Source organism: Neomonachus schauinslandi, chromosome 7, assembly GCF_002201575.2.
Source record: "Neomonachus schauinslandi chromosome 7, ASM220157v2, whole genome shotgun sequence".
Classification (NCBI taxonomy): domain Eukaryota; kingdom Metazoa; phylum Chordata; class Mammalia; order Carnivora; family Phocidae; genus Neomonachus; species Neomonachus schauinslandi.
This window is the reverse complement of record NC_058409.1, coordinates 11,723,146-11,867,324: the sequence shown is the minus strand read 5'-3', so window position 1 is coordinate 11,867,324 and position 144,179 is coordinate 11,723,146.

Sequence of the window (144,179 nt, the reverse complement as noted above, 5' to 3'; positions counted from 1 at the left end):
TCAGTTTAATAATGGCTTTCTTTACTTTATCTTCTTCTTATATCACTATTTCTCTTATATCAACATTTCTCCTTCTACTGGCATCGCCTGATGGAGCAGATATCTGATGGGTCCTTGTGTGTTTCTGCAGAGGTGTCTTAATTGTGGAGTATGGGGTCTTCCAGCTATGAATAGTTAGACATGAGTACAAGTACAGCATTTCATTCAGCATTTTAAAATTGTTCCCATATGATGTCAGTAGACCTTTGGCCGGGGTACCTAGAATGGTCTTCCTGTGCTTGGTAGCAGGAATTTTCTAGATGAGATTACGTTCTCTGAGCCCAGAGAGAGTCCAGTGACACCATCAGACATTTCAGTCTCATGAACAGTGCCATTTTGTGCTTTGAAAAGCAAGGATGAGTTGCAAGTCTTCTATCTCTGCTAGAAGTGAATGTGTGGTGGATAAAGCATAATCAGTGAAAGCCAGTGTAGCTGTACTCTTGTTATCCAGGCATATTCATGTGTTTTTAGGAAACGAATAGCTCCAGTGACGTGCTTGCTTTATCCAAAACCTATAGACAGGGGCGCCTGGGTGGCTCAGTCGTTAAGCGTCTGCCTTCGGCTCAGGTCATGATCCCAGGGTCCTGGGATCGAGCCCCGCATCGGGCTCCCTGCTCTACGGGAAGCCTGCTTCTCCCTCTCCCACTCCCCCTGCTTGTGTTCTCTCTCTCGCTGTGTCTCTCTCTGTCAAATAAATAAATAAAATCTTAAAAAAAAAAAAACAAAACCTATAGACACTTCTAAGCACCTCAGAAACAGATGGGTAAAGCCTGCCATCAATACAAAGCAGTATATTTGGGTATTTTTAGGAAGAAAGAGGAGGTTCAGAATTCTATTAGAGCCGCTTCATTCTCCTCTTAACCAAGAAAGGACTACTTTCTCCTTTCTATGGGCGGTCGCTCAAAATAAGATGTTGCATTATGCAACTGTGCAGTGCCAACATGGAAGGTCTTGAGGCACTCCCCACTTATCCTGGCATGGATGCCTTTGAGGGGCGCTGGACTGTAGCTCTTAGCTCTGCAGCCCTCCCTTGCTAGGGGGCGCTGATTACTTTTTTCTATCTCATTTCAATTCTATGTCACCAGTTGTATGCGTTAGGAGGGAGGAGGTTATGCCACGGTAATAAAACCCCGACATCTCAGAGGCTTATTGTTTTTTTTTTTCCTCCCATAAAATCCTCTGCTGGTCAAGGCATCTCTCTGGGGCAGCTATCCTCCGTGTGTTGGTGGAGATAGGTTCAGAGTTATTTCTTTGAATACTGCTAAAACTCTATGTTCACTGTTTTTTGTGAGGACGACCCCTCCCACCCCCAAAAAAGGCAGCATGTCTCCTTTTCTGTTTCTGTCTCTTTTTCTTTCTTTTCTTTTAGAGCATCTCCACATCCCCACGTGCTTCCCTAAACTTTGGCAGTGGAAGGGAAAGCTTGGGGAATGGTGTACCAGTTTCTAAATGCTTCCCACATGGAAGTGGCCCAAGTCCTTTCCCACTCATGCTGCATCGGCCAAAGCAAGTCACCCAGCCATGCCCACGTTTAGTAAGTACAAGGAAACGCAGCCCTGCCATTTTCTTAGAATGGGAGGAGTTTGGAAGACCTGATGAGCCTCACTGATGGATATCCTACCAGTTGCATTCTGACTGATTTCTTTTAATATTGCTAGAACTCTACACTTTACGTTCATATTTTGGTGAGGACACAAAACAAGCCACCATTTCTTTCTTTTTTTGTTTTTCTTTTCCTTCTTCCTAAACATTGTATACTACTGCAGATATTTGGGTGGTGGTAGATCCATGTGTCTCAAGCTTTAAGGTACATACAAATCACCCAGATTCTGGCTCATCTAGCCTGCGGCGCCCACTTGGAAGAACAAGCCTTTGGTCCATCACTCTGTTGAGACAGGGACAAGCATCATGATTTTCATTGGATTCAAACAGAAATTTAGGCCATTAGTTTTTTTTTTTTCTTTCCCCTACAGCTGAATGAAGGGCTGTGTCCCATGGTGATAGTTGTCAACCACGTACAAAGCTTGTCAATGCAACTCAAATGCATGCTTCTAAAAGATAATTGGCTTTGTGTTCATTCATATTGAAACAGGACTGCTAGGAAGAAAGGAGACCTAATTGAACACTCAAGACATCCCCCTAAAAGCCAGAGTCTAATTCTGGTGGGGCCCACACAGCAGGGACACTGAAGGGAAGAGGATAGACTAAAAACATCTTTATACACTTTTGCTCTGAAGAGCCCTTCCCGAGATCAAATGCAATTTGTGCTAAGGAGGCAGTAACTGACAAGTTTTACCCCCAGCAAGCTTCTCAGAGACGGGCAGTCAGAGCGTTTGTCATCATGCTTCAATTTTGCCTAATTATTAATAGAACACTATTTATTTATTTATTTATTTTTTGTCCTGATCCTTGACTAATTAGGATTCTTGCCTGTTTTAAGCATTTCACTTAGCGCTCAGGATTCCAGATGAGTTGCCATTCCGCTCCAAGATACAGACCGGCTGCAGAGGGCTGTATTAGAATTGTGTTTAGATGTGCGCTGGGGTAGAAATTAGGCTGGGCTGGGTAAGAGCACTCATAGGCCCTTCTCATTTTATCCACAGCCTGTTTTTGACTTTGCTCATTTGTAATGCCAACCCAGGAGGGCGAATGGGTATATTGCTATAAATTAACAGCCGTGTTTCATAGTTCTCATTCTGGAGGTGTAATTCAAAGAACTGTCACAAGGAATAGCAAAGCTATATATTCTTCTTTCCAGCAACCATCATAAAAAAAAAAAAAATTCCCAATTACTTTAAATTACCACGAAATGACTTTAGAATCAACCCCCAGACCTGCTGCCCTTGATTTTCTTGTAATTAGTTCAAAGGACAGGAGACAGAGCAGTAAGTTTTGGGATATATTATATAGCAGTTACATTTTTCATGATCAAGGAACTTTTAGTTTACAGCTTCTTTCCTTTGAACTAATTCATTGAAGGAGATAATAATTCTAGATCCATTTCCTCATTCTGCTGACACTCAATTTCTGGGACTTGGACATATTTCACTTCCTTTTTATCATTAAAATATTTAAAACTCTAATTTAAAATCTTAGCAAACGCTTGGTTTTTATGCGATCAACGGAAACTCATTGGTATTAGCCCAAGGGATCCAGAAATGCCCAAATTCTGTCCTGGCAAAGCCACTCTCTTTAAGAGGCTCTGAAGAAGATGGACACATGATGGACAATTACAAAGGCAAATACTTCTTGGGCCCACATGTCTAATCTGCCACTGCAGGATTCTTTGTTAAACCTGGCTATAACAGAAGGCTTCCTCTGGACATTTGAGAACTTTCCTCCTATCCCTAAAATTAAACCCAAATTTTGCCATCAACAAATTAACATAAGAGGAGAAACCAAAGAAATCAGAGTGTTTACCCCTGTGTAAGTAGAACACGTTAGTGCTACATCATGGACCGATCCAATGGGAAAGGCTCTAGCACATTTACTTGCTATACAGAGTGGAGTGGTGTCTCCCATGGATTTAGGCAGCTTGGAAGGTTGAATTACTTTTTGTACAATGTTCCTTACCATTTGCTAATTGCAAAAAAAGACATCGAGTTCTTGTACAAATGCAGAAACTCTTATCTCTGGATCCATCTCTTTGTACACCCATCCATGCATCCATCCATGGATCTGAACTATCAAGAGAAAAATGGCGGGAAATAATGGTGTCCTCTTCTGACCAGAATATCTGTTCCAGTGTCTTCTCCTGTTCCCACTAAGAGCAGTCATATGTACAGCAATTGCTTTAGCAATTACATTTTAAAAATATGTATTTTAATGGGACTCAGGATGGATGGTCTGGTACAAAGGGCACTAGATCAAATAAATTTATCCAAAGGCACTGTATCCCCCAGCTCCCAATTACTTGATTTCCCCCTATATTTGGAGTGTTGGACTTATTATCCATGGGTGCGATTTTTAATAGCTATTCTTATTACCCTTTCTTCATCTCCACCCATATAAAAAGCATATGGAAATGGTCTATAAGTTTAAGGTATTTTTTCCACCTTAGTAGAACAATTTTAGGGAACTTCAAAGGATGTTTTTCTCCTGAGATGTCAGGAAATGTATAATCTGATGCAAGCGTTTCTCAGGATAGGTTGCTTTTGGCAGTTTTCTAGGTAGGTGCTTTTTGGTCATTCTGTCCGCTTCTAAAATTTTGATAAATCTGCTAAAATCCTCTGCTGAGGACATTACTAACACTGTCATTATGCAGAGTTGACTTTTCTCAGGAAACTTTCACATTTCGTTATCTCTCTACTCTATAGCCAAACTTCTTGTCAGCTGACTGCTTTTTGTTGTTCTATATCCTGGCCATCTGAATGCTCCCTCATTCCTGTCCAGCCACCATACTATTTTTCTCTCCCATTAGCTCTATACAATGCTTCCATTTCCTCACTTAACACTCACCCAATTACGCAATTTAATGTGGCTCCTGGTCCATCACTCTGCTGAGCCAGCTCTTTCTAAACTTGCTAAGGAGTGGTCTGTTGCTAAACCCAAAGAATGTGTTCTGGTTTTAAGATGTATGATTTTTGAATTGCATTCAATGACGTTGGTCACTGCTTTCCTCTTGAAACAGTCTCTTAGTCTGCCTTCCATCATATTCTTTTCACCTGCTCTGCAGGCTTCTCCATGATGTTCTTCTGTGGTCACTCTCTAGTCTCTCCCAGGGTGGAAGCATTTATACTTAAGGCTTCAGTCACTTCCTATAAATAAGTGACTTAGAAAGCTATATCTGTAGGTAAGACCTCTCCTCCTGGCTCCAGGTTATCCACTCTCTCTGCTTTCTTGACCTCTCTCTTGCATGAGTTACAGACATGTCAAAATCAGTGTGATTAACACTAAACCCATGAACTCTTCCCTGAGCCTAGCCTTCTCAGGTGTTCTGTCTCTGCACGGCATCGCCATTCATCTAAGATATGCCACCTAGAATCTTGGGAATCATCCTTGACACCTCATTTCCCTTATCCTTGTATATGCTCCTTCAACATTTATTCCACAAATATTAAGTGTTCTTATGTCCCAGGCACTGTTTTTTAGCACGAGAGACACATCATCAAATAGATCTACATGCAGTCCCAGTGCTGTCAATTTTACCTCTCATGTGTAACCTACTCTCTCGATTTCATCCATTCTGTCCCGAGTTCTCATCATCTCTCACTTATGCTACTGCAATAACCTGTTCAGTGTGTCTACACCAAAACAAACTTTCCAAAAGCTTAGTGTTACCCTAGCCAATCCCTACCTCCTGCTCTTGATTAAAACCCCCCAGTGCTCTTGGAGAAAAAAAAAATGCATTATTTTGACTTGCTGGGCCATGACTGCTCTAATCCCTGCTATCTGCCCAGCCTCATCTATCCTTAGCTTTCCCCTTGGTCTTTCCTCTCCATCTACTTTCCATCCCTTTTACTGCGAGTTCTTTGAATATTGGTCCTTCCAGCTTTTGCAAAATCTCATTTCACAGCTCAGCACAGTCCTCCCTTGTACAGACACTCTCCTTGCCTCTCCAGACTAGATCTAACGCCATTATTACACACTTGAGTGGAATACGCTCAGGTCTCTGCTTTCTCCCCACAGTCTGCAGTGCTTTGTACAGCAACTGGCACATATTAGGGATTCATTGATACTTACAAATAAAGAATAGTTCCTTACCTCATTTTTATGAAAATGAGTTGCCCAGGCCTTTTGCACATTTGCTCATCATAATGGAATTCTTTGGATTACCTGGGCCTTTGCTGACACTTTTCTTAGGCTCTACCTAGATTTCTGTCTCTGTCCTGAAGTGACCTTTTAATGAGTTCTATGTGGACACTGTCATCTCTGATTATTTAAGATGCAGCAGAGAACCTCAGACCATTTACATCAGAGATAATTGCTGGGGAATATGTAAATTAACATCAATTACTTGCATTTATCAAAATTTTCATTTAAACTCATAGTTGAGCTGTACACAGTTGCATAAATTATTTTAAAAACTGATATCCTTAGGAGAACACCTTGTAATTACGCTGGAGTGGAAAGATGACTGACAGAGAAGAAGATGGAACTATTTATGTTGCTTAAAGTAATTTAGAAAAGTGCCCAAACAGTTTGGTTATGGTCTTGTGACTCTGCCAAAGTCAGATGCTAAAACTTGGCACGTTCAAATTTATATTTTATCTTTTTTCCCCTCATCCTGCCTGGTTCCTACAGTGCCTTTGAGAAGTAAAGAGGAGAAAAAGTGGGTAATTTGGATAAGACACCAAATTAAAAGTAAACTCAAAGACAAAGAAAAGATTTATTTATTTATTTAAAATTTTTATTATTATTATTTAATTTTTTAGAAAAACACCCACCCAGCTGCTATTATTTACAGGTGGCATCCATTAGCCACATGATCTTGGGAAGAGCCCTTTACTTCCTAATAAAATAGGACCAATAATATATGTATTATATATGTGTGATATATGTACACATATGTAATGTATGGTAATGCTCTGTGGCGTGCCATGCGACGTGGTTAGCTCATATGATGAGTGTTTCTCTTTATTGTGAATAACCAGGCTTCCTGGGATTCCTAATGTCCAAGACCTTTGGGAATGGCAAACACTTTTTAGTGTGCTCTATGTGCCGGATACTAAATACCTTACAAATATTTATTCATTTGATCCTTATGACAACCTGATTATGAAGTAAGTATTATTATTGTCCTCATTTATAGAGTAAGCAACTGAAGTGAAGGGAAGTTAAATAGTTTGCCATGGGTGAGGATCACATGACTAGGAAGCAGTGTTTTCATTTTGGAAAATAATGACTGTATTCTAGAAAATTCCAGGTCTTGGCTAAAACTCTTCCCCTCTAACTTACCTTTCACCCGCAGGGTGTGGACACCATGTTTCAGTTGTAGCCGCTCTGTGGAAAAATTCTTTTCTCCGTTTTCTGTTTGAATGTCCCACTGGCTTCACTTTGTATGTTGGGTTGGTGTCGTGAGACAGGCTCTTGCTTCAAGATAGGATTTACTGTTTCACTTTATTTTTCTTTCAGGATACCATGCCAGAATGCTTTTGAAATTTTGTTACTCTCTGCATCAATGATTTGTCATTTGAAATAGAGAAATAACACCTGTCATTCTGACATTTGGAGATCTAGACTGTGCCATTTGTCCCTTCTTAGCCTTGTTATAGGTAGTAAATCAGGCAAGGTGTAGGGGTTCTTGGCTTGGAGATTAGATATTATGTGTAATAAGAGTCTCTTGGTATTGGCATGTTTTGGATATAAAATGGAGGATTTTTGTTTTCATAACATTTTTACCTCATCAGAAATGTTTTTCTTTTCTTAGGGTGTTAGCTCTTCTGACATAATATCAAGAGTATCTATATTTGTTATTCTCTATCACACCCCCAAGGTGACTGGGGGTACAAGTCTTAGAACTAATGATTTGATTTGACTTCAAGGATAATGAAATTAAATATCTCTTGATTCATCTTTGTTGCATAGACCATAGGATTACTTGTTTCGTATATGTGTGTGTGTGTTTTCAAATTTATTAAACAGTGTTAAGAATCTCTCACCTTAAATTTGAGCAGATTTTGAATCTCAGAGCAAAATCTTACAGGTATTTTTAAGAGAATGGTAAGCTATTTTTTTCCCAATGCTGATTTTGAACTGTGGTAAGAATCCTATTTTTAGTTACATAGGAAAAAATGTTTAGGAATGGAAAATGTTTAATTTTGTCTAATTTTCTACTTCTGTTTAGCACTTTGAATATTCTTGAATTATGCTGTGTTTGACATAATTAGGTTGGTGAATATAGTAGAAGGCAGTTCTTTTATGCTTTATGTATAAAAACACTGGGAAACAGTGAGAGGGAGATAATGTGTTGTTTTAGACTTTCTGAAGCCCTGATCTAGGGTTGCCAAATAAATACAGGACACCTACTTATATTTGAATTTAAGATAAACAGTGATTTTTTTTCTAATGCAAATATGTATCAAATATTGCATGAGAACATATTTATACCTCCCCACCCCCAAATTCATTGTTCATTGTGTAACAGAGCATCCTGTATTTTTATTTGCCAAATTTGGCCACTCTCTCTTAGTTCTGGTTAGTCCTATCATTGTCCCTATTAGACAGCGATTTTCCTCTCAGGACCTCTAATTTTATCATTTCTAAAAGTCACATCAGTCCCAAAGTGGGATTTAAAGCCATTATGGAAATAAGCAGATAAATAAACACATGAAAGAGAGCCATGTAAGGATTGTGGTTAATCCATTTTCATCTACCTAAGGCACATAAGGAAGGACAGTCAAATCCCCACTCCCCCCATTCCAAGTCTTTCATGGAGACAGGTGGCTGGCCTGACCAGAGGGGTGCCCATGAAGCCTTCTCTGGGCAGCATGGCTGCCCCACCCAGTCCATTCTGAAGCTCTCAGACTGGGACAGCAACGCCACATGGGATATGATAGCTACTCAAACCCTATGTTGCTACTAGCAAATTGGGCATTCAGTGCATTTCTTTCCTCTTGTTGCCCTGCTTCTTTCTCTTGCCTTGTGTCTGTTCTTGGCCATACCAGTGGATTCTGCCACAGCCATCAAATAGTACTGAAGGACGACCGTGGCTTACTTATAATCCACTCCCAAACTCCCAATACTTAGCACAGTGTTTTGGACATTGTAGATATCAAAATGTTGTTACACAGATCAAAATGCTATAATCCTATCATGGCAAAGGCTAAAAGAAAGTATCCAGATTCTATTTAGGGTGTTAGACTAAAAAAAAATTATTTGAGAAAATCCTATTTGAAAAATGTTGACTGGACTTATCATGGTATTTGCTGTGATAGCATTGACTGCTTTTATGGGAATGGGTCTTTCTATGAACCCTAAATTACAAAGCAACCTCATACTAACTTATGTCAACAGTAACATTATTAAATGCATGATAAATACACACTTCCTTTCTTAAACACAAATTAATAAAAGCGAAAGTGCCTTCATCATGGGTAAGAAATATGGTGGTCTGTTTTTTTATCAAAGTGTACTTGATGTACAATATTATATTAATTTCAGGTGTACAACATAGTGCATCAGCATTTAGATACATTAGGAAGTGATTACTGCAATAAATCTAGCCACCATCTGTCACCACACAATGTTGTTACTTATTCTTAACTGTACTCTCTGTGCTGTACGATGTATTCCTCTTTCTTATTAATTTTATAAGGAAGTATTATACCCTTTAATCTTCTCACCCTATTTCATCCATCGCCCCCACCCCACCTCCTCTCTGGCATCCACCAGATTATTCTCTGTCTCTATGAGTCTGTTTCTGTTGTATTTTGTGTATCCATTTGTTTTGTTTTTTAGATTCTACATATCATGAAATCATACAGTATTTGTCTTTCTCTGTCTGCCTTACTTCACTTCACATATTAACCTCTAGGTTGCATCCATGATGTTGCAAATGGCAAGATGGCATTACTTTTCCTGGCTGAGTAATATTTCATCTTATGTGTATTTATTCCACATTTTCTTTATCCATTCATCTGTGATGGATATTTAGGTGGCTTCCATATCTTGGCTATTATAATGCTGCAGTGAACATAAGAGTGCATATATTGTTTTGAATTAGTGTTGTCATTTTTGGGGGATAAATACCCAGAAGTAGAATTGCTTGATTACATGCTAATTCTATTTGTAATTTTTAAAAAAGATTTTATTTATTTATTTGTCAGAGAGAGAGAGAGAGCACAAGCAGGGGGAGCAGCAGGGGGAGAGGGAAAAGCAGACTCCCTGCTGAGCAGGAGCCCGATGTGGGACTCGATCCCAGGACCCTGGGATCATGACCTGAGCCGAAGGCAGATGCTTAACCAACTGAGCCACCCACATGTCCCTATTTGTAATTTTTTTTTTTTTAAAGATTTTATTTATATATTTGACAGAGAGAGAGATAGCCAGAGAGGGAACACAAGCAGGGGGAGTGGGAGAGGGAGAAGCAGGCTTCCCGCCGAGCAGGGAGCCCGATGCGGGGCTCGATCCCAGGACCCCGGGATCATGACCTGAGCCGAAGGCAGACGCTTAATGACTGAGCCACCCAGGCGCCCCCCTATTTGTAATTTTTTGAGGAACCTCCTTCTTACTGGTTCCCATAGTGACTGTACCATTTTGCATTCACCAACAATGCATGAGAGTTCCCTTTTCTCCACATCCTTGCCAACACTTACATCTTGTCTTTTTGATACTAGCCATTCTGCCAGATGTGAGGTGATATCTCATTATGGTTTTAATTTGCATTTCTGTGATAATTAGTGATGTTGAGCAGCTTTTCATGGACTGTGGCCCATTTGTATGTCTTTTGAGAAATGTCTGTTCAGGTTCTCTGCCCATTTTTTAATTTATTTTTATTTAATTTTTTAAAAGATTTTATTTATTTATTTTAGAGGGGGGGGGGCATGTGCAGGGGGAGGGGCAGAGGGAGAAGCAGACTCCCCGCTGAGCAGGGAGCCCGATGTGGGACTTGATCCCAGGACCCTGGGATCATGACTTGAACCAAAGGCAGACGCTTTGGTTGGTTAACTGAGCCACCCAGGCGTTCCTCTGCTCATTTTTAAATTGAGCTGCTTGTTTTTTTGATATTGAGTTGTGGGAGTTCTTTATATATTTTGAATATTAACCCCTTATCAGCTATACCATTTGCAAGGTGAATTCTATTTAATTTGATTTACTTTCTCTATTCCTTTTTTGGTTTACGTCAGACACCTTTCTTACAAGTTTTCCAATTTCTCTAGTTTTGACCTCATCTGTTGGGGGGGAAAAAGAACAAAAACCCTAAAACTGTCTTGATAGAAAAAAGGTGTAATTTCATCTGATGGATCTCATTTCACTTACGTGTTTTTGTGACTCATCCTGTGTTCATCCTTCTGTGGCTATAACAAAGTGGTGTTTGTTGGAGCTTTGATCTAGACACGGACCTTCAAACCTCAGCATTCTCAATTAAATCCGGAGATAACAGTTACCAGTCGGGTTTTTTCCTCCTGTCTTATATCCTTATTATCAAGAATATTGTTGATCCAGATATCTGAGTTACCTGTAACTCTTTGCTGGAAAAGAAAAGGTTGTTGATGGAAAGAAGAAACTTCTTAGAAAACTGGGTCTCTTTTTTAGCTCCAGAAGTGACTGACCACTTACTGAAGAAACTTGAACTAAGGACAATAGATTCAGAACGCTGACAGTTCATTCAGGACTTTATGCTAACAGAAAAATATTTGAACTCTAGGCAAGAGCTCTGACCCCGTGCTCTTCCCCCCCACGAGGGCTGTCTTGCTGTCAGATACTCAGATAACTTTTCCCTCCTATGACAGCTTTCGCAGTGGATGTGACAGTCTGTCTACAGCGGGACAGCGTGGGGCCGCTTGATGTAGTGTAGCCGAGGGGGACGTCACTGTTCTTCTAAGATTCTCATATGTGACTGCTTAAGTTAATAAGGGAGTAAGGTAAAATCCAGTCATTACCCTGAGACCAGATGGTTTCAGACAACACACCTTTGTTCAAATCAGCTGAGGTCATGACAAGCAGAATACCTTTTGATTTTCATTATTCTCAAATGCCTTCTGTTCATGGTGTTACCCTGTGCTGGACACCTGGTAGAGTAGTGTCCCCATATCATTTCCTCACATGTGAAGTTCTGGGAGGTCTCAAGTGTGAGGCAGGTAAGTTTGACTCGCTGAGAGAAAAAACCCTTCGCGTGGTCAATGTTCTATCAGTTTCGTTTTTGGTTAGAAATGTACCACAAATGGAACTAGAGGTTGTTATGCTAAGTGAAATAAGTCAATCAGAGAAAGACAGTTAGCAGATGATCTCGCCGAGATGTGGAATTTAAGAAACAAAAATAGGATCATAGGGGAAGAGAGGAAAAAATAAAACAAGCCAAAGCCAGAGAGGGAGACAAATCATAAGAGACTCTTAAGCATAGGAAACAAACTTAGGGTTGCTGGAGGGGAGGGGGGTGGGGGGATGAAGTAACTGGGTGATGGACATTAAGGAGGGCAATTGATATAATGAGCACTGGGTGTTATATAAGACTGATGAATCACTGAACTCTACCTCTGAAACCAGTAATACATTATATCTTAATTGAAATTAAATAAAGATAAATAGAAAAATAAAATGATAACACCCCCCCCCCCAAAAAATGTACCACGATTCAAATGGTTTTGAATCTTTCCTTCTTTAAGACACCATATTTTTTGCCTGGAATCAACATCCTTACCATATTTACTTGAGTGATTTTTTGTGCAAAACACAATGATAGTTCCATAGTGAATTTTCCAATTTTTAGTGATAACATCCTTAGGAAGCCCTGAGTAAAGCTAACCAGCTGAGTTCTCTGTGCTTCTGAATTTGAGCACCATGAAAGATGGAACATTCACACCTGGATCCTGGCTTCACAACTGGAGACTAGGCTTCTTCTTGTGGTTTTGCCATCCTTTCATAATTAATCTTGGAGAAACTTGACTCTGACCCTGAATTTCTTCATCGTTCACAAACAGGAGGGGTCAAATTGAATGCTCCTTGGAGGGTCTTCCAAGTCTGCAATTTAGTGATGACCTGTTAGTCAAAGGGCTTCTCCTGGTCATCATGAGAGGTAATGACCTTCACTTCAGGCCCTTGTGGTATTACTTGTATATGATTTTTGTTGTTGTTGTTGTTTTTCTTCTTTCTGTGAGGACTGTGCTGGACCTGCACACCATTCCCTTTCCATAGATGTACTCATAAATGCCATTTTTCATTTTGAGTTTAGAGACACTGTCTTCCAACCATGATATTTGTGGCTCTCTCTCAAGCTCCAAGTTAATATTACTCAGAATGATCTACTCATAAATAGGCAGGGTTCAAAACACATATAATATTTTTTATAGACTATGCCTCTTTGTGGTTGCAGGCTACTCCCAAGTGTTTGTACATTGACTCTAATTTTTCCCCAGAAAATGGCCTTTTTCTTCTTTGAATAAGAAGAAAAACAACCAATTGATTAGACTGTTCCATTTGTGGAGGAAAGGAGGGGTAAGGATGTGTGCGGGTGTGTTTGTGTGTGTGTGTGTGTGTGTGTGTGTGTGTGTGAGCGCGCGCGCGGTGTGCTCCGGGAGGTTCGGGGAGGAATATCATTTGCACAATGTTTTCCCGGAGGAGCAGTTTAGAGTTTGTTTTGGTGTAAACTGAGCCGAAGTTTGAAAATAAGAAAAGACTTCCTAAACGCTTGCTCTCTGTATAACTACCTTGTTAAATAAATGCAGCGTTTGGACCAATTCTGTTTTCCTAATTCCATTGTACACTTGGGAAAGCAGAAGGCGTTTTGCATTATGCAGAATCTGGTGCTTGGTTATTTGGAAAGCCTGCTTTACTCACCAGGTCACAGTAAATGACTACAGATGCTGAGAATATGTTGACAGTGCCAGCAGTGAAATCTTTGCCACACAAATTGTGAAAAATTACAGGAGGGCAGGACATTATTTATTTTGCTAACGATCTATTTCCCATCTGCAATTTGTACCTGTTGAAGCTGAAAGTGCTCTCCTTATTTTGATCCAATTCTTGCTTCCCTCTTCTTTCTCCTTCCTCTGACAGGCATGCAACACTTGAAGCCTTAAGTTCAGATGAGCATTATTAACAGCAACCTTTATAGTCTACCGGGGATTAATTTAATTTTTTTTGGTGTGTGTTTTTACAATAGTTTCAAGATGCTGGAATGTAGATATAGTTCTTGTAAAAGAAAGAAAAAGTTTAGACAGTTTGATTCATTTAGCTACCCAGCAGGATCTGATTGCTTTTGCTAAAATTAAATTCCAAAGAAGAAAATGTAACATATAATCCCATCCACATCCACAAACACGTAGCACATACCACACAAATACACACATACACACAGTGTGGTAGTGATGTCCAGGCCAGGCAAGACATGCTTTCTTACATGGAAACAGATTAGGTTTTAATTAATTTTTAAAAGTGTTTTTACTCTGGTCCGTTTTCCCCTTGGATGAACCATGACATATTAAGTAGATATTTACATGATTTTGTTCTTACTGAATCCTTACTTTTTCAGTAATCAAAATCACCAAATTCCAGTGCAAATTAAGAGGTTGTTTTCTTTATACATTGGGAGTGGGAGGGTGTGTGTTTTATCTTGCTTGTTTGGTTGTAGCTGACACAGTTAGAAAAATCTTTTGTCCTGTTTTTTCAAGCTGTATGCGAGCTCCATTTCAATGCCGAATAGGTAGGTAGGGCTGTAAATTATACGTGTTGTGGATGTGCTAATAATAAGTTATTCTTATGGCCTTTCCAAGAAATCATTCTGGAGGAAAGGCAGTGGGAGGTATGTCTTGCTGTTTTTGGAGCACACAGAGAGTGAATTATACTCAGACAAAAATGAAAATGTTTAATTTTTATACTTTCACCTCAGTTTGAAATGCAGATGAAAGTTGCATTTTTATTTATGGCTTGAAGGATAGCAGGGCCTGATAACAAATCATAAAGAAAGATGGAAGCCCCAACAGCAAATTCCGTGTGGAAAATTTCATCATTTGTCACATATCACTTGTTAAAAAAAAGAAAAAAGGGAGTGGGGAAAAGAGCCTTGAATTTGTGTGATCCTCCAAGCTCCAAACGTAGCTGAAATCATGGTGTGCACTAGACCATTTGGAGAGCATATGCAAAGCTCTGGGCTCTTCTTTTTCTTTAAAGCACAGGGTAGAAACATGGAGTGTCTTGAACACTTTCTTTTATCAAAGATACATTGACCTCTCACAGAGATTTTCCCTAGTACCCAGGGCCTCTGGCCATGCAAGGACCCATGCTTTGCACAGAAAGACGGGGTCAAAAAGAGAGCTAGGGTTATTGAATTAGTGCGTTTGGTGGTGTGGAGGTTAGAGGGCAAGCTGCCTCAAGTTTTCTCACGGTCACCTAATAGCGTTAATGCTCTGTAAAATTAACTCAATTTAGAGGAGCCGACCTCCAGGCTAGTCATGAAGTAGGGGCCTTTGTACTGAGTACTCCATTTTAATTCTTCAAGGCGATCTTATTCTCCTTCCTCCAGCCTCCAGATCATACTCTGTGCCCCTGCCTGCCATCCATGAACGCACGAAACCAAAATAAGACAGACCCCAACCTCTGTTTCTGTTTGGGTTTGGAGATCTCACAGGGTTTGCCAGCTGATGTCTCTTGCCTTCCTTCTGTAAAATTACCTGATGATAGATAGATGACCCCTTTCTTAGGTCAGCTGCATAACACAAGATTCTATATGTCACGTAAAGATATAACTGACAGTGGAGAAGATATTCTGGCCTGGAGGGGTCTTAGCAAATACTCTTTATCTATTTGAAAGAATGACCACAGCTAGTCAATCAGAGATTGTTGGAGATAAAGACATGATAGATAAAATAGAGCTTCTTCTAAAATAGAGGATTAGATTTCTTCAAGTCCTTTTTGGGGTTGTATTTCTTTTAGAACTTTTTAAAGCCTTTGGGCTACATAGGGAGACCTGAATGGTTAGAATCAAATAAAAACATTTTAAATGTTAATTTTTATGGCTATGATGTCATAAATTGAAAGACGGTGTCTAGATACAGACTTTGGAATTGGATGACCTAGGCTTTGTTGTCCAGTCTGTCTGAACGTGACCTTCTTTGATTATAATAGCGGGAATGGTTGTCAAAGGGCCCTAATGGGGATGGTGTGCATGCAAGTCCCCATGAACACAGAAGGTGTGTGAACATGTTAGTTATCATTAGTAATAAATAGTTGCCAACCCTTTCTAGAAGCACTGTCTGCTGGCGAGTTAATTAAAAACCTATTAACTGTGATATATGTAGTGGAAAGAAGAGCAAGAAGGGAGTGGCAAAGCAGATTTCTAAAAGAGTGGGACAATTATGTAAATAGCTTGAATTTATTGATTTAATGCTAATTATTTTTAGCTTGAGTGAGTTTGTCAGACATAGAATGTTACATTAATATATCTTAGCTAGTTGGATTGGTTTAATTTTCCATGTAATTTTCAAGGCTGTATTGAACAGCCAATCGCTATCATGTGGGATATTAGAGAACATTGCAGTTACTTGACGCTAAAGAGTCCTCATTTTGGGCAATGGTTTTAGAGACGAGTATAACAATAAATGCACTCTGAGATTACATTTATCCATTCCACTGGAAGAAGTTCAAAAGAAAAGGAAATGTATATCCATAACCCTTATGAAGTAAGTTTTATTTCAATGATTTACATATATGTTATTCTTAATACTATATGAAGAACTCCCTCAGTTGGAAACAGAAGAGCCACTCATCATTTATATGAAATGGTGCCCTAGAATATCTTTGACCAATATGCACAGAAACTAGTGACCAAAATCTGTTGACAGAGTATGTGAATTATTAATAAAATTTCTGGAAACTCCTGGATTTCAGGGAGGCATTAGGTAGCCTCAGAGAAATAAGAGGAAATAAAAGTAAACTATTTCTGTGACTGAAAGAGGAATTTTTAGAGAAACCCATGAAGATCTGTAATTCATCACCATACACCAAGTTGGGATGCCCAGGAAATTGCTCCAGTGACCTCCAAGGTGATGCTGTGTTTACTTTTCTGTAGTTCCCAAATATGTACACTGCCATGAGGCTGGATTCCTGTAGAAGGAGGTGAAAGGAACATTCATTCCTTAAGCTCACACACAACACACTGTGCTAACAGTTCAAGGGTCTTGAGTACCATCTGGTTTGACCTCTCTTGGATGAGGTAAATGAGTTTGAGTACATGAGTAGTTTGTCTGAGTTATTGCACAAATACTTATTGCCCGAAGGAAAAGTGTGAGGATAATTTTTTTTTTAAAGATTTTATTTATTTATTCATGAGAGACAGAGAGAGAGACAGAGGCAGAGGGAGAAGCAGGCTCCCCGCGGAGCAGGGAGCCCGATGCGGGACTCGATCCCAGGACCCTGGGATCATGACCTGAGCCGAAGGCAGACGCTTAACTGACTGAGCCACCCAGGCATCCCAAGTGTGAGGATAATTAAGAATTATTACATACTTGTTGTTTATTTTCCAGTATATTCTATATCACAAAGCTAAATTGGGCATTATCACATCTATTTCACAGGTGAGAAAATTGAAGTTCATTAAGGATAAGAAACTTGAGTAAAATGTACTTGCTGGTAATAGTTAGGATTTGAACCCAGAAGGATCTCACCTTTCCTCTAAGTCACATTATCTCCCAGGAACCATCATAAATGATAACAACAACAACAAAAAAATCCATCTTGGTTTTAAAGCAATGACTTCTTTTTTTTTTTTTTTTATTAAGATTTGCTCCTTAAGTGGTGAACAGGCTCAGGCAAAGTGGAAGAAATTATTCAAGAAGGGAGGCAGGAAGAAAAAAACTTCCATGAAGATGGAGGAATCTCAGTACCAGGATGAAAAAAAATCAGTAAGTGGACAAATGTGACAAAACAGAAAAAGGGAAGGAAAGCAAATCCCCTACTGTGGGAGCTCTGTAAGGGTCTGAGAGGGCACAAAATGAAGCTGAACCTTTACTGGAAGATACAGACTGCTAGGCTGCATGAAGTCCTAAGAATGCACGAAACACATGTGCATCAGTAAGTAGGATACATACAGTTGTAACTCTTCAAAAGTAACAATGGTTAATATCTTTCAAGTGAGGACTGCCGAAAAAAGTAAACTGACATGCCTATCCAAGAACTGAGCTGCTTTCTGGGGGCATAAATCTAAGCCATAAATGAGACCCCCTTAGACTCATTAAACCAGTTAACTCCAGCTGGGATTGAAGGAACAAACAAGAAATTTGTTCCCAAACCATGTTCCAAAGGAAACGTCCATAAGTAGGGGAAAAAAAGGCTCTGTGCTGAATTAAGCTCAGGCAATATCACATGCTACATCTTTGCTCTTGGAGAGTCCCAGGAAAGAAACCTGGTAGACTTTGTTTAGCCTAGAATTTTCCAAAAGATTTTGGCCATAGGCCACTTTTTCAGTAACACGTATATTAATGTGCAGAACAAACTTTTTGAACATATGGTTCTCGAATACCTGCTAATACTGGTTGGCCTGTCAAATGATTTGATATTTACAGAGAAAAAAGGGAAAGAAATACTTTATTTTCAATATATTTTACAGCTTTGAAATAGAAGATTAAATCTTAGATCTTCAGAATTTCTGGTATTTTCTTACAGTCTTGTATGTTGTTACACGTACCATGTCAGTAGTTTATCTTGGCTTGAATTCAGTTATCAGGGAATAGATTGTTTTGGCTAAAGTCTTTGCTCACCACTTCCTTACTGAATAAGCTAAGTTCATGTTTTCTTTTTTAGAGTTGCTTTGCCTTTTAGCTTCAATTGATGAAAATGCTGTATAACAACATAAATGCCGTGGTAAAAATTGTAAAGTAAATGTATCCTCTCAAAATAATTGCATGGATATAGAACATAAATCTGTGTATGCTCAGAAAAATAATTAATCAGCTGCAACAAGTTCACAGAAGCAGCCAAAAAAAAAAAAAAATAGAAAGCTACAGGTAAAAAATAAAATGAATATTCAGATGGATGTGTGAAAATGTAATTTTATAGGATCTGCAATCTATTTCTAGAATTATGTCAAATACAAAAAACCCTGTTTACTATGCTTGTTTCAAAGTACTGGTAAATCAATCAATCAAATCAATCTAGATTCTTCTAAAATAGGAATTGGAATAAAATTATGTTTATTCAGAGAACTGCTGGGATCTACAAGTTGTCAGAGCACAGCAACCACAAACTTTGGGGACAAGAGAGGGAAGAAAGAGGTAATTGGTGAAATCGAGGAGCTGGAGAAACTTCAAAATCTTTGGGAGCTAGAAAAAATTGACATTGCATTGGAAATTCTTGAATTTTGTTATTAAGTCAAGAAGACACAAAATATACTGTGGGATTTTTTTTTTTTTAAAATAACATTCTCAAAAAAAAAAAAAAAGCATGTTGTACTTTTGCCAAAAGGAGGATAAACTGATATAATTATCTTGAGAAAGAAAAGAAAATTTGCAGGTTACAATTTTTGAATCAAATAATATTGTTGGGTGTTGCCTAATATCAAGGATATGTTATTTAAAAAGGCAGTTATCAGTATGTGCTTATTAAACACTTAGCAGTTTTGTTTGGACAAAACCACTGATGGGCTCCACATGAACACGTTCTTGGCAACTATGCAGTCGGTTTACAAGAGACAAGTGCTCAATGGGTCTCTGTTTTGGTTATCACTAAATATATTGCTGCAGAAATAAAAAAAAAATTGTTAATGATTATATTTGAACTGTGCTGCAGAATAGAAAAGGTGGGTCCTGCGAGTGGCCTGGGAGAGCAGGAGTCACTCAGACAGGAAGAAATAGCGTTAGTAACATAATAAGAAAGAAAGAAAAAAAGAAAGAAATAGTGTTAGTGGGTGCATTGCCTTGAGCACCGGGAACGGACAGCTTTATTCATAGTAAATGATTGGAAACATTTTTTTTCCTCTTCGCCATGAAATGAAATACTTAGAATTATGAATACAGCCACATTATTGTGAGTGTTCATACTTCTTTTCAGTATGTTTGAGAAGAAAGAATAGAAGATTGCATAAGACTGATTTTTTTTTGTTAGAATATCCTAGGTGTCAGTGAAAAACAGGTACTCTCACCAGTTTTTGAAATAAAGATGATATAAAATATTTTTCTTGAAACTTTTTATGCTGATAATTTCAAGGTTTAGTCAAATGATGAATCCCATTGATATGTTGAATCTTGAAAAGGCTAAATTTCCTGCTTAACAGCAGATGTATCATGACTGTACTCTGTTTAAGCGTTCCAAGATTTAAAACAATACTAAATTATGGAGCCAATGGCTCATACCATGAGTTTGATTCTTACCCAGGGCTTGATGGTTTTCTTCTCTCATCAAAGAAAAACATTGATAATATGTCATGGTTATATTTTACATCGATATCTAGATGCTGCCACAAAATTACTTTCCAGGGCAAAATACAATGTAGGAAATGAAAATCTATATGCGACAGTATTGCAAATTAAAACATTTTAATGTGGTGTGTTTGCCAATTTATATTCTGAAGGCCCGTTGGAAATAGTGTTTGATGTGAAATTTCTTCATAATTTTTGGGTCACTGTTTAACTTTTTAGCCAGAATTATACACATGTACTGCCATTATGGTTGACTTACAAGACTTATAAATCAAGCCAACCTCTACCTATTACCTAATCTATAGCTGATCTTATTTATTGCTGGCATTATGTTGAGATCTTGGTATAAGGTGAGAGACAATATTTTCCCTACCCCTGATAGGAAATTAATAAAAATACCAATTTCAACATATACTTTATTTTTATAAATGAAAATCATAACACTTAAAGTTTACTTAAAATTAGTGATTAGGGATTTTTGTTAAATAACTAATACATGTTTTGTAGATAAAATGTTATAGAGACATTGATGTAGGAGAATATTTTGGAAAATGCTAGATGAGGAACTCAAGTATCGGAGGCATTCAACACAAAGACCATGAAAAGGAAATGCATGGTTTCTAAAGCCAAACTTGAAATAAGAGAAAGAGGAATCTGATGCTCAAGTAATTCTATAAAGCACAGTTTTGTTCACAAGGACAGGTGTGATTGAGAAAAAAGTATCCTGGACGAATACCAGTGACAATTAGAAAAGGAGAAAGAATGAAGGGAAAAATGCACTTGGGGGCTGATTCTTTATTCATTTGTCCAATTAATAATATAATAATATTTTCTGAAGCTAAGTAGCTAATTGACACCAGAACTGAGTTAGGTGTCTGAGGTAAATCTAGAGCCCATGACTGTTGGACTGGTAACCAGTGCTCTGGACCCTTGGTGACCGCCATTGATAGAATAATACACCTAGAACAAGGACTAATTTCTGAAGAAATATCATGAGTTCAGTTTTACTTGAGTAAAATCAAGGACCTGTGAAATATCTGCCTGGGATATCAATTTTGCAGTTTGATGTAAGGTCTGACATTCAAAGTAGCCGTCTGAGCTAGAGATATCAAATTAGGTGTCATTGTGTTACATACAAAACCTGGAGTCAATAGGAATTTACCTCAGACATTTGATCTGCAAAGCATGTACTTGTTATTTAACAAGTGGAGGATTTAAAGAGACGGGAGTCTAGAAACACTCGATATTTAAAAGATGTAATGCCAGTATTGACCAGTTACATAGAGGAGGAGAAGCAGTTAGAGAACACCAACAGGGAACAATTAATAAGAGGAGAGGAAAACCAATGGAGTTGATGTCACAGAATTCAAAGGAAGAGAATGTATGTGTAGAGAAGGACTACCATGTGCAAGTCTGCTAAAAGTCAAGAAAAAGAAGGGAGGAAAGTTCCACAGAGGCTTTAATGCAGAGGTATGGTTGAGGTTCCCAAGTCAGTGGAGTGTTGATAACAGAGCACGGAGCATGAGTCCTAAGCAGGAAATATGAGTAATAAAGGCAGATTTAGACACCGGATTCTAGCAGAAGTCCATGGCATCTAGATGTAAAGTTAGGTTTAAATGAATTTGGGTCGGGCATTGGTGTGGCTCAGAGGGTTAAGCGTCTGCCTCTGCTCAGGTCATGATCCCAGGGTCCTGGTATGGAGTCCCAGTGTCGGGTTCCCTGCTCAGCGGGGAGTCTGTTTCTCCCTCTCTTTCTGATCCTCCTTCCCACTCATGCTCTCTCTCTCTCAAATAAATAAAAATCTTAGAAAAAATAAATGAATTTGGGTCATCAGCTGGAAACTTTGGAGTTCTCCAATTGAGAGTGATTGGGAGAGTAAGGACAAGCATGGTCTTTAACACTGGAGGATACCCAGTGTTTATATTCTGGACCCACAAATACAAAGTTCAAACAAGGTTGATTGGATCTTTGTTCCTCTTCCTTTTGGTTTCCTTTCACGCATAAATCTCCTCTTGAATGTCCCTTTTCTCTTAGAGAGGGGTGTACGTGTGTGTGGCGTTTGAGAGGGCACAGTTCAGGGGAACATGGGATCATCTTAATGTTGGAATATGGAATTAAGAAAAGAGATGCATCCAAGCTATTCTGTGGGACAAGGTAATGACATAACTGAATTCAAAAGCAAATCTTGAAAGTCCTTGTCATAGATGAATTATACGCTTTATAATTTGATGAGGAAAGTGTTTAATTTTATTGTAAAATTAAAAACAACCCTACCACATTCTGATTTCATAAAGATGTTTAATTTTAGAAAAACACCTGCTAAAGTGTTATGTCTGCAAAAATATTGTGTGGAAAATAGCAGTAAAAAAAAAAAACCTCTCCTTTTGACCATTTTACTATAGTACGTGAATAAGGATTTATTTAATGTTGTATTATATTTTATAAAATGAAATTAATATCACAAAAGAAAGAAATGGTGAGGAACAGGACCATTGTACTTCTTTGGAAAGTTTTTCTCTCTTTGTAAAAAAATCTTTGCTTCCTCATCCATTCTTTTTGGAATACAGAACTTATACCACAGAAGGAGTAGCATCTGTGGGCTACAAACTGGCAGATCACTTATTTTGTCTGATTTCTTAATTACTGAGCCTGCTGTATATGGTACCAAAATTTATAGACTTTGCCAGAGTCATTTTGTCATTTCACCCAAGATTTGTATAATTTATTTTCGATGTGGTGGACATGATCCTGCATTAAATTATCTGTGCATCTATTTCCTAAAATAACTGAATGTAATAAATAAGTGTTTTGGTTTCAAAATGGAAATCAATTCTGGTTAAATTTAATGGGAAAAGTTAGCTGTTTGAAAGAATTCATGCATTCCTTTCCTTTATTTGACAAACCTACTCTGAGCACCTATCATGAGCTAAGCCCCATCCCGGGGTTAGGGGTAAATCAGGAAACAAAGCAAAGGCCTGGAAGCATATATTTCAGGAAGCTTATATTACTATTAGGAAAGACAGACACCAAATAAAACAAACATGTAATATGTTGAATGGTAAAAAATAATATCAAGAAAAATAAAACAGTCATTGGAAATTAGAATTGATGAGGACTATATGAGTTAGGCTTAGAGAAATGGTCATCATTGGAGGCTTAGCAGTTATGGTGATAGCCAAAATAGTCTGGGAGGGATGCTGCTAACTCTTCCTTGGAAATCGTTAGCACAAGGACAGGATATTGGCTTCATCCATTGGATACTTCACTCCAGAGTCAGAGACTGGACAGGGAATGGCTGAGTGCAGGTCTTGCCCCCATACTTGAGCTTTGCAGAGAGATTGTCTGCTCCTCTGTGACATTTCTAATGGAAACATGACTCTGTCACCCACCACTCTTGTTTTTTTTTTTTCCAATTTGGGGACGTGAGATAAAATACAAGATAAATGAAGTTGAATTTTAGATAAATACTAGTTAATGTTTTAGTATAAGCACGTTCAAATTTAAGTGAGTGTCCTGTATTTGTTTTTGCTAATTCTGACAACTCTACCTCAAATAGTAAAGATGTTGTTTGCTGAGAGCCCCCAAATGACAAATGCCTACTCCAATCAGTTAAATGCAAAGATTTGAGAAAGACCGTACGTAAAATCAGAATCATAATACAGTGTACTCTGTGCTATAATAAGAGTGTATATAAAAATCTGTGGGAGAATATCTGAGAGAGGAAATTTTTTTTTTCTGCCTAGAAATTGGATGGAGAGTTTGGCCAAGCTGCAAATTGGGGGTGAATTTTGAGATGGGTCTCAAAATAGTAGGAATCTGCCAAGTAAGAAAAAAGAGAGGGAAACCCTCCACCAGCAGAGAGCGCAAACAACATGGACCAAGGAGTTATAAAGTGAGTGTGATGAATTTGGTGTGGTTTGCATGGAGGGGTTTGTGTGTAAGAAGTGATTGGGGCCAAGAGTGTAGAAGGGCTTTGAGTAAGACTGAGAAGAGTTTGATATAGTAGAAAAGATAGGGATTAGAGCTGAGCTTGGAAACCTTGGGGTAGCTGCTCTATATGACTTGATTTGGGTTTTATAGGTTTGGCTTTGTATACTTATAACTTGAGTCCCTAAGATAAAACAACTTACCTTAAGTCACTCAGTAATTATTACAAGTGTGTTTGTTGGCTGGGGACAGACTGAATGTCTGGTTTGTGGAGCTCTGGAAGGGAGGAATGAAGCCAGTGCAGATGATAAATCATGGAGTGAATGACAGTGTTGGGTGTCCCCACATGGTGAACACTGGTGAGGCCACAACAGTGCTCTTGGTGTGGTGCACTAGGTGGCTGGTAAGCTGGGTGCCAATAAGCAGAAAACAGGAAAGGAATCTCTGAGGTGACAAGTGAGTAAAGGGACATTCGATGTGTGGCAAGCTAATGAGGTCACAAGTGCCTAAATGTAAACACTTCCCCGGACTTTTCCCTCAGCAGGGCACTTACTTACTTTCCTTAGGCAACTCAAAGTTTAAGGAAGTTGAAGCCTTGAAATTAAATCACACATTTTATTCATAGAGAAATTTTGCTGTAGCAGAATTCATACCAACTCTTTTAAGACTATGAGAATTTTGAGTTCAGAGAACAGACTCCTATGAACGTTGGTAAATACTTGTCTGTAGTTTCTCAGGGGAAATTGTAAGAGATTTTTGAATAGTTACGCATGCCAAGACAAATTCACTTGTCACCCAATTGGCTTGTAGTCTGAAGACTTGAATCAAACAGAAGTGTAATCTCAAAAATTTTTTTCTCATGGTTTAAGATAACTTTCACCACATCAGTTTTTGCTTCATTCAGCTGTTCATTTCATTGTTTTTTTAGGCATATCACAGGCACTTGGGGTTACATCAAGCTGGAAGGCTTTTTGATATATCAAATTAAGGACTTCCCTAACTCCACTTAAAATTTTCTTTTTGCATGTCCTACATCTTTGGTGTATATATATGTATTTTACATTTTACCTTTATAAATATATATGTTGTTAGAGAAAGAGAAGTCAGAGACAAAACAGTTACTAGCATCGTGGTTTTTAAAAAGTTGAGAAACTGTACTGACTGCTTGTAAATTTTATTATTTTAAAATCTACCTCTGACTCCCACATTAGTGTGAATAATGGGGAATTGGTATACTAAGATTTTGCATAGGCCCTCTAGTTATACATGTAATACATTAATATCACTATGTTGTAGGGGTTACATAAATGCATATATGCAAATGTGTATTTTTGGAATTCATTTTTTTGTAAAGAGCCAATAATTACTGTTGCGCAGGAATATTGGAAGGATATACAAACTAGACCAACTTTGCTCTACTTGTAGGACGTGTGCATTGGGATAAGGGAGGATTAAAATGAAGGTAGAAAACAAAAACAAAAAACTCAAAACCTGAACATAGTGAGAGGACATTTTGAGAGAAGGATTTGGTCTAATACGGCTTAGCTGGGTTTCTGAAAACATAGATTTCTTCCAAAGAAGTAACCTGAGAAACCAGTGGATACCTAGTGGGAGGAGAGAACCATTTTGAGGAGGCCAGGGGGATGCCAGGAAGGCAGTTGGGCCGGTTGCAAAAGATTGTAGCTATTAAAAGACCAGAAAGGACTCCGTTTTCTCTGAAAATCTGATTTCTAGAACCTCACTGACCCTGGAGCAGTGTTCTGGAGATTGGAAAAGAATTAGCTTATGTTAGATAAAACATTTTTCATCTTTGTAATGTGCTACAGTTTCATTGTGGAGATCCTGCATACCTTTTGGTAGACTTATTCTTTGGTATCTGGCTTTGTATTCTTTGATGCTATTGCAAAATGATGTCTTGCTCTTTTAATCAAATTGTCTAGTTGTTTGCTGCTCTTGTCTAGACATGCATCTGTGTATCCAGCCACATTGCCAATAAATCAATAATTTTGAGTCTTCAAATGCAATTAATGATACTATTTGCAATTATAACAGATTTGTCTCCTCAGTTCTAATCTTTGTTTCTGATCTGTTGTGCTAGTTAGGGCCTCTAACCCAATATTAAATAGAAATCATCATCATCATCATCATCTTGTACCATTCCTGACTTCATTATTATTTTTAAAATTCTATTTTTTTGTGGTAAGAACACTTAACAAGAGATCCATCCTCTTAAATTTGTAAGTGTATAATACAGTATCTTCAACTACAGGTGTAATGTTGTATAACGTCTTTACAACTGATTCATGTTGCATAACGGAAACTTTTGCCCATTGATTAACAATTCCTGTTTAGCTATCCCTCCAGTCCTGAGTAACCATCATACTATTCTCTGATTCTGTGAGTTTGACTACTTTAGATTCCTTGTATAAATGGAATCATGCAGTATTTGTCCTTCTGTGATGGGCTTATTTCTCTTACAGTGATGCCCCTTGAAGTTCATCTGTGTTGTTGCATATTGCATAACTTATTTTTTTCTGCAGGCCAAATAATACTCCATTTTGTCTATATATACATTTTCATTATCCATTTATCCATCCAAGGACGTCTAGTTGTTCATCATCTTGGCTATTATGAATAGTACTGCAATGAACATAAGAGTGCTATCTATCTCTTCAAGATCCTTACTTCAATAATTTTGGATAAATCCTCAGAAGTGGCATTGCTGAATCATATGATGTTCCATTTTTATTTTTTTAAGGAACCACCATACTGTTTTCCATAGCAGCTGCACAATTTTGCATTCCCACCAACAGTGTACAAGATTCCAATTTCCCCACATCATTCTCAACATTTGTCTTTTGTTGTTTTGATAATAGTCACTGTGATAGGTATGAGGGGAAATCTCATTGTAGCTTTCATTTGCTTTTCCCTGATGGTTATTGACATTGAGCATTGTTACATATACCTGTCGGTCATTTGAATGTCTTTGCAGAGATGTCTATTTAAAATCTTTAGCCCATTCTCCAGTCATTTATTAGTTTATATCTCAGAGTCTCTTACATGTTTTGGAAATTTACCCCTTATCATATAAATGGCTTGAAAACATTTTCTTCCATTCTGTAGGTTGATTTTGTTGATTGTTTCCTTTGCTTTGCAGAAGTATTCTAGTTTGATACACTCTTTTCTGTTTCTGATTTTTCAGATGTGTTTTTTTTTTTATAATTTTTTTTTTTTAAGATTTTATTTATTTACTTATTTGAGAGAGAGAGCGAGAAACAGCATGAGAGGGGATAGGGTCAAAGGGAGAAGCAGGCTCCCCGCTGAGCCGGGAGCCCGATGCGGGACTCGATCCCAGGACTCTGGGATCATGACCTGAGCCGAAGGCAGTCGCTTAACCAACTGAGCCACCCAGGCGCCCCAGATATGTTTTTAGTGTCCTATCCATGAAATCATTACCAGGATTAATATCCTGAAGCTTTCCCCTATGTTTCCTTCTCTGTGTTTTATAGTTGCAAGTCTTAAGTTTTAGTCTTTAATCCATTTTGAGTTGATTTTTTGGTATTGTGTGAGATAAGAGTCCATTTTAATTCTTTGACATCTGGCTATCTTGTTTTCCCAACACCATTCATTGGAGAGACTTTCCTTTTCCCATTGTATATTCTTGGCTGCTTTGTTGAGAATGAATCGCCCCTATAGACATAGATTTATTTCTGGGCTCTCTATTCTGTTCTATTGATCACATGTCTGGTTTTATACCAGTACCGTACTGTTTTGATTACTATAGCTTTGTAATAGAGTTTGAAATCAGGAAGTGTGATGCCTTCAGCTTTGGTCTTCTTGTTCAAGATTGAATGGGTTATTCAGAATCCTTTGTGGTTCCATATAAGCTTCAGAATTGGTTTTCTATTTATGTAAAATGTGCTATTGGGGTTTTGATAGAGATTGCACTGAATCTGTAGATCACTTTGGGTAGTATGGACTTTTTTTTTTTAAACATATTTGAAAATTTATTTGAGATTTAGATGTGAAAAATACATTATGGCATTCAGTGTGATTCATCAGAAAGAAGGTAGTCTGTACTTTTCAGGACATTTCAGTTTTTTTTTTTAATTATTATTATGTTATGTTAATCACTGTACTTAATCATCATTAGTTTTTGATGTAGTGTTCCATGATTCATTGTTTGCATATAACACGCAGTGCTCCATGGACTTTTTAACAATAGTATGTCTGACAATTCATGAACACAAGATGTTTTTCTATTTGTCTTTAATTTCTTTTGTCATTGCTTTGTGGTTTTCAATGTATTAGTCTTTCACCTCCTTAGTAAAGTTTATTCTTTTTGGTGCTATTGTAAATGGGATTGTTTCCCTAATTGCCTTTAAGGTAGTTCATTATTAGTGTATAGAAATGCAACTGATTGTGTATATTGATTTTATATCCTTAAAGTTTACTAAATTTATTTCTTACTTATAACAGTTTTTTATGGCATCTTTTTGGTGTTCTGTATATAAGATCATGTCATCTGCAAACAGGGACAGTATTACTTTTCCTTTCTCATTTGGATGCCTTTTTTTTTTTCTCTTTTCTTTTCTTTTCTTTTCTTTTCTCTTTTCTTTATTTTCTTCATTTTTTTGCCTAGTTGTTTTGGCTAAGACCTCCAATACTATATTGACTAGAAGTGGTGAGACTGAGTATCCTTGCTTTGTGCTGATCTTACAGGAAAAGCTTTCAGGTTTTTACTGTTGGGTACGAAATTTGCTGTGGACTTTGCATATATGGTCTTTATTATGCTGTGATAATTTCCTTCTGTTCCTAGTTTGTTGAAAGCTTTTATCATGAAAGGGTCTTGAATTTGCCAAATGCTTTTTCTGCCTTGATTGAGGTGATCATGTGATTTTTATCCTTTATTATGTGTGGTAAATCATATTAACTGATTTTCATATACTGAACCATCATTACATCTCAGGGATAATCCACTTGGTCATGGTGTAAGATCTCTTCAATGTGCTGTTGGATTCAGTTTCCTACTATTATGTTGAGAATGTATGCATCTATGTTTATCATGGATATTGGCCTATAGTTGTCTTTTTTTGTAGTGTCTTTGCTGGGTTTTGGTATTATGGTAGTTTTATTCTCAAAAAAAGTGAATTTGGAAGCATTTTCTCCTTTTTATTTTGTTGGAGGAGTTTAAGGATTGGCATTAATTTTTCTTTAAATGTTTGGAAGAATTCACTGCTTAGGCCATCTGGTCCTGGACTTTTGTTTTGGGAGGTTTTTAATTATTGATTCAATCTCTTTACTAGTAATTTGTTCAGATTTCCTTCTTCTAAATGATTCAGTTTTGGTGGGTTATATGTTTCTAGGAATTTATTCATTTCCTCTAGGTTGTCCAATGTGTTGGCATAGACTTATTCATAGTAGTCTTTTGTGATCCTTTGTATTTCTGTGGTATCAGTTGAATGTCTCCTTTTTCATTTATAGTTTTATTTGAGTCCTCTTTTTTTTTTCCTTCGTAAGTATAGCTAAAGGTTGGTCTACTTTCATTATCTTTTCAGAAAACCAGCTCTTATTTTCATTAATCTTTTCTATTTTTTTTTTTTTTTTTTTTGGTCTCCATTTCATTTATTTGTACTTTGATCTTTCTTATTTCTTTCCTTTGACTAATTTTGGGTTTCATTTGTTCTTTTTCTAATTCCTTGAGGTGTACTGTTAGGTTGTTTATTTGAGCTTTGTCTTTTTCTTAATGTAAATATTTATTGCTATGAACTTGACTTATAGTACTGCTTTTGCTATGTCCCATAAATTTCAGTATGTTGTGTTTGCATTTTAATGTGTCTGAAAATATTTTTGATTTCTCTTTTGATTTATTCTTTTACCCATTGGTTGTTCAGTAGCATGTTATTTAGTCCCCACATGTTTGTGACTTTCCTAGTTTTCTTCTTATATTTGATTTCATACCATTATTGTAATACTAGGAGATGGGCATTTTCCCCTCTGTCCTCTGAGCTAAGCCCTGAGTGGATAGCCATGGTGAGTGTTTGCACACCTATGAAAAACTGCTAATTTTTTCTAGTCTTGGGGTTTCATGAACACAAGCCTAATTGGCTTTCAGAGCCAGGTGTTTTAGATGCCTTTGCCTTGAAAGGGAGTCTTAGAAGTTGAGGTCAAGTCCTTTTCTTTTTCAGGATTAAGCTGGGAGTTGAGAGTTACCTCCTGATTGTGCAGTATTGTGCCAGGAATTAGGTTTACGGTGAGACTGTGTCTCAGCCTTTCTAACCTGTTTCCTGTGGTTATTTTCTCATTTGCCTTATGTATAGGAACCTTTTGGCTATTCTGGATTTCTTTCAGAAATTTCTTGCTTGGGGCGCCTGGGTGGCTCAGTCGTTAAGCATCTGCCTTCAGCTCAGGTCATGATCCCAGGGTTCTGGGATCGAGCCCCGCATCGGGCTCCCTGCTCTGCGGGAAGCCTGCTTCTCCCTCTCCCACTCCCCCTGCTTGTGTTCCTTCTCTTGCTGTGTCTCTCTCTGTCAAATAAATAAATAAAATCTTTAAAAAAAAAAAAAATATTAAAAAAAAAAAAAAAAGAAATTTCTTGCTTGATGTGTCTATGGGAGGAGAGGAGTTCAGGAGCCTTCTGTGGCACCATCTTGGTTGACCTATACATATATATTTTAAATTGTTACTTTTTTTTTTGGTAAATTGAGACCTTTATCATTATGCAGTGATCCTCTCCATTCTTAATAGTGTTGTTTCTTTTAAAGTGTACTCTATCTGATATTAATAGTGCTATTCCAGTTTTATTTTGGTTAGTATTTCTGAGATAGGTCATGCTGTACTGTTTTCTCCCAATATTCACATGTCCTTATGTTTTTGGTGAATTACAAGCAGCATATACCTATTGGTCCTTAACAGTCCTTTTAGTTTTCCAATTTAGTATATTTATATTTATTGTAATTATTGATATACTTGGACCTATTTCTATTAACTTTACCAATTTATTATTTGTTTTTTTCTTCTGTTTCTTTTTAGTTCTTTCTTATTTTAATGGTTTGAGTTGATACTTATACTCTCTCCCAATAAGGCAGGAACTTAGCACTTTGTCTACCAAAGAATTTTCCCCCCTTAAACCCAGATTAGTGTCACTCCCCACCCCCAAGCCTTCTACATACTCATATGTAAATACTAGTTCAAAATAGCTCCTCATTATTTTGGAGATTTCACAGTTTTCTGCATTTTCATACTTCAGTTCTCTCAGGGTTGATTTTGGCCGACAGGTCCAAACTAGTTTTACTAGATTTATATCTTCTCAGAACCAGGGCCCATTAGAGTTGCTATTTATTCTATAGCTATTTTCTACTAATCTGCATACTTTTGTATAGCTGGTTCCTTGAGACTACTTGTGCCACAGTTATGGAGATTTAGATTTATTACCAGTATGTTTTGTGTTTTGTTTTACATGAAGTACTTTGGATGAAGGGTACAAGTGCTCTAATTGTTTTCTTTTTTTGGTGGGTGGGGTTGTATGTTAAAGTTTAATGTAAACTTTTTTAAAGTTAAAAATTTATTTTCTCATACTTTTTAAAAATAACTGATGTTTATTTTAAACATTGGAGAGATAGGCCAATTTGGAGAGGGTAATTTCTCTCCACTTGCACCCCATTTTGGAGAAATATTCATGGCCACTCAAACATTGGTGTAGTTGAGACACACAACCCTTCTTAGGTTAGTGTTGTCCACAAGTTCTGCAACACATTTCATAAATACTGACATGGACTTTTCAACGTAATGACAGTATTTATTTGTTGTCATCCATTACCTTGTTGAATTTTCCATTTTTCTTTATCTGGTACTCGACCTTATGGATTCTGAAATATCGTCTGTCCTCTAAGAGACTTTTCTCAGAAGTGAACACATTTTGACACCTTATCTCACAGCTGGTATTTCAAACCAGATTTTCTATTATGTCTATTTGTTAAGCAAATATTACTGCCATAGAGACTAGGTTACCCTAAAAGTGTTTGGATTACACATTCTTAAAAATTCTTATCAAGCCTGTGATATGTGTCAGACTTTGCCCTGGTAATAGAAGATTTAATGATAAATAAGTCCAACTCTTCCTGCTTTTTAAAATGACATTAACTTAGGGAATAGAGTTAATACCATACAAGATTCAGACAATTTATTAGTTTTTTTGAAAATTTACTACTCAGGAATAGGAATTTTGAGGTCTGTAAAATCCTCATATTCTCCCTCCTACTGGCCTCGTCAGCATAATCAACAGGTAACTTCTGTGCATGGATTCACAAAAAGGATGTTTCCTATATATTAAGTCTAAGCCAATGGATATGGATTATAGTCAGCATTGTCCTATAATTTGCTTTCTTTTCCTTTTTTTTTTTTTTAAACATGGATGTGAGAATGAGTATGGTCACCATATACCTCTCTGAATCTTCTCAAATCTAGAAGCTCTTTTCTTTAGATAACAGATGAGGTGATAACCCAGTTTTACTGGCTTTGGGACCATCCCGTTTCATTAGATAAATTTGTGTCTCATTTTGTTTTGATCTTTTTGTTAAGAGTTGGTCTTAAACAGTAGTAGTAATTTTCAAGAAGCCATTCTCATTTGTGTTTTCCAGGGTTTTTTTTTTTTAAGGGAGGGTTCACCTTACTATAGATCACAAGAACAGATGATAAATTTTAGCATTTTCTATATTATTTCAGAAGTGCCAATAGTGTTACACTTAATTCATAATCGATCTCTTTCAACTAGAATTGTAATTTGAATTATTTTGATTTGCTTTGGTATTTATAATTTACTTTTGACTTTGAATTTTAGATAAGCTAATGGAATGCTCTCTGTCATGAGTTCTGGGTGTGCCAGTCTCCTGACACGGTATTTGCAAATGCTATGTTTTTATATATGGATTATAATTTACAGTTTATTCCATTCCACACATTAATTCCAGAAACTAAGTATGTAGGGTATCTGGTATTGCCAGGCTCTTGTTTGTAGGCAAATGTAGTCTAATTTGCTATATGCATATTCTGGCTAGTATTAAAAATATGGAAATATTAGAATATGGCCATAACATGATATTTCTGTCATATTGAGGGTTTTTTTGTGTGTGTGCATTTGTTTTAATTGGAGTATATTTGACATACAATGCTACATTAGTTTCAGATGCACAACATAGTGATTGGACAAGTCTATACATTATGCTATGTTTTTAGTTAGATTAAGAATATATCTGACACCTTTGGTTTAGCGCAAAAGGTGTTTTGTTTAATTCTGCTGAAATTAAAGGCTGAACTGTTAAGGAAGACCCTTTGACAGAGCATCACATTTGGTGGTAGGGTCAGAGGCTGTCTTATGACTGGGTGAATAACCTTATTTATTACCTGAAATGAAATCCTAAAGAACACATGAAAACAGATATAGTGGAACCACAGAGTGTCAAGATTTGATGGCTAAGCTCATGAGGTTCCAAAGTAACCTGTGTATAAAAATTTCATTTTTTTTCTTCAAAAAATGGACTTACTGTGTGCATCTAACTTCAAGAGTGGCTCAAAAGGAAAATTGGTTTTACTCTGCTTGAGTGAAATGGGAAAAAGCAAGTTATGGAATTTCATATAATGGAAAATTTTATGAGAGGAATGAAATTGAGATTGGTGGCCCTCATTTGCACAGCTTCCAGAGAATTTATAGCAAAGAGAAACAAAGTAGAACAAAAGAGAGCAGTTGAGGTCCACTCAAACAGGTCAGAATGAGGAAGAAGCAAAATAATCTGGATCCTGCTAGGAAGGTGGGTGGAGTGAATGTGTCATCTTCAGCAGAGTGCTAACACAACCTTGATTTTCAGAGCCTGTGTCCTCAGCCACCGTCTCTGCTGATGCTTGATGGGTGCACCATGTTGTTTAAATTCAGGTTAAATGTAATCTCTTGGTGAAAATCTGCAACTAGAACAGAGATTGATGCCTTGAAATGCAGAGATGGGCGGGGAGAAAACCTCTCCCAAATTCCAGAGCTGTTTTTCAATCCCTAGTCTGAGGGTAGAGTCCATTCTGAAGTTACTGCTTGGAAGATGAAGAGAAATGGGACTTGAAGTAGTGAACATCTTCCCTATTTGCCTTCATCTGCTTTATGTGGAAATATCCATATTGACGCTGAAAGGATTATCTGGGGAATCGTGTGTGTGTGTGTGTGTGTGTGTGTATGTGTATTAGTGAAAATAAAATTGAGAAATAGAAAAGGCGCTTAAATGTTTATCTTTCAAGAAATACCTGCCTGTTTTCAGGAAGGATGTAACGTATACCCTGTTAAAATGCTGGAAGTTGCGTGATTTGGGTTTACAAAAAAGATTTGTATGTGAAAGCCTTGCATTGTGAAAAGAAGCTAAGATCCTTAGATCAAAAAGCCCCTTCATCACTTTGAACATCAGTTTTCTTGCCTCAGCCAACTGTTTTCCTAGATTAAGTCTCCTGCAAGAGCTGACATGTCCTCAGTGAAGTGCATGGCTTGCATTCAAATATGTCTTCTGTCAACCTGAGAAGAAGCCCCTCCCCTCCCCTTGCACATACACAGTTCTCTCCACGTCTTGCAGTTCAGAGACTTCAAGCTCAAGCGTCAGATGGGAAACTAGCCAAACCCTCCAAACCCCATTTACTGTGGGAAATTGGAGGACACAGCACCCATGAGAAACATCTGATCTTGAAGATGACCACCCCCTGTTTTAGATGTTTCCAGTTTCAGAAAGTGCTGAGATTGGAAGAGGATGAAGAGAACCATAGAGCAAAGCCTCATAAATTGGTAAAGGTACTGGGAAAAGGTAGAGGCATCCAATCATATGTTGATTCTGGAGATGGAGTTACTTCTGTGATGAGTAATGCAGGAGGCAGGGGCTGTGAGGTGACTGACTCGATGCACGTGAAAATGTATCACACTGGAAATGTGGAAGAGACGTGGCTTAGCCAGAGGACATGGTGGGCTTGAGATTGTGGAGGACATGGACAAACTGAGAACAAGGCCAGTTCCTCCTCGCATCAGAAAACTCCCAACACTCCCTCCTGATGAAAACAGTCTTTGTGATTACTTTAGGATGTGGCTGCCAAGTCTCACATGTTTCCCTGTGAGGATGCAAATATCATAGGCTGGCAGGTACCGTGGGACAGGGATTAGGGAGATGCTGCAAGGGATATAGAGGGATATAATTCTAGGACATGGAATGGATGTGAAACTCTCCAGTTGCTTGGTTCTCTTACTCATATGTATGATAGGCCTTTTGGACCTACTGTGAAATCTAATGAGCTTCTTTCAGATACAACATTTTAATTTCAATCATAAGGCATTTCCATTTATTTTTCAAAGGTTTTATAGTAGTACATTTTTAATAGTGAATGTAAGGTGTATTCTACGAAAGCTGGGTGACATGTTTGTTGAATCTATTTTTTTTTTTTGCATTCATTTGAATCCTCAATGAATGTTCTATAACCAGATAGAATACCAATTTTCTGTCTAATTTTTATCTCTCTCCCATTATAGAAAGTGAACCAAGGTGATGTGATCAATTATTTTTTTTCTATAAATAATCATTTGGAGCTCCTTATATGAAACAAACTAACTTTCTAAAAACAGTCTCTTTGAGGAAAGGGCAGCATATGCTGAGGGGTGACAGGAAGGGATTTTTCATCTCCTGGCCAAGGAGTTTCCTATGCTGGTAGATCATTACATCAGCATCCTGGGATTCTGCTCAGCTTTTCAAATGCAAGTCCTCCATTCACCCTTCTAGTCTAGTGTATTGAGGGTAGAGTGGATAAGTGGAGCACCTTATGCATCTAACTGATCAGCCTGGTGGGTGCACAGATTCCACTGCAAGCATTTGTGACCCCTCCTTAAAGACATTCCCAAATGTTTTGGTACAAGGACTTGCAAGCCCTTTGAATTGTGGTTTCTTATTTCATATGTTATCTGTCTTCCAGTTTTCAGAGATTCTTTGGTATTTCTTAGTCCTTTTGACACTTCTTGATTTGGGGGGGCTGTTAAGGATTTCATTTATCTATAATTTAATGTCATTTCTAGAGAATTTGATGAGAGAGAGAAAGGTGGGTGTGCTTAGGTCATTACTTGACTCCTGTCTTGCAGATAAGATGGATTGGTGCAGAATATATATAGTCAATTTTTTCCCTAGCAAGGAATAAAAAGTCCTTTTCTTTAAAAATAGTAATTTCCTCACTAGGAAAAAAAAAAGATGGATTGTGTTTCTCTAGATTTAAATTGTTTTTTGTTGAAATTGGTTTTTATTTCCAATAATGTCCAAGTGCTCTCATATTTACATTTGCTATTGTTGTTTTATTTTATTTGGTGTATCTTTGACTTCTTTTCTGCAATCTGATTGGGAGGAGAATGATCCACATTATTTTCACTTGTCTAAGCAAGAGTAAGTCCAGTAAAGAAAGAAAACTGAAGCCAAACTGTGGAAAGAGCCAAGATGCCCTTCAACAGATAAATGGATAAAGAAGATGTGGTCCATATATACAATGGAATATTACTCAGCCATCAGAAAGGATGAATACCCAACTTTTGCATCAACATGGATGGAACTGGAGGAGATTATGCTAAGTGAAATAAGCCAAGTAGACAAAGTTAGTTATCATATGGTTTCACTTATTGTGGAACATAAGGAATAGCATGGAGGACATTAGGAGAAGGAAGGGAAAAATGAAGGGGGGGAAATCGGAGGGGGAGATGAACCTTGGGAGACTGTGGACTCTAGGAAACTAATTGAGGGTTTTAGAGGGGAGGGGATGGGGGGATGGATGAGCCCGGTGATGGGTATTAGGGAGGGCATGTTCTGCATGGAGCACTGGGTGTTATGCACAAACAATGAATCATGGAACACTACATCAAAAACTAATGATGTACTGTATGGTGACTAACATAACATTAAAAAAAAAGAATTGAAGGAGAGACCATATGGTCATTTGTCTTCTGAGTCACTTGAATTCTGTTCATTTCTCCATTTGCTGAATTTCTTTGCGTACACATGAGGATGAACTGGCATGTCATCAGGTAAGCAGCCACAGAAAAGTAGATGCCATTTACATTTTGGGTCAGCAGAAATACACATTCTAGATCAGTCAGCCATCAACCTAGAGTCAAATAGTGTGGTGTTTCATTAGGATCGATATAGGAGTGTTCAAATCAAAAGAATCTTTTGCATTTTAAAACTAGATTATTGCATAGTTCATTTTATTTAATAATCTAATTAGGCCCTATTCTTCTTTTTTACCTTCTTACCAACTGACCCTGTTTGTCCAGGACTTAAAGTTCTGTGTCCTGGTAAGCCCCTCAGTGTATCTAGTGGTAACTGCCACTTTTAATTTACCTGAGACTTAGCTACTTTGCTTTTAGTCTTGGATGAGTTCTATGAAAATATGTGTTTTCTGTAATCCATTTTCTTAATATATATCAGATAGTAATAGAGGAATAGGGTGATAGAAGCACAAGGCTGAATTACCCATTGGTTTGGAAATTCAAATTCTCTCTTTTTTTGTTTTATATCAGACTACAGGATGTGAAATAGATGAACAATAAAATGTTTATTTCTGTATTCTGAAAAAACAATGTTGACAGATTGTAAGATAGTAAAATTGCTGCAAACTATCACTTTAGAATTTATCTTTTTTTCTTAAAATTTGAAAGCTTTTTATTTTATTTTCTTTGTTTTTCAGTTAGAAAATATTGCACCAGGCTGTGTGAATACTTTTCAAATATGTGCTTTTCTATATGATCATCTTTTCATTGCTTTATTATCTTTTAATTGTGTGTTAAAACTTACAGAGAAATTCTGCTAAAGAATTAATATATGAAATGAGTTCATACTTAATGACTTTTATAGAAAAAAATGAATCCAGCCATGTTGGAATTGGAAAAGAATAGTGGTAATATTCTCATATTAAGAAATACTTGAAAAAAAAAAAAGAAATACTTGTTGGGTGTGTCCTTGGGCAAGGGTCTGTTGTAGGAGTTAAAAACAAAAGCATAAGAAAATGTACCTGTGGATTAATGGGTTGACTTTCTACACAAAAGAGGTGAAACATAAACATATAAGAAATAAGATAAAGTAATGAAGTTGCTAATAACATAAAATAGAAATAAATGTACTGTAAAGTAAGTAAAATGTATTGAAATATTTTGAAAACTCTAGCTTGACTAAGTTGAGGACAGTTTTTACTTTATTTCAATTTCTAGGAAACCTATATCAGAGTTTTCTAGCTGTCTAGAAGGGTTTGCATACTACTGACATCTTTATTTGAGGTGGGGGAGTGGGAGGGAAACATGTTTCCTGAGTAGGCAAATCAAGAAAAGGTTTGTAGTGCCCAGCTAGTTGGTAGAGGATAAGAAAAGCTTTATAAATTTTTCAACTACCTTGAAAGGGTGTTATACTTTTTGACTTGTCAGTCACCAAATATTTTTGATCTTGACGTCTCACTTTTTAACCCTCTTCGAACCATCCAGCCTTTCAAAAATTTCTCTCCCATCCCTGTATAATAATTACTGTTTGTCTAATGCTTACTGGAAGCCACATGGTGTGTTACTAGCTTTATGTACTTAATCTCCCTTAATCCTTGTGCATGATCACCCAAAAAGAATGGGTGGAGTTGAGAATTTAGCCACTGAAATTTGCTCTACTGTTGACTCAGCGGTATCATGGGTCATCCTCACAATGAATCCAATCACAGTTTAATTGAGTATATTGCTGATGATCAACACACACTTGGTGATTGACAAACTGATGACTGCTGTTGACAGAGAAAGTCCAATGCATCTTTCACATCATCTCTGTTCCATATTAAATACTTCATCTGTGTCCATTTTAACACAAGAAAGCTAATAAATCTTGGGGCGCCTGGGTGGCTCAGTCAGTTAAGCATCTGCCTTCAGCTCAGGTCATGGTCCCAACGTCCTGGGATCGAGACCCACCTGGGGCTCCCTGCTCAGTGGAGAGCCTGCTTCTCCCTCTCCCTCTGCTTGCTGCTCTGCCTACTTGTGCTCTCTATCTCTCCAGTCAAGTAAATAAATAAAATCTTAAAAAAAAAAAAAGAAAGCTAATAAATCTTGCTGACTAGCCTTGGCAGGCCCTGAAAATCAAATTGGAGAGTAGGCCTGGGAGATAGGTAGTTTCAGGGTTTGGGGCTATGTGAAAATGATCCCAAGTGATGCCTATCCCCATTTCTAGGAACCTCATTCCCTTTTGAAATTTCTCTAATGCTCATTTCAAGATATGTAACCTCTTAACTTGGAATCTATTGGTTCTTCCCTATTAACCATTCTGTTGTGACTATTCAGTTCATAGTTCTAACAATCAGCTAGTCACAGCTTCTTGATTGAGAATCTGTGGGTTCAGTCAAAAGAGTAAAACTGGCCGTACAATTGACTTAGTAAATACTAGTTTTGAGTATACATACATGTGATTATTCGTGCACATCATGGGCTTTTCATTAATCTCTAACTCTGATTGGAGCATACATCTTTCATTGTCTACTTAAAAGTGAGAAATCATTAGATTCTTGAAGTGGATTGGATTCACCATGTACATTGTTTTTTTTTCCTCAGATATACAGAAACACAGCAGGAGAGATGGCACGTTTATAGTATCAAGTGAGTGCAGATCCTGGCTAAATATTATCAATGTAGAGTATTTCTTACTGAGCATACAAGATGGCATGTGAAGTGTATTTATGTCATGGTGATGATTATTATTTTTTTCTGAATCCTACTGGGCAACCAATTTTTTCTAGAATAAATAAAATCATCCTCCCCCTCTTTTTTTTTTTTGATCAGCATATTGTATAATGTGATTTCAAGTTAACAAAGAAAATATACTGACTCAGTTTAATCACATGGGAATATGGTCTTCTGGAGTTACGGAAGATGCTTTCAGAAGTTAAAAATAATCTGAAAATAAAGATGGGAGTCATGATATATTTTAGAGCTAAGGAGATCTCTTCATGAAGACTGGTCAGTTCAATTTCTGTCAAGTCTAACCACATGTTATCATGATATTAAATCAAGAACAATAAGCACAGTTCAGTGACACAGATAATGGAGAGAAAATGACAGGGTTCAGATGCACTTTTGCTTGTGTGTTATCTGTATAATTTCTAAATTTTTCTAGACGTCATGATAGTGAAAGAGTCTGTGGCTTTGGTTTTAACTATCCTTTTGAGTCTATCTAAGGCTGTTTGAAGACAAATGGAATCTTAGCATTCCTGGTGGGTATTTTGCAGCACAGCCTTCACATTTCAGTACTTCACATTTCAGTACAGATTGAAAGATGTGAATAAGTACTAGCTCAACAAGCTGCAGAAATAAAATCTTGAACACATGCCACAGACCTCCACAAAGTCCTCCCTCTCCTCCTTGTCCTTAGAAATAGTTGTTTGAATTGAAATGATGTTTGTTTTTTTTTTTTAACATCTTAAGGTGTTGAAGAGTTTCATGGAAACTGAGGATAGCTGTTTCTTTCAATTTTAGTAAAATTAATTTTATAAGGCTCTGGAGTTTGACAAATTTGAGGCTTACTTAGAAGCAAGTAACCCATTATACTTGAACTACTATCATATAGCTGTGTATACAGTAGTCAGACTGTTTTAAGATAGCTACTACCCGGAAGAGAACATTCATTTGATCTACATTTCTGTTTCCTTATCTGGAAAACAGGGATAATAATATCACATAGTTTACAGGGTTATCGAGAGGATTTAAAAAGCTAAATTTGATTAAGTGCTCAGCAGAATGTAGTTGGGTTGGTCTCATTTCTTTGGTCTCCACTGTCTATTTAGTAAAGCTCTTTCTATCACTTTCAGGCACTTAGGTGGCTATTTTATTGAACTCCTACTGAAGAGTGCATTAAAAGAGATCTCAGAGCAGTTTAGATACATTATCTTATTTAGTCCCAGATTCTGTTACTGAGATCACAGGCAATATATACATTCTGGGTCATGAATTTATTTGGTTGGGGTAAAGTATCAAAGAAAACAAGGTTAAAAGTTTAATTTTTCTTGGGACTCATCACCCAGGAGGGCACAATTAAAACTTGCCAATCAATCATCTGTGAGGTGCCAGTGATTTTATTTTTGTATATTATCTCAGGTGAGACTCGTCATTTTTTTTGCAAGCTCAAAAGGTGAAGAAACCTCTATTAGGTCAAACAGATAATAAGCAGTGAAGCCTGAATTCAAACCTGGATCTGACTCATTTTCGAAGCCGGCATTCTGGGTGGTATCCTCCCCAGAGTAAACTATGATGGACAGAAATTAAGACTCTGGTACGTTGTCTTACAAATGCAAGTTATTTAGCACAAAGGCAACTATGTGGAAGAATCTGGCTGCATGTCTAGATATTTGAATCTAAAATAGAGCCTATTACAAATCCTAGACAAAAAAGTCTTTTTTAAAAATAACTGGTCTGTGCTTTTATTTATTTATTTATTTATTTATTTATTTATTCATTTATTTAGAGAGCACGAGCAGGGGAAGGGGCAGAGGCAAAGGGAGAGAGAGAGAACCTCAGGCTGACTATTCGGAGTGCAGGGCTTGATCCCAGGACCCTGAGATCATGACCTGAGCTGAAATTAAGTCAGACACCCAACTGACTGAGCCACACAGGTGCCCTCTGGACAAGAGAGTTCTATCAGTTCGCTGTCCGATTCTCTTCCCTTCCCTGTCAGAGAAGAATCCTTTGTTGTGTTTGCTGGTATTAGCCTGTATTACAAGTCTCAGAAGAAATCTGAAATAACTCTAAATTGAATCGTTTAAACAATCCATTGACATTTTGAAATTATTAGTTCAGTTTTGAAATAGATTTCATTCAAAGTAGGGGCAGTTCTTCCTATATTACAAATGTTCTCAATTCTTTAGTGAAATGGTATTCCTTTAAATTAGATCCAAAAGAAGAATGACCTTTATTGCAAACGATTAAAAAAATCTAAAGAACTATATATATATGATATAAATTTAATTTTTTTCCCTTTTGTTTCTCATTTGCAAGTTAAAGGTCACGTGTACTATTTAATGAGCTCCCAAATTTTATAGATTGAATTGCCCTCTGTCTTTAAAGTCTGTCTCTCTCAGGGGTCACAAACCATAAGCAAGGGTTTCCACCCATCCTCATGCAGTTTAAAGAGGATTTGGCCCAAATTCAGAGCTTTGTTTCAGGAGTGGGCACCCAGCCTTTTCCTTCACTGCAGTTTTATTTTGAAATGCTTTCTAATTGCATCTGACAAATACATACAACCTCTCTTAGCTTAGTGGATTCCAAGTGAAGTCTGTGAAATACTTGGAGTTGATACTGCTCTTTTTTTTTTCATGGGGTCTACCATCTGACTTTCTTATTCTGCCTTATTTCTTATGTAAAAATCTCTCTAAATTTTATGAGAGCCCTGCATCGGTGATGGGATATGTAGTGGGGGGGGTAGTATGTGAGCAACTGCTCAAAAGCCAAGTGATACAGCAGGAGGGTGCCTGTTACAAGGCTAAGTTCAAAATCTTGAAAGAAATAAAAGATGAAAATTATATTCAAATGAAGTTTCCCAGTTTTGTCTTTGATATTAAACTGATCAGGTAAATTGCTTTCAGAAGTTAAAATAGAGATCTAAAGGTTATAATAATATCAATGCAAAAATAGCCCAGAGAAAGGAAGAGATGGAGAGTTCATTTAAATATGTGAATGATTTGTGGAGGTGTAATGGCCCTATTAATATTAATTATGCCATTATCATTCACTGCTCTCCAAATGGAAAATTGCCAGTCTCGATTTCACTGGCAGAGATACTGAAATGTAAATACAAGTTGACAACCTTGCTTCTGTGCATATGGGTCACCCATGACTCCTAATTTAAAACACTGTAACCAATCTAATGTTGAAATAGTCAAAGTTTGGCAGAAAAACTCAGGAAGTGAAGAACTTGTTACTTCCAAGTGTTGCTTGTCATGGTACCTTGAACTTGGTCTTCTACTAGTTATTGAAGTACTGATGCTACCTGGTCCCAGGTTCTGGTTTATCTCTTCCAGGGTCTGCATAACCCCCTGTGAAGGTGTCTGGTCAGAAAGAGAGTTCTGTCAAACCTGGTGGAGGGGTTCTTGAAGGCAAGGAGATAGCCAAAGGGACAGTCTGTTTCTGACCACCTGGGATGGAGGGGATATTTGTTTCAAAACCCATTACTTAAACCAAAATTTTGTCTTTATTTGGGGATGGGTTAGGGTGAAGATAAATAATTTTATGCCTGAAAAACCATCTCATCAGAGAGAGGATAGTCTTTTAACTCTGCACACTGGTGCTTTTGTCTTGAAGCAATTGACATCTAATGAGGAAGAAAACAACATTTTGAAGGTTGTATTTATTTTTTTAACGCTGTGACTGTCCTCGTGTTTGGAAGATAATGTTTTTATGTGTGGTTTAAAATGTTTGATACCAAGTTGAGTTCTGAGCAGATACATTTCATTAAATTCCCAAGACTTTGGTTTTCACCCCATTAAGTTCCATTATCAAAATTACCAGGCGATCTCTTAAAGGCTTAAAAGTTACATGTCTAATACTTGCACAGGTCTCTTCCTTCTTGTTCAGTGTAAAATGCTATTTTAAATGAATCAGAGTGTGTGTGTGTGTAGCTGCCAATTTGAATCCCCACATCTGGGAATCGTCCCAAGATCACACGCTTCCTGTCTGGAGGAGGGATCATTCTTGGTATGAGCATCAGCAGCAGTGATTTGATGCAGTAATAAAAAGAGACATCCCTAGTGAGTCCATGTGATTAAATATGGAAAAGGGGGCTCTGGATGTCTTGGGTCCTCGACACGTGAAGGTAATTAAACCTCCGAATTCAAAAGTCTCCTCTTCTCTTTATAACTATGTTGGTCCTAAAGAAAAAAAAAAAAAGATTTGAAATATGGGCAGAGGGGTGTGGTGCCATATGGCAGAACAAACAAAATTACCCAAACACTTCAAAAACAAGCAGGGTGCACTTCTCCCTCTGTTCAGTAACCATATGTTAGCTCAACACGCGAGAAGCTCCCTTCAAGTTGATGCAAACAGACTCTTTGTCTTTTGGCCTCCAGTGTGCTTCCTTAAAACAAAAACCAGGGGACCTTGGAGAGACGTTACGGTGAGGTCCCTGCTGGGTCTGAATCCAAGATGGCAAAGCTTGTAGAACTGTTTTTGAAGTCAGAGAACTTCAGGAAGCAGGAAGAAGATGTAGTTGATAAAAGGATCCTTGCCATCAAGAGCAAGACTCTTCTGGGAGTTGTTTATAGAAGATGGGAGGGATATACTCCTGCCCTGATGGGATGGATCGTCAGCGAAGGACAGTTTGGTCATTACAAACAATGGGCACAGAGACATCTTTACAAAATCATGAGAGTAAATTGGTTGAATGAAGAAGCAATGCACTGTATGGGAAATATCAGTAAAGTGTGGTTATAGGTTATGGGTGAATCCTCTTGCCTCCAAACTTTCCTTTTCTTGTATGGCTGCAAACTGTGCATGTTTTCTTGCTGACTACTGGCACAACCCCTCCTTTCATCTTTTCCTTTGAAGTTCCCACTTGGCTTATTTCAAACCTGCATATTGCTTTGGGACTAGGAAACCTTGTGCCGTGGGTGGCATTGATGATATTGCACAATATATAAACGAAATACGTAAAATTTAATTGAGAATATAATGTAAACCGTAGGAAAGAAAAATCCCCAGCAGAATGGACCAGAAGAAATCAGAATCAGAAAAATCCAGAGGTCTAGAAATGGCTCTGACCAATCTGGGCCGGGGGAGACAGCATGTAGACATATCAGAGGACCTCATGTTAGTTCCAGATTCCAATTCAAGTACTTGGTACAAGATCACTGATACTCAGTTCAAGTAGCTGTGTTAAATCGAGTAGTTGGTGAAAGCTTTAAAAGACCAAATTAGTGAATGACTTGGTAATTCAGTAGACATTTTTGAATACCTAATACACATTAGCAAACCAGTCTGGTAAACATTTTTAGTGGCCTAGCTACAGGGCAATTTGAACACAAAGTATTAGTTATTTTTGTTGTCTGCACAGCTAGCCAGGTATTTAATCCTTTTTTGGAATTTTCATTATACACATTTTAACGTTCAGAAGTCCTTTGTTTAGTGTATGGTATTACGCTAGTTATCAAAATAATAATGAGGTTGCTGTAACACATTGTTACGGAAAGGTCAGACGCTTGGCAATCTTAACTCTGTTTAGGTTAATAATAGTTTGGATTTTAAAATACATCCACACACTTACACAATGTAACACATGCCCACTCACATGTTCAAATACTGTTTTATTAACTGCTTCCAGAGGACTTGATTTAAGAATCAAGAGCGAAAGGAGCTTTGAAAGATCTGCGGGTCTGTAATATGAATCGCTAACTGCCCGTTTCCGTTTCCACATTTCTCTGGTCATCCCCGAAACGCTTGTGAACCTTCTGGCGTCTGCAACATAACCTAACCGTCAACTTGGCGGGAACACGCTTGTTAAGTCACTGTGACGTCAGGGAGGCGCGTGTGACTCTTGCACATGGCAGGGCGGCTGGAGCCCAGAAGCAGGCCTTCCGTCTCTCACCTGTTTGTTTTTAAAGTCCTTTGTGGGAGTCAAAAGTTGCAACTGCCAAAGCAGCTAAGGAGCTAACTAATCCATAGTTGATTTCAATTGATCTTAAAGTGCACGAAACACACTTTTCTCAGCGGCTGGCCCCCATTTATATGTCAACGCAGATCAGTGTTGAGCACACAAGTGACCCAGAGCACTGAAGGAAGAGTTGTGTTGGTCGGCTCAAAAGTTATTGGAACAGATTTGCCCTTTGGTAGAAATGCGCTGGAACGGAATAATGTCTCTTTTGCTGGAAGACAAGCACTCAAGTGATGTCAGCCGTGCTTGAAAAGGGCATTAAAGCGTCTTCTATTTAAACAAATGGGGTAACAGATTCTAATAGCAAAGCAAACTTACTTTCGAGGACTCCAGGATGCTTTATTGGTGGATGTTCTGTAGTTCACTTAAGATTATTTTCTAATAGGACTTTCAGTAAGACTTGAAAATGTTCCATACTTACTGATTTTTTTTCCTTTGTATTTATGTAATTTTATTTTTAAAAAGATTTTATTTTTAAAAAATTTTATTTTTAAGGAATCTCTACACCCAGTGTGGGGCTCAAACTCACAACCCGAGATCAAGAGTTGCATGATCTACTGACAGAGCCATCCAGGTACCTCTAGTTAATTTTTTAAATTATGCATTTTTCATATTAATTTTGTTTTGGAAAAAGCAATATAAAACATTACTACTCATTATATTGTCCAGCTATGAAAGGTCTGTAGCAATGAAGTAATATGCCAAATACTATTTCTAAGTCAGACACTTAAGGGACAACACGTTGGGGAATAATGATGAGTTCTAGATGGTAAGGTACAGGGATTGCCTAAACTCAGAAAGTAGTACTGTCCAGGTGACCTGCAGTTTAACTACAACTTTAGTGCATGACAACTTCATCTATGTCACTTGATCTTAAAGTTGCTTATTTGAAAATAAATTGTATTACTAAGGTAGTCAAAAGAAGTATCTGCATTTCTTGGGCAGTAGCCTCGTGTTGATGGTAGACCACAAATGAAATATTGGAGGCCTCTCCTTTCTCAGGTTAGGCTTAATTTTGCTAACCTTAGTGTAGGCTATTAGCATCTTGGTTAGAATGTAAGGAAAATATATTTTACTGTGTTTTAGTTACTCGACGAATGCATAAAAGTTAAAAATATTAGTAAAAAACAGGATAAAAAGACAGGTGTTAGAAATAAAAGAGGACTTAAAACATCATTGAGGCCCTTTTATTTATTATCTGCTGTGTTCCTTTGTGACTTATTGCTGTAATGCTGGGTTTTAAACCTACGGTCTTTGGAACTGCTTCCTTGAAAGCAGTTTATTATGTACTTAATTGGCCTCAGCCTCAGAGTTGTACCTGTGTATTTATATAGGTGGTGGACCACAAACCAGGAGTCGTCACACCTCAAGAAGCTAAGAATCTTGGACTTACTGGGAATTTACTTTGAATTCTTAAAATAAATGAGTTTCTTTCTCCCCACCCACCCACCCCTAAATAGTCTATCTTTCTCCATGGAGGAGGAAAGAAAGCATTACAGGGCAAGGACGCTAGTTTTCCCTGTGAACATAGTTACAACATGTGGGCTAGTGACCTCTCTACAAGGATTGCTGAGTGAGGAATTTGAATGGGACAACAGATGATGCTGGGTTTTTTTTTTTTTTTAAGATTTTATTTATTTATTTATTAGAGAGAGAGGGAGTAAGAGAGAGGTAGAGGGAGAAGGAGAAGCAGACTCCCCGCCGAGCAGGGGCTCAATCCCAGGACCCTGGGATCATGAGCTGAGCCAAAGGCTTAACTGATTGAGCTGCCCAGGCTCCCCAGATGATGCTGTTTAATAAGTAGTTAATGGGGCGCCTGGGTGGCTCAGTTGGTTAGCGACTGCCTTCGGCTCAGGTCATGATCCTGGAGTCCCTGGATCGAGTCCCGCATCAGGCTCCCTGCTCGGCAGGGAGTCTGCTTCTCCCTCTGACCCTCCCCCCTCTCATGTGCTCTCTCATTCTCTCTCAAATAAATAAATAAAATCTTTAAAAAAAAAGTAGTTAATGAAGCAGTGATTATCTTGGATGGAAACATGGAGTGATCCTGGGCACCCCCCACCCCCATTCCTGCAGGCTCCCAAATCCATTTGGGATCCGGCTCCCTCTCTTCATCCTTGCTGTACCCTTTGTCTAAGCCATAGTCCCAGGACTAATTCAGTTGCCTTATAACCAGTCTCTCCATTTTGCTCTTAATTCTTTCCAATTCATTTGCTATGAAGCAGCCAAGACAGTTTTGTGGGTTTTTTTCTTAAAATAAAATAAAATAAAATAAACCTTAAAATGCTCCCAATGATTTCCTGTTGTATTTGAGATAAACATAAAGTAGAATATCCTTCATATAGCTTTTTAGGTTCTGTGCAGTCTGGTCCCTATCTACTTTTTTGTCTTTATCTTGAGCTATTCTCCCCTTTGATTAATGGCCTTCTTTCAAATGCACTATTCTTAATTTAGTTCCCCCAAAGGGACAAGGCCCGTTTCCATGGAAGAACCTTTACAGTTGCTGCCCCCTCTGGTAGAAACACCCTTTCCCTGGCATGCCTGGGTGGCTCAGTCGTTAAGCGTCTGCCTTCAGCTCAGGTCATGATCCCGGGGTCCTGGGATCGAGCCCCGCATCGGGCTCCCTGCTCTGAGGGAAGCCTGCTTCTCCCTCTCCCACTCCCCCTGCTTGTGTTCCCTCTCTCGCTGTGTCTCTCTGCCAAATAAATAAAATCTTTAAAAAAAAAAAAAAAAAAGAAACACCCTTTCCCCTACTTTTTTCCTACTTACCCTTCACTCTCAGACTAAGTGCTACTTCCCCATTAAGGGGATCTTGGAAGGACCAATTTAAACTAGATATACCCTGTTGGTCTTGTTTGTAGTGTTCTGTAAAAGGTTAATTCCGAGGGCTAAAACCTTACACATTTCAAAGAAAGACCCATCTTTAGGACTACTCCTAGAAGATAGATACTGAGCCTTTTAGAATTATAGATTTTTGTACCCCTGAGGCCTTAGGCTTACCCAGTGCCATTCTGATTAAGTCTTAGCCTAACAATATGATTTATGGTGAAGATGCTTTTGCTCTGGGGGTGGGGGGGGCCTAGAATCTGAGTAGTTGAGGTTAGTTATGCAGGAGCTACATACCTAGTGACTAGCACCCAGTTCAAACCCTGGGCATCAGTGCTCAGGTGAGGTTCCCTGGTTGGTGACACTTTAAATGTGTTGTCCCACATCACTGATGGGAGAATTGAGTGCATCCCATATAACTCCACTGGGAGGGGACTCCAGGAAGCTTGTACCTGGTGTCTCCTAGATTTTGCCCCTTCTGCCTTTTCCCTTTGCTGATTTAATCTCTGTTCTTTCTTGTAATACACTATCACTGTGAGTATAACCACTTTTCTGAGTCCTGTGAGTCCTAGTGAATTGGCAGGACCGAGAATGATAGTAGGGACCCATAATATCTTGTTTGTTTCCTTTGAAACAATTATTTCCATTTGTCATTCTATAGATTTATTTTATTTACTTTTTTTTAAAGTACTACATTCTAGTGTAGAAATTAGGCAGTGCATAATTATCTTTCTCTCCTTATACCTAGTCCCTGGCATAGCACCATAGTCACTCAATCAAAATTTGGGGGGTGGTGGTTGAAAATAAAATATATAGTGTTTGGTGAAAATAAAATTTTAAATGACTCCAAAGAAATTTATTTTTTTATTTTTAGAGATTTTATTTTTAAGTAATCTCTATACCCACCGTGGGGCTCGGACTCACAACGCTGAGATCAAGAGTTGCACACTCTGCTGACTGAACCGTCCAGGCGATGCAAGAACGTTAAATAAGATTCAGTAACCTTGTCTTCTTATTTGATTTCACCTTAAAATATTATGATTTAGTTTTAATACCTGAATAATTAGTGTATAATTGGAAATAGAAAGTCACCAAGATTTCAATTGGCTTTCTAGATTTGTGGAAATTCTCCTAGCCATTTTTCACTCAGTTCTCTGAGTTTACATTTTTTGTCATATTTATATAGGATCCCTACGATAATCTGTAAATTTGAAACAGAGGATTTTGGTATGACTAATGGGAAGTAAGGGAGAGACAAAACAATGCACACAGAATTATTTGGGTTGACTTAAGAAAACAAAGTAACAGTGTTGTATATTAGATATCCAGAATTATTCGCCTTGCATAACTGAAATTTATATCTTTTGAGCAGTATCTCATTATGTCATTCTCCCCCCCACACCCCCTGCAACCCCTGGAAACCACTATTGTGCTTTCTGTTTCTATGAGTTTGACTATTTTAGATTCCATATATAAGTGAGATCGTGCAGTATTTATCTTCCGGTGTCGGGCTTATTTCACTCAGCGTAATGTCCTCCTGGTTCATCCGTGCTGTTGCGTGAGTAGGGTTTCATCTTTAAGGCTGAACATTTCATTATGTATCTCTATTCCTATCTATCTATCTATACATCTCTCATCTTTCTTTCTATCCCATGTTTTCGTGTCCATTTAGCCCTCCATGAAATTTCATTATTTCCTTATCTAGGCGAGTGTGAATAGTGCTGCAGTGAACATGGGGGCGTTAACTATCTCTTTGAAACCCCTATTTCAGTACTTTTAGATAAATACCCAGAAGTGGGATTGCTGGCTGATATGGTAGTTCATTTCTAAGTTTGGGGGGACCTTCGTACTGTTTTCCATCACGCTTTGCCAGTTAAATCCCCACCAGGGCTCACTTTGCTCCACATCCTTGCCCACACCTGTAGCTTTTGTCCTTTTGATAAAAGCCGTTCTAACAAATATGAGGTGATACCTTGTTGTGGCTTTGCTTTGAATTTCCCTGATGATTAGTCTTGGTAAACATCTTTTCATAAACTTGTTGGACATTTGCGTGTCTTCTTTGAGCTATGTCTATTTAGGTCCCTGGCTTATTTTTTTAAAAAAGTACTTTTATCTTGTTTTTGCTATCAAGTTGTAGGAGTTCCCTATGTATTTTGGAAGTTCATCCCTTATCAGATACATGGTTTGCAAATGTTTTGTCCCTTTCTTTAGACTGCCTTTTCACTGTGATCACTGTTTCCTTTGCTGCGCAGAGGCTTTTTAGTCTGACGAAATCCTAGTTTCCTATTTTTGCTTTTGTGGCCTGTGCTTTTGGTGTCTTATGAAAAAAATCATTGCCTAGACCAACTTCAGGAAGCTTTTCCCCTGTGTTTTCTACTTGTAGTCATATAGCTTCAGCTGTTAGGTTTAAGTGTTTTATCCATTTGAATTGTTTTCTTTTTTTGTATATAAGTGTTCAGTTTCATTCTTCTGGATGTGGATATTCAGTTTTCCCAGCACTATTAACTGAAGAGACTATGCTTTTTCCATTGTGTTTTATTGGCACATTTGTCAAAGATCAGTTGAGTGTAGATATGTGGGTTATTTATGGGTTATGTATTCTGTTCCATCGGTCTATTTTTATGCCCTCGCCATACTCTTTTGATTACTATAGCTTTATAATATATTTTGAAATCAGGTATTATAATGCTTCCAGCTTTGTTCTTGTTGCTGAAGATTTCTTTGGCTATTTGGGGTCTTTTGTGGTTGCATGTGATTTTAGAATTTTTCCTATTTTTCTAAAAAACACCATTGGGATTTTGATAGAGATTACATCAAAGATGATCACATTCTGGGGATCTACTTACTATACAACACTGTGACTATAGTTAATATTATATACTTGAACTTTGCTAAGACAGTAGATATCAAGTGTTCTCACCTTAACAACAAACAAAGAAGATGGCAACTATGTGAGGTGATGTTAATTAGCTTGATTGTGGTGATTATTTTGCAATGTACAGGTATGTTAAATCATTGAGTTGTACACCTTCCATAAATACAGTTGTCAATTATATCTCAGTAAAGCTAGGGAAAAAACACAATGTGGCACTAAGTGATGAGCTGTCCCCGGAAGGAGAATTTTAACGCTGTGAAGAGCATAATTAATTAAAGGACTTTGTAACTTGCTCTTGACCCACATTTTAAGCTGCAGAGAGTTGTAAACCAGGACTAGAAATCTCTAAGGAATCAAGAGGAAGAGACAAAAGCTTGTCTTATAAATAGAACAGGGGTAATGAAAAATTAATTTAGGAGTTTAAAAGGCATCTGTTGTAGTGACTGATCAGAAGTCGTCCACTATTTCCTTCATGTCCTTGCATTTATCTCTGTGTTCTGAGCAAGAATGAAGCTGTTCTTCCCTCATCCTGCATCACACCCATCATGGATGGAAACTGATGTGGAAGGAAGTAGAGGATGGGAATTAGGGGCCCATCAGAAACCAGTCATGATATGAGTCTGGTACCCGACAGTGTGTACTCATTTGCAAAGATTCTATACAGGATAGGATACGTCCTATAACATTAATATTATTATCATTTTCCTAAACCAAGGCACACTTTGTTGTGTGAGTTTCAATGTTCATTCTCTGTCTGTAAGTACACGGTATTGAAGTGGTCCTGTTTGTTTTTCGTCTGCCTGGTGTACGTTCCTCTTCTCATAAAGCCACCCTAGTGTCCCACTGAGTATCTGTCCTTCCCTGGACACGGCCTGTGTGTGTGACATTTGCTGGTCCAATTTCATACACACACGGAAATTTAAATCTGCAATAGAAATTACAGCCAGGAATGGGATTTCCCAGTTGCTAAGTCCTATCTGTATTCTCAGAATACCCTAATTCTTCATCTTTTCTGAGGCAAAATAATTTATTTGAATCAATGAGATACCAAGTACGGACAGAGCTGGAGCCTCAAGGTTGTGGTATTAATCTCTCACTGCTAGGAAGAGCCACCTAATGAAATGAGGCATGGCTTGGAAAGGTTTGGGGGCTGATGCAGATGTGTTCACGCAGATTTATTTTAGTGGCCTTGTAATGTCCCTTATGGCAATAGTGCTCTTACCCCAATTAATACATGATCTATCATGGAAGCAAATGCTTCTTAGTATAGTTTTCACTACAAGATTGGATCCGGTTACTGTTGCTCCACAGTAGAGTGAATTCAGTGAAATAAACTGGGTTTTGGCTGCTAAACTACTCTTCTCTTCTCTTCATTCATTGCCATTCAATAAACATTTTCAGAGTTTATACTATACAGAACACACTGTGCTGTGGGCTAATAGGGCTTCTTTCTAGGACATTTTTATGTGACTGAAGTGATCAGTTTTGCTAGAGAAAAATTTAAGAGACTTTGGGAATAAATGTCATTTCAGAGAGGTGGAGATCCATGAAGTTTTTACAGACTTTTAAGAAATTGTGGGCCTACAAAATAATTATCTTTGTCAACAGCTCCTACATAGAGTCTAGGGGCGCCTGGGGGGCTCAGTTGGTTAAGCGTGGGCCTCTTGGTTTTGGCTCTGGTCATCATTTCAGGGTTGTGAGATGGAGTCCCCCCCATGGGGCTCCGCACTCAGCGGCGAGTCTGCTTGTCCCCCTCCTTCTCCCTCTGCTCCTTCCCCTGGTTGCCTGCAGGCGTGCACTCTCTCAAATAAACGAGTAAAACCTTAAAAACCCATGTATATAAAATCTAGTATTTCACCTCAGAAGATAACTGACCTGAATTCCTCTAAAATCCATTTATGCCTTTTCCCCCATCTTTGCACCCATGGAATAGCCCATTCCTATGATAATCCTTCTTGTAGTTAATAGAGTTCATGAAAAATCCTTTCTGTAGTTAAGGAAGCTATGAAGTCACTTCAGCCTTTTTCTTCTTCTTCAGGGGAAGTAATCCAATTATGCCAACCTTTTTACCATAATTAAATGAAAGGGTGCTGCAGAAGACTTTAAATCACACCCCTGAATATCCCCGATCCAACCAGGTGCCCAGCAAGGAGAACTGTGGTTAGTGGCCCAGAAAAGCTAAAGAGGTTTCATGTTCTGTGCTGTAAGCCTCCGTCTGGCACAGACTTGGAGGAAACAAACAAAAACCCCATTCCAGCCATTGCCTTTCAGTGGGGCTTCACCCGTGAGAGAATGACCTGAAACAGGTATGATTCATGCCCCATTGATGAAAAAAATCCTGAACACAGGCTACTCAGTGTGTTTGCAACAATGTCCTAGAGAATCAGCTTCTGGATCTAGCACGTTTGAATCTGAGGCCCGCCTTGTGTGTGGGTAGAACAACCTTAGAATTAGCAGGTTAAGAGATCTCATCTGTGCCTTGCTATCCTGTATCTTCTGTCTTCTGCCGGGGTTAGGAGAGGGGGTGGTGGCCCCATGGCTGTATGACCTTACACCTTGCCATGAGTCAAGGTATGTGCCTGCCATTGGTATCTCTTTAGCTATAACTGGTCTACAATTTTTTTAACAGACTCAGATATTACCTTTAAAACAGCTGATAGGTTTTAACATATTCTTTACATATTTTAGATAAAATACACGTTCCAAATAACTTCATGTTCGTATGCTCTCTTTCACCCCCTCCCCCCCTTTTTTTTACTTCTGACTGCTATCTAAACCTTAAAATAAGGAAGAAGGAAATTACTCTGGTGGTCCCACACTCCGCCCCCCTCCTAAACTGAACAGGGAGCTGACCGGAAATTTGAATCTGGAGCTATGTGACTTCTCAGTTTCAGTTCCTTCTGGTGCTACTATCTTAATACTGGGGTGTCCTGAGGGCCAAGACTGGAATGAAGCAAGAGAGATGCCCAGGGTGCATGCAACATTTAAGGAGGCACCAACTTACAGAGTTTACTGGCCTCCTAGCCGGGCCCTCCTGACTTTTTCCTGGTGAGGTATGAAGTAGGCGTACAGATGTACTAGAATGTGGTTGGAGGGGGGCATCACATGTTAGCTGTAGTCCTGGAGCAGTCTGACTCACATACCCATGGAATAAGAATTCTGTGGGTCCAGGAGAGGGACCCTGGGAATCAGCTGTCTGTGGGTAAATCAAGATCTCTATTCTGGTCCCTCAGATTTTTTTTCTCCTCTTTTGACTTGTGCTGATGTTATGGACTGAATTGTATTCCCTTAAAATTGATATCTTGAAGTACTCATCCCCAGTACATTGGAATGTGACTTGTGTCTGGATGTAGGGACTTTGAAGAGTTAATTAAGATTAAAGGAGGCTGTATGGTGGTGCCCTTATTCACAGAGGTAGAGACCCCAGGGATGTGTGTGCACAAAGTTAAAGGCCATGGGCAAGCCAAGGAGAGAGGCCTCAGGAGACACCAAACCTGTCAACACTTTGATCTCCGACTTTTGGTTTCCAGAACTGTGACAAAATAAATTTCTGTTGTGTAAGCCACGCAGTCTGTGGTATTTTGTTGTGGTAGCCCTAGCAGGCGAATACAGCTGATCATATGGCCAATGCGATGCAGAAAAGTCCTAGTACATGAAAAATTTCCCCTCTTAGCCCTGAATATGACCTTCTCGGGCACTCCTATGGACTCTTAGTTTTTACCATTTTATTCTCTACTCTTAAACTTCAAAGAAGCTGTTCTTGGATTAAGAAATCCCTTTATGAGTTATAATTAGAATTTGAGGCCCAGCCAAGAAAGACCTCTAGAGGCTTCTCTTTGCTCTAGGAATAGGATTGTAAATTTTAATGGATCGTCTCAATGTTCTCTAAGTTTGAGGCCATGCCCAGTCCCTGCTGTTATTACCTTCAGTAGAAAAAAAAATTGACTAGATGTCATTCTTGAGTGATGGACCATGTCTTTCTTCCAAACAAAAAGCTGGCTAATTTCCATAATGTCCATTTCATGTTCGGGATCATTCGTCTTCCCAGTTCTTTTCACTTAATTTAAGGTTAAATCACATCTATTCTCTTTGCTCTTAAACATACACCAGTGTGTAGAAACTCCAAAAATACATAACCAAAAGGACTAAAAGAACATTCCCCCTGCCACCCCCAGGGGATAAGTATCTGTCATGAGTTTGGTGGTGTCAAGAACCAGGATTGATTCCACTGTTGATCAGCTCAAGTATCCATATCTACAAAGGGAAGGTATTGTGCTAGGTCAGTCATCTCTAATTCTGTTATGTGAAGATTCTGTAACAAGAGATAAAAAAAAATAATTGGAAAAACTAGGTTACTTGTTCAAATACTAGCAGGTTGGACCACATTTCCTGAAGCTCCACTCTTTCCTAACCAAGTCAAGAAATTCAAAGTGAACCTCTCTCTGATCTAGCAACTATATCTCAGCCAATGCTCTAGGCAAGCTATATTCATTCAGCATTTGAAATTTACACCTTAAGCCAAGATTTTCCAACCCAATGCCTATTGATCAGGACGGGGGCAAAATGGCAGCATTGGTGAGCTGAAGAACAGTGCACATCAACTGTCTAAAGGGCTCACCCAGGATTCTGCCCTATATGATATTACTGACCTGCAAGATGAGGGGATCCATGGTTGCTAGATCTTCAGATTTTCTGAGAGAAGCCAGACATCCAAATTTCAATATCACATTTCATAACCCTAAAGTGTTAGCAACCATAATTTTTTTTGAAACTCTGTAAGATAAATAAACATGTCTGCCATCATTTTTTAAAAATAACCCTATAGTTTTCAATGGTGGAGCTATGCAGACATTCCCTGACACTGGGTTCATGTTGTCCACCTTTGTGGGAAATCCGTGTTCCCCCAGAGTGTAGTAGATTCTCAGGACTTCTTATGTATTTGTTTTATTATTTTTGACTTGGCCTAAAATTTAATTTGAGCAAAGGGTTGTTTCCATAAATAGATGTGAAGTGTTTAAAAGTCCTGGGCACATCACAAGCACTATTGAAGTGTTAGCTACTGTTGTTAGTAAAGAGTTGGTAAGACATATTCTGTAGGAATCATGAGTTAATGTCCTAATTTTTCTACCATGTTGTTCTGGAGAAAGACCACCCTTCAATTTCATGAAATTCAAAAGCATTTTAAAACATCTTTAAAGTTTTCATGATATTCAGAAATAGCTATACTTTATGTAAAGCTTTAATGTGCAAAAATCCAAAGAGAGTCTTAGCTAGTTTGCAACCTCGCTTTTGCTATTTTTTCTTTTAGATTAAAAAAAAAGTGTGCAGTTTCATTTTTTATCTAGGTTACTCACAGCTGGGCTGACTTGGGGGATTTTACCTTTGGATCTGAGAGTACAAATACTTCCATCAATATTCTATTTCCCAAAGGTATGCTAATTCTCATGAATAATCACAATGATCATGGCAAATTTTTAGAGATTATAACTGAATCATTCCTCTGCAATTGCTGTAAAGAAAGTCTGTAGTAGAAGCTACTTAACTTGAAGATTCTCTCACATTCTATCCAGCCTCTGACCTATCTTTCTGGGACTGCATACTGGCAGTGAGGAGTGTTATACTTTCTTCCTTTGCTCGCATCATAACCTGTGCCCAGAATGCCTCTCATTTCCCTCTCATTGTAAAAATCATTCCCATCTTTAAAACATGGTTTCAAATTCTGCCTCCTCCAGCTAACATTTCTTCAATATTATAAGCACCCTGTGCCAGCCATGACATTTTCTTCCTTTGAGACCTCATAACTGCTTATTTTATCTTTGAAGGTACTCACCAAGTTCTTATTGTGCATGTCCACATACCTTTTATAGCTCCCTACTAGATTTTCTGCTTTGTGGGGGTATAAAGATTATTGACATTTTACGAGGCATTATTGCACATCTAATTAAATCTATTAGAGGTATTGATTCTTGGTTCCTTTCTTCCTCCTACATGTTAAGCTCTTCTATGGCCAGTGGTTCTGACAGCACCTCCTAAATTTTCCTTCAGTCAGTTTGAGCTGAACACTCAAGTGGTATTGGCGTGAGGCATTTTCTCTGAACTTGTCCTTATAGATACTACCATGTGTTGCCTCTATAACATTCTATTCTCTCATTGATATATCGAGTTATTGGTTATCTTAGAATGTTTTATTGGTTCCCTTGGGGATGGGGGTAAATTTAGAATATGAAACCTGTCATTATTTAACCTTGTCATAGTTTCCCACAGAAATCTGTGTAAACCTTGATACTCACTTTGCTTAGTCTTTTGGATGAAACTTTATAGAGTAATGTGGTCACAAAGTGCCTTTCAAATGCTCTCCCTGTTGTCTGCTAAGGGCTCACGGTTGACGCTGGAGGACAAGCATCTCCAAAGCCAGCTCAAATGTCAAGGGAGCTGGTCTTCTCTTTCCTATAGCTAAGGTGCTCAGACATTTCTCTTTGTCTGGAATAGAACTCAGTTATGCCTCTCATCCTTCTGTAACTATTAATAGGGACCCCTTGCACCCTCAAAAGTGTGTCAGTTTAGATAATAAATTATATAGTCTCTCTACTCATAATAGCCTTCTCTTTATTATGAAATGCCAGTTAGTACAGTATTGAAGACTTGTGAATTGAGGGGCAATCAGGAATTAAGTTGGAATAAAGAAGGATTTGCTCCTTAGAGCTGGGACCTCTTTCTTCCTGAGTTCAGTACATTCGATAAGATCCTGTAGGCAGAATGAGTTCTTATCTCTATAAGGTTGACCTGATGTCTCCACAGGGCTATGGCAATGTGTGTGTGTGTGTGTGTGTGTGTGTGTGTGTGTGTGTGTGTGTGAGATGGATATGGATGTAGAGGTGGGTGCTATTACTGGTAATAAAAATGCTCTTCCATAATGGTGTTGGCACAGTTAATGAGTGTGGTAGCCAAGGAACCCAAAAGCTTTGGTAGCCAACCTTGGTGGCAGTGAGAAATGCCTAACACTGATCATTGTGGCAGAAGAGGCACCTTCAGAAAGTTTTTGCCTCCTGGCAGATCCCTGAATTTACTTAGGGGACCTGGGTATTTCCTTTTAGGTAAATCTTCTGTTTGGCTTTGTGCAGATTACCTTATAAACATCAGGATTCACGTGCCCATTTTTTTTTTTCTGAGCTCTATATCATAATATTTTAAACTTACTTGTCCTTCCAATGCCCTTGTGAGCTAGAACCTCATGTTTGAAATTTGGAGATTATGCTCCTTTTCCTGGACATCCAGTCACAGTGCTCTGCAGCTGGAGTTAGAGACAACATTCAGGATATGTCTGAAAAGAGACAGAGAATTTACAATAAAAGGAAAACTAGATGTCAGAAGTCTCACTTTGGGGTTTGACTATAAAAGCTCCTAAGTCAAGAGACTTGTCTCATATTTCTTAGTCCCTTATTCTTAATTCCCAACTCTTCCTCCATCTACCTGGCAGATTCTAAACTATGTTACCTGAACACAAACTGATCTAATTGATCAGCTTAGGAATGTGATAACCTGGATGTGATCTGGGGGCTAATGGAAAACATTATGGAAAAATTAAAGTCATCATTGATATTTCCTGAATTCTCTGAATAGATTCTGCAATGTCATGGTTAAAAGCATGAGCCCTGTAGCTCGGCTGCAGGTGGGGGGTGGAGGGTTGGGGGTGAAATTCCCATCTCCCCACTTATTAGCTGTGTGATCCATACCAAGTTCCTTTGGTCTCCAAATCTCAGGTCCCCATCTATAAAATAGGCATTTCAAGATCTGCCAAATGACATCATGGAAATTGTATGTAAGATAAGGTATTTCAAGATCTTAGCATTGTGTGTGGACATATGAATGACCAGGTATTTTTATTAATCCTATGTTTCTGATGCTTTGACTTCTGGGGTGTATGGATCCTGGAGAGACTGCTCGTCCCAGGGCTAGCCAGTTCCTAAAGATAATACGTGACCCACCTGCGAGGTGAGTGACTCACCTTTTATACAAAGCAGCTAACTAATTCAGATCCAAGCCCTCACCTCTCCTCTGTCAGGTTCTTATACTCAGAGCCACTATTCCTCTGTCTTCATCATCCCAGGGTCAGGTATCTGACAATTAGGGACAACCCCTATACCCCAGAGCCCACTGAAATGACTCAAACCAGCCTAATCCTAAACCCGATTTCCATGTCTCATCCATTTCTTCCTATGGAACACAATAAAACTCTTGCTCCCAGTTTCCCCTTATTCCCTCTGCCTCCTGACTGCCCCTGGTGCTTCCCTGTGTGGCACTTATGGGACTGGTGTGACTCTCCTCTGGGGAACCACGGGCAACAAACCATCTTTTCAAGAGAAATCATCTCCTTATCTGTTGGCTGTCCCATACCTGAAAAATAATAAAATAGACATTTTAAGACAGTATTTTAAAATTATTATTGTTATATGCTAATAGGGAGGACCTCACATCAATTCATTATCCTATAGCTAAATGCCTATCCACTAAGGTCTTCATGTAGATAAGTTCTCAAGGCAGAAAAAACCACCAAATTTTGGATTTTTGCTTAGAAGTTGGAGGACTTAGAAACTGGGAGATTGAAATTCTAGATTTAAATCTGTCACTAAATTTTACTGAGGAAGTATCACAAATCCCTTCCTTTTAAAATAAATAAAATAATACAATTAGATTGATAAAAGCATCATTTATATAAAAGGATAAAATGCGAGTGGCTCGGGAAGAGTTTTGAAAACACAAGATGGGAAATAGTATGTCACATAGTGAAATCAGTGACCCGATTTGACAAAGAATAAAGAGCCATCCCATTTCCATTGATAAAGAAATGTTAGATATCATCTCAGTCATTTTAGGCAAGAAAAATAATGAGGCAAAGCTGTTATGGAGAATACATCTAGGGAAAAACATGCTAAACTATAAATGAACAATGCCTGTGATGAATTATGCATGATTTTAAATTAGTTAATGAAATAGATTCATATTAAATGATAATGAAGGATTTCTGGTTCTGGTTTTGAATTCCGTACTGAAGTAAATCACTGTGCTAGAATTCCTACTGATAGCCATGGCAGGGCAAATCTCACCATGTGGCCCATTCAGTGTATCCACCCTAATGAGGAAGGAAGATGTTGGAAGTATTGACATCCTGGATTACAGGAGTGAGGTTATGGGTGGGTAAGGGACTGAAATATGGAGAAAGAGCATAGCATGTAGGTCCTTGCTGAGGGTGACATTGTCAGCAAAGTCATTTACAGCTCAGTCTCCACATGGCCTTCGAGTGGGGCTCTGTTTTCTCCTTGATGGATATGACCTCTTCTAGCCAATTACCCATTTGGTCCATCTTTTTTGATGTTTCTTTAGCATCTAGCATTTTGTTTTGGAGGTTTCCTCTTTTCCTTGCTTGGTGGCCAGTTAGCTCAGCTGATGATAATGAGGCTATCGGTCAGTCCTGAAGGCAGCAGGGAGGGTCATTGGTCATTTGGCAGTGTGTTCTCCATGGCTGGAGCCAGCTTCCAAGCTTATTTGCAAGAATAGTGGGCTTTTTTTTTTTTTTTTAATACCTTCTAAATATCAGGAGCTTCCCATGCATTCTTTGATTGAATCCCTATATTTTCCCTTTGAGCTGAGTGTTTTCTATCACATTTTTCTAGTCTGGGCTCAGAGATCTGGACTCATGGAGGACAAGTGGTTTGGCCAAGTCTCATACCTAGTAAATGACCAAGCTAGAAAATGATGTCAAAGCGATCTCATTCCAAACCCTGCACTCCTACCCAGTGATTACTTCTCAGATGTTCACCTGGTCATGGGGGAGGGTGGGCAGCAATAGAACTATATGCGTTAGAAACATTGAGCACCACTGGAAAAACTCCCAAATATCTTGTCTACTCACTGCTTCATCTTTACGTGTGGAGCATGACACCTTTGCATTTGGCTCCATGTATTCATGCCTGAATCTCCTTCCTGACATTTCTAGAGGTTAGAAACAACCAAATGACCCATCCAACAACTGCTCATCCTAGTAAATTAAAAGCAACCTTTGAGGGGTGTCTGGGTGGCTCAGTCAGTTAAGCTCTTGCCTTCAGCTCAGGTCATGATCCCAGGGTCCTGGGATCAAGTCCTGCATTGGGCTCCCTGCTCAGTGGGGAGTCTGCTTCTCCCTCTCCCTCTGCCCCTCCTCTCTGCTCCTGTTCTCTCTCTCTCTCAAATGAATAAAATCTTTAAAAAAAAGGAAATAACAGAAAACAGTATGCATTGTTAAAAAAAAAAGAAAGAAAGAAAGAAAGAAAGAAACCCCTGTGAGGGGAGTGAATACCTCAGACACACCAGACATTTTCTGGCTACTGTTGAAATATCACTTGCCTCTTCAAGGATGTGTACTTTTCTCATGCCCAGATTTGGATGCAGCTCATAGACAGGGAAGCTCTGGTCGTCTCTTTGGATCCTCTGGTCCCACTTCAAGACTCAGTTAAATTTCTCTCTCTAATCTTCTGACTGACACGGTAGCCCACAACCAGGAATTCCTCTGTGCTGATGTTCACTTGTTTGGTACTTAATGTTAAAGGCAAGGTATTTCTGGCTCATTATTTCTGTTGGTACACCATGTCCTATGAACCTTTGAAGGTTGTGTTCCTTTTTGGTTTCTCCAGCACATTCTATAATGCTTGGTCCATTGGAGATGCTCAGGAAATACAGTTACTGTACTCCTATCCAGTGGGGGAGATCTGAGGACTTTTGCAAGTTCATCCACTGAAGTGTGTCTGAGCACTATAACAAATTTTAGGTTATGATAGATCTAAAACTATTCCATAGCAACATTGCATGAATAACTCAAGCTGCAGAAGCTGTCTATATTTATAGTTCCAGGGACTACAAAACACCTTCTTCTAGTCAGGGAAGATGATCTCAATTAAATGGAAGCATAAAGAAGAATCCTGGCTTTGGTGATCACGGGATCTCAGACTGCTTAGCTCCTTCTTTGCCCTACTGTGCGTCCCCACATGTATCCCACATGTTAAGCTTCTTAGGGATTAAGCTCAGTGCATTCGTTTGCATGTACTTGGCTGTATGAGTGTGTCAAAATCCATGTTAAATGTGTATCTAATCCCCACAGTTCTTTTTTGTTTATATACATACAGGCAGAAGTAAAAGTATGGCTTATCTGAGTTGTAAATGATTTGGTTTTTCCACTTTCCCCCTTTTAATATGAAGAAATGAAGCAAAGGCTTTTTAAGATTATCCTGGAGGCCAAATCAAAGTCAAGTGGCTCTCATTAACAATTATAATAATCCAAATTATAATAATCAAGTAATTTTCCATTAGGTCCGTGAATTCGGGAAAGGGTCTCTCTTTAATTGGTACCGCGTGGTTGTTAAATTTCCCCTTGAACTGAGCATATAGAAGTAGATTACTTTTTGCAGATTTTCTGAATGTGACTGGCTGGGATAGAAGCTAGCTTTTTCTCTCTGGTTTTATTATTTATGTCTTCTGTGTGCATTTTCCCTCTTAATCTTTCATAAACACCTATAATTTGATTCCCCATGTACCCTGGTGAAAGTATATGACTAATGCAATTTTAAAATAATTAATAGAACAGAAACACTGATGATACCTCAGTTTGTTGTTACCTTTTCCTACCCGTCAGTTATAAATCTCCTCCTCATGCTCTGTGACTAGAATCATACATTATGAAACTTTATGACCTCATTCTCAGATGATTTCTTTAAGGTGTTCTATTTGAAACTCCTAAAAACATGCCTCTGAACATAATGTTTTCACACAGCATGTGTATTATTAATTTTTGAAAATGCGACCTCCAAAACCTATTACATTTTGTCACACTGTGATGGAAACATTTACTCCTGGAAATGGTGTTGGGGCCATAAAGGCAAGTGTCCTCCAAAGCTGTGCCGTTATCGTATCTTACCCACTTGGACATCTTCTTCCTGCCAGCCACCGCTTTCATCATGTCAGCAAGTGCATGACAAGGCAATGACCACATTAAGTTTTGCAGAGGTTCATTTTGGGAGTTGGCATTTTGTCTGAGCCCTTCCTGACTGTATGCGTCACCCCAGGCTGCCGTAACAAAATACTACAGACTGGGTGGTTGGAACAACAGGAATTTACTCTTCATAGTTCTGGGGGATGGGAAGTCCAAGATCACAGTGCCGGGTGATTTGGGTCTGCCGTGAGGGCTCTCTTCCTGGCTTGCTGATGGCCGCCTTCTCACGGTGTCCTTGCCTGAGGTGGGGAGAGCCTGAGAGAGAGCGAGCGCGCTAGCAAGTTCTTTGGTGTCTTTTCTTATTGGGGCATTAAATCCTATCACGAGGCCCTCATCTAAATCTAATTTTCTCCCAGAGTCGCGTCTCCAAATGCCATCCCCGTAGGGGTTAGTGCGTCAACATAGGGATTTTGAGGGAATACAGTTCAGGGCATAGCACCTACATCACAAAGGGACAAAATTTCAACATGAATGTGAACTCAGCTCTGACCTTCCCCAGAGCCTGGCCTCCTCTGGTCTTTTCAGGTAAGCAGGCTTTCATCCTGCTCCCATTGTCAGCTCTCCCAGTGCTCAGGCTGCGCCCCCTGCTGGACATCTCCCCGGGCCCCATCGTGCAGCGTACGCCCACATTTTACCTGCCATCTGAGATACATCTCAAATGCCACCCCTTCTGTGAAGCATTTTCTGCTTCTCATAACCAGAAATCACTTATTCCCACTTTGGTGCCCCCCAGGACTTTAACGTGCACTCTGAAGGCGTCTGCAGTCCTGCCTGCATCAGCAAGGCCCTGAGGTCAGAGCAACAAAAATACAGAAAATCAGAAAATGTAGTTAATACACCTTCCTTTGCTGGAAATCCGTCTTAGATGATCCCCTTGGCAAGGATGCCCATTGGGGAGATCAGGAATGAGCATATGAAACTGTGAGACAAATTGGGATGACCTTTGCAAGAGGAAGGTGGAGAGGCAGAGATTGGAAGGTCCTTGAGAGACATTCTCTGGTCCTTGGGATTGCTCTCTTCTCTCTCTGCCCCTTCTCTCCCCACCTCTCATGGACTGCTTTGCTTCCACTCTTGATTTTCTCTTCCTTGAAGCTATTCCCTACTTGTGTGTCCTCTGCTCATGATTTCCATACAAATGCCCCCTCTGATCCTTTGTGACCCGTTCCAGCTGTGTCCTTTCCTGATACAACTCTCAGCTGCTGCTGCCCCCTGATTCTCTCCTTATCCCACAGTTTGCATTCCTAGGAAAGGACTGTGTTTGGCTTCACGCAAACCTGGTAGAGCAAAGACCGTGGTACCTAGGTATACCAGCAGTTTCCCCCAGAAGAGGTGGTGGGTATGGCACAGCCCAGGATTAATGAGTGTGGTCAATATCGAGCTTAAGAAGGGGAAAGACATGCACCTTTACCCTCAAGGAGCCTCCCACCCAGAAGAGGGTAAATTGTCCATGTGAATAATATAATTCTTGTTAAAAACTCTGTCCAAAACAGCAAAGTGATATATAGATAACATTCCTTTATTACGATAATAATAATAATGGTAATAATAACATCTTTTGTGAACATGTTACTTATTAAATGCCAGAAATAATTCAAGGTGTTTTATGTATATATTCTATTGATTCCTCAAAACAACCCTTTCAGGAAGGTTTTATTAATATAATTACTTTACAGATGATAAAACTAAGGTACAGAGAAGTTAAGTAACTTGTCCAAGGACATGAAGAAAATGGCAGAACTAAGATTCAAACCTAAGAATTCTGACATGATGGTCCATGCTGTTAACCACTCTGCTGTACTTCTACTGTAAGTGGACAATATGTTCCATATTCTTCCAGAATTTAAGAATAGCTAAAGGGGCGGAGCAAGATGGCAGAGGAGTAGGAGACCTGGATTTCGTCTCCTCTCAGGAATTCAGCTGGATAGGGATCAAACCATTCTGAACACCTACAAACTCAACAGGAGATCGAAGAAAAGAAGAGCAACAACTCTCTCATCAGAAAAGCGACCACTTTCTGGAAGGTTTTTTCTGATTTGTTTAGAGTATATTTTCTGGGGACGTTGTTACTCTGCTAGCATTTTGTTCTCTCATTAATCTATTCTCCTCTGCACAAAATGACAAGACGGAAAAAATCACCTCAACAAAAAGAACAAGAGGTAGTACCGACTGCCAGGGACCTACTCAATACGGACATTAGTACTATGTCAGATCTAGAGTTCAGAATCATCACTTTAAAGATACTAGCTGGGCTTGAAAAAAATATGGAAGTTATTAGAGAAACCCTTTCTGGAGAAGTAAAAGAACTAAAATCCAACCAAGTAGAAATCAAAAAGGCTATTAATGAGGTGCAATCAAAAATGGGGGCGCTAACTGCTAGAATAAATGAGGCAGAAGAGAGAATCAGTAATATAGAAGATGAAATGATGGAAAATAAAGAAGCTGAGAAAAAGAGAGATAAACAACTACTGGATCACGAGGGCAGAATTCGAGAGATAAGCGATACCATAAGATGAAACGACATTAGAATAATTGGGATCCCAGAAGAAGAAGAAAGAGAGAGAGGGGCAGAAGGTATAATGGAGCAAATTATAGCAGAGAACTTCCCTAATTTGGGGAAGGAAACAGGCATGAAAATCCAGGAAGCACAGAGAACCCCTCTCAAAATCAATAAAAATAGGTCAACACCCCGACATCTAATAGTAAAACTTACGAGTCTCATAGACAAAGAGAAAATCCTGAAAGCAGCTCGGGAGAAGAGATATGTAACCTACAAGGGTAGAAACATTAGATTGGCAACAGACCTATCCACAGAGACCTGGCAGGCCAGAAAGGACTGGCAGGATATATTCAGAGCACTAAATGAGAAAAATATGCAGCCAAGAATACTATATCCAGCTAGGCTGTCATTGAAAATTGAAGGAGAGATAAAAAGCTTCCAGGACAAACAAAAACTAAAGGAATTTGCAAACACAAAACCAGCCCTACAGGAAATCTTGAAAGGGGTCCTCTAAGCAAAGAGAGAGCCTAAAAACAACATAGACCAGAAAGGAACACAGACAATATATGGTAACAGTCACCTTACAGGCAATATAATGGCACTAAATTCCTATCTTTCAATAGTTACCCTGAATGTAAATGGGCTCAATGCCCCAATCAAAAGACACAGGCTATCAGACTGGATTAAAAAACAAGACCCATCGATATGCTGTCTGCAAGAGACTCATTTTCGACCCAAAGACAGCCCCAGATTGAAAGTGAGGGGGTGGAAAACCATTTACCATGCTAATGGACACCAAAAGAAAGCTGGAGTGGCAATCCTTAGATCAGACAAATTAGATTTTAAACCAAAGACTGTAATAAGAGATGAGGAAGGACACTATATCATACTTAAAGGATCTATCCAACAAGAAGATCTAACAATTGTAAATATCTATGCCCCTAACATGGGAGCAGCCAATCATATAAGCCAATTAATAACAAAAGCAAAGAAACACATCGACAACAATACAATAATAGTGGGGGACTTTAACACCCCCCTCACTGAAATGGACAGATCGTCTAAGCAAAAGATCAACAAGGAAATAAAGACTTTAAATGACACACTGGACCAAATGGACTTTACAGACATATTCAGAACATTCCACCCCAAAGCAACGGAATACACATTCTTCTCTAGTGCCCATGGAACATTCTCCAGAATAGATCACATCCTAGGTCATAAATCAGGTCTCAACCGGTACCAAAAGATTGGAATCATTCCCTGCCTATTTTCAGACCACAATGCTTTGAAACTAGAGCTCAATCACAAGACAAAAGTCAGAAAGAACTCAAATACATGGAGGCTAAAGAGCATCCTACTGAAGAACGAATGGGTCAACCAGGAAATTAAAGAAGAATTAAAAAAATACATGGAAACCAATGAAAATGAAAACACAACTATTCAAAATCTTTGGGATGCAGCAAAGGCAGTCCTGAGAGGAAAGTATATAGCAATACAAGCCTTTCTCAAGAAGCCAGAAAGGTCTCAAGTACACAACCTAACCCTACACCTAAAGGAGCTGGAGAAAGAACAGCAAATAAAGCCTAAACCCAGCAGGAGAAGAGAAATAATAAAGATCAGAGCAGAAATCAATGAAATAGAAACTAAAAGAACAGTAGAACAGATCAACGAAACTAGGAGCTGGTTCTTTGAAAGAATTAACAAGATTGATAAACCCCTGGCCAGACTTATCAAAAAGAAAAGAGAAATGACCCAAATCAATAAAATCATGAATGAAAGAGGAGAGATCACAACCAACACCAAAGAAATACAAACAATTATAAGAACATATTATGAGCAACTCTATGCCAGCAAATTAAATAACCTGGAAGAAATGGATGCATTCCTAGAGATGTACCAACTACCAAAACTGAACCAGGATGAAATAGAAAACCTGAACAGACCTATAACCACTAAGGAAATTGAAGCAGTCATCAAAAATCTCCCAAAAAACAAAAGCCCAGGGCCAGATGGCTTCCCAGGGGAATTCTACCAAACATTTCAAGAAGAATTAATACCTATTCTTCTGAAACTGTTCCAAAAAATAGAAATGGAAGGAAAACTTCCAAACTCATTTTATGAGGCCAGCATTACCTTGATCCCAAAAGGAGACAAAGACCCCATCAAAAAGGAGAATTACAGACCAATATCCCTGATGAACATGGATGCAAAAATTCTCACCAAAATACTAGCCAATAGGATCCAACAGTCCATTAAAAGGATTATTCACCATGACCAAGTGGGATTTATCCCTGGGCTGCAAGGTTGGTTCAACATCCGCAAATCAATCAATGTGATACAATCCATTAACAAAAGAAAGAACAAGAATCATATGATCCTCTCAATAGATGCAGAAAAAGCATTTGACAAAGTGCAGCATCCTTTCTTGATCAAAACTCTTCAGAGTATAGGGATAGAGGGTACATACCTCAATATCATAAAAGCCATCTATGAAAAACCTACAGCGAATATCATTCTCAATGGGGAAAAACTGAGAGCTTTCCCCCTAAGGTCAGGAACGCGGCAGGGATGTCCACTATCACCACTGCTATTCAACATAGTATTGGAAGTCCTAGCCACAGCAATCAGACAACAAAAAGAAATCAAAGGCATCCAAATTGGCAAGGAAGAAGTCAAACTCTCACTCTTTGCAGATGATATGATACTTTATGTGGAAAACCCCAAAGACTCCACCCCAAAACTGCTAGAACTCATACAGGAATTCAGTCAAGTGGCAGGATATAAAATCAATGCACAGAAGTCAGTGGCATTCCTGTACACCAACAACAAGACAGAAGAAAGAGAAATTAAGGAGTCGATCCCATTTACAATTGCACCCAAAACCATAAGATACCTAGGAATAAATCTAACCAAAGAGACAAAGGATCTGTACTCAGAAAACTATAAAATACTCATGAAAGAAATGGAGGAAGACACAAAGAAATGGAAAAACGTTCCATGCTCATGGATTGGAAGAACAAATATTGTGAAGATGTCAATGCTACCTAGAGCAATCTACACATTCAATGCAATCCCCATCAAAATACCATCCACTTTTTTCAAAGAAATGGAACAAATAATCCTAAAATTTGTATGGAACCAGAAAAGACCCCGCATAGCCAGAGGAATGTTGAAAAAGAAAAGCAAAGCCGGCGGCATCACAATTCCGGACTTCCAGCTCTATTACAAAGCTGTCATCATCAAGACAGCATGGTACTGGCACAAAAACAGGCACATAGATCAATGGAACAGAATAGAGAGCCCAGAAATGGACCCTCAACTCTATGGTCAACTCATCTTTGACAAAGCAGGAAAGAATGTCCAATGGAACAAAGACAGTCTCTTCAACAAATGGTGTTGGGAAAATTGGATAGCCACATGCAGAAGAATGAAACTGGACCATTTCCTTACACCACACAGAAAATAGACTCCAAATGGTTGAAAGACCTCAATGTGAGACAGGAGTCCATCAAAATCCTAAAGGAGAACACAGGCAGCAACCTCTTTGACCTCAGCCGAAGCAACTTCTTCCTAGAAACATCGCCAAAGGCAAGGGAGGCAAGGGCAAAAATGAACTATTGGGACTTCATCAAGATAAAAAGCTTTTGCAAAGCAAAGGAAACAGTCAACAAAACCAAAAGACAACCGACAGAATGGGAGAAGATATTTGCAAATGACATATCAGATAAAGGGCTAGTATCCAAAATCTATAAAGAACTCCTCAAACTCAACACCCAAAGAACAAAGAATCCAATCAAGAAATGGGCAGAAGACATGAACAGACATTTTTCCAAAGAAGACATCCAAATGGCCAACAGACACATGAAAAAGTGCTCAATATCGCTCAGCATCAGGGAAATCCAAATCAAAACCTCAATGAGATACCACCTCACACCAGTCAGAATGGCTAAAATTAACAAGTCAGGAAATGACAGATGTTGGCGGGGATGCGGAGAAAGGGGAACCCTCCTACACTGTTGGTGGGAATGCAAGCTGGTGCAGCCACTCTGGAAAACTGTATGGAGGTTCCTCAAAAAGTTGAAAATAGAGCTACCATATGATCCAGCAATTGCACTACTGGGTATTTACCCCAAAGATACAAAAGTAGGGATCCGAAGGGGTACGTGCACCCCGATGTTTATAGCAGCAATGTCCACAATAGCCAAACTGTGGAAAGAGCCAAGATGTCCATCGACAGATGAATGGATAAAGAACAGGTGGTATATATATACAATGGAATATTATGCAGCCATCAAAAGGAATGAGATCTTGCCATTTGCAATGACGTGGATGGAACTGGAGGGTATTATGTTGAGTGAAATAAGTCAAACAGAGAAAGACATGTATCATATGATCTCACTGATATGAGGAATTCTTAATCTCAGGAAACAAACTGAGGGTTGCTGGAGTGGGGGGTCGGGTGGGAAGGATGGGGTGACTGGGTGATAGACACTGGGGAGGGTATGTGCTCTGGTAAGCGCTGTGAATTGCGCAAGACTGTTGAATCTCAGATCTGTACCTCTGAAACAAATAATGCAATATATGTTAAGAAAAAAAAAAGAACAAGAAGAAGAAGGTAGCGGGAGGGGAAGAATGAAGCGGGGGAAATCAGAGGGGTAGACGAACCATGAGAGACGATGGACTCTGAAAAACAAACAGGGTTCTAGAGGGGAGGGGGGTGGGAGGATGGGTTAGCCTGGTGGTGGGTATTGAGGAGGGCACATTCTGCATGGAGCACTGGGTGTTATGCACAAACAATGAATCATGGAACACTTCATCTAAAACTAATGATGTAATGTATGGGGATTAACATAAGAATAAAAAGAAAAATACCAGCAAAAAAAAAAAAAAAAGAATAGCTAAAGGCCTGGACATAAAGCAAGTCAGTAGCACATGCAAATCATTTTACTTGATATGTAACTTATTTGAATATTAGCAAAATTATTACTGTTGGCAAGTGACAGTAGTCTAAAGAAAGAATACCAGTTATAAGATGGCAAATGTGATGTGATTCATATGTGTGGTTGATATTTTTAGACCTAGTCATAGCTTTGAGGGAATGGACATTTGGGAAAGTGCACACAGTTTTCCTGGTGACTTAGGCTTACCTCCCCCCAAGAAGTCTGAGAGCAGTCATATAAACAGGATTCACTTCCTTTCTCTCTCTCTCTCTCTCTCTTTTTTCTTTTTTCTCTGCCTTTTTGTTAGGAAGCAGCATAGTCTTCCATGGGGGGAAATATTACATTAACATGCAATAGAAAATTGACTTAAGTGAGATTTCACTGAACCAGCCACAGTTTCAACCCTGCCTCATTCAAGCAAAAGAACTCTCCGGCATTGAACCCAAACAACCAGATGGTGAACTCATGCGTACTATGCATGTTACTGCTCAAGTATGTTTTCCAGCATCTTGGCTGCCAAAGGATGCCACTGATAGCATAAATATGTCGTTGATAATTTGTCAGTTTGCCCTACTAATGACAGAAACTGTAACTCTCAAAATGATTAAAAAATTAGCTAAGCAATAGCTGTCAACCCGGAAATTTTGAAGACTGCCTTTTCAGTAGAACAAGCATGAGGATAGCGAGTGGAGTATGAATTCTGGTGGATCTCAGGGGGTACCTACCCCTGGGCTACGGGGTGGACATGCAATTTCTACTGATGGCTCTTAAGAAGAGCCCTGTGAGTTCAGTGCCTTTCTGAAAAGGTCAATATGGAAAACAAAGATAAGGCTTCCAAAAACATCTTATAGCATTCCAGAAACATTTATTTTCATTACTGTATTTTTTTTCTTATTATGTGTATGCATGTTCCAAACCTAATATGCAGAACAAAATCATTCTTTGAAAAGAATTGTCTCCATTTTATTGAACCAAGATGTAACATGACCTTTTAGAAGAGAACGGACCCCATCTCATGTTTTGTTTGTCTGCTCCGTATATAAAATGAATGCTGTTGTGTGCCTTGAAAAAAGCAAGAGACACATAGAGCCACCTTGAGAAATACACCGAGTTGAAAGATTTACAAATGGAAAGCAACGTGAGGAAAGATACGCTGTGATTATGCGGTTTCAGAAGCTGGGTCAAGAGAGAAGGAGTATAAGGAACAAGATACCCATTTATAGCAGAAAACAGAGAAAGAAAAATCCCCATCTGGAAATTCACTCCCTTAATATTGAGTAAGTGGTCACAATCTACTTGCCGTAACCCACAATTCTTTGGCAATATTTTAGTATATTCCAGAGATATCATCAAGATGTGCTGGGCATACAATTCTACTTCAGCGCCTTCCCAACTGGCCAAACTTCTCCCTTTTATTTATGAGTTTGATTAAAATGTTAGCAAAAAACACAGCTAAACCCCAAATAATGTACTGGCCTGCGAATACGGTGTACAAACTGCAAATGAATGTATTTAGTAAGATATTAGTATCTTGCTTCAGAAGTACATGTTAAAATATGATGGCGCTGCCCCCTTTGAAAAGGAAGTGGTTTTGTTACTTTATTTACTGATTAGGTTTTATCGCAGGCTGTATTATATTCTGACAGTTCTATGGTGAAAGTGTATTCTGATGCCATTTAGGACTGTGGAGTGGTGCTAAATTCTCAGATAACAGAATAAAACTGCTTGGAAAACATATGTTTAAGTCAAATATGGTTTGTCCAGTTTGGTTCAGAGTGACTTTGTCTCAAAAGGAAAAGGTTCAGTCCCTTGAAAGAGGAATGATGTTTTTTGAAATGGGAAGAGGAGTTAAAAAACAAAACAAAACACAATGGCTTTCAGTGTTATATGTCAGTTATATCTCAATAAAACTGGAAAAAGAAGTAGAAAAACAAAAACAAAAACAACCAACTGTGGCTTTGACCTTTTAGAGAGAAAGTGTGGCAGACTCTGGGAGAAATCAAAGGCTGGGCATCTTTGTCTTTGTCCTACATGGAGCACAGGTTGGGGTGTGGGATGTGGGACCGTGTCTTCTTATTTTCTTCAGGACTCCTCCTGGGCCCTGTGAAGGGGCTCCAGTACCACCAACATACTTCGTTTCTTCCTCTCAGCTCCCAGACCTCCCTGCAGTGAGATGCAGTGTGACCTTGGAGCTGGTCCCAGGAGGGGATTCTCACTGGCCTCTGACATCCCAGAAGGCTGCTGAGGGGGCAGATGTAGGGCCTCGGGTACTTTGTACCACCACCTCCCACTCTATCCCCTGTCCTCTTTCCCATCATACCCTCATGAACTTTCTTTTCTTTCTTTTAAAGATTTTATTTATTTTTGTGTGTGAGAGAGAGAGCGAGCAGGAGCGGGGGGGAGGGGCAGAGGGAGAAGCAGACTCCCCACTGAGTAGGGAACCAGATGTGGGACTTGATCCCAGGACCCCGGGATCATGACCTGAGCTGAAGGCAGATGCTTAACTGACTGAGCCACCCAGGCACCTCCTCATGAGCTTTCTATGGGAATTCTTAGTCCTGGCCCCTGGGTCTTTCCAGTCATGCAAGAATGAAGCCATTGCCCATGGGTCCTGAGTCTGATCTCATTCCTCAAACCTGATGGGCAAAGTGTGACTATGGACTCCTGGCCTGAGCCCTGTTATGAAATGAAAGGTCATTTTTAGCATATGAAATCCTTGTCCCTCGCTGTAAAAAATTGTTCTCGCTCAGTATTAAACTCTCGCTCTAAAATTTAACAACTCTGCAATTTTTATGAACTTGTGAAAGCCGTATACATTACCACTTACTGACAGGCAGTAATGACTATATTAGAGTAAGTCGAAATTAGTTTAAAAATAAATTTATTTGGCCATAAATATATAGATGTGACGTGAGTGACTGAGTTTGCTAATAATTATTCTTGATTTTACAGACATGAGAGTTCCTTTCAAAGGCGAGCAAGAAGGGAGTGATAAAGGGATCAGGAGCTGAATGAACTCAAGCTTGCTTTGGAGAATTTCTCTTTTGGAAACCATATCAAGATTATCAGTGCTTTGAAGTCTATCACATGAGTTAAAGTAAATTGGCCTGGTGAAAACAGAAAGAAGGGCCATCCCATAATAACAGTGGTGAATAGGATTTGAAAATATGACTAATAGTTTTTGTTCCAGATATATTGGAGATCACTCTTGTCCTCTGTCTTGGCCATTAGGGTACTGATGTAGGCAGGACTGATGCAAGTATTTTCAGCTTGGAAAACATTTATAGTCTGGTTGTGTTATATTTATATGGACAAAAGCCTGTTTTTAGATCTGTAGTTCACCCGAGTGAGGACCTATTACCCTCTACTGTGGGAAGATGATCTTGACAGATGTTTGGCAGTTGACCGTGGCATGGAGGGAGGCATCCCAGGCTGGGTGAAAATATCTAAGCATAGTCCATTCCATAGTAATATGTTCCTGGGAAAGCTAAGGCACTGATACACAACTCTCTAGCAATTATTCTGTGTCTTGCTTGGATTGTTTTGTGCATAGCGTAGACTTTAACTGCAAACAGAGATCTCCCATGGAGGGGTCATGGCAGCGTGGCAGGTAAGTACACGTCGGGGAGACCTCACCTGTATCCCTTTAGCACTATTTGTTGAGGAGATAGCTTGTTTTCTCAGCTGTCTCAAGAGGAGAATAAACTGAGGGGCAAAACAAAAGAGAAATCTAGAAGATGATATAAAAAATACAAAATGGTTTCCTCTAAGCCTCCCACAGTGACTCCCAGCAGGTGGCAGAGATGAAGCATATCAAGGTATTCTTCAGAAGGAAGTCACCCAAATGCATCATGTCACGTGCTGGGAAAACTTGACCACATCCAATTGTGAAATAGAAGAATAGCCATTCTTTCCTTTTTTTTTTTTTTTTTTTAAAGATTTTATTTATTTGACAGAGAGAGACACAGCGAGAGAGGGAACACAAGCAGGGGGAGTGGGAGAGGGAGAAGCAGGCTCCCCGCTGAGCAGGGAGCCTGATGCGGGGCTTGATCCCAGGACCCCGGGATCATGACCTGAGCCGAAGGCAGATGCTTAATGACTGAGCCACCCAGGTGCCCCTCTTTCCTTTACCCAAGCTATTCAGACAAGACCAACCTGTTGCTGGCAGACCAACCTGTAAAGTGTCTTCCTTCTCCTGAGCTGGACAGGGGGCAGAACTTTTGCCTCTACATTCCTCTCTTGAATGGGAAGGTAAGCTGAGTCCATTGGTGATATAAAAATGGTCCTGGAATTTTCAGAGTACACAGGCTCCTCAGAGTCTCTGGACGTGACCTCCAGGGTTGTTGGAACAAACACACTTACACCTCGTCTCCTTTTGCGTTCTCTTTCTGTATGCTTCCTGGATCCTCTGAGGCCTGTCCCAATACCTCTGCAGGGCATGAGCCAAGCAAATACGCTGTAGTCAGAGACTACTCTTCCACAAACAGCGGAGTCAGCCTGGGGAAATCAGAAGCCTCAGCACCTGGGGATGTTGGACATGCAGGCCCAACCATCTGATGACTGAGGAGGTGGATAGAAACGAGAGACAGGGAAGAAGGAAGGCCTCCTACTTGACAGGGAAAATTCAGAGGTGTATCCTTGGACTCACATTACTTCAGAGAAGAAACTACCTATAGCTGTCAGACAGTGAGGAAAGATAGCCAAGTTGAAGCATGTCATGGTAAAATAGGACAGGGAAAGAATTTTTTGATATAATGCATTGTTTCGAGAGTGTCAGGTGATCTGACAGGGGGATGTGATTGGCATAATATCGCTAACAGAGAGCATTTAAGATGAATAAGACAACTGACATGGGCTTGATCAATTTATGAAGAAATACTGAAAAAAAAAACAAAAGCTCTCGTAGGGCAGGGAAGGCTGTCTCCCTCTGGGCTGGCATTCCACACATTTGCTCCTTCTCGTGGAGAATGTCATACTCACAGATAGCCACAATGTGGGTGTGAATCATCTCCTGTAGATCATAAAAAGGCAATATTAAAGTAGTGAAACTGAGGTGATTTGGAAGGAAATGTTGTAAGGAATCCTAAAATAATGAACAAAGACTGAAGATTGAGGTTTAGGCCATAGACCCTGTATCTTTGAACTTATCAAGCATGGCCTATGGGAGTTCATTGAGAAACAAAAAAGAAGGCATGGTCTGAGTTGATTTGGTACAGAATTCTAGAAAGGAGACATTCATATTACAATATTATAAACAGGAGAAGAACTGTACACGATAGCTCCTCAAAAAAACAAACAAAAAAAACTGTGTTTGAGAATCCAAGGTAAAATCAGGAGTTCATCTCATAATGTTTGTTGTGTTGCTAGTTTTTGCAGTGAGTTGTGTTGTGTTAAGTTCTCATGCACCGCAATGTACCAAGCTCTCTCCACCTATAAAAGACAGTTCCTTAAGCTCTAATGCAATAGACAAATAAAAAAAAGAACAATAGAGACAGAAAAGTTGAAGAAATCGTAATGCTTTCTATAATTCTTCAAATCCAATCCAAACTGGCCTGGTTAGGAAATCCGTTTCTAAGAAGAAAGAATGACTTAAAAAAAAAAAAAAAATTCTTACGAGCCCTTGTTATTATGCATGGGACAGAGCTATATGAAGAAAATAAATCATTCTAATATGTTTACCAAAACTTATGGTTCCTTGTGACAATGAGAATGGGTGTTAAGTCCATAGATTAGGGGTTGCGAACTCAAATAATGACAGGAACCAGGCAGGTAATTAAATGGCTGAAGCAGGGTGGAGGATGATCTAATTTTAAATGTTGACAACAATTAAAATGTTTTAAAAGTACTGTAGGAACCAAACAAAACACAGCTGGGGACCACATGTCCAAGGGCAAGCCTAAAGCAGCTTTTGAAATCCTACTCCTTCTTCAAGGCCTTGCTTTGTATGCTTGCTTTTCCAGGAATCCTGTTATTGCAGAGACAGCCCATGCTGATCCTGACCTTCTGGAAGCCTCGATTGGACTGGTAACCAGGAGTACAAACTACAGCCCTTGCACTCCCTCACTCTTGCCTCAGTGGGGCTTTTATTCCTTATGAGACTGAAGGTCCTTGGAAACGGAGACTATGTGTTATGTTTCTCTCATTCTCTGACATTGGCAGCACCTTTTCGGTCTTCAGTCATTAAGAATAATAATGATGGTAAAGATAATGGCAACAGCTGCCTTTTATAAAGCTCCTTCCATGAGTCTAACACATTTCTAATGGCTTTTACATATCTTATTTAATCCTCCCTATCTGTGTGAGGCTGGTGCTACCATCATCCCATTTTACTGATCAGAAAACTGAGGCACAGAGAAGTTAAGGGCCTGGTCAAGGTCACACACCTGGCCAGCACATTTGTTGAGGCATGATGCTACAGCTATTAATTAATTCAACATCGTTTTTCCTAGCCAAGAGTTTAAAACTTTTTTTGTGCCAGAATGTTTACCATAGTGTTAGGGAATCTTAAGGTGGTGCGTTGAAGGACCATTCTGTTTTATTTCCACCTCCCTTCTCCTTTCTGTCTTTTGTCCATTTTTGATTCCTAATAAGGAACGGAGTAGTAGAGTTAACATAGAACAGCGATGCCTTCAGATGCCAAAATAGCTGGGTCATTTGTTTATGTTCTTTGTTCAAAATTAAGTGTATGTCCGTTCAACTCACCAGTCTGGAAGTTTTGTGTGTGAACTTGGCAGTTTAACAGTCAGAAAGGAGATTCTGAATAGTTTTGTGAGAAGAACTTGAGAGGAGAGAGAAAAATTCTTGGTGGTGAGCAAATTGCTTTCTGCAGTTGAGAGCTGTGCATAAATTACTGGTGGGATGAAATAGTCTCAAGGTTTTGTGACTGTGGGTATATCAATATTTTACCCCTGTTTCATTAGTGGTTCTTCTTTACATGGAAGAGAAAGTATTCATGCATTGGGCTATTTCACTGTGCATTCGGGGTCATAAAAATATTTATAATCATTTATGAGAGGAAGTTGCTCTGAGATTGTGTTATGGTTACTGTTCTTTGCTTATGTAACAGCAGAGCTCATTTTGTAATACACAGATGACTGTATCCTCCGTCTGAATGGAAGATGAAGATTTGCCCCTCACACCCACCCATATATGTTCTGGTATGTTCTAACACCATGGAGAGTTGCTTGACTCTCTGGCTATTGAGAAAAGTCTTAACAGTTTTTTAGAGCCAGGATATATGCCCTGTGAGAAGGTATAGAAAAGAACAAAGATAGGATCCTTCACCCTATCTATCTCATTCCTCTCCTGGCCAGACTTCAAACATGGCTGCACTGTTGCGGATGGGTGCGGCAAACGGCCTTTTGACACAGCCCTTTGATGTGGCTGGGATGTCCTTAAGTCTTTCTACCTATGCTCAGGCTGAAAGTCATGGTCGCCCCATCATATATCTGCACCTAACATTTCATCATCACTACCATATGCTTCAGACGTTCTGCTGCCAATCAAATCTTGTCTATCTGAAGCCCCATTCCCTCCAGACCATGCATTCTTTTTAATGATAATGGGTGCTAATAGAATAATTTGATACACTAATCTCCGATAATGTTATTCTTCTCGAGTAAAAGTCTCTTTTAGGCTAGTTAAAATGCACAGCACCTTCAGAAGGTCTTTATGGAGTGACAGGAAAATTAGAAATTTCTGACAGACCAATCAAGAGGAGATATTTTGGCGAGTGAGGCCTTTTATAACTCTACAACTTATGCCAGTAAAAACTCTTAGATGTGCACTGATTCATGTAGCAGTGAACTGGCCACGGTCACACACACACACACACGCACACGCATGCGCACGCACCTCTCACCGCTTTAGGACATATGAACATTGACTCACTGTGTACTGACTGAAAACATAGCAGCAAAAAGATATGAATTCAAATTATATAACCAAAAATGTATAGGAAATTGTATCCAATTTAATTGGATATTTAAAAATTTAATTTGGCATCATCTGATGATTCTCAAAACGTTTAACAATGGAAATATTTCACTGTTGAGGAATGTTTAAATATATTTTGTTATGCCCATTGATGAATGTTATCTTGTGCAAATATTTAAATAGTCATAAAACAAGGTGAGTGAAAAAAATAGAAAAGAATGTGTGTGTATAAATGTGTGTGTGCGTACATGTGCGCACACACACACGCAGATACACACACATAGATTTACAAAAGCCTATCTGTTCCAGTATAAGACGGGAAGTCTGTAAAACAATATCTGAGCAATGTTTTTGTGTCTGAGGATGCTTTTAATGTCTAGCGTTATATTTCTTTGCATTTTGGACAATTCACATGTATTATTTTAAAAGTGACTGATAGATGAATGTGCTGGTGATGACAGAGTGTCTGTCTGTCATGGCAGCACCAACTCTGGTTTTGCTGCCAGATAAAGAGGCAGACAGCCTCCAGTCCTGTTTCTCCTCAACCAGGAGGTGTACTACGGCAAGCTGGTCCTGGCAAGCAAGACCCAGGGTTTCTGGATCCTGATGGGGGAAGGCAGAGGATAACTGGTGCCTCCTGAAGCCTGAAAGCCAGGATTGATGCTAGGCTTCATCTAGGGCATACAAAGCCCCTCTCAGAAGAAGTCAGGGTGCCGGAGAATATCTTGGGGACCACCCTAGCCTGGAAGCCGTCGTGCCCTGCTTTGTCTGTTCCCCCAAGGCACTGCCTGTGCTGACCCCCATTTTAGCCATTTCTTAGAGCTTTATTTCTTATAAGATGGTAGAAGAGCACCGACCCTCAGCTGTACTAGCTGAATGTTCTTTTGGTTGACTGGGCAAGGACGCTTTGATGAGAACCAATCCCAGGTGCCTGCTTTTGGTCAAGATCTTTTGTGTTGGGGCAGCTACAGACTCTAGCTTCTGTGGCTGCCCCAAGATGCTCTAAGTCCAAGGAGCTTTTTTAGTGTCTTTCAGCCTCCCTGCCCAAGCCATGGTATGAGGAACAAATAAACAACAGAGATTTGTTTTTTTTGTTTTGTTTTACATTAAAAAGTACCAGAATTCTGCTTCTGTTCCTAATGGAGCAATGAGACTGGATTTGCCCATAATGGTAAATAACCAAAGTTGGACAAAACAATTCAAACAATGGATTGCAGAGATAGGACATGTAGACAGCAGAGGGTACTCATCCATAATAGAGGAGAAAAAAAGTAAGTACTTATGATTGTCCTGCCTTACTGCCTCAAGAGACTTTTCATGCCATAGCACAGGAAAGGGGAAGATTGGTAGAATCCAGTTGGAGAGATAGACTTCAAAATTTTTTTAAGCCAACATGGCTGAAATTTGCAGGGCAGAATATTGTAGTGGAGAGAGCTACACATAAAATGAGAGATACAGAGAGAATGAGTTTTGGAGATCTCAAGGCTCCCCCTGGGTCTTCAGCTGATACTGATCAGTGAATGCATCTTAGAAGACTATTTGAGGCCAGAGAAAGTCCTACTAGAAAGGGAAAGACAAAACAATTCACAAAGTGCAGGGCTAGGAAGGCTTCACATTCTTCTAGAGAGCATAGAGAACCTTGTAATGCATGGACATCAAAGTACTCAGAAGGGTTGAGTTGGTTCCACACTAAAAGTTGTTCTGGTTCCACCTAATAAAGGTTAAAATAGAGTCTTGAAAGGATTAAACTGTTTATTAGTAACTTAACTGCACCTTGGAATAAAGCTCAAGAATATTTAAAGGAATATAAAAATACCCATCACTCAATAAGGTGAAATTCACAAAGTTTGGCATCTCATCCAAAATTACTAGTCAGTCAAAGAAGCAAGAAAATGCAGTCTATAATGAGGAGAAAAATTAATCAAAAGAAAGAGACAGAAATGACACAGATGGTAGAATTAATAAGCATAGAAATTAAGAGTTATTATAAATAGATTCTGTATATTCAAGAAGGTAAAGAAAAGAATGAGCATATGAAGGAGATATGGAAGATATGAAAAAGGTGCTACTGAGACTTTTAGATAAAAAACGTACAAAGTCTGAGATGAAAAGTACACTGGAGGAAATTAATAGCAGATTAAATGTTGCTGAAGAAAAGATAAGTAAATATGAGGATGTGGTAAGAGAAAAGGAATCATCCAAACTTCAATATAAACAGAAAAAATGGATCTCCCCAGCCCTGGGATGACTTCACGTGTTTTAAGATACATGTAACAGAGAATCCCCGAAAGAGAGGGGGTAAGTACAGGGAAACTATTTGAAAAATAATGGCTCAAAAAAATGTGAAGACAAGCCACAGACTGGGAGAAAATATTTGCAAAAGACACAACTGATAAAGGACTGTTGTTCAGAATACACAAAGAACTCTGAAAACTCACCTCTAAGGAAATGAGCAACCTGATTTAAAAATGGGCAAAGGAGCTGAACACACACCTCCCCAAAGAAGATATACAGATGGGAAGTAAGCAGATGAAAGGATGCTCAACATCCCGTCAGGGGGAAATCGAGAACTAAAACAACAAAGAGATACCACTACACACCAAACAGTGGCCAAAATCCAAAACACTGGCAACCACAAATGCTGGCGAGAATGTGGAGCAACACAAACCCTCACTTGTTGCTGGTGGGAATGAAAAAGAAAATGGTACACCCACTAAAAGACAGGTGGGTGGTTTCTTTTCTTTTCTTTTTTTTTTTTTAAGATTTTATCTATTTATTTGACAGAGAGAGGCACAGCGAGAGAGGGAACACAAGCAGGGGGAGTGGGAGAGGGAGAAGCAGGCTTCCCGCCGAGCAGGGAGCCCGACGTGGGGCTCGATCCCAGGACCCTGAGATCATGACCTGAGCCGAAGGCAGACGCCCAACGACTGAGCCACCCAGGCACCCCAGGTGGGTGGTTTCTTACAAAACTCCACATACTGTTACCATATAGTCCAGCATTTATCCCCTTTGATGTTTACCCAAATGAATTAAAAACTTAGCTTCACACAAAAACCCTCACGCAGATGTTTATAGAAGCTTTATTCACAATTTCCCAACACTGGAAACCACCAGTAGGTGAATAAATACCTAAGCTGTCATGCATCCAGACAATGGACTTGTTATTCAGCACTAAAAACAAATGCACTATCAAGCCATGAAAAGACATGGAAAAAACTTAAATGCATATTACTAAGTGAAAGAAGCCAAGCTGAAAAACCTACGTACTGTATGATTCCAACTATGTGGAGTTCTGGAAGAGGCAAAACTGTGGAGACAGTAAAAAGAATAGTGGTTTCTAGTGGTTCCGTCCCAGGAAGGGAAGGATAAAACTAGCAGAGCGCAAGCATCTTTAGGGCAGTGAAACTCTCTTGTATGATACTACCGTGGTGGATACATGACATCTTATATTTATGAAAACCCACAGAGTGTACAATGCCAAGACCGAACTTTCAACTATGGACTTTGGATAATTACCATGTGGCAATGCAGATTTACTCATTGTAATAAATGAAGCACTCTGTTATGGGATGTCCAGAGTGGGGGAGTGAACAGGGGTTTGTGGGAGGTTTTTGTAATTTCTGCTCAACTTTGCTATGAACCTAAAACTTCTCCAAAGAATGAAGTGTATGAATTAAAAAATCATGGCCAGAATTTTTCTCAATTTCATACAAGTAATAAACTCAGATGTCCAGAACGTTCGGCAAGGTAGGAGGACAAAATGAAAACCAAACCTGTACCATGAAAATCCTATTCAAATTGTTTTTAACCCGTGATGAGGTGAAAATCTTAAAAATGTTTTAGAAAAAGATACGTTGTATACTGAGCACAGAGATAAGAATAAGAGGAGATTTTGCTCAGCAGTAATGGAAACCAGAAAAAAGGAGAAAAGCCTTTTTAAGGTATTGAAAGAAAGAAAAGCCTGCCAACCTAGATTTCTATGTCAGTGAACATATCTTTCAGGAGGACAATAAAACGAGGCCTCCTTCAGACATACAAAAGCTGAAAAGAGTTAATCACGATCAGACTTTACTCTAAGAAATGGTAAAGGAAGTCCTTTGGGCAGAAGACAAATGTTACCAGATACAAATCTGAGTGTACATAAAGGAAGGATGAGCCATGGAGATGATACAATGATACAAAAGTTGTGTTTTTCTTTGATCTTAAAAATCTCCTTACAATATAGCAGAGTGTTTAAAATGAACAAGGCTGCCTTTTGGAATTTTTCATGTATGTAGAAATATGTATGTTCTCTGACTACAGAAGAGCAGAAGCTCTCTGGGAGAGGAAGGATATAAGCACACCATGGTAAGACCCTTTTATTGTATGTGAGGTAGGTGAACATGAATTGAGAGAAGACTATAGTAAGTTAAAGAGATATACTAAAATCTCCTAGGCATCCAACTGAAAAACAGATACAAACCCATAAACAAAAACAAGTGCACAACTAGATATGGCTGTTAGATCAATAAAGGAGATAAAATGGAATCATAAAAATATTTTATCCAAAGAAGTTTGAAAAGGAGAGAAAATGGGATGAAGAAGAAATAAGGCACATAAAAACTAATAAGCAAGATTGTAGGGTTAAACATAATCCTATCAGTAATGACATAATATGTGTGTGACTTAACAGTGCAATTAAAGGGCAGAGTCCAATATAGATTTAAAAAGCACGTCCCCACTGTAAATGGCCTACAAGACACACATTTTCAATGTAAAGGCACAAATAGGTTAAAAATAAAAGGATAAAATCATATGTGACATGTTAACATTAAGCAACAGAAAGCTAGAGTGGCTTAGATTTGGCCAAGATGTATTACATTGAACACCAAATGCATGAAGTATAGAAAAAAGTGATGAAGTAGCACTTCATTGAAATGAAAACATCTGTTCTTTATAAGACACTTTTATAGAAATAAGACAAGTCATTGACTGGGAAACATGTTTTCAAAATACATATTTGACAAAGGACTTAGACTATGTCAAGAACTCCTACGATTCAAAATTAATATGACAAACAACCCAATTTAAAGATGACCCAAAGACTTGAACACTTTACTAAAGAAGATACATAGATATTATATTCCCACTTTGTAAGTTGCTCACTATTCATAGTTCTATATGGAAATGTAAATTAAAACCACAAAGAGCTACTCATATAAAACCTCTAGGATCCCTAATATTAAAACACCATTATTTCAAGAGTGGGCAAGGACTCAGAAGAACTGGAATTTTCATACACGCTGGTGGGAATGTAAATGGTAAACCATTTTAGAAAAGTTTGCCAATTTCTTAAGGTACTTTTTTAATTGTTATGTTAATCACCATACATTACATCATTAGTTTTTGGTGTAGTGTTCCATGATTCATTGTTTGTGCATAACACCCAGTGCTCCATGCAGAACGTGCCCTCTTTAATACCCATCACCAGGCTAACCCATCCTCCCACCCCCTCCCCTCTAGGACCCTCAGTTTGTTTTTCAGAGTCCATCATCTCTCATGGTTCGTCTCCCCCTCCGATTTCCCCCCCTCCATTCTTCCCCTCCTGTTTGCCAATTTCTTAAAAAGCAAAAAATATACCCACCAAATGACTCAGACATTCCACTCTTAAGCATTTATCCAAGAGAAGTAAAAGCATTTGTGTACAGGAAGACTTGCATAAATGCCCATAGCAGCTTTATTTTTAATAGTTAAAAACTAAAAACAACCCATGTACCCACTGAGAGAAAATGGATCAATGCTTTGTGGTATATCCATATAATGGATAACTAATCAATGATAAAAAAGAGTGAACTTTTTTTTTTTTAAGATTTATTTATTTGAGAGAGAGAAAGGAAACACAACATGAGCAGGGGGAAGGGGCAGAGGGAGAGGGAGAGGGAGAGGGAGAAAGAGAGAAGCAGACTCCCCTGTGAGCACAGAGCCTGACTCAGGGCTCGATCCGAGGACATTGAGATGATGACCTGAGCCAAAAATCAAGAATCCAAAGTTCAACTGACTGAGCCACCAAGGTGCCCCCCAAAAGAGTGAGCATTTAAAACACACAACGGCATGGATGAGTCTCCAAATAATTGTGCTGGGTGAAAGAAGCTAAATGCCTCCCTACAAAAATGAGTAGTTATTATATGATTCCAATTATATACAATTTTAGAGAATGCAAATTAGCCCATATGACATAAAGCAGATCAGTGGTTGTCTGGAGTGGGGAAGAGAGTCATGGAAGGGCAGGAGAGATGGATAAAAAAATGGGAGCAAAGAGACTGTGTATGATAGACATGTTCATCATCTTAAGTGTGGTGATGCTCTCACGAGTGTAGATGTCAAAACTAATCAAATTATGCTTTTTACATATATACAGTTTTTTATATGTCAGTTATACCTCAGTAAAGCTGTACATGCTTTGAAGATGCCAGATGAGACATTTGTGGAGTGGGGACGGCCTCCCAGAATACGGCTGCCTGAATCCAAAGTATAACTCTGTGAGCTAGTTAGCTTCTGCACTGGGTTGAGGCTTCCAGGTTTATAGCAAAGGGATGCCTAGGGAGAGAACTTCTTTGCAAGGAGTGCTCCGGGTTTGACTCCTTGGAGCAGGCTATTGTACTACTTAGTTTAATATGCGCCACATTGCATTGCATTGTAATATCGACCAATGGAAAGGGGAAAGGAGGATTATTTGTGGATTAAATAAGGGAGCGCAATACAGCAACCAGGCATTGGCTTTGACAGTTATGATCTTACATTCTAAACAGAGATAATAAAAATATGTGGGAAGTCATCTGGGACTGAAAGTTATGAAGAATGGTTTTCTAAAGCCATGTACAGAAATTACCCTCATTCTCAAATATCCGAATATGTCCATACATAGTTACAATATGCTGATTAACATTAGAATGGAGTAAAGCACAAATATTCTTCTGTCTGGAATAGATTAATTTCATTGAACAGTTTCAGCAAAAATTGATTTTTACGTGTCAGTAAAATAACATCTGTATTGCATTGTTCTTAGAAATATAATGTTTCTGTTACACACCCTGAAAAAGATGCCAAAGAAAGGTGAATCTTTATGGCTTATTTGACTTTATTAGTAGAGCCAGACTCAAGGAGAGACAGCCTGAACCCAGCAATTCAGACTTTAATATTATTTTTGTTGTAATATTGTCTCTATTCCATGTTTCCAGAGTCTTCAGAGTACTGCATTAACCTCTCCAAAGGCGATTGGATAAAGGCATCCCAAGGACATGGTGGAAAAAAATAAAAGTGACAAATACATATATGATGGCAAAAATTATCGTGTTATTGTTGCTATTGAAGAAGAACAGAAATTAGTGAAATGAAACATTAGGGAATGTGGAACATTGTCCAAGACTGCCAGAAATCTTTATAACTGCCCTAAACATACTATGTAAATATGGAATGTGTTATGCTTCTATGTGCCCTATGACATTATAACAATTGTAGTATTTTAATCATCAGGAAAAAACCCTCCCTATACAAACCTTAAATATTTTGGACATATTTTACCTTTATACCATATGCATCACACTGTGGGCTGTGGGTTTATGGCAGCTGAAAGCAGGCACTTATCTACAAAATGCAAATCATTTCTGTTGATTTTATTAATTGGTATGTAATGAAATATTTGTTTTTAATAGATAAAAACAGATTGGAGTTGTATGAGTAAGACTCTCATTAATTGTAATTCCTTTTCCTGGGAAATTCTCTCTTAAATTTTATGGCATAGACCCCAAATCCAGAAATTACTATTTAGTGATCTGTATCTTCTTTTTTTTTTTAAAGATTTATTTTATCTTATTTTAAAATTTTATTTATTTATTTGTCAGAGAGAGAGAGAGAGCGAGAGCATAAGCAGGGGGAGCAGCAGGCAGAGGGAGTAGCAAGCTTAACCTACTGAGCCACCCAGGCATCCCAAGATTTATTTATTTTAGAGAGAGAGCGCGCGAGTGTGTGCAAGCTGGGGGGAAGGACAGAGAATCATCAGGAGACTCCCTGCTGAGAGTGGAGCCCAACTCAGGGCTCAATCCCACGACCCACAAGATCATGACCAGGGTGGAAACCAAGACTCAGACACTCAACCCACTGAGCCACCCAGACAATCTGTATCTTCTATGCAAATCTATCTCTACAGTGATCTTACATGGCTGAGATCCACATGGCTGATGCATAGAAGATGTAAGCAGTGATTATCGTACAAATTTTGCCCCCCAAAAGTAAATTATATCTAACTCACTAAAATTCTATCAAGGGATTTGTAAGAGATCTTTTAATTTGGTTATAGAAAATCCTTAAAATGGAGGAGCTTGGCCGGCTCAGTCAGTAAAGCATGAGACTCTTATTCTTGGTTGGGGTCATGAGTTCAAGACCCCCGTTGGGCCTGGAGCTAACTTGAAAAAAAATTCTTAAAATGCTTTAGTAATTATGAAAATATATTAAGAGAACAATGATAATTTCAAGGGAAAACCAAAACCCTAACAAAATTACCTTTTAAGGTCCAAAATGTATATGATAGAAAACTCTTCTTGACCATCATGATATTGAGCCCAATATTGTCTAGTAATGAATATACTGGATACAGTATAAATAGGCTTGCTTTGACACCACAAATTGTATTTGGCGTCCTAATCATGTATCACCTCTTTGTATATCTTCAGAAATAATGGCTAATTGAACAATATATTCACACGGAATATTGCAGAAGATTTTAATGAGGCAGAAAATGTCAACATTTCAATGGGCAATAGGTTTTTGTTCAGAGCAGCTGAAGTTATGAATTGCCAATTAGGAAAACTTTGGTAATCTGGGTAATCTTTGTTGCCTGTCCAGGATTTATCTGAGTTTGGCAGCCATAAATTTGGAAATAAAATGATGACCTGGGGAATTCCCTTATGGTGGGCAATGTATTTGTATAAAACTTTCCAATTTCATGTCTTGCAGATTGAACCGCATAAAACAGCATTTAAAAGGTGAATATTTTTTTAAAAGATTTTTTATTTATACATTTGACAGAGAGAGTCACAGTGAGAGAGGGAACACAAGCAGGGGGAGTGGGAGAGGGAGAAGCAGGCTTCCCACTGAGCAGGGAGCCCGATGTGGGACTCGATCCTAGGACCCTGGGACCATGACCTGAGCCGAAGGCAGATGCTTAATGACTGAGCCACCCAGGCGCCCCTAAAAGGCGAATCTTTATAATTTTAATTAGTAACACCTATTTTGTTTTAGTAACTTTTTTTTTCTGCTGGCATAATATAAAGTGAAGAGGAGAGAAGAAGAAAATTAAAATGAACACTTACCAGTTGATCAGTGTAGACAGCTTAAGTAGTTCATCTGGGTATCAAAACAGATTGTTTTCCCCCAAAGAATTGTATGATTCGTATGACAAGTAGACTGTGTAATTGTGAAAGAACTCGTTACATTTGTGTTGTTTGAACCTGATTTTGCCAATTATCTACTTAACAACTGATTTTGCAGAAGCTATATGGGGAAAAAGTGCTCGCTGAAGAGCTCACATGCACAAGAAAAAATGTGTAAAGATTTCTCTACACAAAGAAATAATTTTGATGAAACACTTTCCTCAGTGGAGGATGAGGGCATCTGGAATCTTTCTTGTACATTTTTGCTTCTCTGATGGATCTTTACAGGAACAACACTTAACACTGCTGTTGGAACCATGCATCTTCTGTTCTTTTGGATTTGGAAGGTATCTTCTTTGATTTCTATACAAAAGCCTGGTTTTAGTTTACCAGAAGGTACAGATAGAAGAAAGATTATTTGGTGGCAAAGTACATTATTCATAATATTTAGAAGACAATTTATTCTGATGAGCTGAATTACCCTAATTAAAATCCGCCAATTCTGACATTAAAATTGTGTTCTCCACATGGAAATTATTTCTCTCCTTGGACCTGGATCCACATGTTGTAAAAGAATATTTGAAAAAGATAATAATTACCTTCCCATACTTTGTCACCGTGTCCATTTTTCCCACCGAGGGGATGGCCACAGTCACCTGAGAACAAAAAAGCGCTCTTATTTACTACTGATGTCTGTATTTTTCCTTTTTGTATTTTCCCCCCTTATATACATGGTGCCTTATGTTTTTTATGCTTCGATGCCATCCTGCTGCGAGAAAGAATAGTAATCACATCTAATTAGAAAAGATTAAAATCCTATGACTCAACAGAAATAATGAAAGTTTATTATATTTTATACAAGGCATAAATCCCAAACCTACATTTTACCCTTGAAATTGGCTTCCACCCCAATCAGCTGTGTAGTAACAGCGTTGTGAATGTTCATCATGGTGCTTGATCGCTCCGTTGTCCCAGGCTCCACAGAGTCAGCTTTGTCCCGAAGGACTCCTCCTCTTCCCTTCGGCAGAAAAAAGAGAAGCCCGTTAGATTTTATTTTATTTTTTTAACTTTTATAATGTTTTGATTTTATTTCCTTTAGCATGTTAAGTCACAGTAACAAAGGAGAACGGAGTAATATCTGTGATTCAAAAAGAGCCAGTTTACAAAACTCCCTATGTTCCTTTTCACCAGCTCCAGAACCAAAACGTTGTCTCCGGTTTTGTTCCGATTTTCCTAGGTGAAGAGAAACAAAATGTAATGTAGAGATGATGGTTTCCTTTTCAACAATGAGGATTTTTTTTTTTCTTCATCCTGGACTCAGCGTGCATGTTCTTTTTAGTTATAGTCCAGTTCACAAAATCCCTCCTGCACACACAGGCATTGGCATCTAACATATGTGGTGTTATAGTGGAACAGAGGGACCCATTATACACAAATAGATTTGTGCCGTAAACACATATGGGCATAAGGGATTGTCTAGTTGGAAAGAGAAAAAGAAGCCAACATAAAAACTTCAAAAGGATTGAATTGCAATTCCAGGAGGCAGGAAGCTCTCATTTATCTATCTACCTCTCTGACATAAGATCATAGCTTTCTGAAAGATAATGCGCAAAAATGTTTTTTAAAGTCCGATGATAAGATAATTCTGATAACACTTTGGCATAGTGTGAACATTGCCCTATTACTCTGAGTCAGCTTCCCCCTTGGGGGGATGAGCTGCTTTTACTCCACAGGTGGGTGTATGTGAACTGCGGCCATATTACATGTAACTAAGCCTGTGGTCGTGGTAACTATAAGAAGGGATGACATTAGACACTGACGTGTATTTATGCGGTGGGACAGTTTTCTTGTGATCTCAGTGTGCAATGAAGGAAAAAAAAAGTGATCAGAACTTCTGTTACCAACTTGGCTGGTAAAAATAAGATTGGAGTCATGGAGAAGAAAAGGACAAAGTTACCTTTAGGGAAAGAACATCAGTGAGTATTACTCCATTCTGAATGAGGAGCAGAAAAATATAATGCCTTCCGGAAATTGAGGGTGGCTGATTTTAAAAAGAGCAATTCTTTTGTTGTAATATTTGTATGCTTATCTCTCCTTTGATTGCTTCTTTTGCATGGAGGAGTATCACTGGAAATAAATGCATATCATAAACCAGGAGTGGTGTTTCAAAATGGATTCTGTGAAGGTTAGGGATAATAGGTTCTTGATAGGAATAATATATTATTGTTCTCTGCTGGAAAGAAAATGAATAAATATTTATTCTCCAATACTAGCTCCTATAAAAGCAGGGTCAAGTTCAAGTTGTTCCTATAGCATGGAGCTGTCTGCCTGGACCTGTCTCGGTGTTCTTCTTTTCAAGTAAACTTCATGGTCAGCTGTGATCATCCTCCCTTTGGAAAGATGCCTGATGCCCTTGAACCTCTCTTTGCTTTATCAGACTCATTTGGCCAAACTACAGTCCAGGAAAACCCAACTCCCACCGTGTCCCTGCACCTGTGAGGAGGAATATGGCTAGAAAAAACAACAAACAAAACACAAAAACACAACTCTGTCACCTTTCTCACTGGGTGCAAACCTCCCATGCCCCTGCCTGGACCCAGCACTCTGCCCACTTTCCTTCCCCATCTTGCACTTCTTGATCCTCAAACCTCCAAGCTCTACTCCCTTTCCAGATGTCCTTGCTTCCTACTTTCCTGAGAAAAGTTGAAAGGATCAGAAGAGATAACTCCACAGCCTCCCAGCACCACATGCTGCCTTCTTACTTTCCAGAACGTGAACCATCTGAGTTGCTTTGTAAAGCATGGACCCTTAAATTTGGGCCCCAAATCTGTCCTGTCTCACATACTCTAGAACATTGCAACAACAATTCTCTCTCCCACATCATACATCTCCCCCTCTCTGTGGGATTATACCTTTAAGAATACACTAATCCTGTAATTTTTCCAATATTAAAAAAATTCTTCATTCCTTTTTTCCCCACCAGATAACACCCCATTTCTTTGCTCCCCTTTATAGCAAAATCCCTTAAACAGGCTGTGTATACATGTGGTCTCTCATCCCTGTTCCTCCCTTCTTTCTTCAGTCCATCTGGTCCAACTCTTTCCCACCATTCCATAAAATCTGCTTTCGTAAGGACCACCAGAGACCAGCCCACAGAAGAGCCCAGTAATTCATTCTCAGTCCACTTGGATTTGGCCTATTGGTGGCATGTGATATAATCGATCATTCTTCTTTGACATGCCTTCTTTACGTGGCTTCCACAGTAACGCACTGTCGGTTTTGCTCCTATAACACTCTTCTTTGCTGGTTGCACCATGTATTCCTTTGCTATTGAAGAATAACTAATGCTAGCCTAGAAAACTAAAGAAACAGTGAACAAAGATAACTTTCTCTGCAAGCTTATGACAAGTTATAATTACCAGCCAGGAGTAAAGGCCCCTAAACCTTTCTTGCTAGCATTAGGGCCAGACCCTTCTAATGAACTATGCATTTTCCTATTACATGTCTCAATGTCCAGCAAACCTCTCAAACTCTGGATGTCCATAACTGAACTAATCCTTCTCCAGATACCTTTTTTACCTGCAGGCTTTTATATCTCAGTTGATGACAGCTCTGTCTTTTTAGTTGCTCATGTTAAAACCCTTGGAGTCACTGTTCTATCTTGGGTTTTTCTTATAACTCATATCCAGTCACCACCACAGTTACCATCTACATTTAAACAACCGGCATTTCTCACCTGGGTTACTCCGATAGTCCATGGCCTGGCTCTCCTGAGTTTACACCCCCCTGCCCATGCCCCCAGTAGTCTATCTTGAACATAGTAACCAGAGGGAATTACAAGAAAGGTTATGCCGCCACACCTCTACTCACAAACCTAAAGTGGTATCCCATTTTATTGAGAGTAAAGCCAGTCCTTTCAATCATTTGTAAGCCTTATATGGTTTGGCCTCTGGACCATGATCTTTCTGATCTTCTCTCTGGTGGTCTTATCTGTTCTCGCTCTGCTTTTTATGACGTTTTTTAAGAATCCCCAAACACAGAATGACATCTGCACTGGTTGTTCGTCTGTCTGGAATGCTCTTCTTTCCAGATAGCTTTCCAGGTAGCTAAACCCCTCAACTTTATCAAACCATTGGCTCAAAAGTTGCATTTTCAATGACATCTACCCTGAGCACCTTATTTTAAAGTATAAGTTGATCCTTGTTCTGACACTCCCAATCTCTTCCTCCCATGCTTTTTCCATTACTCTGATCAAAATCTATCATTCACTCATTTTGTTACTTGTATATAGTCTGTCCTCCCTCCCTCCCCCAGAATAAAGTTCCTCGAGAAAACAGATGTTTGTTTTATTCACCTAAATAGGAGGGTCTCACACCTCAGCTGAATGACCTGGAGGGCTTATTAAATCACACTTTGCTGGACCCCACTACTAGAGTTTCTGATTCAAAAGTATATTGTAGGATCCAAGAATTTGCATTTCTACTAAGTTCCCAAATGGCACCAATGCTGTTGGTCCAGGGACCATACTTCAAGAACCAGTTACCTAAAGGATTCCTGGTACATGGTAACTGTCTAATAAATAGCTGTTAGAAGAATGGATGAAATTGTATCTCCTTTTATATTTTGGAATACGGTTGTGATTGGATACTTCTAATATGCTAATTTGCTATTTGTTTTCCTTCTTTTGTAAATTTCTTATTCATGTACATCATCGCTTTGTTATTAGGATGTTTACTACTATTTATGGACTAAGAATATTAGTGCTTGTCTGTCACATGTTGGAAGATACATGTCTTGTTTGGGCTCATACCACTTAATATTGTCTATGCTTCTTTTATAATGGCAAATTTAAATTTATGCCATCAAAATTATTAATAACCATGTGTAAATTTTGACTTTACATGTTGATTTAGAAAGCCTTTCCCTGTCCCAAAATTAGATACATATTGATTTTTAAAAAATTTTCTTTACACCTGCTCATTTTCTGTGTAACTCTTTAATCCATGTGATATTTCACACAAGGCATTTGAAAAGGCCTATTAACCTAGCTTTCTGTATGTAATCTGATAACTTGCAGGTTTTCTTTATTGTATTTTTATGGTAGCTTTTAGTATCTAATAAGGCAATTTCTTCCTTATTTATTTTTCTAAAGAGTTTAATAATTCATTTTATTTTTTGCAGAAGAAGCTCCATCAAATTACAGTACTGTTGAAAGTTTTACTGGAATTGCATTTAAAGTTATAGATTAACATTTGGAGAATTTACATTTCTATAATATATAGAAATTAGTTTTGCTATTCAGTATCATAGAATAGTGCTGAATTAAGTCACTTTTTTTGCATCTGTCAGTATGTTTTTGTAGTTTTCTTTGTATTTGCTGGACTTTATGATTTTTACTTTATCCTAGACCTATGTACAGATTTTTATTAGTGATAGTTTTCATTGTATGTCCTGATTAATAGGCACCTCGGGAAGTGGTTGATTTGAACATATGTAATTTCAACAGGCTGCCTTATTGAACTCTCCTATTGATTTAATTATTTTCATTTGTCATTTCTGTGTCCACAAAGAGCCTCGTGAATATCAATAAATAATGATATTTTATCCTTCTTTCTGATTTTGTTTTATTTTGTTTTCATATTTTCTTGTTCTAGTGCATTAACTGGAAATTCCAACATTTGTTAACATAATACTGTGTTATGGCTATCTTTTTGAAGTTAATTATTTGCCTAAGGATATTATTCATGTCGGTGTTATCCAACTATATGTGTATTATTAGTTTACTGAGCTATTTTAAAATCAGAAATCAAATAGAAATTTTGTTAATTTATTATAAATTAATAAGACTGTATCCTTGGGAGATAGGAGGGAATTGCTATATCTTATTGTTGGTACTCCCTCTCTCCAAGTTGACATGTTGAAATTTTAGCTCCCAAAGGTGATGGTATTAATAGGTGGGGCCTCTGGGGGGTAAGGATCAATCCCTGGTGAATGGGATTGATGCGCTTCTGAAAGACACCCCACAGAACTCCCTCCCCCTTCCACCATGTGAGGATGCAATGAGAAGTCTACAACCCCAAAGAAAGTCCTTACCTGGCCATACTGGCACATTGATCTCAGACTTTCAGCCCCCAGAACTGTGAGAAATAAGAAATAAGCTACTGGCCTGTGGTATTTTGTTAGAGCAGCTTGAGCAGGCTAAGACAGGAATGCATGTATTAAAGAACGTGGCATCAGTGATTAGTGTAGTATTTTATCTTCTGTACTGTTCAAAGGTGAAGATAAAAAAATAATGGATTTATACCTTTGTAATTGAGACTAATTTCATTTATTTAAAAAAGATGTCCCCCTGCCCTACGTGCACATGCGTATCTCCCCCCACCCCCCCCCCCAAACAAACACTATGCATCCACAGGTTAAACTCTACTAACAGATGAAAAAGAGTGCAGATTTCATACTCAGGCTCACCCCCAGCGGGTAGCATCTTGCCCTTTTTCTCTTCAGATTTGTCATTTCTTGACCAGGATACAATTAGCATATTATTCCATGGATGGGTTTTAGAGATTTTGAGAGCACTCTGAAAGAATTTATAGATTTTGTGTGTGCATGTGTGTTCATATGTTAAGGACAACTCCCATAGACAGAAAGACCCTTGACGGGGAATTTCTCATCTCATCTTTCTCATCTCATTCCTTTCTGTGATCTCAGGATCCAGGACCATGCTTTGCCCATTGTGATCCCTACACCCGGGCACACATGAATGAATGGGAAAATGAATGTATGAATGAATAGCTCATGAAAGAGACTGCTATCTCCCAGTATTACAACTGCTTTAAATTTTATATGTTGATATTTTGCCATATCTTGTAGAATTTCATGATTCATATTCCTAACTTGAGGATCTTTTCAAACTTTTGAGAAGCATATTTGTAAATACGTTTCTGAGATTCCCCGCCTCTAGTTAGATCTTCTCCCTATATTCTGTAGTAAAGAATAAACAATACAATTATTATTATTTTTTAAAGATTTTATTTATTTATTTGACAGAGAGAGCGAGAGAGCACAAGCAGGGGGAACAGTAGGGGGAGAGGGAGAAGCAGGCTCCCCGCCAAGCAGGGAGCCCGATGCGGGACTCGATCCCAGGACCCTGAGATCATGACCTGAGCTGAAGGCAGACGCTTAACCATCTGAGCCACCCAGGTGCCCTAAAGAATACAATTATTTATAATTGATGCCTAACCAGTTTTACTAACGTACATTGTTGGACATTTTACCATTAAAAAAAATGAATGATTGGGGCACCTGGGTGGCTCAGTTGGTTAAGTATCCGACTCTTGGTTTTGGCTTAGGTCATGATCTCAGGATTATGAGATCAAGCCCTGATTGAGCCCGCTCTGGGCATAGAGTCTGCTTAAGATTCTCTCTCTCCCTCTGCCCCCACTGCCCCTCCCAAAAAGGAAAGAAAAAATGAATGATTGAATGAAAATAGAACAAAATATTGAATATTCACATGACATTCTGAAGTTCCTTCAATATTAATTTTTTCTCCATTTTTGGCAAAGGCTTCTTTACTTCCCATTGAGAATTCTGAAATAGTTTATTCTCAGTTGTAGACAATTATCTTTTTACGTAAAATATTTTTTAATTTCAGGCATAAATGAGTCTCTTAAGCAGGTAAACAAATAATCTAAAACTCCTATGTTAATATTCAAGCAACTTTTCCCACCTTCATCTCTTTTTGCTATGCCATTTAAGCTTCTTTCACAAACATCTAATTTGCTTTCATTTGAATTAAACAGGCAGCATATTTTTGGGTACAAGCTTTAGTGTGCATTTTTACATCATTTCCTTATCATCTTCTCTAGAACTCTCTGAGTATCAGCATGACTGCATTGCAGATTTCAAAAGTGACTCTTACTGTCACCAGACCTTCATATCAGGTTGTCCTCTTGTGGAATCCTGCGAATTTCAAAGAATGTTCACTGCATCCTTTCTTTGGCTAGTAAGTAGTAGTTAGTAGAAGGGAAGAGGAAGAAGGCGAAAGAGAACCCTAAACTGGACATAATATCACTTTCAGCCATCACATTATTAATCCCCGTTACTTACCAAAGCACGTTAATAAGTTGATATGTTTACTCTAGGTCGTGACATTGATACTACTTAGAAGTTTGTACTCCCATTTAGCTAAAATGTTGTTAGTTGGATGATAGTTCAGAAAAAAGTCGTTGCTGCCAGAAGAGAGGGATTTTTGTCTAAAGAAATTTGATCAGGAACATTTCTTACTCAAACCTAGTGGTAAATGGGCACAGCTGCAGACCTAAGCAACCTCAAGGACTCTGCCCATTACCGCATTTCTCACACGTTGCTCTCAGAGTGCCCAGCACAGAGAATGTACTGTCACGACTCTCTCCTTGCTGAAACAACGACTTTATACAAACACGGAAGCAGGTGTCCTGGGGCCAGTGAGATGACAAACTACAAGGAGGGTCCCAAGTTCAAGGGTGGGCTAATTTCCATGTGGGGAACTAATGCCACTTAGGAGCACAAGCTGGTCAAGCTTGTAAATCCAATTGTTGTTTCTTCTTGAAAAGATTCAGAAAAGTTGGTGGCCAAGAATGAGGGCTTTTTGAGAGCTCTTGTGCAGAGTGGCCTTACCTTCAAGTATCTGGGCAAAACAAGCAGGATCTGCAGCAATGTCTACCGCAAAGCCAGGCTGTTTTTGTTCTGTTCTCTTTTTGTTCTAGTTTGCTCAGGATTCAGGCTATGGTGTCTCTCATAGACTCCTGCAGCTGCTTCTTCTGGGCTTCCAGACTCATCTCCACGCTCTCTATTCATTCCCCACATACACAGGAGACCTAATATTCTTTTTAAAAACTCAGTCTGAGGGGCGCCTGGGTGGCTCAGTCGGTTAAGCGGCTGCCTTCGGCTCAGGTCATGGTCCCGGGGTCCTGGGATCGAGCCCCACATCGGGCTCCCTGCTCCGCGGGGAGCCTGCTTCTCTCTCTCCAACTCCCCCTGCTTGTGTTCCCTCTCTCACTGTCTCTCTCTCTGTCAAATAAATAAATAAGATCTTAAAAAAAGTAACAACAACTCAGTCTGATCATTGTCACATTAAACTCTGTATAATTTACAATTGTGATCCAGCCCACTAGGCCTCTGCTGAAGGGTCTGCCGCCACCTGATTTCTGGGACTCCATCCTGGACCACTCCAAGCCTTGCTCATTATCATGTAGCTCTCCAGGCCTCCTATCTTTTTCTCCAAGACTTTAAATTTGTTTCTACCTGGAGACTTGTGTTTCCTCTCCCTGAGATACCTCCTCATGGCTGTGCAAAAATAAAATCTTTGCTTCGGTGGTTCTTTCTCATTCAAGCCTCGGCTCAAATACCACCTTCTTCCTGTCTACTTATTTTAAATTAGGCTCCCCTATTCACTTGCTATCATGATATTTTATTTTATTTTCTTTATATCTCTTACAAATAACAGAAATTGTATTTTTATTTACTTGTTTCCTTTCCATTTGGGGTTCCTCTCACTAGAATGTAGGCCCCACGTGAGCAGAGGACATGTCTTTTGTTCAAGGTCACACCCTTGTGTCAGGACCAGTTTCCGACATCCAGAAGCACTCAATGGATGTCTGCTGCATGTATGATTGACTAACTCAATTATGAATAAATAAATACAGTGATCTTTAGTGGCCACTGTCTGTGAGTACCGTAAAATTTGCCATGTGCTAGTTGCTGACTCTGGTATGACCTGGATATCATTTATTCTAAAAAGCTCCAAATCATTTCCTGGTTTATATTGGGAAAATCTCACAGAAAACCAAAAGGAATTGTTCATTTATGGATTCATTCAAAACAAATTCATGATTGAACACCAAAAGGAATATAGAGATCTGTGCTTTGTCTCCAGAGTCATTTGTTAAGGGCTCCTATTAATGTTTTGAAGAAAGAGAGTTAACACTGTAGATCAAAGCCAATGTGGGGAGCAGTTCCAGGCAGACAATGAGGCATAGAAGATACAGAATAGTTTTAGACTCAAGGGTGCATTTTGGAGATTTCAGGAATCTGAGGGTGGCCGGCCTGAGAATGGCTGTAGTGGTGATGAGGGTGGAAATATGGAGAGGCAGGACTTTGGAGAGACTGTTAGAACTCATCACCAACTGGGCAGGCAATTTCAGTACCAGTACCAAGGCTACAGACCCGTGGTAGCTAGTGCAGTGTCCGTGCAGAGCAGAGGCGGAGGTGAGGTTGAGGAGGGGTGGGGGGCCTGGGTGACACTTGGTAGAATATCATAGAGACGTTCTCTGAACAGCTGAGTGGGAATGGTGCCGAACTGGGCAAAGGACGGCATATGGGTTTGTTGGCAGAGGTCAGTGAGAGGACTGGACCAGGAGCTGACCCCGGAGCTGGACCCCGGCAGTCAGAGGCTCCTCCCCGAGCCTCTCCTAGCCTTGGATTGGGCGTAGCTGCCTACAATTATCTTGCTAACAGCTGATTTCAAGGACGCAGCCTTGCGGGGAGCAATGTGTTGTGGAGATCATCGGGAGGGTATATGACTGAAAACAGTGAGGGCTTCTGGATAAACTTGGAGATTCGGGCGGCAGGGGTGAAGATCTCATCTTGCGGCCCCCTAAGACAAGCCCAGTAAGTAAGCTTCCTTGTTTATTAAAATGGCCACTTTCCCATCTGTAGTGGTCTGGGCCTTTCTCCCGTCTCTGCTTGTTTTTGGCGTGCAGGGCTGTTCCACATTTTACCTGGGAGCTCTGGGGGCTCAGCAGTCTCAGTGATCCGCTTACTGGCCTTGTGACCTTTGTCAAATGGTTTATCCTGTGCAATTTCTAGCATCCTGGGCAAGACTGCCTAAGAGAGGTGGCCAGTGTGTTGGGAATGAGCCGTGGAAGGAACTGGGTGAGGTGTTGGGGGAGGCACCTCCAGAGAAGCTGAGATGAAGATATAAGGGGGCCTGTGCTTGAAAAATGATGGTTGGGTCACCCCTAGCAGCCGACAACCATTCGTTCCTTTGTGCACAGCTAAGGTATTTAAAACCCTGTTCCTGTCTGACAGCTCATGTGTCTCCTGAGGCCTGGTGGGCATCAGTGGGAAGTGGCCTTGCTTTGAAAGAGCTTGCAGTGGGCACTTGCCTCTGGAAGCATCCCAAAGCTCTCCAGCTGTCCTACTTTTAGTGAAGTCTTGCGTGAATAATCACTGGCATTGAGGATGTGCCAGGTACTCTCTTTAGAATATAGGGATTCACTGGTCCTCACAAGAATTTTATGGTGTGGATATGAATGGCTTCCATTTTTCAGGCAAAAAAAATGGATTTATAAAGAGGGGGCATGACTTGTGTGAAGCTGCGCACCCCACACATGCTGGAGGTGGAAATCAATCCCACTTGTTCGGGTTTGAGAAGGCTATCTGACCACCTGTTCTGGATGGAGACCACCCTATTTTTAGAGGTCAGATTTAAAGAGATATCAGAAACACTTGGGGATTTGATTAAAATACGAATACATGGGCCCAATCTGAGGGAACAATTTTTTTGGCCAAGGTATCTGCATGTTTCCCTGGCTTCTTGGGGATTCTGATGAACATCCAAGTATAAGGATTACCTTGAAATGGAACCTTGTCTCTTCCTTAAAATAGTGATAATTAAGTTAAGTCAGGACTTCATTGAGAAAACAATGGGAGAATATTCTGGAAAACACTTGGCAAATCAGTGATTCTCAGATTGGCCAGAAACACCTAGGTGGGTAATTAAAATGAAGTTCCTAGTCCTCACCTACACCTGCTTCACAGAGTTGATTGCTATAGGCAGCAGTGGGATTTGGTGGCATATAGTGTTTGAGCAAGAATGCTCTTAATTCAAACCTCGTATGTACCGTTTAGACTTGGACATCGGTTGTCACCAACTTCTCTGGGTCACAGTGTGTCCTCAGAGAAGTGCAGGTGAATATTCTTTCGCAGCCCTCTGTGAAGATCACATGAAGTGGTACCTCTGAGGTTCTTGAAGGGTCGTATCTCCCCTTAGCTGGCTTCCTTTATGGGGTGACTGGGTGATAGACACTGGGGAGGGTATGTGCTCTGGTAAGCGCTGTGAATTGCGCAAGACTGTTGAATCTCAGATCTGTACCTCTGAAACAAATAATGCAATGTATGTTAAGGAAAAAAAAAAAGAAGAAGAAGAAGGTAGCAGGAGGGGAAGAATGAAGGGGGGAAATCGGAGGGGGAGACGAACCGTGAGAGACGATGGACTCTGAAAAACAAAGGGAGGGTTCTAGAGGGGAGGGGGGTGGGAGGATGGGTTAGCCTGGTGGTGGGTATTGAGGAGGGCACATTCTGCATGGGGCACTGGGTGTTATGCACAATGAATCATGGAACACTACATCTAAAACTAATGATGTAATGTATGGGGATTAACATAAGAATAAAAAAAAAAAGAAGTGAGCCAAAATTCCACGACTTTGGAGTCCAGAGCATTCGTTTTCAATGATAAAATATGCATTAGTTTTTATTCTCCTGCCGTTATAATATTTAGTCATTATAATCTTACAGAAAGAAATTTTCTTGTATAGACTTTAATGGTTATCTCTCAAACTGCCAGATGGTTCCATCAACAACTTAAGAAATTGATGAAATTAATCCCTTCTATCATTCACATTTAATTCTGTTTCAATGGCTTCAAACCATAGATTTCATTTGAAATCTGAGAAAATTAGAGAATGATTTTCCTCATAAACTCCAAAAGGCTGTTTTGCTTGCCTCTTCTGAGCGGCGCCTGATATTGCTACAAAGGGATAAACAAGTCTGGCACACGATTTTGCATTAGGCTCGAAGAGATTTCATTTTTCTTCATAATCCTAATGAAACTGAGGCATCATGACTGGAAGGTAGGAAGGGAAAGGTGGGATTTTTTTTTTTTTCTATTGGGTATTGTGTTTTATTTCTTCTTTCTTCTTCTCTGTTGGGCCAGTTTTTATTAGCGTTCATCAACTAAGAACTAAGAAGGGGTTAGGAAAGTTCACATTTCCCCAGTGCTATCCCACCGTAGCTCCAACACAAAACTCACTTGAGTTTCACTTCAATTAGATCAAGGATTTTAGGTCTGCAGTGGAGTGGCCCAAGAGACATGTTCAGGTATAAGGCAGACCTGGCTCTGTGCCATTCTGACTCACCGAGATCCTCAGGATGGAAGGATTTTTCATGTTGAGTTATTACATAAATTTTCCAAAAGGGGCTCATTCCCCCTTTTATATTTTAAATGAATGGTTCATGGTCACCATCAATTCCTGTGTTTATTTAGGAGAAATACTGCTTCTTATTCTGGACTTAGAGAAGAAAGACTTAGATTCATTTTTAGCTGCATGACTTATTACTTATGAACTTGAAGTCAGGCAGCCTCCCTTTACTGACCTGTAAAATACCACAAAATTCCGTGTTTTCCTAAAGGATGAAATTTTACCAAATGTGGTGTAAAACTTTAATAATTAACTAGATCTCTAGAATCCCAGAATCCTTCCTGGAGAGTGGCAAGTTGGGTAAGAAAAGACTTGGATTTTTGAACAAATTCCAGATGCTACTTGAGTTTATATTAAAACTGGATTAGACCCTGGGATGAATGGGTAGGCCCCTGAGTAGATGAGCATTTACTCCAGTGACTTATATCCTCAATATGTGGTGCAATTATAGAACCAGCCCTCGAAGGATTGACCCTAAAAAAAAAAAAAAAAAAAGGATTGACCCTGCATTCCTGTTGTCTTCTTCCCACCACTGATGGATCCCCCACTGCATTCCCTGAAATGGCTCTTTTAAACCTTCTCATGCAAGCCCCTTCCCTCCTGCCTTTTGCTGAACAATCTGACTTCTCACTTTAATGAGAAAATAAAATCGCCTGAGTAGACATCCGTCAACTTCTGTTTCTCCACCTCCCTTCTGAGGTGAGCACTGCAACCCATTCCCTGACTTATGTCTCCTATTAACTCTCTGGGATATTTCTCTCTTTAGTTCTTATTTTGTATCTTTAGTCAATTTCTGTCTCCTACTTTGAACTATGCTTATACTTTTCTCTATTTTATAAACACAGTAAATAAAAAATGCTTCCCTTTGCCCACAATCTATTTTTATTATATCTCTTCATCACTCTTGGCAGAGTCATCTCCATGTTCTGTTCCTTCTGACTCCCTGTTTCTCCTTATTCGACTTGTTCCTTGTTGGATCTTTGGTTCTCCTTTCTTTGATCCTAGATGACCTCTTAGATACAACTTCTGGTTTATTTTAGTCTTCATCCTTCTCTACTACCTCTTTCTGATTCCTCTCTATCAGTAGCTCTTGGATGTTCAAAACTTCCTTCTTTTTGAAAACTTGTCTTCATGCTTTAATGATAGTGATTTTCCTCTATTTTTACAAATCTTTTCCATTCTTCACTGTTTTCTCTTTCCTTCTTATGCCTTCTAAATGTTTACCTTTCCATGGATTTTTTGGGTGGGTTGTGGGGGGATCTTATAGCAACAGAAATTGATGTCTCACTCACCCTATATGCCCATCACAGATGAATTGGAACTTTTGTTTCTCATGGTCACTCATGGACCCAGCCTGACAGAGGATCCATTTCTGAGCATACACCCAAAATCTCCAAGGCAAGGGCATGAGAATGTGGTAGATCACAAAATGGTGTTTACAGCTTCTACTTAGAAGAAATTACTATTAGTTCTGTGAACATTTCACTGGTCCAAGTCAGTTATGTGGTAAAGCCCAACTTCTGAGTACAATCCTATCATATGTCTTAAGAAAGGTCATGGGAATGTTCAATCGATGGCCCTAATACTCAACCACACAAAACAGAGAGACCTGTGCCCTTGTGCTTCCATGGATGTTTATTCAAGGGTTCTTATCTCCTGTCTCCTTATGAGCTCATCCTTTCCTCCTTTTTCAAATATTCCCTCCTTGAAGAAGTCTTTGAAATCTAGGTTTGCTGTCCCCTCCAACTGAATAATCCCTACTCTAAATGATTACAGATATTTATTAGTATTTCTTTAAGAGCGTTATCTTGTTCCAATGATACAGCAATTGGCATTTTTTGTTCTTAATTTAGGTCTCCTATTAGAAAGTTTATATATCTTTGATCTGGGTTTGAATTATCTTTTTGTAGTATCCTATCTACATTAAATGTTAGGTTTATTGAAACTCTATTCCAGAAGGGACTTTACTACATAGTATATAGTAGATACTTCATGAACTTGCTGAATTAAATTGAGGATAACTTTCAAAACATGAGGATATTTGTCTTGAAATAACAAAAAAACTCTTTACTATAAAATACTTGTTTCTCTGTTTACTCCAGTAATGCATAATGCATTGATGTGACCGGGAAGAGGCAAGAAGAACTAAGTGTAATAGGTTTAGTGAGCATTCTTCATTTACCAAGATGGCTCAAAGATACTGTGAAATATTCAAGTGCTAATAGGGGTTGGCTAGGCCTTTCCTTTTTTTTTTTTTTTTAATATTTTATTTATTTATTTGACAGAGAGAGACACAGTGAGAGAGGGAACACAAGCAGGGGGAGTGGGAGAGGGAGAAGCAGGCTCCCCGCAGAGCAGGGAGCCCGATGCGGGACTCGATCCCAGGACTCCGGGACCATGACCTGAGCCGAAGGCAGTCGCTTAACCAACTGAGCCACCCAGGCGCCCTGGCTAGGCCTTTCCTGCTTCTAGTTTAGGTCCTATCCTTAGCAAGGTTCTGGTTTCCCAACTGATCTTAACATTCTCTGGTCAACATCTTTCACTTGGAAGGAATGGGGACAGCAGGAGAAGGAAGTGAAATTCAGCCCTGTTCTTGTTCACTGTCTTTATTAGAATGGGCATGGATATTTTCTCATTCTCTACTCACTTCCACACTAGTGCTTTCCTTTTCTGATCTGAATTAACTTCCAGGAGAGTATTAGGACATTTTGTATTGCACAGTACATATACACAATCCATGTATAAAAATAAGCATATTTCAGGTTCAGTTGAATGTTTTAGAAATTGAGGAAAGACCAGATTATAGTAAGCTTTCAAAGCTAACTCAAGTTCTTTGTGGAACAAAGTGGGAATAGAAGTCAAATACAGCTCTTAGGTCTATCAGTGAATACACTAGTTCAGCAACCTCTGAGCTGTGCCTTAATGGAGGCTGATATATGGATCACATGCTGGTTTTATTTTTCTTCCAAAAGGAATCAAAGATTTGGACGAAAGAATCTGAATCAGGAGTGGCATGAGTAGAGATGCCTCAACAAGAGTCAGGAGTATGACTGAACATCATGAAAGACAGCATTCAGTGGACAGAACCCATTCTCTCTTGAGAACTTATTGATAATACCCTTACGGTGATGTGAAGGAAGGTGGGGGAGTTATCTGAAAAAAAAAAAAAGTTATCTGAAAAGAAAAATAAATAGAGCAGTGCACTAAATGATGGGACTGAGACTATTCTGCATATCTTCCCTCTTCCTTCACAACCCATTGACCCCGTTGTGAAAAATCCTTTACTTCATTGCCTGAGTCAACTGAGTTATTCCAGTTTATGAAAAAAATCCTTAGGTATGACTGCTAGAGCCTTAGCTAAGCTACTTGATAACTTCTTTAACTTGGATTCGTCATAATAACCACTCTTTGGGGGAGAATTTGGGAAGTTTCAAAGAACTGGTTACTTAGTTAACCTGTATAATTGTTATCTTATCCGTATTGAGCAATTGTAATAATTAAGTTTTTTGGGGGGTTTCTTAAGCAGCCTCCCCTTTTTTTAAGTTTATTAACTTGAATCTGTACACCAAATGTAGGGCTTGAACTCCTGACCCAGAGATCAGGAGTCACGGCTCCACTGACTGAGCCAGCCAGGCACCCCTACCCTTCTGTTTTCACATCTACTTCTCTGTTGCCTCAAACTTGGTTTCTCTGTTCCTTATCCTAAAGTTAGTAGTAATCTTGTCAGTACAACATCTGTGTCTGACATTCAAATGGGTTGGGATTTGTTTTAAAACATGTCCAGAGTGGTTTAGATTGAAGAGAAAGGAGACAATTACTTTTTTCCTGAAATAACTTCTGTAACCATCATACTTCACCAACTGAGTGGTTCCCTTTTCAGTAGACTCTTTCATATACCTATAGTAATTTCATTATAAGATTGCCATAGTGTGCAGTAACAAAATTGCATTAGCAAGTTTGCATGTTTTTCTTACCACCTTTCCAGCTTGAGTTCTGCAGTTGGCCTTTGCTAAAAAGTTCCATTTTTTGATGAAAGAACAATAATTTGTTCTTATACAAATTATTATACAGAGAACTGTATAATTTTTCCTTCCCCTTCGAAGTTAAAAAAAAAAAGTAAAGCAAAAAATACTGACTTAACTCTGAATGATTGACTCTGATTTACTAGTCAAAAAATGGAAGGCTTTGAAAATGTGCCTGTTATGTAATATATGGTGATTAACATAACATAATAATAATAAAAAAAGAAAATGTGCCTGTTTATCTTTTGCTTATTTCCAAAAAGATGTACTGAAATCTACCTGTGCTGTCGTGGGTTGGCAAAGGGGATTTATGTGTAAGCCAAACAAAAAGCTGTCAGACACTGCTGTCATAGGATGTGCTTGTTTAAATAGTTGAAACTGATGGGGTCGTATGATCTGCAACCAGACACATGGTTGTTAAGTCAAAAGAATGAATTTAAGTACTAGAGTCTGTTGCTGATGATCCTGCAATGAACAAGAAAGATGGAAAAAAAAAAAATCTGTGTGTGTGTGTGTGTGTGTTGATTTTTGCATTGTAGTGAGGAAGTGGGGAGAGAGAGTGTGTGTTAGTACATAGCACAAGGAAAGTCAATTTTTCTCTTGCTGGCAAATGGGAAGTAAATCAGTTTGTGTCACCACAGATTGAGAAAAGTATTAAAACAACACTGTCAGTACTATATAATAGTTTTCAATTCCATCAATTCTTGACGTCCCTTTGGATAATAAATTACTGTAAGGTGAGCTGGAAATAGTGATGTCTGTACCCCATTTCTTTACTTTGACCTGTGGAAGACTTTGAAATAGTAGCTTGGTGAATGAGGATAGCTTTGATCTCAAACAGTCCACTTGGCTGAATGTGAGAATAACATCTTGTCCTATTTATAACGATTAGTTTAATTCTGTATGAACAAAATTGGTTTGCTTTTAGTATTAAAATTATAATTCACATGTATTGTTGCATTTGGGGTTGTGGTTTTACTAACTGAATATTTTCCAATGAAGAAACCAACATATGGATGTTTTTAAAGAAACCTTAGGCTTTCTCCTTACCCTCTCTGTCTCTGATGGGGCCTTGTTTGGCTTCTAAAACATGCGTTGAGCTTTGCAACTTAACCCTGAGCTCCACCACTACCGATCCTGTGACTTTTAAGGAATAATTGTCTTTTTAAGTCACGTTCAAATGAACCTTTTTGGTACTCAGTACAACCTGATTCTGATTATGTAGCATGCAAAATTCAAGGGATCAAATCACCAGCAATTTGCTTCCCCAAGTTGCTTTCTTAAATCAGCTTTTTAAAATAGATTTATGTTGCCTGTGGATATAAAGCAGTAGAGTAAAACTAAACCTTCCTGATTTCCAAATCAGCATTAAAGAGCTATAATTCATATTTAATGAAGAAAAACAGCTAAATAAGCATCCAAAAGCATTTAACTAGAGAGTTTATGCTCATAAAGTTTTTATCCTCTGCTAAAAGCCCCTTTACCGTATCTTTTTATTATACTTTGATGCAAAATGCTAAAAGGATGTTGGATATTGTTAGACTCCTATTAAATTATAAGAGAACAAATATTAGGAATAAATTTTAGCTCTGTTAACTAGGACAAGACTGGCAATTTTCCTAACTGGTGCTCAACATTTAAGCTTTCAAAGAGAGAAAATGTTTTATTGCCAACAGAACACAAAACAATATTGAGGCCTGATGTCTCTGACCTTTTGTGTAAGGATAAAGCACTTTCTATTTCAAGGCTGGGCAACCTCTTTATAAATAGCTACACTGTGGTGAAAATGGACTTTATTTTACCTGTGAAATTGGGTTTGGCCATTTCCCCTGAAATAAAGATGGGTCATTGAGAGCTGCTTGCCAGAAGGGAAAGGATAAAACTGATAATATAATGTATGTCTCTCTGGCACTTGGTTGTTGTTTAAGTGTACATGGCTAGAATCTCCCATCCTTGAATAACTTCTTTTCTCAATCTCAAAGCCAAGCCCAAGACTAGCTGAAAAGAAAGAATATACTGTTGGAAAACCAGCTGATCTCTAAGACATTTCTTGATTGGCTCAAGTTGTCCATTTTGCTTCACATTTGGTCTTCCTTCTAAAGCAGACTAAAGAAAAGGAATGATAAGATCTGCTTAGACAGTGTGAATGATCCAGAGTATTAATTTAAATAGATACTAAGATTTCAGCAGGTACATTTGGGCCACTGTTAATAACACTTAGGGAGGCACAATTGCTTCTTCCAGGCATGGCCAATGTCTTGCATATTTCATTACTTTAGGCAAATAAAATGATGCCTTTGGCCTCAAACAAATTCATTCTGTCACCGAATCAGCTACAAGCTCAAAACCAGTCCTACTGATATTAAAGGCATTCACTGAGCTTTAACTTGTATTTCCAACTCTTTATGAAGTCATCACATGTAGAAATTCATAAGTCTAATCACTTTGAAGAACAGGATGAAAGGAGAAGTACTGTATTTCAATCTTCTGAAAAGTACTAGCTTTTCCAGAAAATGCTGTAGGACCCATGGCAACACTTTCCTTTTCTTCTGTGGCTCGGTTTTGATCAGTGTCCAAAGAAGACTTAGTCCTAAAGAAATAACCACATGCTTGGGAGTGAAATTTTAAACTGACCTCGGACTCAAACTCGGGTGCAAAAGGATGACTGTGAATTTCTTCTGCATTGAATAGAGTGCTCCACTGATCTCTGGAATGAAATACAAGTGGTACCCAATGGACTGCTATTTTAATGCAGCAGAGCAAATTCAATGAATTGCCCAATTCTCTAGGGCCCTTTAGAAAATGACTCAGAGCATGGTTTTAATGGAGAAATGGCACAAGGAAATGGAGTACAGGGTCTCCTAGTTCTCATCCATTAAAGCCATGACATCTGAATCATTGCCTCAGAATTACTTATGGCCCTAAATAGAAGAGTTTAAGACCGGACAGGGGGTCTGGTATTGAGGTGATGGATTGTTGATGTAGAATGACTCATTCTGCGTCTGAAGGACACCTACATCTTTTGACCTATTGATTGGCTTATGAAGATGAAAGAAGTCTTTAAGTGTCAGGATTTTCCATAGAGCATATTCTACTTGGCCACCGTGGAAAACATAGCACACTTGAAAGGACAGTTAGCTTTGGGCACTCAGATTTTGTGCGTCAGGTTAATACCTGTGGGCTTCCCTTCCATCTATACAGTACTCCTCATGAGCTTGAAGCGGATCCATCCTGTGAATGGAATGGGTATAATTCTGATCATGCCATGAGGGAGTGCATTATTGAGTTTTTCATCCATATGAAATAACATTTAAAAAATGTCCAAGGTAGATAAAATGGATTAAATAATATGTATCTGGGGCATTGATGCTGCTTGAGTAATGACATGGTATATATGCCTTGAATCTGATGATGAAAACTATACCCGTGTGTTACATAAATTTGGAATTTGTGAAAAAAGTACAAAGCAAAAACTCTCACAACTTAATTTGTTTTTATTAGAGAGCCAGTGGGGGGTGGGGGGGGCAGAGAGAGAGAGAGAGCCAGCCAGCCAGCCCGGGGGGTGGGGGGTGGGTAGAGGGAGAGAGGGCCTAGCACTGGGCTGGATCTCACTACCCTGAGATCATGATCTGAGCCAAAACCAAGGGTCAGATGCTTAACTGACTGAGCCACCCAGGCACCCCTCAATATTTCTTATATTAAAAATATTCTGTATATGTTAGAATACGTGATTAACTTCCATTTTTACATGTACGTGCTCATAATTCTGCACTATTTTTAATTGCTCTATCACATTCTATATAATTTATTTAACCAATTCAATAATTATAGACCAGTTTCCAAATTTATAACATGATAAATACTGCTATAATAGGAGTAACCCTTCATAGAAATTTTGTTTAATCTTTGATGCTTCCTCAGGATAATTTTTAAGAGTGCAAGTATTGTAATAAATGAGGTGTTTGTTATAACGTTGCCTTAATTACATTGCAAGTTGCCTTCCCTAGAGATCAGGCCAACTTTCATTCCCATAAAATATTAGGAGAATTTATTTTGTCATACCATAGCCAACACTAAGAATTATTATTTTTAAAAAGTTGGCCAATCATGACAGGAAATGCTACTTCTTTTTAAAATTGGTAACTTTGATTACTGATTACTTAATTTTGAATGGTTTACACTTGTTTATCAGCCATTTACACATCTGATTTGGTGCCCTGTCTGTTTCTGTTACCTGCCAAAGTCTTTCCTACAGGGTGTTTGCTTTATTCTCTTTAATTTTTAAAGGCCTCCTTATATTTTAATAATACCACCATATCTTTTTGTCATGTGTTAGAATATTTTTTTTAATCAGTGTGTGGTTTGGAAGGGGGCATTTTCCAGCAGGTTTCATTTTTTATATATTACCTAGCATCATTTAAAAATGGGTAGGCACAGTGACTCAGCATTGGAGAAGGAAGAGAAGCCAAGGGATGTGTTGGACCTGGAATAATAGCAGAATAAAGAGAGGTGGTGGGAGACCAGAGTTCAAGTCGGTGTATTGTGAACTCACACAAAGGCAAAGAATTTATTGTATGGTCTTACATAACCATTGGAGAACCACTAAAAGTTATTCCCACAAACAGTAATTGGTGGTGGGAGAGATGAACTGGCAAGTGATAGGTCAGGTTAAGGTGAATAAGCTCTTACATGTGAAGAAGGTGTCAATTAGAGGGGCACATTCACTCTGAAGGTCGTCAACGTCCCACATGTATGCTGCAGTCGTAATTTATTACTGACCTTTAAAAGTTGGTGAACTTTCAAATGCAGTTGTGTGTGTGTGTGTGTGTGTGTGTGTGTTTTAAAGAGTGATTTACTCAAGGAATCCCACCCAGTGGGGCTCGGGGTGCATATGTGACCTGTACACATTAGCTTACTAGATCCCATATCTTGGGCTGACAACATTAATCATGATCAGATTACTGAAGAGGCTGCCTTTGGTCCCCAACATTGTCCAGGTGTCTGTCTTTCCGTCTGGTATGTGGTAGGGAATTATTTTTCTCCAGAGCTCTTGTGACTCTAGCTGAAAAATTTTGGCCCCTTCTGGGAGCCTTGTTTGTTTCCTTTCACTGCTTTAGCCATTATTCCAAGGACTTTAGAACCATTAGGGAGATGGATGTTGCATGTGGTTTCATAGAAAAGAAATTCATTCTAATCAAGAGGATGTCACTCTTTATTCTGTTCATGGAGGGCTGGAATGTTGAACTGACTTCACTGACAGCTTTCATGAGCCCATTGTTTAATTTAATGGATAAAATAGAACGTTTTATTGAAGTAAGGTTCATTTCCTAGAATGGCATGAATACACTTACATCACTTACATTAGCAGTACAAACACGTGGTCAAGGGGGAATCGATTAACAGATAGATTGTGATATTTTTATGGTAACTCTTGCCTAATTTTTTCTTTTCTCTCTTCCTCCTTAGTAGTACAAATATCGCAGATGCCTCTTTGATCACAGCATGCCCATCCTGAAAAAGATACCCTGTGTAGCTTAAGTAGGTACCACACAGGGGTATTGTGAGGATTCAGAGTGATAAAGCTTGGGAAAGTGCCTTAAAAATGGTGTAAAGCCCTCAAGAATGCTAGGTACAGAGAGGATTATTTGCAGGCAAAGTACAACCCCTTGGCCTTTGCTCCAACTTTTGAAGAGGTAGCTACCACTGACAGAGACTGAATGAATGAGAACACTGATGAGGCTGAAGATGAAGGATAAAAACATCAGGATGGGAGAAGCCTATGTGCTAAAATGATTAAGCATGAAGGGGGAAGAATTTCTTTGTGTGTGTTTTGGGGGGGGGCTGTGAACAGTGAGGTTGTTTTGGTTTTGCTTAGACACTTGTAGTAGATGCTTAATCACCACATGGAGCCCAGAAGTGCAGTCAGTTTTTAAAGTTGCCCCATCCATCATGCTCTTCCTTCATGGACTTGAGTCAGCATGATGTAAAGCAGCCTGTGCTGCAAGTCGAGACAATTGAGTGTGAGTCCCAGCCGTGCCACCAATTATGTCAGCGGCCATGGGACATCGACTTAATCCATCAGTTGGTCCATCTGAAAAGATATATTTGAGATTAGTATTTACAAAGGTGAGATCTGTACATAGTGATGGCAGTGGAGATGATTTTAGGTGGTGTGTGCCATATATTATTCATTTATTCATTGTGTGTTAGAATAAATAGAATTACTATATAAAGCACATAATTTTCTGGGTATTAATGTTAAGTAAAAAAAAAAAAAAGGTGAGAAATGAAAAAAAAAAATGTTGAGTAAAATAGAAATAAACTCAAAGAGACCAAACTGGTGGTTGGTTGTCAGAGGGGAGGGGAGTTGGGGGAATAGGCAAAATAGGTGAAGGGGATGAAGAGGTGCAGACTTCGTTATAAAATAATTCAGTTACAACAATGAGAAGTACAGCCTAGGGGATACAGTGAGTAAGATTGTAGTGACATTGTATGGTGACAGATGGTAACAACATTGATCACGGTGAGAGCTGCCTGTTGTAGAAGCATTGAATAATGTATAAAATTGTCAAATCAATATGTTGTACATCTAAAACAAATATAACACTACATGCCAATTATATTTCAGCTAAAAAACGGAACTTATTTAAAAGGCAAGTATTTTAAATAAAAATAATGACAAAAAAAGAAAATTGTCGAACTACCATGTGGTACACTTGAAACTAATAGAACATTGTACATCCAACTGTACTTCAATAATAATAATTAAAAAAAAGGTTAGTAAAAATATCAGTGGGATACAGATAGAGCAAAAATCATGAAGAAAGGACATTTGGGAAATGCCAAGCTAGATTATCTTTAATTTCATTTGAGATCTATGTAAAGTATCTGAGTTTTTTTTTTTTTTTTAAGATTTTAGAAGAACAGAGAGCGAATGAGTGGGAGGAGGGGCAGAGGGGGAGACTCTTAGGCAAACTGACCACTGAGCTCAGATTCCCATGTGGGGCTGGATCCCACCACCCATGTGATCATGACCTGAGCCAAAACAGTCAGATGCTTAACCGACTCAGCCACCCAGGTGCCCCTAAAGTATGTGATATATTAAGGGACATAAGAAGGTCACTGGCAACCTTACAGAGGTATCTGTCTATTCATTATAAGAGATTTCTGGTCCAGATGAGGCCATAGATACTCTCTGTGTGGCCTCGATCACTGCAGAAATTTCAACATGACTCTAGACCCCAGGGAGTATAGTCTGGCATGAGTCTCAGTGGACCTCAGAGACAGGACACAGAAATGGGAGAACTGGATCCAGGGTCAGGCCAGAGCAATGACAAACATCTAATGCACGGGATGACTCAAGGTTCTGCTGACCCCCTCTGGCAGCTTTGGTCCCATCTTCTCTGTTGTATTCTCTCTGCAGCCAAGGCTGCCTTGTACACTGTGCACATCGCCTTGGTTCTCAAAAAGCAAACCATCCCTTTCTGGAATAGGGAATATCGAGAGGCTGCCAGTGATCCTTCTTTGCCTTCTTGTGCTAGTCTCTTAGCCAAACATTTTACAGAAACTCTATTCAAAGAGTTCTTAAGCCTTTCTAGGTCCCTCTTAGAGGACAATTTCAACCCACCATGAGACTGCTTCAGGATACCCTGAGCATCTGGTTGTCTCGCTTTATTTTGGGGGGATGGGAGACCACCCATCTTATGTTGTCTCCTGCCAAATTTGAGAGACAGGTGAGCAGGGACATCCCCTGGGTTGGAGTCTATTCATCAACAGTAATCAAGCATTTTATAGAACTCACGCCAAAAGTAACAAAGTTACCTGGATCCCCTACTTGGGTGGGGGTGGGGGGGTGGGGATAGAATTGTAATTGAACACTTTCTTGATTGCTTTGCTCTTTCTATTGAATCTATCAGCCCACGAACAGCAGTCGATTGCGCAGATTCTAGTCCGAGATGACCATTCAGTGATCCGCAAATGAACCCCAGGCAGAGCAAACGGTGAGAGGAAATGTCCACGTTTTCTGAGAATTAGAGCAGCGTTTGTCCAAGCTCTGCCAGTGACCTATAGTTGGGCTGGTGGGAACAAGAAGATGCAGCTCTCAGCACTTACGATACTGTGCTGGGGTGTAGTTGAGTAACCTGCTAAGAATACAGTGGTTTCAACCATTTCTTTTAGTTTGGGGAAAAGATAGCAAATGTTTCTGCCATCCGGGAAAGATCTTTCATCAACTGACCCTTCCTTAATTTGTTTGGAACCTGATCATGCTGGAAAGACAGCGTAGTGTGGTATTTAGCAGGCCACACGGTCAAACGGACTTTCCTTCACATCTCGGCTATCCCAATTAGGATAGCCCGGGTTAAGCGTTATCTCCTTGGTGAGTGGTAGGGTGGCGGTAAGAAGAGTATCTAGCTCACAAGTTTGCAGTAAGGATGAAATAAACTATCAGGTGCCTCTAAGGTATCATTTTGATTCTTCTTAATACTATTTCTCATTCCAGCTTCTGGGCAGGTTCTGTGCTAACTTTCACTTCCTGCTCTGGGGATTCTCTGATGCCTCAGACATAGAGAACCCATGGAGCTTGCTTGCTATCCTTGTACAAGGTTCATATTTTGTATATGGTATAAGACAAGGGTCAGGGTTCTATTTTTTTTTCTTTTTTTCTTTTGGGTATTGAGTTGATTGAATATTGTTTGTTAAAAAATTGTCTCTTTCTCACTCATCTGACTTGTCCCTACTGGGAAAAAAAAAAATCCATTGACCATCTACGTGTGGGCCTATTTCTGGAATGTCCTTTCTGTTTCATTGATGTAAATGTTTATCTTTCTGCCAAAACCAATTACCTTGATTGCTGAGGTTTATACTAAGTCCTGAAATCAGGTAGGATAAGGACTCCAATTTTGTTTTTTAAAAATGGGTTTGGTTATTATAGGACTTTGGCATTCCTATATAGATTTTAGAATCCAGTTGCTAGTATCTGTAAAAAATCTTCTTGAAATTTCATCCAATTGACTACTTTAAGAAAAGTTTTATGTAGTCATTTTAATTTTTTTCTTAGTGCATTTTAAATTATATTTCCTCTGAGAAATTTCCTTTCTTGAAAGCTATAAGGATATTTACCAATATTTGCTTCTAGAAACTCAGTTTCATTTTTTATAGATAAATGTCTATTAATATGTCCATATATAGATAAATGGTTTAATAAATGGTTATCTAATAGTCTCAATATCCTTTATGGAAAATCCTCTTTAATTTTTGAGTGAAGAGGCACCATCAAATGAGCTTTTCTGTATTTACTTTTCTCCATTTCTCAAGCATAGGTTGATCCCCAAATCTCCCATTGTTTGGAAATAATATATAATTTATAATGTTCATTTTTATATACTTAAATATATATAAGTCCATATATATATATACTTAAAGTTGAGTGTCAATTTGTGTCCTCGCCATTCTGCTTGACAGATGTTACTCTCCTAGGTTAGGTATTAAGACCTCATTGCTATTCAGCAAATGGTTTTCTTTCCTTCTTAGATAGGGATATACCTTGAAATTTATGCATTGATTTGGTACAAATGTGAAATGCACAGATAATGGCTACTCATTGTATACCATGGCTGATCATAAATGAATCACACACAGTGTTTCCAGGTAATTAGTATTTGCTGAAAGGTGAAGAATGGTTAATAGAGGCAGTTTCACTTAGGATACTGGGACATTATTGTTGAGAGGGAGAGAGGAAATGAAAATTTCTGAGCCCTTAGAGTGGTAGGCACCATGCCAGGTAATTCAGTGGCTTATTTCATTTAATCCTTATAACAAATCTATAAAATGGCAACATTAGCACCATTTTACAGATGACATTGCCGGCCAAGTGATGCACATTAAGAAACCTGCCTACGGTCTGAACAAGACCTTAGATTAAAATCTGAAATCTATAGTCTCTTTATAGTATTCCAGTGGTCTTAGAGAAGATCTAGAGCAACTTAAAAAAAAATATTATTAAAAGGAATGAGCTTGGAGGAGTTGAGTTTTTGCTCAATTTTATGAAAATTGTGACAGATCCAGGACACAAATGCATTTTTTTCCCTTCTTCTTAGTTCTTAATCATTTTTTACCTTGTCTTTTTTACCCAGGAAATGAGAGCATCAACTCACTGTCTGACTTTGAGCGCAGCTTCCTCATTTACTGGATATGCGAGCTCAAAAGTCTATAAAATGGATATATAAGCAGAATCTACCTCTTGCCATGTACCAAGTGCATGCCTAAGGCTTACAGTGAGAGTTCATGTGTGCAGCAGGAGCACTAGAGGTCTAATACTCACATGTGTATTGGAAAAAGAGCCAAGGTGATCCACACCTAAAAAATACTCTACATTAAAATGTAGGGGGACTGTTTTTGAACCATGACCTTGATACTCCTTTCGTTTTTTGGAAAAACCATTTCAACCTGTCCACAAACAGTAGCCATGAGTTCCATGTGAATGTTTAAGCTCAGAGTAATGAAAATGAAATAAAAGTGGAAATTGAGTTTCCCTGTTGCTTTAGCCACCAGTGCTCATGAATCCAATATCACTATTGGCTACTAGGGATAACAGTGCAGAATATTATTTCCATCATGATGGCAAGTTTGTGACAGCACTGAAAACCTGGCCTCCCCTTAAAGCGGTCTTCATGGTTTCTCCTAGTCTAATGTTCTAAGATTTGTGGGATGACCATTTAGACTGGGATGGGTGGTGTCAGCTTGTTTTATAGGACAGTCTCTATGAAGGTTCCAGGAACACGGGGAGGAAGTCTGTGGGAAGCAGACTCCCCTGTCACTAGTAGGGACTGCATTGTACTTCACCCCCCTTGCTCCCTCCTCTTTCAAAATCAGCCAGCAAATTCCATACGTGGCAGGTGGCTGGCTTTGTGAAGGTACCATTACTTGCCACTCCGAACATGATGGTACTAATCAAGACAGGCGGGATTATAAGTGTGACAAACAGCTCCCAAACTCTGCTTAAAACACAGGTTTATTTCTCTCTCACATTAAATACTCACAGAGGCCGTCTGTGGGCTTGGTTTTGCATCCTCTTTATTCCTGGATGCACGCTCCCAGGGCAAGCAGTTCTTCAGCACAGCAAAGAGGAAAAAGGAATGGTGAATCACAGCCTGGCATTTAAAGCTTCTTCCCATAATACAAATGAAAGGAATACGAGTGGTTACTTACTGGTGGTAGGAAAAAGATACCGCAGAATTGTAGTAGAGATTCTCAGAGTATATATCTTAAGACAATTTTGACTATTGAGATTACTCAATATGTCTACACAATAAAATCACTAAAATGAAAAACTTGAAAAATTGAGGGGGGGCGGAGAGTATTCTATGCCATGTAGCCTCACATTTCTTTGGCTCAGGTGAATTCATGGCCAATATAAGCTCAAGGGTATAGGGAAGTACAATGCTAATACATCCCTGGGAAGCCAATAGGAAATTGTGGATGGAGAATATGAATGATATTCATAGGTTAACCCTATAGGAATGCTGCCCATGGGGCAAACAAGGAAAGATCAAATATTTGAGCTATAGTGGTGAGTTCCATCAGATGCTGTGAATTATAGACTTCATGTCCATTGTCCTGTGAATTGATGCTACACAGAAATGCCTGATCGGGTCTGTTGAATATCCTCCTCCTCCTCCCCTTCCTCATCTTCCTTTTCAAGAGAAGCTGGAAATATATATTATGTGAAGTAGCTTCATTAAAAAAAACTGGCTCATTATTTATGAACAATGTGTGGATGAAAGAATGTACAGTAATGCCAAGTAGCATGTGTGTTCACCACTACTGAGGTCTGGGAGGGAGGGCAGGTGAAGGAGACGGTACAGAGACAGTGGCCTAGAAGGTGGGCGACCTGAGGACTGGTCCTACTATTATGGCAAACTGTCTGTGTGACATTTGTGAGTCACGGAGCCTACCCCCTTTCCTCATCTATTGAATAAGTAGACTGGGCAAGATCCATGACAAGGCTGAGTGTTTAGAATGGTCCCTGCAGTTTAAGGAGCTCCTTGGAGTAATAGAAAAAGTTATTTCTTCATCCCCTTGCCCCTGATTCCATAAACTTGATGAAAATAACACCATAATTCCTTTCTCTATTTTGCTAGGTATTGGGGCAGGGACCAGTGATCTGGGAGAGGGAGAGGGAGGTTTCACAGAGTTGTCAGTACCCCAGATACAGACTGTAGTCAGAGCATCCCTAGGACAATGTGGTATCTTATTCACAGAAAATTAGTGGCCCTGTATGGGGTGTCTTGAAAGTGGGACAGTTAATAAGAGTTTTTTTTTTTAAAGATTTTATTTATTTATTCATGAGAGACACACAGAGAGAGAGAGAGAGAGGCAGAGGGAGAAGCAGGCTCCCAAGGAGCACAGAGCCTGAAGCGGGACTCGATCCCAAGACCCTGGGATCATGACCTGAGCTGAAGGCAGATGCCCAACCATCTGAGCCACCCAGGCGCCCAATAAGAGTTTTGACTATGGTATTAGATTTGGGTTTAGACTGTTTTTGAGTTTAGACTGAGCTCTGCTAGTTACCAACGTGATGTCATCACTTGTCTTTCTCTGCCTCTGTGCCATCATCCATAAAATTGGGATGAGAAGTAACGGTATTTATCCCATAATGCTATTGGGAACAACATATATGAAAGGCCTCCTATTTAACCTTTCTTTTTAAAAAGATTTTATTTATTTATTTGACAGAGAGATAGAGAGCACAAGTAGGCAGAGTGGCAGGCAAAGGGAGAGGGAGAAGCAGGTCCCCCACTGAGCAGGGAGCCCAACTCGGGACTCGATCCCAAGACCCTGGGATCATGAAGTAAGCTGAAGGCAGACACTTAACTGACTGAGCCACCCAGGTGCCCCCTATTTAACATTTCTGAGCCATTGTTGCTACCATTGTGCCCAGATCTCTTCTTCCACCCACTCTCTCCCACGCACACCATTTCTGGAATAGAAACCTGTGCTCCCCTGATTTTCATGGAAATGGTCCTCAGTGTGCAACAGAAGAAAATGCTGTGTTTGACTTCCTAACTTTTTTCTGATCAGATCTTATGTAAATGTAGCTTTGTGCCTCTGGACTTAGGAACCCTGGAAGAGATGTCTTCAGGGGGATTCTTGTCTTGCATTTGTTTTACCATGAACATTTCAGTTTTAAAATCCTATTTATACTAACCAGAGGGGATTTGCATTGTACTCCAAGTCTGGTAAAAACGTGAAAAATAACAGCTTAGAGCTTCCCCCATCACTGATGTGAATCCAAGTGGAATAACCAAGACCAGCAAAACTGTTCTTGGGACTCTGTGTCCCAAAGTTAGGAAATTTGAAACATACTGGTAATTAGCAAAGTCACTATTATTCAGAATTTATTGAGGTTGTATTTTTCTTGTGATGAATTTGGAGAACTGTGGGTATCAAGGCCAATGCGAATCATTTCAACTTCAAAGTCCTTTCCCTTGATTTGAAACATTGAAGATCTGAAAGTTAAAGTACGCTGGCATCATTTTCTTGGGTGCTGATCTAGGTTTCCATTGCAAGGATCAGAGCTGATCATTGCATAATTGAGTATCAAGAAACTAATAACTCATCTGTTAAGACATTTGGCTTTTATTACACTCATTTTTCTGTGGAGAAAACTACTTTGTTTCTCAAAGGCAAATTGAGCTGCTTTTTCTCCTTCAAGTCGATCCTGTCATAAATGCTCATTATTAAATTCAAAAGGAGCGTACATGTTTTGGAATCAAGTAAAATTTTGGTTCTGTGTTGGAGCAGTTGTACAAAAGACAAACTCTGTGTAAGTCTTTTATGGATGTACAATGTGTTCTTTAAAAAGGCTTACTACTTTTTACCCAAACTTAAAAATTATACATGCTCATTGTAAATACAAAGATGTATCACATTACCCTACCACGCAGAAATCATGCTGTTGATTCTTGGAAATAATTTGTTTTTTCCCCATGTATATAACAACATAAAAATCACAGTCCCAAATAATTCCAAATTACTTAAAACAGATTTCAGTGGGGGCATTTTTACATGGTCTTATTTTATTCTGCCTTTTCAAATATGTAGATTCCTAGTTACAGAAGACATATGTTGGTGGAAACTATAATTCTTCCTTAAATCTTCAGGGATAAAAATTAATTGACAGATTTTCTTTGCATTTTACTTGCCTTTTCTTTCTTGAACTGAAGCTGAAAGAAATGGAGAACAAATATTAGATACCAATTAAACAGTTAAATGTAGAAGTAGAGGGTAAGGGGAACAAGTAAATGACATCAGTAATGTGTCTCTACATTTTCTAAATCAATTTCAAGTCCTAATATAGCAATAAAATGGCAACTGTATTTTAACGGAAATAAAGGTCGTTAACCATGTTAAAAACAAAGTTTTAAATCCAAATGTGTCCAAGATTCATACTCTACTTTTCCTGGAAGAACTGTTGTAGAGGTTTGGTTTTTCCTTCACCCAAGTGCCTATTCATTATTCAAAAATGTCTAGATTCTGTGCCCATATCTGTTACATATTTGTTTATTTTTAAAATACTCCCATGCACATCATCTTATGGGGGACTGCAGCAGTTACTGAAAGGAAGTTTGCCTTCCTTCTGGGATCAAACATATGTGACTCCATATTCAAAGGAATGTAGGGTGGAGACCCATTAGCCTTGTTTGTAGCTTGGAAATCCATAGATTGCACACACTGGATCTGAATAAAATGAAGCCCAGTGGATAGCATGACACTGGGCAAGGATTTATTCAACTCCTTGAAGGAACAAGAGAGCATCTCACCGTTGTCGCTGCTGAGTGACTCAACTCTTCATGCTTTTCTAGGTCAGAGAGAATCATCTTTTCAACCTGCTACTTTGAGTAAGTCAACTCTTGACCTGGTGTGAAGTTATGAAATGTACTTAAGGAACATCATTCAATTGCTTGTTATTCTTAGGACCTTGTCTCAATCAAGTCAGAGATGAGCCCAGTTCTTTCAACATCCATGGTCAGGAGGTGACTCAGAAATAAAGATTAGAATTAAATTTGTAATATCCAAATCCATTTTATGGTCTTGAAGTAGAAACATCTCCTCACAGCCTGCTGGGCAGTCTTCCCAATTCCCCTGATTCTTTTCCAAATGGCTGAAGCTAGAAATAATTTTGCTTTGACAATCAGCTAATGAGCCTTTGCATCATCTTTCCAGGTGCTTTGTGCTAAATGGAAGTGATCAAAACACCTAAAGAATATTCACATATCCAAAGGCCTTAAGGTATCTACTTTATGTAGGTTACTTTGAAGATGGATTTGGCTCTTTCCTATCCTCTGATTCCATACAGTATCTCTCTAAATAGGAGGTGAACTCTCTTTAAGTTTTGCCATCTCTTGTTTTGTACATCATTCACAGTGCAGTGAATTCCTGTAAAATGAACATGAATGAATGAATGAATGAAAAAGCTCTTCAGAGATGAGAGCTATAAATGATGATGTGTGATGGCCATCTGGAAAAGGACAGGAAGCCATTCCTAAAGGGGTGAGAGAGCAAAGATACAAAGCCAGGAAAGTCCAGTGTGTTTTCAAGGAACAGCAAGTCCTTCATTTTTGACTGCAGGTGGAGTGAGTGAGTGAAGAAAAGACTGGAGAGTCTGGTTCAATATAGATTGGCACAATTTTTAATATAATTCTAGGTATTTTTATAAAATTTTCCAGTATTGGCTTTTACATTTTACCATCCCTACTAGAATATAACCATCAATCCGCAAATGAAACCGACATAAACCTAGAACGCATGTGGTCCATTCTTAGCATGGAGCCAAAGTAACAGCAGTCCAGTTGGAACAAATACATTTCATTATGGATATATATATATATATATATATCTATATATATCCCCCTACCCACCCATGCACCCAAAGCTGTGGCAGCAATAATAAAAAAAAAATAGTTGAGTACATTAATGCACAGTACAACTGCTTAAAATTCTTAAAGGTTGTTCTCTTATTTCTAAACTTTCCTACAGTCTGGCTAGTTCTAGGGTAAAGCATTCTCTCTTGCCTTTGCATTTCTTCCCACATTGAAATAGAGTTCTTTTTCCCTCCCCAAGGCCTTACCAGAGCTTTTTATTATGTAGATCACCTTAGCCTCTGTGTATCTAGTCTTAAGGTTGCCCCCCTGCTTCTGAGATTCTAAAGGAGGATCTTGGATCCAATTCAGCAAAAGAATCCTTAACCCTTAGTGGGGGAGTCACAAAATGCAAGCATGTCCTCCACCTTAAGTCTGCCATACAAATAATTGCTAATTGAGAATAATGTGCTGGAGAGGAAGACACAAGGCATTTGACATTGGAGGACCAGGGCATAAGTCCACGATTCCAGTTCTTTCTAAGTGGGTTACCTTCTCAATTTCTTGTGAGATCCTGTCCTCACATTTCCAGTGATCTCCTTCAATGTTCCTGTTCAGTTCGGGGGAGACTGTGAGGGCTCTGGGCTGCCCAAATACGCTCCCTGTTCGGGGTCCTCATTAACACTCTGCTCTTTGGGATTTTCTTGTCCCAGACACATGGTCTCATTTAATACCTCTTTTTTCTTTTTGTAACAGTGCCATTATTGTTTCCTGAAATGTCTGCACCTTGTCCCCCAAAATTAAAGGCTATTTTCTCCATTTGTAAGCATGTGCTACCTCTGGAAACTAAGCCTTACACTGTCCCTTCTCTTTCAGTTCAGGATGAGGTAGTTTCAATCAATGACTTTTGTCTTCGTTCATTTAAATAGCTGTAACCAAATACCACTGAGAGGTTGATTAGTAACAGCAGTTGATTTCTCAGAGTTCTGAAGCCTGGAAGTCTGAGATCAGGGTACCAGAATGGTCGGATGGGCGCCTCCACAAGAGGGCAGATCTCTCTTTGTATTCTCCCATGGTGGAAGGGACCAGGATGCTGTGGGGCCTCTCTTAAAAGGATGTAAATTGTATTCATAAGGGCTCCACCCCTCATGACCTAAACACCTCCAAAGGGCCCCACCTCCTGATACCATCATATTGGGGTTAGGATTTCAACATAGGAATTTGGGGGTGGGGGGACACACACATTCAGACCAGAGCAACTTTGATTAAAACAAAACCAATCCAAAAGGAAACTGTCCGTTTCCCTTGTGAAAAGCACCAGCAGGAGTTGTCAGAATATACAATTTATTGCTTTTCATCTATTTCACAGTGAAGGGCCATTGGGGCGTGAAGCTGTGTTTTAAATAGACTCGGTGTACTCTTGTGCCCTCTGATATCTATATTAACAAGGTCAAAATCAAACTAGGAACCAGGAAATGCTCATAATGGGGCTAAACGTGATTTGGTCTCTGACTTCGTGCATTAATCGCTATTAGCCATGTCTTAGTCGTACTTTGATCTACTGCTATTTCCCAAGGAAAAGACCTGTTTTGAATCAATAGAATGATTAAATCCATAACTCTGATGTCATTATTTCTTAATGATTGAGATTCTAATTTAATTTACGTGCTACTTTAGTGCAGGAAACTAACTGATGGGTCAATTCGTCTTAGAGACATGATTGTAAAGCGCAGATGTGTAGCAAGGCTTTCGAATTAAAAAGGACATTACTTAACTTCATCCCTTTTGTGATACTTGGCATTTTATTAATATTCTCGATGCAAAATCTGATTACGTGAGTTTACCAAAGTGGAAGCCCCATGAAGTGGATGGAAGCTACGGACGAGGTCTCTGGGATGTATTCAGGTCCCTCATAATGAGGGGTAAAGCAGAATGCTTCTTGGAGCCTTGTCTCTTCTTATCCTATGGGGAGTGGCTTTTCCTAGGCTGTCTGCAGGTGGCAGGTGGTTCCTAGGACTTGAGGACAGGGAGGGGCTGACAGCTCATCCGTGCCTGCTCTGACAATTGTCAGCTTGATGCAGGGATTTGTGTTCTGAAAATATGCCTTCTGTCTACCCCATGCCACAGGAATGCCCTCTGTGACTCTCAGGACTGGTTGTGGGGGTGGTGTGAAGATGGGGGGAGGTTCCTAGACCTAAATGCACAACACTTTCCATTTTATTAAACAGCTGCAGGAGTGGCATTGCATTGTAGGTGCACTAGACTTTCTTTTAGTTGGGATAATCTTAGGAGAGGTCACGGAAGAAAAACATAGGCACATTGTTTTTAGGTACCCTTAAGATTTCCTTCTTCGACTTTTGTTTCCTTTCAAATCATGAACTTCAGACTCCATCTTACTTGTAACTCGTTTTCTAGATAAACTTCTAAATAGCTGTGTGATCCAGGGGATACTGCTTAAAAATGACCAGAACCCAGTTACTTATTTTTAAAACTGAGTACTTGTGGTGTGCGTGCGTGTGTGTGAGTGAGAGGGAGGGAAAAGAGGGGGGAGAGAGAAAGAGAAGATCACAAGCTTAAAATAGAGCCTGACACATAGGCACTCAATATATGCAGTCTCCTATCTTTAATTAATCTCACCTTCAGTGATTGGCTCACTCTGACCCTGTGAAGCTCTTTGTAACCTATTTGTTCCAAGCAGTGTGTTTTTTCGGATCCCGACAATGTGAGTAACAGGAACTCTGAATCAAAGTACCATTTATACAAGATTAGGAGGGGAGAGACTCAGAGCCGAGAGGAAATAGATTAATTTCAGCTTCAATTTTTATAACTTTATTGGTGTGACATAGTACAAATGGGCTGCCAAGGCGAACAAATTAAGTGTTGGTGTCTAGGGACAGATTTTAAATCGCATCTCTCCCTGTCTCATTAGGTACCATCCCCTCCCCCATCCCCAACCTGAAGTTCAGTTTTGATTCTAGCTGTTCAGCTGACTCTATTTTCCAGGGCAGAATTTCTGTCTTTGGAAGAGTTTTTCTTCCAAGTTTAAAAACTATGAAGTGAGATACAGAGAATTGAAAGTTCCCCAAGAACAGTGATGAAAACCATGGTCTGAATAAGTAGATCTTTAAAGACAGTCTAAAGAAATTCTGATTATTGAATCTCAGGAGAAGAGTTTAAAGGTGATGGGGCGGGGGCGGGAATCAACAGCCCTGTAGTAAATAATATACACAAAGGTATGAGTAGCTGGGTTCTATTTCCCTTAAAGGAAAGGGAGGGCTTCTTTTCATTACTAAGACTGATTTGGATGCAACTTTAACACGCAGTTCTTGCCGGTAATGGTTAGCAGATCCTGGAATTCGGCTAACGTAGGAGCCCGTGAGATTTCTTCCTCAAAAGAATGTTGTTGAAAAGAAGACTCACAGTCTTTCTGATGTGGATGAAGAGCATCTCGCCCAGCAGCAAGCGAGGTGGCCATTTCTTCCCTAGGAACTCTGGAAGAACTCTCTAGATACACATCTCAACCTGTGCTCTGTTTTCAACCCATTTCCTTGCTTACAGCCCAGTGTAAGATACTGTTTGACAGAAGGATGAGGCTGGAGAAAAAGTGTTTAAAACATACTGGTGTAATGGGAGCATCAAGAGTTGACCTATCATTGGCTAAAGGAAATGAAGACTCTGCACGGTGCTCTGGAGATTTTCCAGATTCCATTTCATTTACTATTCACCAATAGTCCTATGGAGTAGGCATTATTATTTCTTTTTTCTGGATAATAAAACTGAAACTTAGGGACGTGACCTCACTTGTCCACATTCCATGTGGCCTCCACTCCTGAGCATCTGTGGTGGAAGGCGTGAAGGCTGGTGTCACCCATATGTTCCCTGAGGGCACAGCAAGTAGCCAAGTACTTAGGAGAGAAACCATGTTGAAAGGATGGCTTTTGAAGACTTCTCCTCTTGCTTTTTCCTACTTTTTAAAGAAAAACTATCTTGTGATTCCCTAATAAGAAAACTAACCTCTCAGAAATGAACATAGACCCTAGGATATTTCTGAAAATGGGACAATTTGGTAGTGTAGCATTTACACTGATTTTTCTACTTTAGTTTTATCATCTGGATACACATGTATTCAGTGGTTGATTTATTTTTTTATGACAGTATACATTCATGTGTTAATATTCTTAATCTGTCAAACTATGTCTTCTCAGATAGAGATTTTTAAATCTTGGGGACATTTCACCACTGGATTAAAGAGAGCATGAGGACACTTTCCAGATGACTGTACTGGTGGGAATGTAAAGGAGAAAATGGGGAAAAAATAAAGAAATTGGAGAAATTCAACAGAGAGAAAATAAACAAAGATCTAACACTTGGCTTCTAAAGTGACAAATCTCTCTGATTCTATGTAGTATTTTAGAGCCAAAGCCTCTTAAATTCATGGCTTCAACCCCAGACTAATCCATGACTTTGCTCGGGTTCTTGTCTTGATCTTAGAAAATCAATGTATTTCAAAAACGTCATCATTGCTTTATAACAGGACAAAACTTCAGAATGAAATTAGTTTATCTGTATTAAAATATTTTTGAATTTTTTTTCCCCCTAAACACACTGGAAGGTGATTGTTTATTTTTAATTTCTAGAATCTTCATTTTTAGGGAAGCTAGTACTTATTGTAAAAATATGTAAAACTAGAAATCACCCAAATGCCTAGTAATAGTGGAATGAATAAATGTGTTATGTTTATGCAGTAGAATTTCACACAGCAATTAGCATGAAGCTGTAGATCTACCTGCAACAAAATGAGTGAATGTTACAAATGGGATGTTAGGCAAACAAATCCAGATCCTAAAGAGTCCCCAGTGTATAACTGTACATACCCTTCAGTTGCATTCATCTAAAAGTTAAAGCTTTGCAAAACAAATCTAATGCCATTGGAAGTCAGCCTAAGAATTTGCCCTGGAAGGGGAATAGCAATGAGGAAGAAGCCTAAGAGGAGTTTCTGAAGTGCTGATAATGTTCTGATTTTTGATTTGGGTGCTTGGTATGGGAGTGTGTTCAGTTTGTGATAATCCATTGAGCTATGCGATTAGAATTGTAGGTGTTTCTGTATTTACAATGTTTCAATGAAATATTCACTAAGAGTTTAAAACAAGCCACTAAAAGCACTTGATGGGAAGTTTAGACATCAATACGTCTTTTAATATTAGAACACCATGAAGGTTACCATATTTTACTCATTTTTACAGTGCACTCATTTTCAAATTGTATTATCTTTGAAACGAAAATATGTTTCATAGTTCATAATATATTAGTGGTTTCTCCCTCTTAATTTTATATAAAATGATGGTGCACTAGTTTTAATGAAATACAGTATTAAGAGCATGTTACACTATTAAGCATTTACTTAAATGGGAAATTAATATCTACAGAGATGAATTTATTGTGTTCATTTTGAAAATACTAAGTGAAGGTTTATGGTATTCTGTAGCATTTTAACAAAATTTGTTGGGAGGAATTAATGTGTAAGTAAACCCTAATTTTTTTTTTATTTGAGAGAGAGAAAGAACAGAGGGAGAAACAGAGGGAGAGGGAGAAGGAAAGAAGCAGACTCCCCACGGAGCATGGAGCCCTCCCCAGGGCTTGATCCCATGACCTGAGCTGAAATGAAGAGTCTGATGCTTAACTGACTGAGCCACCCAGGCACTCCTTAAATATTTTTTAATAAGACAAAGATTTAATTGACTGCATTCTAGATGTTATTTTAAAAGTACAGAATTACGGTGAAATAAAAAGTAAAAAAGCATCTTTGGAAAAGAATCATGAAATACATACGAGAATATAATATATATTGAAAGTGGCATTTAAAATCAGGGTGGAAAGTTTAGGGGAAAAAAAATTGAGTGAAATGTGGCTGGCCCTTCCATCTGTCACTTTGAGTCTGTGCTTCCCAGGATTATGCATGAGAGATAGGGGGTATCTGGCTTTTGGTTTATGATAGACTAGCCTGTGGGTGTCCCCAGGTCAAGGATAACTACTCTCCTCCTTTGGAAGTGCTTGTGTTTGAGCACCATACTTGGCTCCTTTCACTTCCAAGGTCTCATTTTAACTCCTAGGTGGGAAGCATATGAATGTATTAGCCCATCAATGGAGAAAAATCTCACCCCTGACGAGTGACTTAAACGAATGAAAAATAGTGCCTGAAAGTCCGTTGATTGCATAGACTTCATGTGATGACCCCCTAAATTTGAAAGGATCCTTCCAGTCTAACTGCTGAGATTAACTGATACTTGAAGAGAGGTGTCACGAGGTGGGGGTGCGTGGGCTCTTTGAACATACAACTTGTTAAAGGGAAAGGATAGTTTCTTCTGGAAATAGACTTTCCTCTTTCTTATTAATGGAGTAGATGAAATTCAGAAGACACTGCCCTGATTGCTCTCTTGTCAGTTAAAAAAAAAAAAAAGTTAGGTCAGGAAGAAAAAAAACACAAAAAATTTCAATTACATTTACAGCAGCAGCTGAAGGGGAACAAAAATCAATGAAAGGAGCATACTTATTAGAGACCTGCAGTTGCCATAAAACTGAAACTAAATCACAGTGACAGTGTCTGAACTTCAGATAAATTGCTTTGAATTTGGAATGGGATGCCGGAGAAATAATGGAAATGATATTGCGGTTGGTGGGGGAAACAGGGTTAGAACTTTTTATATCCATTCCTTCTCTGATTCTGGTAGATATTATCAGGATCAAATACTGATTTGTGATATTTATTTATTTATTTGTTTATTCATTAATTTATTCATTTATTTATTTTGCAGAGGGGGTTCTGTTGTGGCTCCAGTGGATAATTCCACCTTCTCCATTTCCCTGGCATGATGAGGATGGAGAATTATGGGACTCAGATGTTTGGGGAAGAAGCAGAGCTTGCTGGGAGCCCCCACAGTAGGGTGACTCTCAGGGAGAAGCCTGTTCTGTCTGAAGAGAGGGCAGGTTGAGAAGGGGATGGGTGGAGGGCCAGGCAGCCCTGCTCTGCTTGCTCAGTAGAGACACAAACCATCTCAGTCCAGAGATCTCTCATAAACCCCATCCTGGTGTGAAAAGGCATGACGTCCCACCCCTACCCCACTGCTGTGCTCACTGAGCTGTGCCTTTTGTTAGGCTCACTGGGAGTGCCTCATGTTGGGCTTCCAAGCTTTGGCTGATGGTGATGCTGTCCCTATTCTTGTTGAGCACAGAGGACTTACCATACACGTTTCACCTAATTCCTGATACATACATATAACGTAAATACTGCAACTAAGGTAGTTACAGTGATTGAACTAAGGTAGTTATTGTTACTTTTCTTTGTCCCATTCTCTATTTTTTGTTTCTTTTTCTGCCCTTTACCCTTCTGTGGGTTACTTGAACATTTACTTAGAATGTTTTATGTATCTCTATAGATATTTTTTAATACTTGTTTTTGTATAGTTTTTTTAGTAATGGCTCTAGATAGCCCTTCATGTATGCATAACTTAACGTAAGCCTCCTGTTGATGTCATTTTACCATTTGGAGAGACTTACAGAAACTTTACCTACATTTTTGTCACTTTACCCTCCTCTGTTTATAATTGTTTTAAGTATTTCATCGACTTATATTTAGAACTACATCGGCGAGTATTAACAGTTTTGCTTCTATAATCAAACGTAATGTAGACAACTCAAGAGAAAAGGAAAGCCTATTGTATTAATTTTAAATATTTTTGCTTACAGTATTCTTTCATTGTGCCAGCGTTCCTTCTCCTCATTTCCATTCTGTTTAGAAGATTTTCTTTAGGAGCGCCTGAGTGGCTCAGTTGGTTGAGCATCAGGCTCTTGATTTCGGCTCAGGTCATGATCTCAGAGTGGGGGGAGATGGAGCCCTGCAAAAGGCTCTGCACTCGGAGTGGAGCTTGCTTCAGGTTGTCTCTCTCCCTCTGTCTCTCCTCTCTCTTTCTCTCTTAAAAAAAAAAAAAAGATTTTCTTTAGTCATTCTTTCAGGGTAGGGATGTTGATAACAAATTCTTAGCTTTCCTTTATCTGAGAATATCTTGCTTTGCCTGTTATTCCTGGGGCTATTTTTGCTGGGTAAAGATTTGGGTTGACATTTCTTCTTTTTCAGCCCTTGAATAGAGGGTACTACTTCCTTATGACTTTGGTTTCTAATATGAAATGCATTGTCATTCAGATTTTCTCCTATAGATAAGGTGTCATGTTTCTCTTGTAGCTTTTAAGATTTTTCTTTGTCTAATTTTCTAAAGTCCAATTATGGTGTGTCATCACATAAGTTTCTTTGTATTATCCTGTTGGTGTTCATTCAGTTTACCAAATCTGTAAGTTGGTATCTTTTGCCAGATTTGAGATGTTTTCAGCTATTATTTCTTTGGGTACTTTTTTTAGCCCTTCCTTCTTCCTCCTCTCCTTAGTTATGACATGACTATTTGTCCTTTTGTTTGGCACCACAGGTCCCTAAGTCTCTCTTTGCATTTTTGGAGGGCCTATTTTCCTTACGTTTTTTTTTTTTTTTTTAGATTGGGTAATTTCTTTTGTTTTGTTTTCTAGTTCACTGGTTCTTTTCTTCCTTCCATTCTGCTCTTGAGCCCACATACTAAGGTTTTTATTTCATTTAGTGTATTTTCCAGTTCTCAAATTTCCACTTAATTCTTTTTTACTGATACTGTCAATATCTTTGCTGAGACTTTCTATTTTTTCATTTGTTTCAAGTTTATTGCTAATGACTCACTAATTTTTATGTTCTTCAACATGACTTCTTTAAAATCTTTGTCAGATAATTGCAGTATCTTGTCCCGCCCTTGTTGGCCTCTGTTGGTTGGTTGTTAAGTTTGTGATCTTTCTGAATCTTGGTATGAGGTGTGATTTTTTTGGTTAAAAGCTAGACAGTTCATTTTATGCTGTGAGTCCCTGGACCTTATTTAAATGTTTGGCTTTAACTAGTGTCCTCTAACACCAGGTGTATGAGATGAGAGTCTGCCATCTCATTCCTGTCAAGTGAGTATAAAAGTCCAGGTTCCCTATTCTGTTGACACCCAAGGGTTGGGGGTTTGGAGTCTTTATAACTGCCAGAGGGGGCAAAAGTCCAGGATATGCATACAGTCTCCAGTGATCACTAACAGTGTTGCGTAGAGACTGGGTACCTCCCATTGATGCCTCTTTACAGCCTGCCCACGGGGAAAGTCTAGGGCAGTCCACTCAGTCTTGGCTGCCATGCATGGGGTAGGCTTGCAGGTTTTTTTCTGTGGTGTTGGGCTGGAATAGAGTGGCTGATGTCTCAAGTTTTCTTTCTTTTTTTTTTTTTAAGATTTTATTTACTTATTTGACAGAGAGAGAGAGAGAGGGAGGGAACACAAGCAGGGGGAATGGGAGAGGGAGAAGCAGACTCCCACCTGAGCAGGGAGCCTGATACAGGACTCGATTCCAGGATTCTGGGATCATGATCTGAGCCAAAGGCAGACACTTGACCAACTGAGCCACCCAGATGCCCCTCAAGTTTTCTATCTTGCTAAGCTATCCTTTTCCTCATTATTTGGCTAGAGAGAGCAGGCTTTTGTTTTTCTGTGCTTGTTGGCATTTCTGGTTTAATGGCTTTTTCAGCTCCAAGTCTGGGATATAGGAGGCCAGAACAAGACAAAACCAACCAGGGACCTCACCACTGTTGATTTCTGGGCCCCGAGGTCCCTAGACAGTCTATCTTCTTCACTCCAGCTGAAAGAGTTTTCTTATGTTTGTGTTGTGTGAAATGTCCAGAAGTTTTAGTTACACTTAGCAGTGGAAATAAGGAAAAACGGGACTGTATCGTATTTTCCCTTTAATATGTTTTTATTCTTGTTTTGCCATTTTAAATCTGCTTATGCCTTGTTAATTATGCACTGAGTTTATGCTGCAGTCAGTATGAAAAATGTCATTAATGCAGATGCCGTTGGTAAGTTATTTCTGAGAGTAAATGCATTTCATTATCTTGCAAAATGGAAATATAGATAAATGGTTGATGGGCTCCCAGTGTAAGTCTGTGTGAGCCAGATAGCACATGAGATGCTGTGTGAAGAAATAGTGTTGGTTATTAGCCTAATGTAAAACCAGGTACAATGACATGCTTCTGCTGACTCAGAAAAGACTGCCATTGTCTAAATTTAGCAGCTGTTAGCATTGACACATTTAGGGATCACTCATTTAGAATGAAAATCTTGTGAGTAACTATTGTCGGTAGCTATTGTGTTGGGCTATGTCTCTAGATCCTGCTTGAAGAGTCTAAACCTTGTCCTAATGCTCCTTGTCTGTGTTTCTGGAAACATTGCACATGACGTAGCTGCTTTTATGTATTCCTAAAAGTTGCAGATAATTGCCAGTCTTTGCTACACTTCATTTTACACATTTCCTATTCCCAGTAAGATTTTATCTAGCAAGTCAAGCAATGGTAAATATGCATATTTTATTTTTTTAAGAGTCAAGTTGCAGTGAACTCTTAAAACTTATTTGCAAATTTACTTCCCTGGGCTATATTCCCAAAGAAAGTTTACTTGAATTTACATAAGACCATAATGTTTGTCTTGAAAGAGCTCAAGACTTCCTAGAATTGCTAAGAACACATTCACTGAAATTCCCCAAGAGGAACAAACTCTAGGCAAAGCTCCTAAACCAAGGGACTCCAATCTTTCCTGTTAGCTTATTTTCTCTGGAGGAAGCTTTCTAATTTATTTTCCATCTGGAAGACTTTGCTGAGATGGAGTTCAGAGCCGTGCATCCTCATGGCATATATCAGTGTCCTGGCACATAACCTGCCTGTGGATAGATTTCATCAGAACTAATGGGAAGATGAATGTGTTCACGTCTGACTCCAGTGCTTGTCTCTCACCAGAGTTGGTCAGTTACTTAGACACAAGTCAGAGGGTAAAATTAGACCATGGGCAGATTGAGGGTAGCCAGCATGCAAATGGATTAATTATGTCTTCTGTAATTAAATCAAGGTCTTGGGGCACCTGGGTGGCTCAGTTGGTTGGGCTACTGCCTTCGGCTCGGGTCATGGTCCTGGAGTCCTGGAATCGAGTCCCGCATCGGGCTCCCTGCTCGGCGGGGAGTCTGCTTCTCCCTCTGACCCTCCCCCCTCTCATGTGCTCTCTCTCGTTCTCTCTCTCTCAAATAAATAAATAAAATCTTAAAACAAAACAAAAAACCAGGTCTCACAAAACAATCCAAGGCTTATACTGAAAGGAGCAACCTCTCTGTATTACAGTCTGTTTTCTGTCATGTTTGCTGTTTCTCAGGCACAAATGGAGCAATGGTTTTACTGGTTATGTCAAAAGCTCCATGTAGAAAAAGTGCAAGGTGAGTGATGTCCTACACCACTAATATGCTCTGTTAGCCTTGATAAGATTTTTCGACTCAGGATCAGAGTGGTAGCAAAAGGAATAAGATACCTCAAGTGTGGGTGGTAGTTCCACCAAGAACGTTGCCCGGCCAACAGCTTGGAGGTGCTACAGGGAGCCCTCCGATAGGGGTAACCCCACCTTTGTACCAACTTACGTAGGTTTAGGCTAGTCTGAGTGGGTATGTAGGAAACAGTCTTTACCAAGAAAAAGTAGCTGTTCTGGGACATCTCCAGGCCCATAAAACAGTAGCGGGAGACTTTGGGAGCTAATTTTGGGAGTTGTGTACCAGGGTCACTGACATCAACCAGAGGCCTTCTATCCTTTCTCCAAACATCCAGTCCAGCTGGGCCAGGCTTCAGGGAAGGGGGAGGGCAAGGAGGTCATATCAGTTTTCTTCCAAGACCAAATGAGGGGCTGTGCGGTAAGCAGCTAGAGAATCCAGGCAAGAGATAACTGACCGGGGGCTCTCCTAGGGTATCGTTAATAAAAGGGAACATTGAACTACAGGGTTTGGTGTATAAGGGATGAAATTAAATGAGAAACCAAGTGAGACTCCCGGGTGTCTTGTTGGAACATCTGGGTGGATGGCAGTATCGTGTCATGGCCGGGAAATGATGGGGGAAAGGGGGCAGCAAGACCCAGGGACTTTGCCATATTAAGATGGTGACATTTATTAGACAATCCAGGGGATCTGTCTGGTACAAAGATGAGCATCCATAGTTGGGAACTTACCTGAGGGGTTATATGGCATTTGGGGGCACATAAGCCAAAAGCTTTGGTGAAGGTATGTTTCTGTAAATAAATCTGCCAGAGTTTATTTTTATGATCAAAGCCTGAGCAGGGGGTTTGTGCTCTTTGTTTCAAGACTTGTCGGGGATTCATGTGTTACTTCTCAGAAAAAAAACGTTTAGGTTCCTAGTGAAATGTCCTTCCTCACGTCAGGAGAGAGAGGAGTCCATTCGTAAGCTTTTTTCTTGGGGGATTCATTCAGCCACAGGATCTCACATTCTTGGATTTTATTGCCTCTGACACCAGTCAGTGCATTTCTGTAGAAGTTCAAGGCAAATGTTGTTGAAAAGCGTGTTCAGCTTAGTCTGCCCATGGGAACAGGAAGGGTATGAGGTGAGGATGAACTTGGGAAAGATGACAGCTGCCTAAACACAAGTGGTATTTTCAAAGAAAGTTCAAACTGAGCATATTTAAAATGGACAGTGCTAAGGTGGGGATTTTCTCTGTTCTCTGGCATGAATAGTTCAATGATTATTTTCATTGAGTTCTAGTTTATAGCTTGTTTATTTATACCTGGCTGGTTCTCCTACAATCTGAATTTGTTTTCCAAACATTTAGCAAACCCTCAACAATGTGTAGAGAGGATGTGCTGGGCTTGCTCAACCTTACCTATTCTTTTCTGTGAAAAGCAGAAAATGGAAAAACATGTCTTCCTGAACTCTAAAATACAAATATACTTTGTTATGAGAGATAGCCAGAAAATGTCGTATCTCCTTAGCTAGTGACCTCTAAGAATAATGTTCTGGGAAGACCCAGGGATTTTTTTTAAATCAATTTTGAGAGGTGTGTGTTTTAATAGTAAAATAGCATCTCTAAAATTACAATGTGTCTTAGAATTGTCCATGTGTTTTATTTCTTAGTGATACATAAAATAATGGTGTGTTTTACAGTGGAAGACATGGTATGTTGCTGAAAGTAACTAGTGAAGAGAATTAACATCCAAAAACTGATAGAGGACCAACATGTGAAAAAGAAAAATGGATGTTTAGTGCCAATATTGGAATTAAGGATATAAAATGAGAATTGGTTGGATATTCCTTGATTCTGATACTTTTTTGAAAGATAATCCATTACTTTTTATTTGGAACCCCCAAAGCAAAGCTTTTATAATGACACATAAATTGTTTTCTCAAAAAATTCTATTAAATATTCTTAAATTTGAATTTCAAGGAATGCATTTCAAGCTTTTGATGATGTTACAGAGCTTATGGTTTATTCTACTTGACTAACTCACCTTATCTCCACTGACTTGAGAAATCCAAAACTAGATAGAAAGAAAAAGCCTCAAGTTTAAAAACCTGTAGATCCAGGTTGATCTCTCTTGGTTAGATGGTCAAGAATTACTGGCATATTTTTGGAGGCTGAGAGATACAGTCCAGAGATTCTTCTTATGATAATTTATAATAATAAATTGTTCATTAGCATTTTCCTCCTGAAATAATGGGTTCAATAATTCATTTCCCAGCATCTGTCAATGATTCTCTGTGCCCTCTGCTTTGTAGTCATGCCTTGATAAAGGCAGTTTGACAAACAGAATTACCTGAATTGGGTAGGACTTTTGTCAATATTGGATTTATGGGTGATGGGGTTTGGCCCAGTCATGCCACTGTTCTAAAACTTTGACACCTAGCCCATCAATCTGCCTATAAAAGGACAACCCATTTCTAAAGTGACAAAGTCCATTTGTAGTAACAGTCAGGTAGCAAAAGCTTCCTATGAAATAGAGCGAAGAGGAAGAGGTGAGAGATATGGGTATAAATTTAAGATCATCAGGAGAGCTCAGTTTGCTGAACAAAGCTAGATATTAGCCTATCTCTTAAGACAATAAAAGCATTTCCTTGAGACAACTTTTTGATTCTACCCCCACACCCCATAAGCCAAAAGCAACTTGGCAGTTTATTTGCAGATGTACTCCTGTCACCCTTTGACTAGAGGAAAACTTTTCTGGGAGTAAGGGGCCCACGTGGTGTTTTCTCCACATTGTGTAGTATGGTATGGCTGATGGGTTTTGCATATGTTGTTTTTATTGTGGTGAGACTCGTATTTTTCTCTTCACGCTTTCCTGGAGCAAGATGCTTTTCCGCCTCTCTCCCTGGGCCCCAGTCCATAGCCAAGATAGGATAATAATCCAAGGGGTTTTTGCTAGAGAGAGGGGGAAAAAAATGGTTTGGCTTCATACACCAGAGCCTTGCAGAAAGCAATAGACAATATTAGCAAGAGAAAGAGGAGTTTCTCTAGTAGCTGCTGCACTTTGAGGTGAGGCCTGAAAGGACCATTTTCTTTCATTTCTTCCTTCAGTGAGACCTGAATGGTGGAAGAGCCCCACATCGGGTAGCAGCACCAAAAGAGGGCAAATGAGGGTTTTAGTAACCCTACCACCAGAATGCCCATCGCCCCCCACTCCCAGAGTCACAGTGAGCTACAGTAAACACATAAAAAACATCTGTTTATTAATGCTTGTTTTATAAAGTTTTAATAAGTCTACTCATCTCTACCTCCCACCCCACCCTCACTTAACAAGCTCCTAAATACCATCTGTGTAGAAATTCTGGAATAGCCCCAACTCCTGTTAGTGCCCTTGGTTGAAAACCCAGCCTTAATGGCGGCCTGGGGCAGCGGCCATGAGGAGAGAGGAGTAGGACCCTCTGGGCTGGGCAGAGGAGGAATAAAATCTGAGGGCACCATGTAGGGATGAGACCAGAAAGGAGTTTCTCTGAAGTCGGCTGAGGTGGGCTCTGTATGGATGGGGGAGGGGGAGGATGGCTCAGGAGAATACAAAAGAACTGTTTTGTAATCCCTGAAAATCCTCTGTATACTTGGCAGTTTAATTGCAAGAATTTTAAATAATGGACTCATATATCCCATTCTTCCCAATGGTAAGGGCATGGCTCTGGGGGTCACAACATCTTAGGTGCGAGCATGGTAAATAAGAGTTGGTAAAGCTGGCAAAAGTAACTCTTATCTTTGCCACTATCTTGAAGTGAGAGGAAAAAATGATCTATTTCTGAGAACTTAAGCTAGTCAGCGATTTGTTTTGGTGACCTATTTTTTCAAATGTAACATGGAAGCATTGAATCAGATAACTCCTAAAGTCTGTCCATCTCCTTTGAATTCCCTGTGCCTGGATTTGAATCCTGGCTAGACCATACCTGCTATTTGTTAGTTGGGTAACCTCTAGTGGTTACTTACATCTCAGCCTCCATTTTGCTAATATGCATAATTGAGATGGTTTCGTTTGACAGTTAAAAGATGTGTGACATGGTGCCCACTCCATAGTTATGACATAAGTTGGGTTGTGATTACCATATCGTTTTATTTTCACTTGTGGCTTCCCCTGAGCTAAAACTACACCTAGATTTTCTCTGACCCTATATGTTTTCTCTCCTTCTCCTTAGTCATATTTTGTGTGATTAATAATGATGGAGTATTTGCAGAATATTTTACAACTCTTCCTTAGAATTTATCATTTTTCTGGGTGCCTGGTAGTCCTTTATTCAGTGACTTGAACTTGGTGCTAAAATTTTAAGTACATGGAAGGATTTGACTAATTGAGTGATACAGAAAAAATTTGTGGAGAGAAAGTGGGATATCCATATATATGAGTAAGGAAAAGAGACCTTTTTCTGTTACCCTAGATATCAGACATGTTGTTCTGGAGAGGGCCACAACTGAGCTAACCTTTGGGGAGACACAGTACTGATTTGGGCCAGTCTCCCACACTCCTGAGCTCCTAAGGAAGCCATTTTATCTCAGGAAATATTTATTAAATAAATATAGCACAGTGACAGATGTGAAGGAAATAGGAAAAAAAATAGTCCAACTTGTGAAGGAAGGACTCCCAAGACAAGGTAACATTGATACTAGGTGAATGACAACTTGGATCACCTGGGGTTTGTGGGAAATACCTTTAAAATTTCATTAATAGCCTCTATCAGGAACTCTTTGAAACCTAGGGTGGTTTTTTAAATGTAAAAATTATTTTCCTAATTAAATAATTAACTTGTGATGTTGCAGTCATAATTGACCCCTCCTATTTCTCAGAAGCCAGTATCTAAAATGCAAACCATATCAAAAGACCTAAAGCAAGGGTTAAGTTGCCACACACACACACAAAATATGTTCGTTTGGTTATCATGATGACCTAAGCTTTGTTTGAACTGGTTAGAAGAGTTAAAAATGGGGAGATTTCAAACAAAATCCAGGTTTCCATGCTTTCTTGAAAGTGCGTCCTCACGGCCACTTTCTACTGGAGTCAAGCCATGGCTGCCCCTATGGACAGGACTTAATGTCTGAAAACAGCTAGCGTTCCCACCTCATCCTCCAGTCAAGTTCACTTACCCTTTTTAGTCCACCCTCTCTCTGCTCTTCCTCTGACAACTGGATCATGCTGTTTTATCCATCTATGTTACCTGCTTAATCCCTTTGACCATCTGTGTTTACATCATGATTGCATTTTTTTATGTTTACTCTTGGAATATCCCTTCATGATTAACTTGTCTCTGTCTTCTCATTTAAATATTATTGAGGGTGAAGGGAGTTCTTCAGCAGTACCTATTCAAGAAGCAGAGACTGGCCTTAGCAGAACTCTGAAGGACACGAATTTGGATGAACATAGTTGGAGCATGACTAGTGCCCTTCTCCAAACTACTCCTAATAGATATGTGGTCTTATCAACACCTGTTTGAAGGGGCTCAAACTCTAGCATGCTTTTTATTAGATTTTCAGTGTTGGTTCAAAGACTTTGGAACAGGAATTTTATTTGTTAGCATGCCCACCTATCTGTCTTCCTTGCTAAGATGAGTGAAATATCCAGGGAACGTGTAATGGAGATGAGGGCAGAGAAAGCCTTTGAGGGGCATAGTTTCCAGTATGAATAGAAGTTGCTCTGTATCAACTAACTCATTGAAAATTATATACCCAATATCTACTATGATTCTAGCCCTGTTCCTTATGCACTCACCACTGTGGTGTAATCAAAAGGGCAGGTGGGGGTTCATCCTTTAATTATGACAGGGGAATAAATGAATGAATTAGATGACTTTTTGAAATCCAGAAATTCTGAATGAACCCATGACAGAGGTAATAATTTATTCCAGGGGTCACTTTTATTTCTAAAATCACAGTTAGTTTTCATTCCCCGTTAGGTTGATACCACCCATCACATGTTACCTACAGCAAGAGTATAGTTTTATTTTTCAGAAAGCAATTGCTCTTCATTTTGTGGCCAAGGTCTTTTTATTTTTCTCCTTTACAAATGAAGAAACTAAAGCAAGCTTCTCTGGAAGCCGATTTATTGGTTTAGTCAGTTATGACACAAATGGGTACGAGCAGAGAGTCTGTTCTTCTCAGACAAAAACAAACCATCATAAAACCTAAGTATCCCCTCAACCAGCCAGCATGTTCTTGCTTGATGTTATTCCATATTGGTCTATTTGTTCTTTAAGATGTCATCAATGACTGCTACAAGGGAACTAATCTATTTTAACTAGTCTCCTAGGTAGTCACTTTAATCTTGGGTTCATGGTACTCTTTTTATCACTCTATTCATTTTACCTCTGAATTCATAGTTATCAGATTTATAAAAGTGACCCAGAGGTCTGGTCATTACGAGTGAAATCAGTGAGCTCAGTACAGAGTCCATCATCTGTTCTTTCTCTATAAAAATTGCCCTTCCATTTCTGATCTCAAATTAATTTAGCTATAAAGAGTCAATATTAAAAATTTCTTTGACAGGCAAATTAAAGGTAAGGTAATTGGTTCTTGATAGAATTAAGGACTTCATGCATTAAGGACTTTTGTAACTCTTTCATTACTGTTTTCTAGTAATGGATTCCTTTATTTTTCACTACCTAAGAAAAAGAGAAAACAAAACAAAAAACAAGCTTAGATAGAGACCCAGGCAAAGAATTGTTTTTTTAAAAAAATAAGATAACAAAAACAAAGGATCAGGGAGAGAATTAATATGGGTCTGTGTTATACTCCTAGTATTTTAATTTCAGGTTTCTTTAAAACAATGATAGATTTATGCCTTTATCTTACTATTACTTCAGTATTTTTCTGTGTTTTACCCTAATTGCAATGATGCCATTGGCATTGAAGTAGCTTTAGAAACTAGGATTCCTGCAACACTGCCTTGGTTAAGGAGAGCAGCAGCTCTAGGGTTAAGAGTTTCTTACCGTATGAGAGCCACCCTACCAGAGACCTACATAACCCACGCGTGGCGTCTGATTTAGCATTTCATAAAAATGAAGGGACAGGAACAAGAACCGAGCATTTTATTTTGAAAGCATTATGCCTTCATGTACTTAAAATTTTACTTGGCAGGGCGTATCTCAAGAAAGGGAAAACATTTGGACAAGGGTATCAAAGAAAAAAAAAACACCTTGTCATTGAGAAGTAAGTACCTTGTTCTTAAGGACAGAAGGAAGGATTCACTGTGGACTGTGGCAAAGTAGTTAAGAAGCTTCGAGAAAAACTCATCAGGGTTTCATCTGGTCTAAATAATAATCAACAGTCATAAATCTGCAGCCGGTCTCCAGCGTGTGGAGGCGATTTGATTCTAGCATGTCTCCTTTGCTCAATCCATTTCTTAGCAGTCCTGTCGTTGCTCACTGTGGAGGCAGATGGAAGTAAAACCCAGTAGGGATTTAGTTGATGCCACAAGGGGGCGCACTTCTAGGTGCTCTGACCTATGGGCCTCACCTCTACGGGGCAATGTTGGAATACACCTGCTAAATTATGTTCAAACTTGAGGTCATTTTGATACAAAAAGGATATTACTCTTGCCTTTTGTCATCTTGAAGACCAATGGTTTCTGGTGCTCGGTCCCTGTGTTGCACAATGCCCTGAGGGAGGCTCCATTTACATGATATCCCACCTGCATAGACTGGCACAGGATTTCTCAACCTATTGACATCTTTTGGGGAGCAGTGAGTCTCAGGTAAGATGCTAGGACCCCTCCTGATGAATCTTCTAGGACTCTTTTTAATAAGGGTCCCTTGGGGATGATTCTTTGCAAAGACAAAAATCACTGCTATTCCTAAAATGACTGAAAATTGAACACTGTATAGTCTCAGAACCAAGTAGAGTTACTCAGTATTGTCAAGCATGAGGACTTGGTTAGTGGGAACAAAAAAACCCCCACAATTTGACACAAGAAGAGTCCTAATTTGAATATTAATTCATGGAGAATTTTGTTCTATCTCAGAGGTATCTCCATAGACTTGAGCACCGTTTATGTTAGGGTTTCATGGTTTTCTGTGTGGTCCATTAGAGGGTCCAGATCTGCAAATCAGGAATCTCTGAGACAAATATCAAATACAAGCAGAGGGTCCTTTATAGACAGAGCCTTGTTTTATTTTTCATTGCAAAGAGACTACAGAAAATTCCTAGATAATATTACTTAATGGATTGGGAAATCATGTGAAGCAGAACATATTGAAAGCAGCCTGTAAATTCCCCAGGTCTGATCAAAGAATAAATAGCCCTTTTTGAAAACAAACAATGGAAATATATGTAATATGAATCATGCTGAAGTTTCTACAGTGCTTGCACAAAGGGGAGCAGGAACTAGGAGTCACATAAGACAGAAATTTCTGGAATCACTGGTTGTTAAAATATTTTTATCATGGCCATTTGCAAAGAAAATTCAAAAATAAACAGCATAATAAAGTGCCATGTACACATCGTCCAGCTTCAGTAGTTATCAACAGTTTGTAATCTTGTTTCATCTATCTTTGCTGAATTATTTAAACGAATCCCCAGTACCATAAATTCTTCAGAATATATTCCTAATGTCTACTGACTTTTTCCATATACACATTGCCATTAGCATAACTCATATGAACGATACCATCTAGTAACCAGTCTGTGTTCAGTTAGCCTAAATATCTAAAATAAAACCTGCCTTTTTTCTTCTTGTTTAGAGAGAGAGAGAGAGAGAGAGAGAGAAGGAGGAGGAGGAGGAGGAGGGGCAGAGGGGAGAGAGAATCTTAAGCAGGCTCCATCCCTAGCACGGGGCCCTACACGGGGCTCGATCTCATGCCACTGAGATCATGACCTGAGCCGAAATCAAGAGTTGGATGCTTAACCGACTGAGCCACCCAACAGTCCCTAAAATAAAGCCTATCTTTTTACAGTTGGTTCCAGTCAAAATCTAAACAGTCTAAACTTTGCTCTTGCTTAATGTTTGTAAATAACTTTTACTTTGTATCCGTTCTCCCTGCTTTCTCCCCCCCCCCCCCCATTGCCATTTATTTGTTGGAAGAGAAAGTAGGTCTAGAGGCGTTTTTCCTATTTGGCATTTGTCTCATTGTTTTTTTGTGGCATCATTTACTTCACTTTCTCATCCGCTGCCCGTGTTTCCTGTAAAGTGTCAATCTCAAGTATTAATTTGATTCAGAGTCTTTCTCTCTCTATCACGCTCTCTCAGCAAAACAAAGCCAAAACTTGGAAAGGTACTCATGGAGGTCCTGTGACTTTTCTAATACATCACGCTGGGAGGAAGCCGCACTTTTAGTGATGTTAAGATATGCGGGCGCTTTAAAATCACAGCCTCATGGGTCTGTGAATTTCCCAGCAGCCTTCACCTAGTAATCATCCATTCATAATCCTCGCCAAGATCTTTGCTTTCTTTAGAGATGACAGCATCATGATTTTTAATGTTATCATTCCTTCTGCATTTATAGCTGAAATTGTTCCATAAAGCATAACATTCCTTCATGCAATATTATTATCACAAAATAGGGTTTGTACAAAAACAGAAAAAAAGATTTGATTACGCATTTAAACCCAAAGCCGTTGAAGGATTTATGGAATGTTAGGAATGGTGAAGAATCCAAAAGGATTGATTATGTGTGCTTGTTCATTTGCATAACAATGAGCTTATATTTTAGCACCCTTAGAGTTGACCAATGAGGTTTTTTTTTTGGAAAACATTATATGTGCTCTCATCAGTGGCATACATCATTCAGTCTGATTCTCAAATTACCCTATTTTTGACCAATAGGAGCTTGTTGGCTCTTTTGTCTCTTTTTATATGGCTCCAGTGATTTTTGAAACATTCCTTGGTTTTGGCACCAGATGTCCCGGGCTTGTTTTGAATATTCTCAGGCCTGGAATCACCCAATTTCCTCCCAAAGAGCCTTTGTTCTCTTAGTAGGAAATGACAGCTTGAATCTAAACTCTAAGTTGGCTCTTTGCTACTTCATTACCATTTCTTTTACACCTATTCAGGAGATGGACCTGAAAATCCAAACTTATTTACATGGTGAAAATATATCATGAGTTCATAGGAATATTGGTCATTTAAATTTCAAATTAGAGGGTACTTACTACTTTGATTTTATATTCACATCTCTTTTTTTTTTTCCTAGTTTGACAATCTTGGTTCTTAGCGGCATTAACATAGTCACTTAGATCTTTATCCTATGATATAGTAGTCTCAAAACAACAATGTCAGCATTTCTAATAATAAGACCACTGAGTACAGTAGAAGATTTCTTTCTGGTTCTTTTTGTCCTTATGATATATCCCAAAAGGACTGGAGAATGAAAATACTGTCTTAATTCTGAAACCTCATTTCTTTATATGGATTTTCTACCAACATAATACACAGTTATGTGTTCATTTGCTCCAATTACTTTTCAAAATACAGGGATAGCTTTTTTGTTAGTTAACCTCAGTTTTGTTTATTTATGTAAAATGCTCATCAGGCTCCAAAGTAAAAACTTCAAACAGAAGTCCAACTTTGATCTCTATCCCTGCCTGTTCTTAGATGTAACAGTTTTGGGTCATTTTTGGTTGATCTTTACGTATTTTAAAAATAATACGTATGTATACGCACGTATATATGTATACATGGACATGTACAAATGTGTGTGTGTGAATCAACACCCCCGTGTTGTATGTGTATCTTACACATTTCCAGCCTCTGTTTCTTACACAGACAGTAATACAGTACTATTAAAAACTGGTCTGCGGGGCGCCTGGGTGGCTCAGTTGGTTAAGCGACTGCCTTCGGCTCAGGTCATGATCCTGGAGTCCTGGGATTGAGTCCCGCATTGGGCTCCCTGCTCAGCGGGGGGTCTGCTTCCCCCTCTGCCCTCTTCCCTCTCATGCTCTCTGTCTCTCATTCTCTCTCTCTCAAATAAATAAATAAGATCTTTAAAAAAAAAAACAAACTGGTCTGCATGTTGGTTTCTGTGTTTTTTTGTTTGTCTGTTTTTTTAGATTTTATTTATTTATTTGCCAGGGAGGGAGAGAGAGTGAGCACAAGCAGGAGGTGTGGCAGGCAGAGGGAGAAGCGACTCCCCACTGAGCAGGGAGCCCGATGTGGGGCTCGATCCCAGGACCCTGAGATCATGAGCTGAGCCGAGGCCATCCAGCTGTCCCTGCATGTTGGTTTCCCACCTAACAGTTTGTCCTGGAGCTTGCTGGATAACAGTAGAGCGTATCTTTCTCATTCATGCCTATAGTTGTAGAGTACTTTGTTGAAGTTTGCTCAGGGAGTCCCCTAGGGATGGGCCTTGATTTCCCCCATTATTACGAATACTGTCACAATGAATTATCTTTGCAGATGACCTTTTAGTATATGTGCTGCCGAAGCGAGCACTGCAGATGACCTTTTAGACTGTTCTCATTGTATATGGGGAAAGTCCTGAGAGTGGGGACATGGAGATAAAGGTCACTGTGTCTGTAGTTAGGC